This window comes from Apodemus sylvaticus, chromosome 1, assembly GCF_947179515.1.
Source record: "Apodemus sylvaticus chromosome 1, mApoSyl1.1, whole genome shotgun sequence".
NCBI lineage: Eukaryota > Metazoa > Chordata > Mammalia > Rodentia > Muridae > Apodemus > Apodemus sylvaticus.
This window is the reverse complement of record NC_067472.1, coordinates 74,959,115-75,102,006: the sequence shown is the minus strand read 5'-3', so window position 1 is coordinate 75,102,006 and position 142,892 is coordinate 74,959,115. Positions and strand designations below refer to the sequence as shown.

The 142,892-nt window shown below is 48.7% G+C and overlaps 1 protein-coding gene and 1 pseudogene across 1 annotated transcript; one reads left to right on the top strand and one right to left on the bottom strand.

Annotated features, from left to right (window-relative positions):
- Positions 1-64,975: 64,975 nt before the first annotated feature.
- On the top strand, positions 64,976-139,535 carry Tacc2 (transforming acidic coiled-coil containing protein 2). Its single transcript, XM_052197157.1, has 15 exons — positions 64,976-65,341; positions 90,182-90,318; positions 102,036-103,329; positions 107,022-107,082; positions 108,287-108,488; positions 112,979-113,040; positions 113,998-114,113; positions 115,604-115,775; positions 124,597-124,740; positions 125,161-125,237; positions 127,065-127,108; positions 132,883-133,043; positions 133,234-133,340; positions 133,561-133,681; positions 139,010-139,535. Exons 1-15 carry the CDS (start codon positions 65,274-65,276, stop codon positions 139,073-139,075), a joined length of 2,832 nt encoding a protein of 943 aa, XP_052053117.1. The 5' UTR covers positions 64,976-65,273; the 3' UTR covers positions 139,076-139,535.
- Positions 88,921-89,402, bottom strand: LOC127695201 (transcription factor BTF3-like; annotated as a pseudogene).
- Positions 139,536-142,892: the final 3,357 nt, after the last annotated feature.

Below are 142,892 nucleotides of genomic sequence, written 5' to 3'. Positions count from 1 at the left end.
ACTTGGTGGGTGAGGCTCCTCTGGTTTTGTGATAGGCTTTCCTAGTGTGATGAGTTCAGCCACCAAACGTCACCAAACAGCAGTGTGGAGATGACTTCTGCGATCTTTATATGTGTGCCAGAGTTGAGAATCTAATGTGCCAATTTCTGTTCTCCAAAAATGAATTTTTTTTTGCAAGCTAAAATATATTGGGTGGAAGCTATGCTCACCACTATATCATCAATACTAAAAGACACCATCACTCCATCACCCTAAGATAACATAATGACTGAGAATAAACATAACATAATGGCGAATGAACACTTTCTCCCCCCCACCCCCAGTCCATATCCCACAGTGATCTTACCCGACACCAGCTAACATTTTTGGGATGGCTTTTCACTGGGATGCGTTGTGTATCTTTGTGTGTGTGTGTGTGTGTCCATTGTACTTCAGCGTCAAAAAAATGTTTCAAGTTGTATGTTCAATCAAACCCAAATTTCTACTCCCCTGTTAGGAGGTCAAGGACGTTGATCCCACAGAATCTATTGAATTAAAACATCTTGCTGATGGTAGCACTTATCATCTTCAATATCTTAGACAAGTACTCACCCCCTGAGCTACTGAGAGTCAGGGGACAGTCCTATCCTCAGTAACTGAGAAGAGTATATTTTGACTTATATCAAAAGGGTGAGTTGAAAACCAATCTTACATAGCCATGTAGAAGTCGATGCTGTCATATATATGACATATATATATGATCTATGTATGTATGTATGTATGCATGGGTGGGTCTACCTATTTATGTATTTATGTATCTATTTACCTTCCTATCTATATATCATCTATCTATCTATGTATTATGTATATATGTATGTATCTATTATCTATCTACCTACCTGGCATTTATCTGTCTGTCTATCTATCAATCAACTTATTTATCTGTCTCAGAGCTTACAATATCCAGTTGGCACTGTTGGTGACAAGCTACAGTTTGTATCTTTTCAGTCATGGTCACTCATTCTGAGAAGCCAGCTCAGATGAAGTATTTGCAGAGTATTTCTGGACATTGTGTAATCCTGATCTGGCTAGAAGCCTGGGACCTGATGTCAGAGACAGTTTATGTTGAGAACTGATTTGATATCACTGTTGTGGATTATCTTCTATGCTAGTGGAATAGCTAGAATTTGGTATTTTGATTATAAATGTTTAGGCAAGAGGTTTTGGATCAGTCGTGGACACTGCTCCACATCCTACAAATTTTTATTTAAAGTAGAGGCAGTGTCTTCAGTTCCATGTGGGACAGTGGTCAGCCAGTCATCCTGCCCAATTATTAGTGCTTTTTCTTTTTGAGATGGGATCTCACTGTGTAGCCCTGCTGACCTGGAACTGATATATGTAGACCAGGATGGCCTTGAACTCACAGAGATCTACTTGTCTTTGGTCTCTGGAGTGCTGAGATTAAAGGTGTACACTACCACACCTGGTTCAATTATTAGTGAATTTTAAGAGAATCAAAACATGTTCCTGAATACTTAGGCTTTCTGTGGAGATCTAGGCTACTCACAAAGGGCAGCCGGGTTGAAAAGTTGAAAGAAATAAGAGACAGCTGGCTGCTTGCCAAGGAAGCCCTGGCAGAACCTAAAAGCCACACGGAGCAACTTTGACTCTTCCCTCCCACGCCATCTTCCCACACGGTCTCTGATTCTTCCTTCTCTCATACCATCTAAAATTACAAGCAGTGACACCAGGTTTTCAAGTTAAGAATAAGGTTAGAGGATGCCACAGCTGTGCAGATTAAGGAAAAGGAAAAAAAGTTTCCCAACACAGTTTCCTCAGCAAAGAGAGCAATGAGAGTACTTACTTATGCATACATGCACCCACCCACGCACCACGCACGCGCCCACCCACCCACGCACACACGCACCCACGCACCCACGCATGCACGTTGAGTCTCCTAGCTTTGCTTTTAGAGCAATATTCTTCCAACACAATAGACTGGTTGGAAGATAAAATAACACCTTCCTGGTTGGAGTGAGGTGCTTTGAAGACAAGGCCTGGTATGCAGTGGGAACTTTTCACGGGAGCCCAGCCTGTCTCTAGTCACGTGCCTCTGTTGCTATCTCCGCACTCACCCCGTTCCACCCACAAGGAGCTCTTCCATGGACTTTGAACCCAGATCAAAATGTATTTAGGAAACCAGAGACAGCAGGCGGGCTGGGTTGGTGTTGCAGCAGCCCCTCAGTCACTGGGAGCAGTACCGTAAAAGAGTCCAGAAGCCCTTTAACATGGAGCTTCATGCTCTGCGGCATTTGCGTTTCCTAATGAAAACCAATTTCCTAAGAGATGAATCTGTTTATTGAAAAGGTGCCGAGTCTCTTTATGAGCTGCCCAGTCTCCTCAGAGGCTGAGGTGGAAACACCCTTGACTAACAGCTCTTTCCTCTCTGTAGTCCTTCTGTTGTGGCCTCTGCCCACAGTACACCTGGTCCCAGTGCAGAGATGACCGTTCCTTCACTGGAAAGTCCAGAGCTGGTCTCAGTGACAGGTGGCCATTTTCCAAACTGTGTGTGGCTCTCCTTGCGACCCTTCATTCTTGTCGACAGGGGACGCTGCATGCAGGCTTGACTTAGGAGGAAGGCTTGGGAAATGGATGTTTAATACGCTACCTTGTTAATGCTGGAATAAAATTGGGAGCATTCTTGTTGGGCCTCATATTAATAGGAGGAAACAGAGGCTCCAAATAGGGAAAGCCTGGAGCCTAGAGCTAGAACTGGCTTCCGGCCACTTTAACATCTAATATGGTGTTCCTCTTGCACGCACGGGCAGGGCCTACAGCTCAGGACTCCCTGCCACTAGCACCCACCTCAATACCCTCTAGACCTTCCAGAGTAGACTGCATGGCTAGGATCTAGAGTAGGACACATGTAGACTTGGATATTGGCTGAGTTCAAGTTCTGTGACCCCAAGAATTGTTGTAACCCTTTCTGAACCTGTTTACTTACTATACCACAGGGACCCACACAGAACTGTGGTATGGTTAGAATGAATCGAGACATTGTGTCAGTGACAGCTGAGGTTAAGTTCTTTCACCCATTTCCCTCTCAGCACAGAAGTATCTTCATACCTAGCTTGGCCCCTGTGTGTCTCCTCAACCCATAGTGAGGCTCTGTGTGCCCCTCTGTTTTTAAGAAGAGAAATGGAGGCTCCAGTATGTAACCTTGTCAGAGAGCCAGGACTGGAACCTTTCTTCTAGGAAAGATCTGGAGATTTCAAGTGTATATTTGAAAATGAATTTTGGGGGAGGTAAGAGTCTTTGAATCAGCATGCCCATTGACGCCTTCTGCAGTGGTAGAATGTTCGTATCTCTCCCACCCGATACAGTAGCCACTAGATTTGTGTGCTTTTTGTGTAATAAGGCTAGTTGGGAGCTGAAGAGATGGCTCAGTGGTTGAGAGCACTTGCTGGGTTGGTTTCCAGCAGCCGTGTGATAGCTCACAACCATCTGTAACTCCAGTTCCATGGGGTTTGATTCCCTCTTCCATCTTTAGTGGGGTACCAGGCATGTCCCCAAGGCATATACATACACGCAGGCAAAACAGTCATCCACACAAAGTAAATACATCTTTAAAAATTTGAGGCTAGATTTTTTTTTCTCCCTCCCTCCTCTCCTTTTCCCTCCTTCTCCCTCCCCTTTCTCCCTCTTATTTCTTCCCCTTCTCTCTGTACCTTGCCCTCCCCACACTCCACACCCCATGGTGACTGTCCTAGCCTCCTTTCTTGGGTCCAGTGACTTTGCCCAAGAATTCAATAAACATGCCTTTAATATATTCTAAGAGGAGGAGGAGGAAGAAAAGCAAAAAACTGAGGCTAGTGTCAACAAGGACCCAAATTGTTAGCTTAGCTTAATGGGGTTGGAGGCTTCTATCTGGGGCAGCCCAAACAGAGTCCATAGCGTTACCACACCTGTAAGCAGGAGAGGATTCTGGGAGTGAAGCTCTGGCAATGGCAATCTCTCACACCTGCTGGTGCTCTGGTGTTAGATTCTTCCTCCCCACCGCCCCTTCCCTCCCACTGCCTAGCTCTGTGAGTGGTGAAAACCAGAGCCTGAGCCACGTCTCACCCTGGGAGTGTCTGAGGTAGAGTCTGAGGTGTGTTTATGGCACCACTGTCTGCTCACATGGACCAGCAGGAACTGTCCTGACGCACTGATCCGAGAAGTGTGCTGGGCCTGAGACCCTGGCTTTGCTTGCTGACCACACACTCAGGCCTGCAGACCTGCTTGTCTCTGAACTGTCAGCGTGGCAAGGCAGCCTCAGGCCATCTGGGAAGCTGGCACCAAACAGGAGCCCTCTCTGCCTCTCTAAGTGGCTAGATCTGCCAGGGGGCTTCTTGCTGGTTCTAGGGAGATCCAGAATGGGCAGAGGTGCATTAGTTAATGTTTCTGTGGTGTTCTTGTCCTGAGACACTGGCAGGGTCAGAGGAAGGCTTAGTGTGTGAGCTCATCGGGGTGTGTGTGTGTGTGTGTGTGTCAGTGTCCTGATGTTAACTTTGTTTGCTTTTTCTTCTCTGCCTGCTTCCACTTCTCTCTCCCTCCCTCCATCTCTTTGTCCCTCCCTACCTTTTTCCTTCCCTCCCTCTTTCCCTCCCTTCCTCCTCTCCAGGGTCCCAACCTTTCAGCATTCACTGTGTACCCCAGACTCCTCCCAAACCCGTGGGAATCCTACCACCTCAGCCCTGCAGCTTCTCAAATTACAAAAGTGATCCACCATGCCCTTTCTTTTTCTTTCTTTCTTTCTTTCTTTCTTTTTTTTTTTTTAATACTTCTCAGTTATCTGGTGTTAAATACTTTAGCAGCCCATGCAGTCACACGTACACATTTGTTTGCAGAGAAGGCACTGGAACAGGTCTGGTTACTGCTTTGTTTAATGTCTTTTATTTTTCAAGGCCAATGTGAGGGGGTTGGGATCAGAATATCGAATGGGCACAGCAATTGTTTGCAGAGTGGGCTAGAAGGCACTCTGGGGCCTGGTGGCTCCGGTCACCACTGACTTTTTAGGCCGGGTTCCTCATCTCTTGAGAAGAATAGTAAGACACTGCAGGCGCTCCAGATAAGCAGAGCGAGTGCAGGGGAAGGTAGAGGGGCTTTGGAAGACATCAGCAAGCTTAGCTCCCACTTTCTGTCCCCAGCCCTCATGTTAGGCTGTGACCTGTCTGGAATACACCAAATCTCGATTTTGCAGGTGAACAGGACTGATTGTTTCACTTGGTAAGAAAGGAGCAAGCCACAAGCCACACTGCCCATCGTCAGCTCACAGCAAATAGCCACAGTCGCTGTAACAGAGCAGAGTCCATCAGCTCCCGCAGGCCCCAGAGTGCCTTCTAGCCCACTCTGCAAACAATTGCTGTGCCCATTCGATATTCTGATCCCAACCCCCTCACATTGGCCTTGAAAAATAAAAGAACCTGACAAGAACCCTGAGCTGTGAGCGTCTGTGGACAGTGGCATTCCCATAGCCAGCTCGACAGTTATCTAGTGAGTGTATACCAGGCTGCAAGCTGGCATGGAGAAGCCAGCATCTGTCTCATCTGGGAAGCACTGGGATGGGCATTCAGGGTACTCTGGGCACAGGCCCCTCCCCTTGGAAGGATGTGGGGTAGAGAGGGCACAGGCAAGTTGTCTCACTGAAGCTGGTCTCTCCGGTGTATGTGGTTTGCTCATGCCTTGCCAAGGTCTCAGCTGAGAAGTCAGCCTGTCTGGTCCCCAGGTGCCCTCTCCAAGGGATAGCACATCCTCCACCTGCCCGAGCCGCAGTGACCTTAGGTACAGGTTGGAAAGTTGGATGGCAGAGTCCTCAGTTCTTGGTCTAGTCATGGCAACACAGACAGTGGTGGGTCTTGGCCTCTAGCCAAAAGGATGTGCCCCATTCCTATCTCTTAAGGAAATTGGGCTTGCAGGGCCTGGATCTTGGTTACCTAGCACCTGATACTCTGTGTGACTCCCTAAGTTTACTGAATAATTAAATGCAACCAGCTATCAGGCAAATTTGGGGTCAGACCAGACTTCAGAGGCAGCCAGTCTCTTCAACATTGCACAAGTTCTTGAGGACTGTTTCCTCATCTGGAGCAATGTGTAATACTTGTGACCTCAGAGAACTACTATGGAGATTATATAAAAATAAACATATATTGGGGCTAGTAAGATGGATCAGAGGGTTAAGTGCTGGTTGCTAAACCTAAGGCCTAAACCCAAATGGCCCAAGGAGAGAACCAACAACTGCAAGCTATCCCACGATCTCCACACATACATAATAAATGAATAAAACATAATAAAAATAGCACAAATAAATATCCCATCAGAGTTCCTGTGTGACCCTGTAAGCACCTAAATATCAGGGGTTGGCTTCATTAATATTTTTTTTTAAAAGAAAGTACACTGTAGGTGTCTTCAGACACCCCAGAAGAGGGCATCAGATCTCATTATAGATGGTTGTGAGCCACCATGTGGTTGCTAGGATTTGAACTCAGGATCTTTGGAAGAACAGTCAGTACTCTTAACTGCTGAGCCATCTCTCCAGCCCAATAGTATTTTATCATCATTATCAACATCACCACCACCACCACCACCATCACCATCATCATCATCATAGTCGTCATCATAGTTTGGATTGGTGATGATATTAAGGTGCATATGTAAGTAGTAGAGACTGTATTTTTACACAGTTGCCAGAGGGAACTTGCTGAAGTTCACATACATCTGCACTACATTCCTTGGCACATGCCAGTTCCCTCCCACTCCCCCAACTCCCCCATCCTGTAGCCACAGCCTTCAGTGTTGCAATAGCTTATTGGCGGCAAGGTCAAACCATCTGACACTCTTGGAGAAAGCACTCTCTTGCTTGGGGAAACCAGGACTTTGGGGTTAACCTCTCACCAAGAGCGGCTGCAGAAGGCTGCAAGCTAACATTAGTGGGCGAGCAGGGGCGTGGCCATGGGAAGTGTGCCCTGAGTTCCTTAGCCATTTTGGCAGGCTCCTCAGGACTGCCAGCCCACCCAGGCCTCCTAGAGAGTGGGCAGTGGAAAGTGTCTGGCCCTGCTGCCTGCTGGACACCTGGCAAGGTGGGTAGTAAATACTCAATATCCGGAGCTGGCAGACAGGACTTGGGGGAGGGTGGGGATGCCTGAGCTTGAGATCTCAGACATAGGTCAGACTGCCTTATCAGGCCTCCTATGGAGGGTATCTTGAAGCCTGGTTCCTGTGACTGACAGTAAAGATTTGCAATGGACATCACTTAAGAACTGGCTCAGCCATTCACACTAAAGCTAGATGAATCTCCGGGGACCTTTAGCTTCAATTTAAGATAAGAGGCCTGAAACCCAGAGAGGGTATATGACCTCTCTGAGCCTTTCAGGGTACCACTTATCCAACTGTCATTGGAGGGGACTCTTTAGCCTCAGCCCCGCTGGCACTGCAGCAAGAAGTCCACTCCTTTGCAAACTCAGGGAGCACCCTCAGGGAGGACCATAGGAGCTGATGTTCTGGATTGTGTTCTGGAGGGACCGGTAGTTTATCCAAGGTAATCTTGACCTTGGATATTGTCCACGGAAGCTGCTCCTGCAGGATCACTCTGACTTTTTGTAAAATAAGTAGGCTGGAGTTTCCATGCTGTGCAGCCGGCTTTCCTTTGCTATGTCTAGATGCTTTTGGGGGAGAAGACTGAAGGCAAACAGTACTGGGACACTGGCAGATTCTCTAATTTACAGCGATGTGGGGAATATGTGGAATGTCGACAAGGGAGGAGAGTCTTGCCTTAGAGCCCACGAGGGAGATGAGCGGCTGAAACCTGAGCTTCATGTCCTGCCTGGCAAGTCTGCAGGCAGTCCACTGAGGAAACCTCAGAGGAGAGGGCTGTCTGGGTCAAGTTTCTCTGTGAGCAGTGGGGCCGCGCATCCCTAGGAGATCCTGTGCTGTTTCTCAAAGGTCATTGCAGGCCTTGGTTTGGTTTTGCCTGAAGATGAGAAAGATCTTAGAAACCGCCAGGCTCTGCCTAGAACCAGTGCTGATACTTTAGCTTCCTGTCTCCCTGTCTGTGGAGGGGACTCTGGTCAAATGGGCCCAGGTGGGGGAAATCTATGCTTTTGGAATGTTTTTCCCTTTGCATTTTGGATGTTGGAGCCAGGGATGATACAAATGGGGAAAGTGGCCATTGGCTTTAAAGCAAGATCACTTAAGCTTAAGCAAGCAAGGCCACTGATGTCCTTTCTTCTTCTTCTTTTTTTTTTTTTTTTTTTTTTTTTTTTTTTTTTTTTTTTTTTTTTTTGAGACAGGGTTTCTCTGTATAGCCCTGGCTGTCCTGGAACTCACTCTGTAGACCAGGCTGGCCTCAAACTCAGAAATCCGCCTGCCTCTGCCTCTCAGAGTGCTGGGCTTACAGGCGTGCACCACCACCACTCGGCATGATGTCCTTTCTTCTAAGTCCCTTTGTTAGAACAGTGAGGAGAAATGCAAAAGTGCAGAGGTAGGTTCACATTCGAAGGCACTCACTTGAAAGCTGGAGCCCCAGTGAATCTGAGACAGTGGCCAGAGCCTCGTGTGTATGTGTATATGTGTGTGTATGTGTGTGTGTGTGAGAGAGAGAGAGAGACAGAGAGACAGAGACAGAGACAAAAAGAGAGAGAATATGTGGTGTATGTGTGTGAGATATATATGTGTGTGTATGGTTGCGTGTGGTGGTTGTGTGTGGTGGTTGTGGTGGTAATGGTGGTGGTGGTTGTGTGTGTGTGGTGATGGCAGTGGCGGCGGCAGTGGTGGTGGCTGCGGTGGTGGTGGTGGTGGCGGTGGTGGTAGTGGTGGTGGTGGCAGTGGTGGTGGTTGTGTGTGGTGGTGGCGGTGGTGGTGGTTGTGTGTGTGTGTGGTGGTGGTGGTAGTTGTGTGTGGTGGTGGTTGTGTGTGGTGGTGGTGTGTGGTGGTGTGGTGTGTGGTGGTGTGTGGTGGTGTGTGGTGGTGGTGGTGGTGGTTGTGTGTGTGTGGTGGTGGTGGTGGTGGTAGTGGTTGTGAGTGTGTGGTGGTGGTGGTGGTAGTGGTTGTGAGTGTGTGGTGGTAGTTGTGTGTGGTGGTGGTTGTGTGTGGTGGTGGTGGTGGTGGTGGTGGTGGCGGTGGTTGTGTGTGTGTGGTGGTGGTGGTGGTTGTGTGTGTGTGGTGGTGGTGGTGGTAGTGGTTGTACGTGTGTGGTGGTGGTTGTGTGTGGTGGTGGTTGTGTGTGGTGGTGGTGGCGGTGGTGGTGGCGGTGGTGGTGGTGGTGGTTGTGTGTGTGTGGTGGTGGTGGTAGTTGTGTGTGGTGGTGGTGGTAGTTGTGTGTGGTGGTGGTTGTGTGTGGTGGTGGTGGCAGTGGTGGTGGTGGTGGTGGTGGTGGTTGTGTGTGGTGGTGGTGGTGGTGGTTGTGTGTGGTGGTGGTTGTGTGTGTGTGGTGGTGGTGGTAGTAGTGGTTGTGCGTGTATGGTGGTAGTGGTGGTGGTGGTTGTGTGTGGTGGTGGTGGTGGCGGTGGTGGTGGTTGTGTGTGGTGGTGGTGGTGGTGGTGGTTGTGTGTGGTGGTGGTTGTGTGTGGTGTATATGCGGAGATGGAGACAGAGGAAGACACTGGACGTCCTCCATCACTCCATCTTATTCCTTTGAGACAGGCTCTCTCCCTGAACTGGAAGCTCACAGTCCTCCCTTTTTCAGCTAGGCTGGCAGCCAGCAAGACCTAGAGATCTTCCTGTCTTTGCCTCCCGCAGTGCTGGGTTCACAGACACGCGTGGGCCGACCTGGCTTGTTATATGGGGGACTGGGGTGCAAACTGGTCCTTATGGCTGCACAGCAAGTGCTTTAAGTGATATCAAGGCCTCTCTCCATCCCGATGCACGCAGACTTTCCAGACCCTTCTGCACATCCCATCCCTGTTCCTGGGACTGGAGGGGACCGCACTGTGCTTTAAGATAGTAGACGCTTGACAGATGAGGCTCCTGTGAAGCCTTCCTACTTTTCCAGTTACCCAGAATCCCATTAGTCTTTGCCCAAGGAGGGAGAGGCTTTTCTGTAGCCTGGCTCCAATTTGAAGACAGAACAGCTGTGCTATGGTTGTTGACTGGCCTTTTATCCTCTGCCAAAGAGCTTGGATGTTTTGAGGTAGACAGACTTAGGTTCAAGTCTTGTCACTTACTAATGTTAGGAGAGTTGTCTCTTAGTCTCTTCTGGTCTGTTCCCTCAACTAGAAGATGGGTATAAAATTGGTACCTACCTCATGAGGACTCAGTGTCATGGGGTATGAGAAGGGCTTGCTCAGCACGGGCCCAGTCATGAGCTCTGTGGATATCTGTCACTGTGGGAGACTATGGGGAGGGGGTAAGGACCATGCTGGGGCCCCTAATCTCTAGTATAATGAATTACACACAGTAGGCCCTCACCAGATGCTTGTAGAACGGTGTGTCTTGCTGGAAGATACAGGTGTGTCTGGATCTTCTATCAAGAAGACAACCTGTTGGCCAGGCTAGTTCAACAGAGTCGTCACAGTTAGAAGCCATTCACTCTCTTACCCAGCCATTCACACTTCTGACACATGGGGCTTAGTCTGAGCACTCTGGGCAAAGTCCCTCACTTTTTGCACTGCTGACATTTTGGGCTCTAACAGTCGTGAGAGGCTCTCTTAGTCATAGAAGGACGGTAGTGGTATTAGATTAGTTCCATCCCCCAAGTTATGACAGGCGATAATAATGTTTCTCAGGGCCTAGGGAAACATCAAGCTCTGAGTCAGCATGAGACCTAAGTTTGATTCCCAGCACCCGTGTCAATCCAGCACCAGGAAGGCAAAGATAGGTTGATAATCCAGATTCCTACTGCTGACTGGCCAGCCAGATGAGCCTAATTGGTGACCCCTGGGCCCAAAACACTGTGGACAAGGCTGGGGAAATGGTCAAGTGATTAAAAGCATTTACTCCTTTTCCAAGGAACCCAAATTCAGTTCCTAACATCCATATCGGATGGCCTGAAACCACCTATTAGTTCAGTTCCAAGAGGATCTGCTGCCTCTGGCTTCCAAGGTCACCTGCACTCATGTGCACATACCCACACACATACATATACACATATTAAAAATCATAAGAATAGCTGGGTAGTGGTGGTGCACGCCTTTAGTCCCAGCTCTTGGAGGCAGAGGCAGGCGGATCTCTGACAACAAGGCTTGCCCGGTCTACAGAGTGAGTTCTCGGACACCCAAGACTATACAAAGAAACCTATCTCAAAATTACCAAATTAATTACTACTAATAACAAACTTAAAATGTACAAGGTAGTCAGCCCCTGGGGAACAATACCTGAGGTTGACCTTTGGTCTCTACGTGCACATACCTGCACATATATGTGACTATTCTCCAAAAGGCTCTGAGGGGGCAAATTGCTCCCTACAGAGCCACAGGTGAAGGTTTTGAGGCCTAAGACGTGGCTCCTTAGATTAGGAGTATCTCCTGGAAGTTTGTTGAAATTCCGTGTCCCAGGCACTGCCTCAGATCTGCTCAACCAGACTGGCAAGTGTGTTTTAGCAAGGTATTCAGTGACTTCTCACCCACAGAACACTGTTTGCTAATCATGTGTCACCCTTATCTTTGCTGCACACTGACATATGCCAGGGAACTCTGAAAAGTGCAGATGGCAAGGGCTGGGGACACAGCTCTTTGATACTGTATTTGTCTAGCAAGCCCAAAGCCTTGGGGAGGGGGGAACCACCAAAATCCAAGGATGATGCCTACCTCCCAGCCCCAGGGTCTCTGATTTAACTGCCACAGTGTATGTAGGACATGGAAGACTTTTAAGTGTTCCACTTGTATCCATCCAATAGTCTTTAGACGTCTGTTGTTTAGTAGAAGGTGAGATGTATGTAGAACCACTATGGAGAATGCATTGAAGTGTCCCTCACTTCAGTCCTGCCCAGTCCTTGAAACTCTGCTGTTGTCCCTCAGATGTTTCCTTTCCCATCCTTGCCCTGATGTCACATGGGCATATGATTCTGCTTTCTGAAGAAAGCTTTTTATCTGCCAATGAAAACAGTATGGCTTCGGCCTTCTATTTAGTCAAAGGTGTGTTTAAAGTTTAGGCTGGGTTGAGTTCATGAACAAGAGTACCTTGACCCCATGGCAGCCGGGGTCAGCACCTCAGTTCTAACCCATGCTGGAGCAGAACAGGTAGGAGGTGAATGGTGCCCACAGGGAAATCCAGGGACCACAGCTAGAACTTTCAGACAGATTGTTGCCATCGAGGGCATCTCTCTGTGTATTTTGGGTTTGAGGCGGCATTTCATCTTAACATGGGCGGAGGCAATAGCTGAATTGTTAGAAGGCCTGAAGAAATCTGTCTCTCTGCCGTACAACCCAGTGTTGCCGTGTGGCAGTTGAGGAATGTGCCTTGTTGCTTGCCAACACTTCAGGGAATGTGAGGCCTTAGAAGCCCAAGCAGTGATTCTTTCTGGAGGAAGTAAATAAAAGTTCCATCAAGCACTGTGTTCTGAGCATGAGGACTGCACCCTTATGGCATGGTCCTGGGTTGGTTACAATCGCCTCCTTTCCAGGTTTGCAGAATATACAGGAAAGTTACAAATATCCCTTTGTTCCTGTGGGTTGGGGAGGAATTTGGGTTTTGCAGACATATAGCCATCTTCCGTGTGTGGCCCTGTAACATCATTGCCCCCCTAGCCTAGTTCCTCCTATGTCTACTGAGTGTCATGGCCGTGCCTGCCACAGGCTCACTGTGACAATGAAAGGGGAAAAGAGGCCTAACTACCCCCAAAGACTGTTGGTTACATGGTGCTCAGAGCTCACCTGGCATCTGGTCCAGGAAGATGCCTCTGCCAGCAGAGTTCTTGCTGTGTAAGCATAAAGACCCAAGTTGGAATTTCCATTACTCATGTAGAAGTCAGGCATGTTACCTCATGCGGGAGTGTGGAGACAGGTCAGTCCCTGCAGGTTGCTGGCCAGCCAGTCTAGCCTAACACATGAATTTTAAGTTCAGTGAGAGACCCCGAGTCATAAAATATGGAGAGTGACTGAGTAAGACACTTGACATTGACTTCTGGCCTCTATACATACACACACATACATGTACACACACACACACATACATGTACACACACATGTACACACACATGTACACACACACATACATGTACACACACACATACAGGCTTACCCGATATATAGCGTTTTTGAAGGGAGAGAAGATTTGCTTTGGCCTATGGTTCCAGGAGATTCCATCATTGTGGGGAATACATAACAGCAGGCAGAGAAGGCACAGCGGCCGGAGCAGGAGGCTGGCTTATCATACCACATTCACACTTAGGAAGCGGAGGGTAAACAGGAAGTGGGACCCAGCTTCTAAACTTCAGGATGTAGTCATTCCCAGTGACTCACTTCCTCCAAGGAAGCTGCATCTCCTTGAAGACTCAAACCTTTGTAGATGGTACCCCAGCCTTTGAGGTTTCAGTATGTGATTGGCAGCCTCCTTGCCGTAAGCCTGTGGCGAAGGAGTGGATTATGGTAAAACACAGGATGGAACAAAGCTGCTCACTTCATAGCTAAGTAACTTGCTTGTTAGAAATGGTGCCGCAGAGGGTTGGGGACAGGGAAAAAATATGCAGAGACACACTGATGCTACTGAGGGCTGGTCCCACAAAGCCCCCATCCACTTCACAAAGTCAAACGCATTCTGTTTGCCTCTAAGAGGTGTCAGTGTCTTGAGGGTCCCATTAGTGCTCAGATAACCATAGTTTTTGATTGTTTAAATTTAACGTTATATGCATTGGAGTAAGGGTGTCAGATCCCCTGAAACTGGAGTTATAAGCAGTTGTGAGCTGCCATGTGGGTACTGGGAATTGAACTCCAGCCCTCTGGAAGAAGAGCTAGTGTTCTTAGCCACTGGGCCTTCTCTCTAGCCCCCTCCCCCAAAACCACATGTAAAGTCTCCTTTAAGATCCAAGGTACTTCTTGGTTAACTAGGCCATATCAATGCCTTATTTCTCCTGTGTTGGTTAGCTCTCTATTGCTATATAATGTACAGTCCCAGAGGGGGAGGCCACATGCTGGGCAAGGTAGGTGGGTGGCAGGCAGCTGGAGCAGGAAACCGACTATTTACATTTTATCTGTTCACAGGAAGCAAAGAAACACAAACACCATTCTTAAAGTAGAGACTTCTATTGTCTCTATGGTTTTCTCTAACTGATTATTAGCGGGGAGGGCACTGGGAAATCCTAAAGCAACTCCAGCCAGTTATCTGAAACTCAGGGAAGATCAGATCGGGAGATCTCCCCACACCCAGTCCATGCCGTGTGTCAGGCATCCCCATCCCAGGCTGCTGGGCTGAGCACAGAAGCAAGCCCTGATGCATACAGCTTCAATCCTAGTGTACTGCAGGTGCCAGTGGACGGTGGAACTCCATCAGTGGACGGTGGAACTCCGTCAGTGCTCCCCTTCAGTGGAACAGAGCATATGCTGTCTGACCTTTGTGAAGGCCCAAACCTGAGGCCTGTGAGTCTTTAGAAAGATTTCGCTGAAAGTCGGGGTCCCCATTCTAAGTACTCCCTTGCATTCATTAGCTTATCAGATAGACTTCATGTTGGACTTTCAGCCTCTAGCAAGGAGTGAGTGTGTTCTTTATGGAGGCTTAGTCTCTATTCTGCATTCCGTGTTTCCTGTCAGTTATAGTTGACCTCCCATGTTTCCTGATACAGGCCTCATCACTAGGATTTCTGTGACATTGCTACCTTAGGGTAGGAGTATGGTGACCAAGGAACAGCCTTTGGTCCAATGGGGAAAGAGCAAGTTCTGGGATAGAGTGGAGTTTCTCTCCAGCCTCTTGCAAGATCTTCTTAAGAGCACTCCCAGGTTTCACCCTCCTGCCTCTCCACTTGCAACAGAGCCTGTCTTTCCAGGGAGGGTCCTGTCTTCAACAGCTTTATGTCCCCATGGGTACTTGGAGTGGTGAGTGCCGGTGCTCCTCGATTTAATCAGTTAATAGTAATTTCTGTGTCGGCCTCGTCAAGAGTGCATGTTTCTAGCCTGCCTTCCATCCACATTCTCACAGGCTCATCCCTCCTCAGCCCACAGACAGCAGTGTTGCCACAGCAGAGAATTAACAGAAATGCAACACAAACAGCCAGGCCATTTGTATTCCAGAAGACTCCACCCCTCCCCCATTCCTTGTCCCTCTTGCATTTAGAAGGACTTCTGAGGTTAAACTGGGCTCTCTGGGGCACATGGGTAGTGAACACTAATCCCCTTATCTTAAGGTCAGATGCTTTTATCCTGTTTCCACCTGCAACTATAACTTACTTTCTTTTCTGTTGCTGTCTTGTGATAAAGTATCCTGACCCAAAGCAACTCAGCAGAGGAAGGGTTAACTTCATCTTACAATTCCAGGACACACTCCATCAATGTGTGAGCTAGTCACACCGCATCCATAGTCAGGGGGAGACAAACGTGGATTCAACTTGCTCATGCAGTACTGGCTAGTCATCCTTATTCTTCCACAGTCCAGTGCCCCAAACCAGGAACTGGCATCACCCACAAAGGCCTGGGTCTTTGTACATGACTTAACTGTCTAAATAATTCCCCTATGTACACGCCCACAGGCCGACTTGATCTGGATAGTTCATCAGTTGAGATGCTTCTCTGGTGATTTCCAGGTTGTGTCCCCTGACAGTTAACCAGAAAGCACATCCGTGTTTACAAAACATAGTCATAGACTGGGGGTGGGAGAAAAATGTGAATACCCTTGGGGGAGGGGAGATGCTGCATGCTCATGTCCAAGAACCACAGAACTGTCCTCTGTCATGAAGGTCCTGTAGTTGTCACCTGGGAAAGAGGGTTTCACATGGGAAAGGCCTGTCACCCCAAGGACATCTTTGCCTAGATGGAGGATTCAGACTCCCAGGCTAGCTGGTGGAAATGTTCTCACCCCCCCCCCCCCCGGGAGGGAGAGCAGCTGGTTCTGGACTGTATAAAAAAGCCACTAAGGAGCATTTGTCTGAGATTTCTGTCTCCAGTTCCTGCCTTGAATTCCTTGGCTTCCCTCAATAATGGATTGGGTGTTTTTGTTTGTTTCTTTTTTCCAATACAGGGCTTTTCTGTGTGATAGCCCTGGCTGTCCTAGGAAATCACTTTGTAGACCAGGCTATCTACAAACTTCAAACTCACAGAGATCCACCTGCCTCTGCCTTCTGAGTGCTGGGATTAAAGGCATGCACCACCACTGCCAGGCTCAATGATGAATTGTTAAGTGTAAATTGATGTAAACCCTTTCCTCTCACAGTTGCTTTTGGTCAGTGTTTCATCGAAGCAACAGGAAATCAAACTAGGGCGCCTCACCAATGGCTGGTGCTACAGATATGCAAATCAGTAGATTGGGGTTCTAGTTTGAGAAATGATCACAATAATACGGTACCGATGTGCGCATGACAAGCAAACAAGCCAAGAATTTACTAAGTGGTCCTCAGAATGTGACTCTTAGAAATGCTTTAAAAAAAAAATACAGTACATATTTTTGTGGCAGCATAATCTACAAATCTAGGGAATTCTTACCTGGGGCTCTCCGACCTAGGGCATGTTTCTTTAAGGGGAAGAAAGGAAGTGTCAAGTCACCATGAGTCTCCTGCCCTTTGGTCTCTGCGTCTATAAAATATAGCAATGTTTTCGTTGACACAAACCTTAAAATAGGAAGCCTGACACCCACATATAGCCACACTCTCTTCTCAAGTGGGGTCCAGCGGCAGAAATTTCCAGAGGAAAAGGTGTGGTGTGGGCAGGTAAGTACTACTTGTCTGGAGGAGGCGATGTAAGTGAAAGAGCTCGTTTTAGACCCTAAAAGGAAAAAAAAATCTCTAAACCAAATAAAAACGTACACAGTCTCTAGAAATTACGCCTGCTTCCGAGGTTGCAACAGCTAAAGAGCAGGATGGACAGCAGCTGTGTGAAGTTTACTGAAAGTTTCTGTGGCTAAGCGTCTGTCCGGAAGGCAGGCAGGCAGAAGGCAAGGCCAGAGTGTGGTTTCAGGTAGTGTCTTGCCCCCACCCACCTCCAACTTCTTGCTTAGGTTTCTCCAGCCAGCAGGCAGGAACCAACCCCGCCCCAGCTCTGGGCTCCAATCCTTCCTTCACGTGGCCACGCATAGGGGAAAAGCGCCTGGAAAAAGGACTCCCAACAGTAACAAGTTGTTGTGACTCAAAAACTCCTGGAAGAAGTCTGCGGAACGGGAGCGTTTGGGTGCGGCCGTGTCCCCGGCACCCTAGCCTGAGGGTGCGCTCCGGTGGGGCCCCTGGGTGCGTGTGGGCGCGCCGGGCAGCACATTCCTGGCCGGGGAGGAGAGCGCGGCGGGCGCCCCTGCGAGCAGCTGGCTGCACTGGCCCCGAGCGCTCGGAGCTGGGGGAGGAGCCTGGCCCGGTCGCCGGCGCTCTCCCAGTCATTGGCCTTTTGTGCTACAACTTTTCCCGAGCCCTTCGGGGAGCCCGTGCCCGCCCCGCGCCGTTGCCCCGGGAAAGTTTGCTTTTCCTGGGTCCTGCCGCGTGGGGACCGCGCCAGGCTCGGAGGACTCAGCCTGTCCGAGGCGGGGGACTCTGGCGGTTGTGTCCCGGGAGGAAGGCGGCTACGTGAGGGCCAGCCCTGATCATCCCGGGTAAGTGCGCAGTGGCCACTGCGGGCACACGTGGGGTCAGGAAGGAGACACAGGACCCCAAGACCTTGGCCGCCAGACAAAGCCGTGCTACAAGGGGTTGCGAAGCTCCTTTGAGAAGCTTTTCTAAGAGGGACTTGTGTCCAGTCTGAAAGTAGCAAAGTACACATTGTGATCCTTGCTGGCAGCGGCATTTATCTGTCAGGGAACTGGCGGAACCCAAGCGTCTTTCCTGGAGGCTGGTTCCCCCGAGTGGGCCACCAGGAGTCAGCTCCTGTGGGCGGAGTGTTGGGGGTCCTCCAGGTTTGGGGAGAGGAGGTTATCTCTGACCAGGGGCTACCTCTTGCCATCTCTGCCGGGCTCTTTTTCCTAGTCGTGCTGGTTATGCGGGGTCTCTTGGGGGACATCTTTGGCCGTCACATTGATGAAGTGTGGATGAGTCTTAAAGATCTGCACAGGATTTCCTCCGAGTTTGAGACTTTTAAATTCTCGAGCACTTACGTCAGCGGGGCCGAGCGCACTTCTGGGCTCCAGGGCGGCACGTGACCCAGCTGAGCTTCCCTCTAGGCGTCCTTTGCCTCAGCTAAGCTGCCACAGGGTTGGTTCCCTTACTTTGGGTGTTTTGCACAGACAGCTTCAGAAGAGCTGTGGTTGTCTAGGAACACTCCCCCTGTTTACCTGCTGTTTTCCTTTATCCAGCGTTGGCCTTTCCTTAAAAAGTGGCGACTTGACACAGTTGTTGTCTTCTGGTGTCAAATGGAGAGAGAAATTTGTGGTAGCTGATAGAAACGGAACAGAAACACGGGTGGAGATAGACGCCCACTGAAGAGGAGGGGAGAGGAAGGGGCTTGCTGAGTGGGTTTACACGTACCCTGTGGTTGCCCCAGGTCCCCACTGAACAGTCTGGGGAAAACTGAGGGTCCTAGGGCAGACTGCTATTTGTTTAATCCCAGAGGAAAGTGCAGTTCTCTTATGAGGCAGAGAGAGCTCTCCATTCATTTCTCTGATTCCCTGTAGGATGGCCACATTTAAAAAGAGGCCACACTTTCTTTTATATGGAGCAATGACTTTGGCTGGTTTTCATCCACTCAGATCCACATGTTGATTTCAGAAGTGAGTCCCAACTTTTGGGCTGACAGTTTGAATTTAGAAGGGAGACTAGGGCTGGCTGTGCTGCAAAGTAAGTGGAAGGAGTCTCTTTTCTTCACAGGCCCAGCCCTGTCCTGGGCATTTTTCTCCAAGGAGACGTGGAGCAGGAAATAATCCAGCAGCTGCCCACCTATACAGTCACTAGGGTGGTTTCAGTCTCTCGGCCTCCTCCTCTTCCTGATGCTACTCAAACGTTAGGTCCCAAGCTGGGTGCAGCAGTGCTGGGTGCCTGTAATCACAGCTCCTTGGCATAGTATGTTGAGTCAGCCAGCATTTAAGACCCGTCTTAAAAGAAAGTTCTGAAGTTAGCTCAAGCCTGGGAGTACATCCATGGAGTATGGCATGTTTCTTTCCAGTTGGTCATATGTGGGCATCTTTGCTTACGGAAGTCTGAAGGTCAGTTCTTGGGCCTCAGTGAAACCTAGATAGAATTAGTCCCTATTCTCTGTTGTCAGTGCTTGGGCTCTTTAAACTGGAAGGACGCTTTAAGATCAAGGTTTCCTGTAACAGGAAGAAGGAGTGTCACTGGAGTGCAGGGTCTCATTCAGGGTCACATTTCAAAGTGGGGCTCCAATCCAGGACCCCAAACACATGACCCGGTCGTGTGGGTGCCTCAGCACAGGCAGCCTCTGGTTTTATTTGGTATTGCATTGATGTTGTTTGTTTGTTGTTTCTATGGAGACTGACTCTGCATGAGGAAAAGAAACATTGAGCATCTAGTTTACAGAACCACTTTGATAAAAACTGACTGGGTCCTGGGGTGGGGGGTGGTTGATGGCAGTTGAATGACTTCAAGACTGCAAGGTCATATGTGTGCGTGCATGTGCGTGTGTTTGTGTGTGTGTGCATGCATATGTATGTCAGGGGGGTTGGGGGTGACAGAGAAAGAGAGTGGGGAGAGCAGGTGCATCTATATCTTAAGCAGACTTTGATTGGGGTCAGAATCCCTTGGAAGGGATATCCAGAAACACAGAAGGATATTTCTGGTTGCCTTGGAGACCAAGTGCACTCTAGGCATCTGGTGTTTGAGGGTCAGGGGCACTGTGCAAGGGACAGGCCTGCATAACCGGGAATCGCTACTCCAAGCACCAGTAGTGACCCGAGTGGAGGACTCTGCAAAGGTCACAGGAATTTGAGAGATACTTTTTTAGGAGGATGAGTTAAAGAACCTACCTGGGGCAGCCAGGTTCTAAGCTGTGGCTTCAGATGAGGCTGGCAGACAAGGAGAGCTTAGTGGAGCGCATCGGCGGGCACGTGTGGCCACAGATGTGTGTTTTCCTGGGATTCAGTCCCTCAGCCCAGAACACAGTCCTTGGATCATCATGGTTGGGTCTGGTTGACTCTGCACCCGCCCACAGACAGAAGGTTTGAGAGGTTGGCAGAGTCAGTGGCTGAGGTTGTCCAGAGGAGCAAATCTAAGAAAGAGAAGGCTCACAGCTGGGTCACCAGGTCTCTCCCATTGTGACCAAGGTCTGTGAAACCCAGCCTGAGGATAGATCCTTTTCTGCCTCTGCCCGAGTGAGGCCACAGTCCTTGGTTTATGTTAACAATCATTTCCACAGTGACTCCCTGGGATGACAAAACAGCTCACAGATTATGAAATAATTTGAGAGAAATGAGAGGCATGAAAACAAAGACCCAGGGAAACAAAAGTTTGCAAGGCAGGGCCTCTAAAATTAGAGCAATGGTCTCCAGCAAACATAGTGATTGACTGTGGTGGAGGTCTCATTCTGGACATGAGGGTGGGGCTCAGTGCCGGCCCCCTCCCCCTCTCTCCTGTGCACTGTGTTACAGGGTTTCAGCTTCTCTTCTAGCTAATGGATTCAGGCGTGCCAGTTAAGAGAAAGCAAAGTTCTCAAGACTCATTTCCCCTGGGGCGGGGAGGGGTAGTGTAGAGATTGCCTAGGATTTAGAGACAAAGACTCAATCTTAGGAGCCCTGCCTCCCCTCTTCCCAGCTGTGTGACCTTGGAGGAGTCCTGAACCATCTAGGGGCCTCTTTTTTAATGAATGGCAGGGGTGGTTATCCTGGCCCCACTGCCTCTTGGAGCTGTGGATGCCCGTGAAGCCACATACATGAAGCTACTGGCAAACTGTAGCGTGCTTTGCAAAGGAACAGTACCCTGTGATAGTATTTTCTACCCCTCAAGTGCATGCCTATTGGAGGTATGTTTCCTGGTATCTGCTATAGTCTGTGCTTATTATTACTAGTTTACTTTATTGTTACTTCATTATTACTAGTTATTTTTGTGATGAATAAGCAGGGGGCCACGCATATCAGAAGCTACTGACTGACCTTCTGTCTAAGAGCAAGTTAGCTGGGCTCCTTTATGTGTTCTCTAGGTTAGGTCCAAATAAAGGGTATGGAGCCTGATTCTGCTCCCAGAAGACAGATGAGGTAGAAAAAGACAGGAAGAGAAAACTTTTGCTTTATTGGTTGATGTCTTAGTTAGGATTTTTCTGCTGTGAGCAGACACATGACCAAGACAACATTTAATTGGGGCTGGCTTACAGGTTCAGAGGTTCAGTCCATTATCATTAAGGCGGGAACATGGCAAGATCCAGGCAGGCATGGTGCAGGAGGAGCTGAGAGTTCTACATCTTCATCTGAAGGCTGTTAGCAGAATACTGGCTTCCAGGCAGCTAGGGTGAGGGTCTTAAGTCCATGCCACAGTGACACACCTCCAACAGGGCCACACCTCCAAATAGTGCCACTCCCTGGGCTGAGCATATACAAACCATCACAGTTGACGTCTGCACTGTCTTCAGCTGCATTGGTTCCTCTCATTGGGGGTCATGTCCATAGTAAACCTCCCAAAGTCCATGAGCCATCTCAGTGCCTCTGCCATTTAGACTTAAAAGCTCTGGGTTACCATTCTTGGATTTCAGTCCATGGGGGCTTCAACCGTACCTGTCTGGAGCACATTCTGGACAATAAGAAGCTCACTCAATTCAGTTGCATCTTTTCCCTTCTTCCTGGTATTGTGCACACAGCCCTTCCTTAGTCCACTGCTTTTGGTTGTCCAGCTCTCCCCTTCCCACAATAGGGAAAGGCCTTGTTATGTTACCTCTCCCACCGTAACTGAACCAGAGCTAACTGGCCTAGGAGTCTGTTTTCTAAACATACCTGCTTGTATTACCAGTAACCTATAAGATCAGATCTGGTTCTGTGAGGTCCTGCTGGCTTTGGGGAGACTCCCATGATTTGAGGGAACAATTTGGTTTCGGAAGAGATGATTGCTTCGTGGGGTGATTGCCTTCAAGTCTCAGTGTTCTTGGCATTTGGGAAATGTCCTAGGCTTTCCTTGGTGTCTTCAGCCTTGGAGTGGGCCAAGAGAGGTCCAGTAAACTTAGTACAAATCAACCTTGTATAACTAATTTTCAGACAGGTGCTCCTTAAATGAGTAGTGTGTTTACCCATGGAGTTGAGCAGGAATCTGATCCAGAGATCACAACAGCCAAGAGAGACAGCTATAGGATAAAGCAAGACATCGGGGCTTTTAGCTGAAGCTGCATCTAAGGCTCTGTTCACAGGATGTCCTGTGATCTGCCATGTTCAAAGTCTGTCCTTGAGGCCTGACAAGACCCTGCCTCATATTTCTCTGTGCTCAACACGCAGAGCTCTGCAGAACATTTCCCCAGCAGTTCCTTGCCGGATCAGGGAATAGAGCCTCCTTTTCCTCTCTTGGCTTGTGGGAGAAGCATTTACTTCAGTTAAGGATGAAGCCTTCTCATGTGACAAGGAGAATACCGAGTAATTTGATTGCTTGTGTGGTTTTAGAACCAGAGAAAACCTGTGATTCTGATAAGTTTTTATTTTGTTGTTCATTTCAAAATTGTCTCCTGTCTGTATAAAAATACTGGCGGCTTCTGCCCAGCCTTCAGCTCATTGCTTCTGGGATAGATGCCTGTTCTCAGCTCAAGCAAGTTAGAAGAGGTTGGTTCTGGCCTGTCTAAAAAGACAGCCAGAAAGATCTAGAAGAGACAGCTATCAATATCATATCGTCTTGTTTGGGCCACTTTCCTGTACTCATGTGATACACACCTCCTGCTTGCTTACTCGTGACCCAGGGTGAGATAAGTACCATCCCTTTCTTAGGGATTTTACTGAATAGACCAGGCTGGCCTGGAATTCACTATGTAGCCCTGTTGTCCAGGCTGGCCTCCAGTTCACAATCTTTCTGCCTCCTTCTTCCTAATCCTGGGGTTACTGGTCTATGCAAACTTCCACAGCTTGATAACCTAATGTTTTTAAACTGTGATTAAACAAATCACTTGGTGTAAAGTTTTGCATCTTAATTGTGCTGCTAAGTGTACAGGTCAGCAGTGTTGATATAGTGATATTGTTGTGGTGTGGTCAGAACTCCAGCACTTACCTTGTCAGTCTCCTAGTCTCCCTCTCCCTCCCCCCTTTCTCTCCCTCCTTCCCTCCCTCCCCGCCTCCACTTTCTGACAGTCAATATTCTATTTTTGTTTCTATGAATTTAATATATTTTTGGTTCTTATTTCTTTTCACATTTTGTTTTGACTTTTTTGAGACAGAGTCAAGTAGCTCAGGCTAGTCTCTAACTTACTGTGTAGCAGAGGATGGCCTTGAACCCTTATTCCTCCTGCCTCCATCCCCTAACCCCCACCTTCCACCCCCACCCCCAATCCCCCAGCATTGGGATTATCCTGTGCCACTAGCTCAGTTCCTGCTGTGCTGGGGATGGGTCCCAGGGCTCTGTGCATGCTTAGGTAGACTCCCAGCTAGTTGAGCAATGTGCCCAGTGCCCTTTCTTCATTTTTCAGATGATGCGTTTCATCTTTTTGTTACAGCTTCAGAAACAGGGTCATAAGGATTTAATGAGCTTGCCTAAGATTACGAATGGCTAGTAAATAGCCCGGCTGGGTTCAGAGCTTTACTCTGGGCTCCACTTGAAGTTCTTAGCTATTCTACCCAGTTCCCGGCGACTCCTCCCTTTGAAGTCTATGCCATATTTCTGGAGAAGCAACGGACCCGTGTATTTGGTTCGCTGGGACAGCAGCCTCAGGTGGGAGGCTGACCTGGAGGGCTGGCCCACTCTGCAGGCTGTGAATGACCCTGGCTCTGCGCTGCTTTGATCAGGGACACCTATGCTGTTACTCACCTGACTGGGTGGCTCCTCTCAGCATCTAAGAAGGGTTTATTTCTTAGTCTTTTGAGAAGCATGTTGGCTGCTCTCTGCTCATCCCGAGAGTAAGTTCTTACCTGAGCTCACCATGATACCCAGACCTGAGTTCACTAACCAGAAAGGTGTGGGGGACAATAGCAGGGTTTTGAGAGATGGTTGAGTTGTATGTTCAAAGGCTTCCTGCCATTCGATGTCCTGCCTGTATCCTGGGTGGCCAGAGCTGAGCTAGCAGGTCACCCTTGCCTCCCATTTTAGTCCTCACTCCTGGGGTGGGTCTAACATGTGGGCACTGCCTATGCCCCCCACCCCGTGTCATTGTTTTCAGCTAGGCCAGGGGGCTTTTCCTCTAGGGTCTGTGGGATTCTGATCACCCTGACTTTGGATTAGATCAGATCCTCAAGACCAAACAGTCCAAACCTTTATATTGTGTGTGTGTGTGTGTGGGGGTGCCTGGGGCCCTGGGAGAGGAAAGGCCTCCTCAGCCTACTGCTTAGACTGCCCAGAGGGTGGCCCCCAGTTGATTCTTCTGTCTACTTCATGTCACTAAATTCTGCCTAAGACCACCAAAACCTGGATGCCCCGGGGAATGAGATCTCAGATCTGGAGTTGGAGAAGTGAAATGTTCAGTCCAGTGTGGGTTAGGGGGGAGAGATACCTTAGTTCATTTTGTTAATGACACAGACTGAATTACAAAGGAAAAAAAAAAGGTTTATTTTGATTGGTGGCTCCATTTGAGGTCAAAGGGATGCATCTGGTGATAGCTTTCTCCTTGCCAGAGTAACAAACCAGTGCGGGGCATCACATGACAAGAGACTGGCAGCATGGGAGAGACCCAGCCAGACTGGCTTTTATAACAGATCCACTCTCAAGATAATCCATTAATCCATTATGTGCATAAATGAATTAATCCACTCCTGAGGGCAGAGCTTTAATCAGCTCTTACAGGTGCCACCTGGTGCCACCTTTAAATATGTCTTGGTGGGGCCCGCACTTCAGCTTGAGGTTGAGAGATGAGCCCTGTTCTAGCCTCCACCAGACACTGAGCTTGCTTGCTCTTTGTGGAGACATGTCTGCACCGTGCCTAGCACATCCTGTGTGCTTGTGAGCATTTGTCCCATCACTTGCTACCGTCTGTGCTGTGTCCGTTCTTGAGCTCCATTCCTCTGGCGTCTACACAGTCTTGGAGAAGGAGGGGTGTGTTGATCCACACCCTACGGGCAGGAAGGCTGGAGTGTGGACCTGCTGCATTTATGCTGATGGTGCCTTCCTCTCTTGGGATCAGGCACCCTGCTGGAGAGACGCTGGAAGGACTGCTCTTAATGAGTCTGGGCCGTTGCCTGGGTGACAGATGGAGAGCCTGAGCTTTGGGAAGACCTGCCCTGAGACTGCACTCTTCTTTATTGCAGAGGAATGGTTCTGACTAAGGCAGTCTGACCCTGCAGTTTTTGCCTCCCAAGAGGGGTTATGTCAGGCCTTTTATTTCTTCATCAGCAAAGACCCAGTACAGGAGCCCAGGAGTAGGAAAAGTAAATGTGAGGCTTTGAAAAAACAATTGAGGCTTTATAAGAAATGAAAAGCACAGGTCAGAGTTGAAATGAGTAGAAGTTTTGCTTGAAATGGATGCCAAACACTGCATTATATCAGTCTTCATGTCTGTAGCTCCCTGGGGCTGTACAGCCTTCTTGGTTGGTTGGTTGGTTGGTTCATTCATTCATTCCAATAAAGTTACTTTAGCGTCCTGGACTGAGGTTTGGTAGTGAAGGGCAACGTTCCCTCTTCTGTTGCTGATGGTCCAGGTTCCCTCCTGGACCTGCTGCTTTGTTTCTTTCTGTCTCCTGAGAGGTCCCATGGCTTCTTGCACCCCTCCTGAGCTGTGCCCGTGCTCCAGACTGGGTTGTGCCCTTTAGGGTCAGCAGTGAGAGGCCCACAATTCCCAAGACCTGGGCTCATCTTCCATCTTCCATTAGGCAATATGGCTGTCCTCTTGTCAGAAGTCCTGGGAAATTGCAACAACATTTGGCAGAGTTCTGAGATACCGTACACATTTATTTTCCTTCAAAAAAAAAAAAGAGTATTTCCTTTTGTTTTAACCAAAGGCCAAATCTTTGCCTTGCTGGACTTGCTTATCTGGGAGTGGAAATGTTTGTCTGTACTCTGCCTCAGAATCATCCCACCAGCCACTTTCCCTCAAGCCCCGTGGGAGGCACCTTCTTCCTGTTTCCTCCCTCTGGCCAGGCCTCCTGGCTGGCTGTGAAATTCTGGACTCCTGTGCCCTTGGCTTCAGCGTGGTCGTATTCTTCATCCTTGCAAAGGGAGCCTGGGGGTATGGGATGCTCTCTTCAAAGGCTTGGCAAGCACATGTTCTTCTTCTGACTGAGGCTCTTATGTTAGGTTAATCTCTTACCAAGTTCATATGTATTAGAGTGTTAGCAACAATAAGAGGAGCATTCTTAGACTTTGGTCAGATACCTTAACCATCACAGCCTTGTTCCCTGTCTGATCTTAGGCAGTTTGATCTCGCTGGTGTCGGGATCGGCTCTGCTTGTGTCTGGTGCTCAGGGATGCCAGGCCATACTCGATCCACTCTCACATACTAGATCCAGACAAAGCAAGCCCAGCCTGGCTTGCCCAGAGCCTACATTAGTGATTACCAGCAGAAGCAGAGCAAGAGGTCTGTCTGCTTCGCTCCCCAGAGGACTTATTTGATCAGGATGTTCAGGAGTGCTCTGGGAAGGACACCCCCCCCCCCCAGGGTAGGCTCCAGGAGTCATGACACCTTCCCTCTGCCTGCTGTGCCATGCTGGTCCACAGCTAGCCCACAGCTTGTGCAGAAGAGTCACAGTCAGAGAAGTTTCCATCCCGCTGAGCTCTGACAACAGAGGTGAGCTGTGCAGAGTTGGCAGCGGTGACTTCTGGGGTTCCCTATAGCACAGTGCACAGTTTCTGGGGAGTCCAGCCTTGAGTTTATCAAGTTCTCCATTAGCTGACACTGTGCCCCACACCCACTGTCCCAGCTAGTTACAGACCTTGGCATGAGAATTGGGCTAGTCTGGGTAACATGGTGAGACTAGCATTTAGAAAATAAAGTAAGTTTCTTAGCTTAAGTGGGGAAAAGAAGAAGGAATACTTCCAAACCAGGGACCTGGCTGTGTAGAGCACGGTTGGGACAGTGCTCGACTAGAACACACAAAACCCTCAGTTTAATCTCCAGTTACATAAACCTGGCTCCTTAGCACCTGCCTATAATCCCAGCATGCTGGATGTGGTGGAGGCAGGAGGATCAGGAGTTCTAGGTAAGGTCATGTTCCCCCCACATAGGTAGATTAAGCCCAGCCTGGACTACAGGAGATTCTGTCTCAGAAGAAAACGAAACAATTTAAAAAAAGAAAAAAGCAGCAATGCCAATAACAACATCCAAAACTCCAGGGGACCCTAGTTTATGCTATTAGTCAGAATGAGGTAAACTTATTTAAGTTCACTGGACTTCCTTTAAAGATAAATAATCTGAAGTCCTTGTTAAAGATAAGTCACTAATGACACAGGAAGTCCTAAGTTTATGTGTGAGGCTTGTAGTTAAGGCCAACTCATTAATGATCAAATCACAGATGGCCCCGATTGCGCCCTCTGTTATTCACCCAAGGCTAGGTGGACATCTGGAAGCCCCCCTTCTCTGCAGTGGCTTGAATGCTATCCAGCCGTACCTGGCTCCTAAATAGTCCCAGAGCTCTTACCGGGACCCCCTCACCGGGGATTCGTCTCTTTGGTTATTCTCTGCAGCAAGGTGACTGTCAGTTTTGAAATGTCCCACCACTTGCCTGTGGATGGTTCCATTTGACACTCTTGTCACCTCAAGACTACAGGCTCATGCCTCATCTCCTGACCTTCTGAGGCCTCTCAGAACCTAGCCCCAGCCATCCACCTTAACCGCCCTGCTCTCCTCAGAGCCTATGCTGCCTGCCAGAGCCAGATCGGGCTCCTCCCTGGTGTAGGATGCTGCTGGAGGAGGGCCTTGTTTATCTGTTGCCGCACACATCGATCGCCATTGCAAAAATCTGTGAGAACAGGGCAAAGAATGCCTACCCATGCTCCATACACCCAAATTCTCCAGTCGCTGATATTTTCCCATATAGGTTCTGTCACTCTATCTATAGATGCCTCTCTATTCTTCTTCCTCTCTGAGTCATTCAAGAACAACTTGCATGAAGTTGCCCCCTCCCAAACCTAAAGCCCAAATCCTCGAGAGCTCCAGCACGCATGTCCCTAGACAGCAGTACCCTCTGGCGTGACACCGATGCAGCTGTCCATTGGGAGAGCACTCCCCAGTCCTCAGAATGCACTCAGCATCACCACGTCTGACTGTGTCCCATCAGGTCCAGGATGCAGTCCTCCGCTGGACCCTGGGTCACCCTACCTACTCTCTTTCAGTCTAGGATCCTGCCTTGGCTTTCCCAGTCTCCCATGACCTTGAAGAGCACAGATGTTTCATGATGTAGAAAGTCTCTCAACTTCTTGCAGGAGATGAGGCATGAGCCTGTCTATGAGCAGACTAATTGTCCGTTTGGAGCAGGGAATCTACAGACGTGAAGCTGGCCCTTCGTAGTGGTGGCTGGAGTACCTGGCAAAGCTGGAGCCTGCCAGACCTCTCCACTACAAAGCTGTCACTTTCTATTTTGTGATCACTTGGTAGAAGAGAGAACAGACTACAGTTTACTTCTTTATGCCTCCATGCCCCTGCCTTAGCATCTTCCCACGGCCCCTGCTGGCCTGCACTCGCCTCCTTCATGATGGGTCCTTAGTGGCCGCGTCTTTGTTTCCACCATTCTTCACCTCACCAGACACTAGAAGGCCTTCCTTTCTCCTTGTCGTGTTTCAATCCATGTGGATACATGTATCATTACTTTAACCGTTCTTTTGTTACTCCTTTTAGCTTTTATCCTATGTGTATGGGTGTTTTGCCTATATGTATGAATATGCACATGTATGCACAGGCCTTCCCTGAGAGGCCCTTGGATCCCAAGAGAAAAGGGTTACAGCTCATTGTGAGCTGCCATGTGGGTGCTGGGAATTGAACCCCAGTCCTCTGGAAGAACAACCAGTGCTTTTTAACCACTGAGCCATCTCTCCAGGTCCTATATTTTCCTTTTTGAGGTCCAAATAACCCAAGGTTTGTTCAGTGGCAGCCCCTTTGAGTTTATTCTTACATCCTTTTGACAGGACCTTTCTCAAGAGAGGGAGCTGGGAACTAGGATGAACATGTGCTTGTGTCTACACAGGCACACACATGCATGCACATGCGTACGTGCCTCTCTGCCTCTATTCTAGAGTAACCAATAGCCTCTGCCCACCGCCTAGCCCTGTTCCTTTCTTTTTGCTCCAGCCCAATCGCACTTTGTACATGCAGATCCTCTTCTCCTGAGAGCCTGGCTTGTGCCGCCTTTGATCTTGCTGTTACTGTTTCTTGGCTGTTCTCCCCGCGCTGACGACTTCCTTAGGACACTGGGTCTGGCTTTGCCGTTTGTTGTCCTTGGCCGGCCTCCTCCACACCATCCTTCTCTCTGAGGAAGAGAAGGAGAGCCAGTGGCTTTGTAACCACACCGAGAGGGAGAAAGGGAAGGAAACGTACTAGGTTGTGTGCTGCTGAGGATGCCGCCTCACACGAGCAGCGTTCCAGCCTGAGGAACCGTCCTTCGTTTGCAGGAATCTTTGCACACATGGGCTCAGTGACGGCCTTTCCTTGTTTCAGCTATTCTTTTTTTTTCTTTTTAAAGATTTATTTATTATTATATGAAAGTACACTGTAGCAGTCTTCAGACACACCAGAAAAGGGTGTCAGATCTCATAAGGGATAATTGTGATCCACCATGTGGTTGCTGGGATTTGAACTCAGAAACTTTGAAAGAACAGTCAGTGCTCTTAACCACTGAGCCATCTCTCCAGCCCCTTGTTTAAGCTATTCATACACCATTCCTAGATCTTTACCAGATCACTCTGGCCTGCAAGAATCCTGTATTTCTGTGACAGTGTGTTCCTCTGGTACCCCTCTTCAGGGTTTGACTGTGTTCTCCCAAATTCATATGTTGAGACCCTGTTTTAGTTAGGATTACTATCGCTCTGATGAAACACTACCATATATGAAAGCCACTTGGGAAGACGAGGTTCATTGGTTTACATATTCTGAGTCATAGACCTTTGAGGGAAGCTATGACAGGAGGAACTCCGGGAGGGGACCTGGAGGCAGGAGCTGATGCTGAATCCATGGAAGAATTCTGCTTACTGGCCTGCTCCACAAGATTTGTTCAGCCTACTTTTTTAATAGATTGAGGACCATCAGCCCAGGAACCCACAATGGGCTGGGCTCTTCCACATCAATTACTGACTGCGAAAGTGCTCAGTCTTATGGAAGCATGGTTTTCAATCAAGACTCTGTCCTATCCATGACATTTGTATCAAGGTGACATAAAGCTAGTCTGCACACACTGACCTGAAGGCTCAAGGGTGGTTGGTGATATTAGGAGGTGGGGACTTGGGGAGGTGGGTAGGCATGAGGGTGAACTTTCATGAATGGGATTAGTGTTATATGAAAGGAACCAGAGAGAGTTCCCTGCCCCCTTCCACCAGATGAATCAGCACAAACTGTGAGCCTGGAGAAGGACTCTCATCAGACCCCAGACCTGCTGGCTTTGATCATGAACTCTCAGCCTCCAGAATGTTGAGAGAAATAGAGCTCTGCCCATCAGTTACTGTGAACATGCTCTGCAGACCATCCATCAGTCTCCGGGCATCTGTTAGAGTGGTTGAACACACTAGGATATCACACCGGAGACACTGTTCTTTGGGTTCTGAATTTACTTTGCTCTGGATTAGCCTGTCAACCTGGAGTGTCTGGTCCCAAGTGATTCACCCCTGCCCACAGGGATCATGATGGGTGTGGGTGGACTATGGAATGTGGAGCCCAAGGCTGGCTGGCCCTTTCACACTAGAACATGGGCACCCTCCTCTTGGAAGCAGGGCCCTTGCCACAGCAGTCTCTGTGTTGGTGCTTCACAGCCTTGTGGAAAAGCACTTGTTGATAAAACTCCCCACACATTCCAGCGGCCACTTAACTTTTGCTCCCTAGGTTTGCAGGGCTGGCCCAGCAGCTGGTGGTAGCAGCTGGTGGTCGAAATCTCTAACCAAAATTTGCTCCCTGAAAAATATTTCAGTCATTCTAGACCCAGTGTTACCACTAGTAGAATTTAGGACACTTTCATAGCTTCAGTGGTAGGTCTGTGAAGAAATGTTATTTTTTTAATTAAAAAAAAAAAGATATTTGGAAACAGAATCTCTTTATATAGCCCCTACTCTCCTGGAACTTAATATATAGACCAGGCCTTGCAACTCACAGAGATCTGCTGAAGAGATGTTTTTAGATTTTATTTATGTGTATAAGTATTTTGCCTGCATGCACGTGTGTGTGTGTGTGTGTGTATGTGTATGTATATATATATACATACACCACATTGGCGTCTGGTGCCTGCAGAGGTCAGAAGAGGACATTGAATTCCCTGGAACTGGAGTTACAGATGGTTTGCAAGCCACCCAGGTGGGTGCTGGGAACAGAACCCATGTCCTCTGCAAGAGCAGCCAGTGCTCTTAACCACTGAGCCATCTCTCCAGCCCCGAAGAAATATTTTATCAGAAGCTCCCTAACTGTCCAGAAATCAGCTTAGTTCCATCCACAGCTGTCTGAAGCTTAACTAGATCACCAGGAAGTGATCCAGGAAGGTCTCAGAGTGGGTGGAACAGTACGGATTTGGTAGATGTGTACCTGTACACATGCACGGATATTTAGCAATCACCTGTGGTTCAGCTTATTATAGATGAACGTATATGTGTATGTCAAATCATATATCCTTTTTTGGACAGGAGGTTGTTAGACTGTGACTGGATGTTTGTTAATGCTGGTTGGGCACGCTGTTCTCACGTCTTTAGTTTGCAGCATATCAAAGCGGATAGCTATGCACACAGTAGGAAGAGGGAGAGGAGTTAGTGATCGGGGATTAGGTGTGTGACTAGGTCAAGGAGCCCTGCATGATGGCGCAGCCCAGGCCTTCCCTCTGACAGAGAAGCTAAAGTGACTCCCCAGGAGTCACCTGGCAGAGATCCCAAGGTGGGGCTGCTCTGGGCTCCACCCCCTTGGCATCATTGACAGTTACTTTGTGAGTGTAATAGCATATTTGCTTGCTAACGTCAGAGCCGATGAGGATATTAGTGAAAATGTCATCCAGAAACTATTTATGTTCAGAAAACTCAGGGAAGAAGCATCAGTATTCTTTGAAAACCATCGTGCCGCCATCTGTTGTGCATGGATGCCTGTTTTTGGAAACTTCTCTCTTGGTTCTTTATTTTCTCTGGTGATGCCTAATGAATGAATGCGGGTGTGTTTCTGCCTTAGAAAGAGGTGGGCAAACCCTCAGAGAGGGTGGCACAACCCCAGAAGCAGTGTCGCTCTGATGGTACCCAGGTCACAAAACAGACATTCAGTAAGACAGAGAGCAAAGTTGTTCCCTGACACTTAAAAATATGTCATAAATATATTTTCTTACTTATATTGATTATACCAGTGGTACTTATTCAACAGGGAACCAGAAAACGGGGCCCACGGGATGGCTCAACTGCAGAAGGCAGCTGCTGCCGAGCCTAATGTTCAGAGTTCCATCCCCAGGACCCGCAAGCTGTGTTCTCTCCGCCACATGTGTGCACACATGCACATAAAATGAATAGCAATATAATTAAAAATTCTTTTCAAGAACTAGAAAATACGGGCATGGGGGAGGAACTCTACGAGGGGCGGCAGGGAGGGGGACAGCATTTGGGTTGTAAAGAAAAAGAATTAGAATATAGATATCAAATCTGTGGCCAAGATAAAACACTCAACTTGAGAAACAGAATTACGCTGCTAACACCTTGGCGTAGATTCTACATGGTTTTTGCTTTGCTGCCCACAGACATGCAAAGCTCAATTATGAGACCATAGTTGATGTTTTCAAAGTCTTCAGTTAATAATGGTAGTATTTCCACCGAGATATGTAAAGTTCTACCAGTATTCTAACGTGGTAAATGACTCTTTTGTGGCTGTGCCTTAATCTGATAGACTGTCACTGGTGGGCATTTTGAGCACCTCTGATTGCTTCTGCTACTGGGCCCACAATCTCCTGGCTCTCAGCCTCGATCCTCTCTTAAAATAGCATCTTGGGCGGGGCAGTGGTGGTGCATGCCTATAATCCCAGCACTCTGGGAGGCAGAGGCAGGCAGATTTCTGAGTTCGAGGCCAGCCTGGTCTACAGAGTGAGCTCCAGGACAGCCAGCCAGGACTATACAGAGAAACCCTGTCTCGGGGAAAAAAAAACAAATCCCCAAAAAACAACCCTCAAAAAATAGCATCTTGGAAAGACCATGGCGTGTCAAAGGAAGCAGAGTCTTTTATGACATTCTGTGCATACAGCCAAAACTCCCGGGCTGTATTTCTTCTCTAACTTCTTAATATTTAGAAAGTTGATCATGTCCATAATTTAGGAGTCTCCAAGTTGTAATCTACCAAAACTCTCTAGCGTCCTGGCCATCCCTCCCCCTCCTAGTTGGCTCCCGTTTTTTTCCTCGATCTTCTCTGACCTCCCTGACCCCGTGTGTAGCCACGGGGTACTAGCATCTGCCTCAGAGGAATCAGAATGCTGGGTGGGACCCATAGGGAAGAGTAATACTGGGGCATACATACACCTGGGCATACATACACCTGGGCATACATACACCTGGGCATACATACACACGGGCATACATACACACGGGCATACATACACCTGGGCATACATACACCTAGGCATACATACACCTGGGCATACATACACACGGGCATACATACACACGGGCATACATACATACGGCCGGCTGCTGGTATTTAGAATGTAGTTTTAGAAAATCCTCTGGGCCTACCCGCTCTCTCTCATGCACATGCCAAGGGCCCTGATTGGTAGCTGAACATTCAGAAGCCTCCGATTAATCCTTTGGCTTGAAGCCAAGGCCTTGTTTGTCCACCTGGTCTTGTGATCGGCCTCCTGTCCCTTTCCCCTCCACAGCCCCTCCTTGGTGTACGCTCTAATTGCAGTGACCTCTGGCTGTTTTGCAGAATGTCAAGCTCCTTCCCGATCATGGCTTTTGAATATAGCGATGGCTGTCTGCACTGGTGGCCAGTTACTGTCCTCTTTTTACTCCTCCACCTTTGGTGCCCAGCCTGGTGTGGTGATGGAGAGGGCGGCTGCTGAGGTCAGGCTTCAGTGACTCAACCTGTCTTGTGCCTTTGTTTCTAAGTGGTGATAAAATGCAGCACCCCAAAGGGGTTGCTCGACTTGGCACCTATAAATGCTAACCTCCTCCTCCAGGTTTCTGTCTTACTTGTAACCAGGGATAGAGAGCGCTTGTACTCGCTTTGGTCTCTCTCTCTCTCTCTCTCTCTCTCTCTCTTCCTCCCTTCCTCTTTCCCTCCCTCTCTCCCTCCTTCCCTCTCTCCCTCTCCCCTCTCTCTCCCTCTCCCTCTCTCTCCTTCTCTCTCTCCCTCCTTCCCTCCCTCTTTCTCTCCCTCTCTCTCCTTCTCTCTCCCTTTGTCCTTCTCTCCCTCCCTCCTTCCCTCTCTCTCTCCCTCTCTCTTTCTCTCTCCCTCTCTCTCCTTCTCTCCCTCCCTCCTTCCCTCTCTCTCCCTCTCTCTCCTTCTCTCTCCCTCTCTCTCCTTCTCTCCTTCCTTCTCTCCCTCTCTCTCTCCCTCCCTTTTTTCCCTCCCCCCCTCTCTCTCCCTCTCTCTCCTTCTCTCTCCCTCTCTCTCCTTCTCTCCTTCCCTCCCCCCTCTCTCTCCCTCCCTCTCTCTCCTTCTCTCCCTCTCCTCTCTCTCCTTCTCTCCCTCTCCCTCCCTCTCCCTCCCTGTACCAGCACCATCTATGGCCTATCTGTAAGAAGCACAGACACCTCCTTCTATAGAAAGGGAGTATGAGCCCTGCCCAGAGCCAGATGTTAAGACACATTTGTACCTCTGGGAACCTTTTGAGTTTCTTGACTTTTTTTTCCCATTTCTTTTTCTCTATAGCATCCCTGGAACTGATGATGTCATCCAGCAAGCTGTTGTTGCTGACCTGGGACACCCACCCTTAGCTGACTCTTCCTGTCATGGTGATACTGTCGGCTCAGTCTCTACACATCTGACAGTCCAGAGGTACAGTAGAAACATGGCTGGGTCTGGCTGAGCACCCCATGGGTGTTCCTCCCCTTCCCTTGCCCCATACACCCACTCCCTTCCCGAAGTGTCTGAATACCTGTTGTAAGCTCAGCAGGTATGTGCCAGGGCTTTACATGTCTTCGTGTGGCATTAGTTATACTCTGATAGGACACTGGAAACCCTCCAGAGAGTGTGCGTGCTGTTCGGGGACATGTTTAGGGAGCTAGCTACCTGCCTGCTGCCCAGGGCACCGACTGGGCCAGCTTCTTGTTTTCTTTTGTCTTGGGTGATGGTCAGGGGACAGAGGAGTCAGCAGAGAGTGGGAAGAGGAGCCTGTCCCCAGCTCTCAGGAACCAGCTCTCAGTCTGCCTTCCATCCTAGTGTCACCCGCAGTCCCTTCCTCCTTGCCCTTCACACCCCAGGTTTTTGCCCCTCAGTACTTGGCCTGGAATCAGCTTCACTTCCCTTTTGCCTGAGACATTTGCATTTAGACCAGACTTGGTCTGCAGTGGCCTTGAGACTTGGTAAACACACATGCTCACACACGCACGCATGTACATACACATGCAGGCACACATGCACATACCTCTCTATATAAGTAATTACACAGTGCACATTCATATTAGCACGTGGGTCTCCACGGTACAGTAGTTACGTTTTATACTGCTTTGACAAATACCTGACAAAAGTAACTCCCAGGGCAGAGGACTTACTTTGGCTCACAGTTTGAGGGTACAGTTCTTCACAGCAGGGAAGGTACAGCAGTGCGGCTGTCGAAGAGCTGGTTGCTTAGTGCCCATAAGGAAGCAGAAATAGAAGAGGCCTGGAGCACTGCTACCTTTTCTACTGGGGCAGGACCACTCACAGTTAGGGCGGGTCCTCCCCACTTCCAGAACTGCCCAGAGACTTGTCTCCTAGGTCATTCTAGATCCTCTCAAGTTGATAATATTAACTGTCATAGTCTCCGTATATTTTAAATTTATATTTAGAAAAGCAGTTGTGTTTTTGCCAGATCTTGTACAGCACTGGGGACACCTAGGTGAGCAGGGCAGAGAAGGGACTTTGCATCCTGGAGCTCACACCTGGGGTCTCTTCCTCTAAGGAGCCTTCCTCTAAACTTAGCTGTTACTTCCCCTTTAGTGGCCCTTTCCCGAAGTCTCTAAGTTCCCTGCCTCAGGATCCATCTCCCCAACTACAAGGGAAGGGGAAGAACTTGTCTTCGTGACTCTTGCTGCACCCAACATGGAATGGAACCAGGGGGATGTTACGACTTAACAAAGATTGGAGCAGAAGGCACAGAAACCCCTTGCTTAGTTACCTGTGTCATATGTGTACTGTCCCCTCCCTGACTGTATCTCTCAGGTTACTGGTGATAGGCAGGTATCTGGCAGCAGAGGGGAAACCCTTCCACTGGGGACTCTGCTAGTGCAGGAACACTAGGAGGAAGAGAGAAACAACCAGAGATGCTCTGCCTGGCGCGCATTGGCCTGGGATTTCAGTGTTCCCCTCACAGTGGGATTCAGCTGACGTTCTTAACTACATATAAATTTAACTCGAGGTCTATAGAAGGTGCCCGTGAGGAGCATGTCACCCTCCTCCCTGCCTCTCCTCTGCTTCCCTGTCTCAGTGATGCTCTAACTTGCTGACCCCCACCCCCCCAGAGTTTTAGGAAGGCCCAGGATCATGAGTAGGGTTACCAACCTTAGTGAAGCCAGGAAAGGAGTTTTAGTTACTCTCTTGGTGTTTCTATATTGCAGTTGGGGCAAGGCAGATATGGAGGCACCTTGGGCAGAAGATGAACAGGTGCATGGTTAGATGGTATACAGGAGAACTGAAGTCCAGCAGCGGGTACCATCTGTCCTTCTCAGGCCCCCTCTCTATCCAGGGACCATCCTTTTAAACAGCTTGTCCCAGGCTCCTTTTTGCCTAGGACACAGGATGGCTGTGTGTGCCATCTCGAGTGCCATCGAGTCTGTGGATCCTCTCAAGAGTCACAGATGGTAGAGTCAAGTTCCAACAGTATCTCACAGGTGTACTGACCAAGAAAGCAAAATGTTAACAGGCCCAGGCCAATATGGCAGCCATGTTGAGACAGTGTCTTCTGCTGCCCAGCCATGTTGCTAACCCCATTCCTGGCAGACGTTACTTACAACGTAGACTCTGAGTGACCCCAGGATGCAGGAAGGAGTGGGAGTAAGCATGGATGCCATTGGTGCTGATGAGGAGGCTGGCTTCCTGGCTTGATCGCTCAGAGAAGAGACAGCTGGAACCTGGGCAGGGAGCAGCCAGGAGGCAGGAGCTAAAGAGCAGGGAAATGTTGGAGAAGCCAGCGGGAGCATGACCTTTGTGCAGGAGGAGATCATCCCTAGGTTGGTGAGAAAGAGGCCCTTCCAATAGAAACAGCCATTGATTGGTTGGTTTCACTTGGTCATCCTTGTCATAAATTACAGTCAGCTCTCATTATTTAAGCAGTGTTTGTGAATTTGACTCTTCTCTGAAGTTTATTGAGAACCCCAGAGTCAATTCTGGTGGCTCCTTCTCAGTCCTTTGCAAGATGCATTCAGAGCAATGAAAACTGGGAGTCACCCAACGTGGTGAGCATTCTCAGTTGTTCACAGTTCCCCTCTCGTGCTGTCAACATATGTGACCTCTTTTTTAAAAATGTATGTATTATGTACACAGTGTCCTGCCTGCTTGCAGAAGAGAGCACCAGATCTCATGATTGTTGTGAGCCACCATGTGGTTGCTGGGAACTGAACTCAGGACCTCTGAAAGAGCAGTCAGTGCTCTTAATCTCTGAGCCATCTCTCCAGCCCGAACATGTGATCTTTTATGGCATATTTGAACCCTTTTGTACTCTTGTTGGTGATCTTGCTGTGTAGACCCCTGTATACAATGTTGAAGTATGCAGAGGCCTGAGTGTGCCCAGTGAAGAAAATATGGAAGTTACTGGGGCTTTGTTCTCTCTGGCAGGAGTTAACGCCATCGTGTGAGTAGGAGGATAGCAGATCAGAGTGACCTATAACGCTTTTCAGTACAAGTATACACACACACACACACACACACACACACACATACACACACACACTAAAGGTTGTGTTTTGATTGAGTGACTCATCAAAGTCTGCCCAGAGGCTCCTCTGGGATGGTTCAGCATTGGCGGATGCATGGCTGTGGGCTTCACAGAACACTGCTGTGAGTGGCAAGGGACCAACGGACTAACCTCTGACAGCTGTTGGAGTGGCTAAGAAGTGTGTCCTGATGGGTACGGAAGTGACTTTAACCTCAAAAAGTGACCCTCTTCCCCTCCCTGCTTAGGGTAGGACAGACAGAAAGGAAGAAATGTGTAGAGAACTTAGTTTGTCTTCCTCAGAAACAAGGCTTGCTGTTTGTCCAACTTGTCTTGTGCCACTGTTCATGGAGAGAAGTGAACAAATGTCTCCTCTCCCAGATAGGGCATCAGTGACAGACCAACGTGAGGAAATGCCAAAGTCCAGGTTGGTGAATCACGAGTTTTATTGAGATTACATCAGGAGTATGGGTGAGGGGTTACAGGAGTAGAATGACTCAGAGACAGCTGCATCAGCAATGCATCCCAGTGTGGGCGACACCTCAGAAAATCTAGAAACCTGGAATGGACTGCACGGCCTACAGGCAGCTCGAAGGGATGGGCTTGCCCAGTGTTCTCCTGGGCAGCTCAGCCTGTCTGGGCATCTCAGCTGTCCTTGCTGCTTATAGATACTCGAGGAAGAAGAGCCTAGTGATTCTGCTCAGTTTCAGGGACTTCTGAGGTTTTTGAATTGTCTACTTCCCGCAAGATGGAGTGTTTCATCTTTCTTTAGACTAATGGTTCTCAACTTCCTAATGCTGAGACCCTTTAATCCTGTTGGGGTGACCTCCAACCATAAAACTATTTTCATTGGTATTTTATAACTATAGTTTTGTTACTGTTCTGAATCATAATGTAAATATCTGATATACATGATATCTGACATGTGGCCCCTGTGAAAGGGTCCTTCGACCCCTCAGAGGGGTCTTGACCCACAGGTTGAGAGCCACTGCTTTGGAAACACCCTAGTTACAATGGTTTTATCTTTGAGGAGATTGCTACACAACAGAATTTTAAAATGAAAAGCTTTCAAAAAAGTGTTTCTTCTTTTTAGACAAGCTCTCACTATGTAGAGATGTAGCCCTGGATGTAGATCAGCTACCCTTAAACTCAGAGATCTAATCATGTCTGCTTCCTGAGTGCTAAGATTAAAGGCATACACTACCACACTCAGCTAAAATTTTTTTTTGATTAAAAAAATTGTGTGTGTGTGTGTGTGTGTGTGTACAATACAAATTTTTAAGAAAAAGTGAAGAGGGTATTTAAAGAAAATGGAGGCGGGTGCAGCAGCTCACGTCTGAGATCCCAGCAGAGCAGAAGGTCAGCTTCACCTACATCGAAAGTTCGAGGTCTGCCTACTATATAAGGCTGTCTTAAAGATTTAAAAAAGAGGGAGAGGAGAGACAGGCCCCTCCCCTGCCTTCCGGAACCTGCTGATGCTCTGGGGTCAAAGTGCAGTTTCTTGTTCTCCTCCCAGGAAGGGCGCTGTCGCGCTCTCTGAGGGAATCCAGTAAATGGAAGGAAAGCCACTTCTTCATGTCCTCTCTGGGGACACCATATTTGCTCCCTATGGTTTCAGTTCTGCTTTGACATGTCTCGATGACCCAGAAACCTGGGCCCAAGTTCTCTAGAACATTTTACAAATGACTCCATTGCCCACAGCCATTTGTACTCCTCTCTGTTCTGCATTTTCATTCAAAATGGGGCGTGGGGAAGCCAGCATGGTTTTCCTAGAGAAGCCTTTCAGCCCTGCCGCTTGTGAGCAGTGAGCAGAGCAGGGTGCTAAGGTCACATCAGGACCCATTTGATGCCTGCTTCTTCCCAGTCTGGAATCCCAGAAGGTGGTCTCTGCTTGGATCCTGAGGGATATCCCATCAATACCACTGAAAAACTACTCACCTGCCTGCTTCGTGCCAGGCTTACGGTGCACTACACAACTGGTGAGAGTCCATCAGCTGCCGCACCTAAGTCTGCTTAGAATCTGGAAGGTTCCAGTCCCCAGGGATGTTCCTGCTGCTGTTCTGGGGTACCCATGTGTGGTGCGCACTGGGTAGAGGCAATCTTGTCCTGGTCACAGAAACTCAGGATTACAGATTCCTGGGCCAGCAGTTGGTGGCTGAAGCTACCTGTGACTTCTTTTGAAAGAGTCATGACAGGGGAGTGGGAGTAGGGATTGTGTCCCTGGGGACATCATGGCCCCAGGAGCCATTGTGCCACCGGGCACCCTGGCATTGTTTTTGAGACTGTTTCCGAAGAAACCCAGGATCCCTGCGTCTGTTTTTCCTTTGTTCCCAGTTCATGGATGGGTGTTGGGTGTTGGGTGTTGGGTGTTGTTCTTTTCGGTTTGTACAATATACTTCTTTGTCTTTGAGCAGATTTGACTGTCTCCCAAAAAGTTATCTGAATCTTCATTTAATAATCAGGCACTTAATAACTGGATCATAAAGTAGAGGAATTGTTTTTTAATGTAGAAAAGGAATTATCCAACCCAAAGGACAGAATTCCATAAAGGCTCCTTTGCCTTTCGGGGCTGTGTGCTCTGTGCCCACTGTGTCACACTGAGTGAGGGTCCCTTGTTTGTTTATAACCTTTGTGTTCCCAGCCAGTAGCCACTACTAGATCATGAGATCCCATGTTGGCAGTTGTCAAATACTGACAATTTTGAATGGCTTATACTAAAGAGCAGTGTTGTTCTTGTTTGGTATTTTGAGATTTTCGAGCTGTTTAATCTGTGTGGGTACCTTTGGGCTTTGTGCACAAATGTCCTTGACATCAGAAACCAGCCTCTTTCTGTTCTCTGTGTCTATTTTTTTTTAAGATTTATTTATTTTATGTATACGAGTGCTCTATATGCATGTACACCTGCAGACACACCAGCAGAAGAGGGCATCGGATCCCATTACAGATGGTTGTGAGCCATTGTGTGGTTTCTGGGAATTGAACTCAGGACCTCTGGAAGAGCAGTCAGTGCTCTTAACCGCTGAACCACATCTTCAGCCCCCTCTGTATCTATTTGTATGTTCATTATGTGTTCAGGGCATATAAGGAAACACGCGGACGGGAACCCCACTGAGCTGCTAGAGACTGGGGATCTTCCAGCACGATCAGCCTTTCTATCGTTTGGGAATGATGATGTTGATGCTTTTTCTCTGAGTTAATATTTTCTTTCTGCTGAGGTTTCTGCTCGGGCCAAGCTTGAGGATACTGTCCTATGTCTTGGGTACAGACTTAGCTCTGGGCAGAGAGAGTAGGTAAAATCAAGGGGATGAACTGACCTGCCATTCATTCCCCTGCCCTCCCCCCCAACCCCCACTCTCCACTCTCTGAAATCTGCAGATCAGCGGGATGGTGATGTTTATACACTCAACAGCCCAGGGAACTGGTGTTCATATGTCAGTAGGTCTCATTAAGAGACTGGAAATATCTGGCTATGTGGCTGTTCTTAGCACCTCTCGGGTTGGACTTTCGACCTTTCCAGAGGTCACATTCAGAGCCATACTCCCTGCTCCACAGTCACACCACAGACAGACCGTCCAGTGTTTACCACAGCAGAAATTTCAGAGCGCTTTTCCTTTCTGCAGTTTGCTCCTGACTTCCAATCTGAGCTGAGTCTGTGACCCGAGGGCCTGCCCTGTTACATGAGAGATTGTGTGTGCACTTGGGGATTCGGGGATGAAAACTATCAAGGGCCTGAGAGGGAAAGGCTCTGTGCTAAATGCGTTCCAGACGGTGCTGTGAAATGGGAGATAAGATGGCCATCTGGTCCACTAGGCCATGATGTGTTCAGCTTGCACCTTGTGGGACCGTTATCATCCTCTTGTGACAGTCAGAGTCACTCTGGTCTTTGTCCTGGGATAGGGGCTTAATTTGGCAGCCCCAGCTGATTTTTGAAATGAAATTTGCTATCAGTTCAATGGGAACTCTGCCAAGAAGGACTCAAAAGCCCAGAACAGGGACTCAAAGGACAGCTGTTGGGGACCGGCTCTCTCTGTAGCTGGGCGGTCGTCTGCACTCCAGCTGCTCAGCTCACTTCTCTGTTGGGGGCGGGGTAATATAACTGCCGAGTTGCTAAAGAAATCAGTTGCTGCACCGGACCTTGGCAAAGTGCCAGTTCAGGGGTAGTAAACTGACCTGCAGGTAATGGTTCTCCACGGTGAAAGGTCTTGTTCAGCCGGGCTTAACAACCCCTCGATTGATGATAAGTCCTGGCTGGCTGCTAAATTGTGGCGGTTTATGTCTTCTCTAGTTGTCAGTTCAATTATTTTTTTATTTTTATTTTATTTATTTATTTTATTTTCTATATTCTTTGTTTACATTCCAAATGATTCTCCCTTTCCCGGTTCACCCCTCCCTTAAGTCTCATAAGCCCTCTTCCCTCCACTGGTTCTCCAATCAACTCCCTCCCACTCCTCTGTCCTGGTATTCCCCTACAATGCTGGATCAAGCCTTTCCAGGACCAGGGCCCTCTCCTTCCTTCTTCTTGGGAATGATTTGATATGTGAGTTGTGTCTTAGGTATTCAGAGCTTCTGGGCTAATATCCACTTATCAGTGACTGTATTCCATGTGTGTTCTTTTGTGATTGGGTTACCTCACTTAGGATGATATTTTCCAGATCCAACCATTTGCCTAAGAATTTCATGATTTCATTGTTTTTAGTTGCTGAGTAGTATTCCATAGTGTAAATATACCACATTTTCTGTATCCATTCCTCCATTGAGAGACATCTGGGTTCTTTCCAGCTTCTGGCTATTATAAATAAGGCTGCTATGAACATAGTGGAGCATGTGTCCTTATTGCATGCTGGGGAATCCTCTGGGTATATGCCCAAGAGTGGTATAGCAGGGTCCTCCGGAAGTGTCATGTCCAGTTTTCTGAGGAACCACCAGACTGATTTCCAGAGTGGTTGTACCAACTTGCATTCCCACCAGCAGTGGAGGAGTGTTCCTCTTTCTCCATATCCTCACCAACACCTGCTATCTCCTGAGTTTTTAATCTTAGCCATTTTGACTGGTGTGAGGTGAAATCTCAGGGTTGTTTTGATTTGCATTTCCCTAATGACTAATGATGTTGAACATTTCTTAAGGTGCTTCTCAGCCATCCGAAGTTCTTCAGGTGAAAATTCTTTGTTTAGCTCTGTACCCCATTTTTAAATAGGGTTATTTGGTTTTCTGGGGTCTAACTTCTTAAGTTCTTTGTATATATTGGATATTAGCCCTCTGTCAGATGTAGGGTTGGTGAAGAACAAGTTGGTTCCCAATTTGTTTCTCTACTTGTCAGTTCAATTCTTAAAAAAAAAAAAAAAAGTTTAAAAAGTTTAAATTAAATTAGATTTTCTCTTTATTTTTTAAATTGGGAACACATGAATTTTCATGAATTTGAATTTGGCTTCCTTATTACTCTCCTATGCTTTGGAAAACATTAATTTCCTTACATGGGATGGATATTTACAACCAGAGGGACTTTGCATACCTCCCCTGTCCACCCTTTTACAGAGGACAGTGGACTAGTCTGAAGGCCACCACAAGAAGGTGGAAATGGAATGGAGTCTATTTTGAAGGGCTCTGCCTTCCTTGTGCAGAATTTGGCAGACACACCCCGGGGGATGCAGCACAGGCTGGGAGTGGTCCTGGGCAGCCACTCTCAGCTCTAAAGTGTTGCTTTCCTGAGAATAATGTCTTTACGATGGTCATTGCTGGTCATGTGGGGCTAAGCAGAGACAGGAGCTGGCCGAGGCTGTTGACCAGGAACTCCCACCGCCTTCCTGTCTCTGCTCCAGCAGCCAGTGTTCTCGCAGGAAGTGGGGAGGGAGCAGGCAGTGCACGTAAGGTCCATTTCAGATCCAGGCCCAGGGCAGGCTCTCTGGGGATGACTTAAGAGCTGTCACTCCCAGTGCCGCACTGAGAAGGCCCTGTGCCTGGCTGCTGCTTGAATTCCTGACGTCTCTTAGAACATGGCGGGCTGTTAACCCTGCCTTCAGTTACATTTGTTTTGTGAGTAGACTCCATGGCCTGGTCTGCCTTCGCATGGAGACTCTGGCATTCCCAGAATACAGGACACTTGTCTCATACTCAGTGACCGAGAGGTTGTGCTGCCTGGGGAGGGATGGAGGGGCCTGCTGCTTGTGGAATGTTCTTGAGTGTGCTCCACCCATGATGACAGAGACTCTCGCCTCCCCTGGGCTCCTGATCTAGCAGGAGAGTAGCTCGTGCTTTCAGCAGACTACCAGATGTTCAGAGGGCCTGGTAGCCACTGTCTCCCTTTCAGGTGAGGACTCCAAGGCCCCCTCCAGATGGAGGCTGTATAAGGGACTGCTGAGTGGAGCAGGGAGCTGTGGTGATGGACCTGTGCACGGCTCACCTGTGGGCTCCTGAGGAATTGGAGAGGGCTTTAGGTGAGGTAATATCGTGACCAGACTTGATTTAGGCCTTCTGGTGGCTGAAGGAACTTGAACCTAGGGGGACAAACCCTGAGGTATACACTTCTGGATATCCCAGGAGTTCTGCTCTAAGACGAGGAAGGCCTGGGCTACAGAGGAGGCTGGACAGAGAGAACTGATTGCGGAAGGAGGAGGTGACTCAGCGGAAAAGGTGATCAGGGATCCTGAGCTTCTGAGAACAGGAAAAAAATCTCACAGTCCTGACTTCCGGTGTCAGTGTCCAGCCTAGGAAGAGGAGGGGGAGGATCAGGAGGAGGGAGAGAGGGAGGGGAGGGACTGAAGAGGACACAGGGGGGAGGAGGGGCCAGGAGAGGTTATGGTGCTCAGTGTGGTAGTGAGTCACTCAGCTTCCCTGTTGGGGCCTGACTACCTCAGTCAGGATGGGCCAAGAACTGGCTACGGTGGGAGGGAGGCTCCATTCTTAATTGGGCTGTTGAGTCATTTGTTTGGTGCCTTCAGCTAATGGGAACTGGCCAGGGCAGGAAGGGTGTGGCTATGGAGGGGAGACCGGTAGAGGGGAAGAGAGGCTGGAGCTGCTTGGTGGTCCTTTGGGAATATGCTGGCTTGAGGACAAGTAGGCTGTCCAGGCTAAACTGAGAGGGTGTTGTCACTGGGTGACGCTGGAAAATGCTGCATGGCATTCTGGGAGCGACAGTCCTAGCTAAAGTCTAAGGACATCTATGTTCGATCCTCAGCTCTGAGCTGTCCTGGGACCACAGATCCGAGGCCGAGGCTGTCTTCCCGACCCCTCTGGTAGCTTCCCTCACAACCCAATGGCAAGAACCCTTAAAGTAACACAATTGTAACAACCACCATGTCTGTGTACCTTTAATTTAATTAAATCTTCCTGGGGTTCATAAAGTGAGGGAGCTCAGCCGGCAGAGTCTCTTGAGAAAGCTGAAAGTAGAGTAGCAATTTGCTCCCCCACCCCCTTTGAAACAGAGTCTCTATGCAGTCTTCCCTGCACTACGTATGTAGACTAGGCTGACCTTGAACTCACAGACCCCCCCCCCCCCCCCCCCCCGCCTTTTCTGAGTGCTGGGATTAAAGGCGTGCCCATCCGCAGTTGGCTTTGCACTGATTGTAAGCGTGGACAGAAAGACACTCTCTGTAGGAGGGGAAAGGGGAAGCGGCCCCCAGCACGTTGCTTTGTTCCTTCGCAGCCACTCTTGTATTTTGTTTTGAGACAAGGATTTACAATGTAGCCTAGGATGGCACAGACCTCAGGATGCTTTTGCCTTGGCTTCCCAGGTGCTGGGGTTGTAGGCGTGGACCCCCATGCCTGGTTTAGCTTTCAGTTTTTATTCATTGTGGATTAACTTCTTCTAGAGTCCTACACGGATCATAACTTTCTGGGCTCCGCTCCTTCCACCCCCAATCTTGTGGGGCCCTGGAAGAACTGGCAAAGTGCTTCCAGAGCTCTCTCAGCCGGTGGACATCACGGGCTCTTTTTTCTTTTCTTTTCTTTCTCTCTTTTTTTTTTTTTTTTTTTTTTTTGTTTTTTTTGTTTTTTTAGAGACAGGGTTTCTCTGTGTAGCCCTGGCTGTCCTGGAACTCACTCTGTAGACCAGGCTGGCCTCAAACTCAGAATTCTGCCTGCCTCTGCCTCCCAAGGGCTGGGATTAAAGGCCTCCGCCACCACTGCCCGGCACGGGCTCTCCTTTCACGCATTTCACGCGTGATAATGATGCTTCCTGTTCCTAGCCTGTCTGGATGCTGGATCACTGGTGAGCATAGCACAGATGTGGGTGTTATCAATGGGGAAACACAGCTCTTGGGTCTGAAGAGATGATTGGCAGGTAAAGGCACTTGCTGTGGAGCCTGGCGGTCTGAGTTAGTTGTCCACTGATATCCATATATGTGTGCTGTGTGTGTGGCAGATGCATGTGTGTACATATATGCATGTACATACATATACACACCAAAACAAACCAAAACAAAAACCCACCTCGGGTCTCATGTCAAAGGGAATAAGAATAAAATGGTTTACTTGGGTTAACCCAAATTCTATGTTTCAACGTGGATGTAGCCTCATGATGTTTCTATAGTAACAAAACAAAGAAAGTCATGAATCAAGACAATTATCAAGTACATTGGTGGGAACATCAGGCAGGTACAGCTAGCTGGGGAAATCTGTTACAGCCTCAGATGCTATCTAAGCTTCTGGGTTGGTGGAAGGAAGCTAGAGGTCTGTCTGTATATTCCAAAAGATTTACCTCGGTCTTACCACATAGGTGGGTAAATGTCTTATTTAGAAGCTGAGATAGCTCAAGAGAATTTCGTTCTGGTCCTGAAATATTCTAACTCTCAGTCTCGTAGGCTCCTGATTTTCATGTTCTGTCTTCCAGGGGTAGAGAAGGCAGGGGACAAGAGCAGCTACAGTAAGGCATAGAGGTGCTTACATGATTCTGTTAGGGAGTGGGCTAGATCCTAGGGGTGAAGCATTGCTAGTTTACCAAGGGAGGAGCTGCCTGCCCAGGAGTTAGCCTGTTATGGGAACAAAAGAGGCTGGGCAGAGCTGGGATTGATTCTGTGGAGCCTGCTAAATTACCACAGGGCTTAAGTAGGAGTGAGAATTCCCTTTCCAAGGCCTAGGGATTGGGCATCTAATGTAGTGGCTGCTGTCTGTCAGGGCCAGGTTTGATCCGGAGGCAGAGCCTGCAGGGCTGGCTCTGAGCATGGCATGGTGACTCAGAAACCGATCTTCCTATCACTATTGGCTCCTAGAAGAAGAAAGGGTCCTGCACCACAGACCACAAAACCTCAAACTCCAGTGGCCCCCGTAGCCTGGATCTCAGGCCCTGCCTCTGAGTCACTGAACTCCAGCCTTGAGAGGCTGTCAGCCGACCAGCTCCCGGCTGACAGCAGTGTGGCTGGCTGCAGGAGCTGGGAAGTCACTTGCTTTGAAAACAGGTTCCCAGGCTGTAGATGCCTTGCTTTTTGCCAAAATTGCTAGAACTTCTTAGGTGCCAAACTTGTGCTTTTGGCTTGGGGCATGTGATTCCAGGTGCATCCTGTGAGGCCCCTGCGTGCTGGCAGGTCCCCCCTGGCTGTCCAGCAGAGGGCAGACATCTACCACACGAAGGCTTTTTGCCTTCATAATCCTTCTGGGCCTTAGACAGAGCTGTTGCCTATCCCCCCCCCCCCCCCAGCCCCGCTCCAATACAGGCCCCTGAGTGATCCAATAGCTCATGCACCCATACTTTTCTCTCTCATGAAATTTGGGGGCAAATTGTGGAGAATTTATAGAATTGTGTTTTAATTTTCGACTCAGAATGTTCATTGCATGCGCCAAACTGTTGGAATACCTTTATATAAAAGTCTTCAAGCAAACCTCAGACAAGAAAACACCCAGGGTCCCCAACACTTGAGCTAAGTTAATGACTCCCCAGGTTTTTTGTTTGTTTGTTTGTTTTTGTTTTTGTTTTTTTGGAGTCGAATGAGGGAGGAACTTGGAACTGGAGGCTGTGGCCTCCACCATGTTATAAGTCGGGGGAGCCCAAGGAGCACTGTGCTATGTCTTTAAATAGTCCTCTCCACAGATGTGGGTGGGTTGGGTGGGGTGAGAAAGGACGGATGAATGTGCCTTTAATGAGCCGAATTCCATTTGAAATAATTCTCCCATTGTATCCCTAGCACCTCCCCATCTGCTGCCCATGCAAGTCTTGCTCCTCTGGCCCCAGAAGACACAGCCTCTGCTTCCTCCACAGCTGGTCCTGAAGTAGCAGCCCCCACTGCCTCCCGCCAACACGCGGCCAAGAACATAAACAGGTAATCTATAAGCATTTCTCCCGTAGCAGCTGCCCAGGAGAGAGCAAGACTGGGTGGTCTCTCTCTCTCTCTCTCTCTCTCTCTCTCTCTCTCTCTGTCCTGGGGTGAGAGCTGGGTTTAGGATGGCGCCAACAAGGCACTGACACCATGTGTGTAATCGCTTGGCTTGTAGCTCGGCTTCCTGAAACAGCTAGTTCTTCTGTAGCAGGGACACTGTGTGTAAGGCAAGGACTCCCGAGAGGCAGAACCGATAGCCTGTGAGTGAGAATGTTCTCTCTGTAGGTTTCCACTTACAGGAGACTGTGGGGAAGGCTAAACTACAAGGAATGGAAAGTATTATGGTGGCCAGAGTGGGAGTTAAAGAAGATCTTAACTGTAACATCGTAGCCTGTCCTGCCTCTCGACTGTGGTTGTGGTTATGCCACTATGCCAAGTTTATCCAAGGGTGACTGCTGTCTGATGCAGCCAGTTCCCAGGGACACAGGGCTTTTGCCTCCTGCTGCCTGGGTCTAGTAGATGTGAGCTACCCACTTGTTCGGTGTCCGAGGCTCCCAAGGCTCTGGCACACATTGCGCTAAGGTGACAATGGTGTGCCTTGGAGTGATTGTTTCCTGGATTTTCCATTCCGGCACTTTTCGCATCTTGTTTGTTTATGTGTCTGAGAGCCAGAATCATGGACTTGAGCTGCTCTGGCGAGGCACCATGCCAGGTACAGGACACAGGTCTAGAAGATACATGCTGCCTGGCCCTGTGGAGCCTTGAGGTCTCTGGAGACAGAATGATGCTCTCCTGGGACATGGTGGCTCTGTAGGATTAATTCTGTGTGGGATGGGGACACTGGGGAAGAAATACACGTGTGCAGACTCCAGGGGCGGGGAAGGCACAGATGGCGAGGGAGCAGAGCGGAAGGATCTTTAGAGTGCAGAGGCTGGAGCCTGCAGCCTCTGAGGGGAGTGGATCCTGCCTCAGCAGGCAGGGCCAGGCGGTTACCACCACATGCCATAAGAACTGGGGTCTTTGTCATTGTTTCCTTTGGTAACTTTTTTTTTTTAAGTACAGTTTTGATTTACCAAAGAATATAGCAGATAAAAAGTGATATTCTAGTTCTCTAACCCATAGTTCCCTCTGCTGATATCCTAATAGTATTGTTCATGCTAATGTGACAGTGTGACTGACCCCATATTGACACATTCTTGCAAACTGAAGCCTCCACTACTTGGAGTTCTGTGGTTTGTCTTTAATGCCCTTTCTTGTCCCAGATGTCACTCAGGACACTGTTACCTTTAGTCTCCCTACGTGCCCCTTGGTTGTGGCAGTTTTCAGGCCTCTTTTACTTGGTAACCTCGATAGTTCAAACAGTTCTGGTCAGAATACAACTCCACTGGAACTTGGATGATGTCTTTCTTATGGTTCGATTATAGTCAGGTGTTTTGGAGGAAGAAAATGAAAGGTTTAAAGTATTGCTTTCTTTTATTATTGTTGTTGTTGTTGTTATTATTATTATTGTTGTTATTATTATTAACAACTAAGGCTGGAGAGATGCTTGAGTAGTTAAGAGCACTGGCTACTTCTATAGAGGCCCCCAGTTCAGTTCCCAGCACCCACATACAGGTTCACAACTGCCTGTAACTCCATTTCTAAGAATCTCCCGCCCTCTTCTGGTCTCTGTTGGCATTGCATACACATACTTCACTTACATGCAGGCAAAACATTCACAAACACAAAATAAAAACAAATTTTTATTTTAAATGTAAAGCACATATCAGTGTTTATTTGGAGGCAGAGGACAGCTTTTTGATGCTGGTTTTTTGCTTTGTATCTTTACATGGGTTCCAGGGATTAAAGTCAGGGGGCCAGGTTAGTACGGTAGGCACATCTGCCTGCTGAGCCAACTCTCGGGCCTAAAGGTATCATTTTTATAAAATGGAGGGTCCCAGTGTCGGCACAGCTGATGGCTATTGGTGTCGACTTGGCTGGCTGGCTTCCCTGGATTGTCCTACAGCTTCTGAGAGGGTGTCAGTGCGCCATGTCCCACTGCAGGGCAGGGAGCTATTCTCCTACTGCTGGGGGGGGAAGCCTATGTAAATTATTTATGATCCTTTGCATGGGAAGTTAGTCTCCTCTCGCCCATTTCCTAATGTAGTCAATCACTTATTTATGTCAGTGTGGACTCGTGGGTATTTATTTTATACTTTGGGCTCTAATCCAAGGCTGCTGTACTTTGTTGCACACAGCTTTAGCCCTGGGCCTCCTTGCCTGTCTTTTAAGTGTGCCCAGAAGCCCCTGGGCTGAACAGTGATGTGATCAGATTTGCATTTTTAAAAGGCCTTGGTAACTGCCTGTCAGGGCAGCGGGCGCTTGAGGATTGATGGTTGATGTGCCCTGAGGCTCCGTACCCTGGCTCAGCTGTATATGACTTGGGCCTGCTGGGCTCCCATGGCCTGTGTAAGAGTGCCCTCCATCTCTCTTGTCTCCATGTTATAAGGCCGGTGCCTCATGCAGGCGTCCATATAAATCATGTCTTTCTCCATCTGATGAGTCCTTGGTTGGGCCAACTCTAGTTCCAACAATACACAAATTAGCACTTCATCTCATTGAAATGGAAGGTTTGATTCACCAGCCTGGCCAGAGTCTGAAGTTCTTTTGGCTACAGGATAGAGGTTATATCCCTGCTCTGTTTCCATTTTCCATGGAGATTCTTCTGTCAGGGCCAGCTGCCTTCTGTGTTTTCATGAGGCACAGGCAGCCACAGACCCCACGGCTGTGCCTTTGTTCTCCATGTTAGGGCTGGGAAGGAGAAAGCCAGCAGTGAGACCCGGTGTCCTGGAAGAGGCACATCTTATTAGCTCTGCAGATGCTTGGTTATTGCAAGCCTGCTGGGCACCTTCTGCAGGCTCCCACCTCTGGAGGCTGCTGTGCACGTGCTGTTCCAGCCCCACACTCCAGGCTTTATAGCTTGCTTCCCCACTGTCTTGTACCCAATGGTGATCATTTGGCCTCGTGCTTGTGGAGAACAGATGTGTTCCGAAGAGAGAGGAAGGGGAACCCACTCAGAAAGGACTTAGCGTTCTGCTGAGCAAACCCTCCTGAAGCCACAAGCTTCTCCTGGGAGAGAGTTGGTGACTGCTGTGTCACGCTTCTGGCTACACTACTGTCTCCTCCAGTATGGTCCTCTTGAGGCCTTTCCCTGACCTTCTGTGCTATTGGGAGAGCTATGAGAGGCTAGGGATGCAAGGTGAAAGCCCTCCTTCATTTTAGTGTAGCCTGAGCCAGCATTGCAGACCTTGGGCCAAAAGCTTGGTATATTGGCACATAGGCCCAATAGGCCCCTGACCTCCAACCTGACCTCTCACGGTCCCTTCTGGGTATAACCGTTTCTTTAGGTTAGTGGCTTGGAAACCTGGCTCAGGACTACCTCCCTGAACAGGCCTGGAGAAAGCAGTCTGGAGAGGCAGCTCCGCTCTCCCAGGGATAAAGCTAACTCCTCAGTGTCAATGCAGGGGGCCCAGAGTGCAATGTACCATGGGAAATGCTGCCCTGAATCACAGCGGGGGGGGGGGGGGTCCGTCATGCTTTCTGAGAAACTATTCCCATGTGGCCCAAATAGCTTCCATTCTTCTACCAAAGCTCCCCAAAACTCTAGAACTTCTCCTGGGCAAGAGGAGAGCAGGGCTTTTGTTTCCCTCCTAAGCCAAGCCTGGAGCTCTGTGGGAACCACGCACAGCTACACACCCGGCCCCTTCGAGAGCTCTCCACCTCAGTAATTCATTTTGGAGGTAGAGTCTTGATTAGGTTTTCTGTTGGTTGTTATTATAACGAAATACACAAGGCAGGGTAACTTTATAAAGAAGAGGCATCGATTTAATTAATCAATTCAGAGGCTGAATGTCCAAACAGGAAGGCATGGGTGTTGGAAAGTGTTTCTCCAGCTCCCTTGGCTGCTTCACCACAGAGCATCACAGGCAAGAGTCTGTCTAGTCTCTCTCTAAGACTGAGTGCTTGCTACACTAATGTCTGAACCTGACTACACCCCAAAGTTACCCTCTCTGAGTCAGTTTCCTTTTTCTTCACCTTTAACCATGGCTTTGAGGATGAAACTCCCGTGTGGGTTTGTGGGGACTGACCAAAGAATACACAAACAATAGCTGACCTGCATGATCTTCTGATGTCAGGGGAAAGGCTGGATCGTTGGGGATAAGAGAGTCTGTCGGCTAGTCCCTGTGCCCACCAGGCTGGGGTCTACTCCAGTGCTCCATAGGCCGGTTTCCAGCTGTTGCTCTGGACTGAGATCCTCTGTCCCATGGCATCCTGGGCACGAGCATCCAACATCTCCCTCCCACTGAGACAAACACCGGCAGTCCCTCAGGCTCTCTGGCTCCTGCTTTATCTCCTGTACACGAGCAGGGAGCTGCTAGGTACAGGTACCTAGGCTTTGCTGTGTACGTCTGCTTTCACTAAGTAGGTCAATCCCGGTGCCTTCATCTGGAGGCTCAGGGCAAGGAGAGACTTTGCTTACCTCTACAAGAAAGGGGTAGCATCCAAAGTAGCTTCGTCTCTCTGGGTGGAAACAATTGGGACAGAGAGTGGCCTTAGGATCCCTTCCCTGCCACTGATCCCTTCTGAGAGGGGATGGGAGGCGGGACTGGGAGCACAGCACCCCCTGGTCCTGATGGGTGGAACACAGCTGGAGCACAGCTGGAGCACAGCTGTTGGACTTCTACCCTGTGCCCCTCTGGCCTGGATTCCGAGGTTCTAGAGTAGCCTGGAAGGGAATCATCTATCTCCGCATCTCTCCATCCATCTACCCTCACATCCATCTGTTCATCCACTCATCCATCCACCTACCCACAGACAAACCTACCCAGTGATTTAGCAGGCGTGTCCTACTTGAATCTGTGCAATACTCTGGTATCAAACTTGGAGGTCGCAACTTGTGCCTCAAGCCAGGTCCAGTTGCCTGTCCTTGGGAAGCCCACTAAAAGAGTCAAACTAAAAGTAGAAAGCAAAAATAAATAAATTAATAATAATAATAATAATAATATAACAACAACAACAATAATAATGGCAATAATAACAGAGATTTATTCAACTTAGCCACATTGGGAAGAGAGGCAAGAGATCCAGTGAGCCTCTCTACCCCACCCCAAGCCTGTCTTTGGGACCCTGAAGTGAGATTACAGTTTAAATACAGACCCTAGGACCTGGCTTAGGAGCAGTCCCAGTTAAGGTCCTGCCCACACAGACCCATCACTGTCTGGGCTTCAGTCTCATCCTGTATCGCATCTGACAAGTCTACAGAACTGTGTAAAATATGACTCTGGGAGGCAAGTTCCCCCTGCTCTGGCACTCTCCTCTCAGCATGAGATACCTGGGGAACCTCATTCTTCGGGGCTCTCCGTTTCAGTGTCCTGATGTCCTGACAGATGTGTCTCCTTAGAATAAATACCTTTATCCTTAGGCCAGTTACAACTCTATGATGTGGAATAGGGAAGGGGTATAGAGCTAGAGAGAGATGTCCCTCGGTCTGTTTCTGATCCGTGTGACCCTGGACAAGTTGCCTGACCACTCTGAGCCTCAGTTTACCGGTCTTTAAAATGAGGGGAGTAGTAACCACCTCGTAGGACTCAATGTGCTCATCAGATATATATGAAGCAAATAGCTCAGAGGAGTTCGCAGTGTGCACAGGTTCTTGGTGAGGGTGAAGGAAGGTAGCCCGTGCCACTGCCTGGGGTGTGGAGCAGCCTGCAGACCACAACAGATTAGAGAAGCCAGAGGGGCTTGATTGAGGGTACCTGGGTCATGGGCATAGTTGCAGGTTCACTCCGGAATGGCAGGAGGCTTGTAGTTGGGCTTGGGGGTCACTGGGACCCAAGATGTTGAGAAAGGAAATCCATCTATTCTCTTCAGGCAAGGGAGAGTTGGGATGAAATTTAATTCAGGGCGATGTCTAGTAAGAGGGGAGGGTAGATGGAAAGGAGAGGTCAGAGGATCATGTGGCTGTCACCATGGTCCAGGTAGGAGACAGTGTTGGCCTGGACTATTATGGTGGTAGCTATGTACTAGAGAGGGCCTGAGCCTGTCTTGTGGCTCATTTCCTCATTCACCCGTCCACGCATGTCTATGGAGTGTCTCCTCTGACCAAGCCGGACTCCAGGTGCTGGAGATGTAGTGGTGACCCTGCAGATGGCAACCACCCATGATCTGAGACTCTGCAAGCCATTGGTTAGCCTGGTCATGTCTCTGCTCTGGTATCTATCCCATCATTTCCATAAGGTCATCAAGACAGGGCAAGACTCAGATCACTCTGAGGTTTCAGGACAGTTGCCTTCATCTATTTAAGTCAATTTCTAAAAAGCTAAGTATTCAGGCTGGAGAGATGGCTCAGAGGTTAAAAACACTGTCTGTTCTTCCAGAGTCCTGAGTTCAATCCCAGTCAACCACATGGTGGCTCACAACCATCTATAGTGTGATCTGATCTCCCCTCTAGCACGTAGGTGTACATGCAGATAGAGCACTCATTAACATAAAATAAATAAGTAAATCTTAAAAAAAAAAAAGAGCTAAGTATTCAAGGGGGAGCAAACCAGCCTACATCTCCAGACAGTTGTATGCTCTGGGTGCAGCCGGCCATGGGAACATGGGTGAGGAGAGAATTACAGATAGAACTTCTGGGATTTTTATGGAAAGAAGGTGATATTTTTAGGACTTGGTGTCACACACACACACACACACACACACACACACACTATGCGTATGCTGACATACTCATTCACTCGCTCTGCCCACAGACATGCTCTCAGTAGATTTTCATGGCTACTATTTCTGGCCTGGCGCTCTGGGTTTCTGTTTCTTCAGGGAGCCTTGAGTCAGCAGTTCTGAGCCTGGTTTCTGCTGCACTGCTCACATGGAGGGGTGGCAGGGTGCCAAGCTGTGCTGATGGCTTCTGAGGCTTGTACAGGCTGCTGTCTCTTTGCTGTCATTGGAGGGAAGACACAAGGCTTGGGACTTCTGGATTTGCTATTTAGCATGCTCATCTGGGAAGTCTTTCCATGCTGAGTGGCTTTCCTGCAGCCCCGAAGAACCCCTTGTCTTGGAGATGGGCAGGTGACCATGCTCAGCCGGTTTCTCCGGTCTGGCTGGGGAAACTAGCCTTGTATCCATTTAGGCAGTATGCATTCTCTGCTTACACTCTAATGTTCTTCTTAAAAGACCTTTTTATTCCCAGTACAAAAGGTCTCCAAGACCAGGAGGCTTAAGAGCCAGAGGAACTCAGAGGATCCACACAGCAACAGTCAAAGCAGGCACATTAACGCTCTCTTAAGAACCTAGACCTTAGCATACATAGGAAATTCTTACTGTGAAAGGCTGCTACTGAGGAGAAAGATGGGCAGCAATGGCTGTGTTTTCCAGGCTAGACAGAAGCAATCACCTGGCCCAGGTGAGTCCACTGGTAAAGAAAAACCTTGATTTCTTTCTATGTAGGAACCTGGACTTCGGACAGTAGGTTTTACTGAGCCAAAAGCCAGTTTTGGGTCAACCTGCTTGTTTTTATTTAGGGTCAGGTCTATAAAGTTAGTTCCAGGAAAGGCTGTCTGGTAACGTCTGAAGAAAATTGTTACCTGAGAGATGCTATTTAAAATGAATCCTCTTAATTAACCCAGATTTTGCCATCAGTAGTTGGGGAAATGCTTGAGACTTTGAGAAAGGAAGTAAGAAAGACTGACTCGTTTTAAGGAGCTACGACTCGGTGGTTCTTACCCTTCCTAACTCTGAGACCCTTTAATACAGTTTCTCATGGTGTGGTAACCCCCAACCATAAAAATTATTTGTTGCCATTTCATTGACTGTAATTTTGCTACTGCGATGAATCCTGATATCTGGTGTGCAGGACATCTGATATCTGACATTGTGGTGGTCACAACCCACAGATTACGAACTGTGCTGTAGATTTTGATAGTGTCCGTCTGTAACTGCTCACAGTGAATGAAGAATTTGGGCCACAGTTTTTCCTACTGGTTCCACAGTCCTTACCTTCTCCTGACTTTTGCTGTGACGGTGCTTTTCCGGAACCGGTTCCACAGGAGCCTCTTGGTTTTCCCATGCTTCTGTCTGCTCTGAGATTGCCTTTCCTCATCACCCTAGCCGGGATCCCCTCCACACACTGATGTCTGCCCCTGCCAGTCACTGTTTCTCAAGAACTTTGGTGGACACTGGGTCTTCTGCCAGGATCTCTTCCATGACTCTTGTGCCAGGCTGTGGCTCTGCCTGGTGGTCGCTGGCTCTGAACATCTCCCACGAAACTACTGAAAAGAAATGGCTAGTTGAGAAGTGATCATGTTTATTAGGGAATTTGCCAACAAAAATGTGGTCCTAGTGGGTTTTTTATTTTTGTTTCCCTGTGTGTAACTTTGTTGCTATGGAGATAGGAAAAGCGGGGACTTTCAGTTCAGGGTGGAGCAACTAATCAAACACCACATCACACCTTGTTGCTATGGAGACTTGGCAGGTAGGGCTCTAGAGTTCTCAATCCAGGTTGGAGCAACTAGACCTGCCTCCTTAGGAAACGTCCTACTTTCCTGATGTTGGTTTGCAGGGAGGCAGCTCAGTAGTTCCTGGTGTGCCTGCTGAATACTGGGCTGGTGGTAGGGATATTGTAGACATCGTGTTCTACTGTATCCATCCAATCCCCTGTTAGAGGACTCAGGAGAGAGTGCATGCATCAGCAATGTCAATAAAAATGTTCACTCACAGAGTGATTCTTGCTGTTGTTACTTCTAAAATTTATTTATTTGTTATATATGTCTGTGTGCATGGTATACAAGTACGTGTCATGTATGTGTGTGTGTTCCCATGTGTGTATTCACATGTGTGCAGGTTCACATGTACCCAGCCTTGGGAGTGGGTTGGAGGCTAATCTTGAGTGACTTTCCTAGTTACTCTGTACCCTATGTGTTGGGACTGAGTCTCTCGTTGAACCAGAAGGTCGCCATTTTGGCAAGTCTGGCCAATTGCTCTGGGAATTGCCAGTCTCTGCCTTCAGTGTGCTGGGATCATAGGTAGGCTGCCATGCATGCCAGAGTTTACAGAGTTCTGCAGATCTGAAGTCCAGTCATTACACTTGTGTGGCAAGTGTTTTATCCACTGAGGCATCGCCCCGTCCCTTTTTAAAGAGTTTTTTAAAAAAAGGCTTTTTTTTTTTTTTTAAGATTTATTCATTTATTATATTTAAGTACACTGTAGCTGTCTTCAGACACACCAGAAGAGGGCATCATATCTCATTACGGATGGTTGTTAGCCACCATGTGGTTGCTGGGATTTGAACTCAGGACCTCTGGAAGAGCAGTCAGTGCTCTCAACCACTGAGCACCATCTCTCCTGCCCCCAAAAGGCTTGTTTTTTTTTTGTTTTTTTTTTTTTTTTGTGATTTGGTTTTTTCGAGACAGGGTTTCTCTGTATAGCCCTGGCTGTCCTGGAACTCACTCTGTAGACCAGGCTGGCCTAGAACTCAGAAATCTGCCTGCCTCTGCCTCCCAGAGTGCTGGGATTATAGGCGTGCGCCACCACCGCCCAGCTGGGCTTGTTTTTTAAGAAAAGATTTCAACTGGCCTGGCCTAGCCTGGAGTGGCTGGAGATGACCTTGAACTTGTGATCCTCTTGTCTTACTGTCCAGTGTGCTAGGGTTATAGGTATATGTCATAATCAGTTAGTAAAGTGCCAGGGAGGAAACCCAGAGTCACTCTGCCAACATTCCCAGCCTCTAACTCTGATCTATTGGAGCCTTATGAACGGACGGACGGACGGACGGACTGACTGACTACTCCTCTCCTTTGCCTGTTGGGAACTGAGAACGAGCCTTGTAGTCACCTCCCAGGGCTTAGGTCAGGCCTTCAGAGCCAGCCTCATCCCTCCCCTCCTCCATACCACTCCTTTTCTACCAAGTTTCCCTTTGTTTGGATGGAAAGTTTATGTGCTTGTCAACGTCAGAGAGGATATGTTTTTTTCAACAGTTCACTCAAGAATGTTACCTTCTATTTCCTTCTCAAAAGAGTAGAGTTGATTTATTTAAAGGAGGATTTGGGGATGTTTAATTTTCTGTGGTGTTTGCATTACTGACTTCTTTACATGTGAGTGACTTTTCAGTAACTCATTTAACTTGTTGAATCGCCCTGTGATTTTCCATGACCAATTCCCATCCTTCCTCTCCTTTCTCCTTCTTGTCCATTCTTCTGTCCTATAGCTAGCCGACATCGTATCCTGGCTTCTTTATTTTAAAATAAGAATGAATCTCAGCTCTCATCACTGAGTTGTTACCATGTTCCAGTTACTCTCCCTGGGCATAACAGCAAGACATCGACCCCCAGCTTCTGCCACAACTGCAGAAAAGGGATGTTTTTCCCAGGAAGAGTAGTGGGACATGAAACGTGAAGGGTCTCATGTGGCACTAGAGAACAAGAGCAAAGGGAGGCATGATCATCTCCTCAAGGAGACAGCAAGAGAAACCTTGGGAGGGATTGAGGACTCTAGACAAGTTGTAGAGTGCTTGCCTAGGAAGTATAAGGACTCAGGTGTCATCCCCAGCAGTGGACACACACATGCACACACACACATGTGCACACCCATGGACATACACATGCACACACATGTACACACATATATACACCTGCACACACATGCACACATGTGCACACACACAAATGTACATGCCCCCCCCACACACACCCTAAAACAAAAAATGGGGAGAAAGCCTTCTGGAAAAATTGAAGACTCAGCTGGGCGGTGGTGGTGCATGCCTGTAATCCCAGCATTCTGGGAGGCAGAGGCAGGTGGATTTCTGAGTTCAAGGCCAGCCTGGTCTACAGAGTGAGCTCCAGGACAGCCAGGGCTACACAGAGAAACCCTGTCTTGGAAAAAAAAAAATTGAAGACTCACCAAAGCTTGCATTCAGCCTCAAGTAGCTAGCCACACTCCATGGGTGAGCAGATACATAAAAGATGAATACCTGTGGCCCTGGTGTAAGAGACTGTCGTTCCTCTCTCTAGTCATGGTGAGACTGAAGACTCCCATGACCCCCTAGGGGTTCCTGCAGCATCTGGTTGAGGGTGTTGTAGTGTGTAAGGGTGCCATGCATTGTTAGAGAGCAGACGTGAGCCCGGCGCACACCTGTAATCCCAGCACTCTGGGAGGCAGAGGCAGGTGGATTTCTGAGTTCGAGGCCAGCTGGTCTACAGAGTGAGTTCCAGGACAGCCAGGGCTATATAGAGAAACCCTGTATCGGAAAAAAAAAAATCAAAAAAACAAAACAAAACAAAACCCAAAAAACCCATTAATAATAATAATAAAAAGAGAGAGAGAGAGAGAGCGAGCAGACGTACCTATTGGACACATAGGTAACCGAGTGACACTTGTTAGTGCAAGAACAAAGTAAAGTCTTCAGGCTGGTGTGGAAGAGACAACTCCCACCCCCAGGATGTGCATGGAATCCGCCTTGATGTGTTTCCTTGCCAAAAAAGGTCACACTGAAGCCCCTTTGCCCTTTCTCTAACACAGGAAAGGGCAGATGACAGACCAAAAGCCAGGTGGTAGACTGGGGACTTTGCCTTTAAGAGAGCAGACACCTTTTTGGACTTGAGTGAGGTCAAGTGACAGGAGATTCTCTCTCTGCAAGTCTAGGATCAAGGATCCCAGTTCTGTAACATCTCTGTGGAGAGAGCACAGCAGTGTGCCATTCCTGACCACGGTCAGGAGATGTCCCGTTGCTGCATTGCCCTGCTGGGCTCCTCATGTGACGATGGGGTGCTAGCTTTGGGCTGCACAGCTTCCTAACCCTTGGGAAGTGTTAGGCAAGCCCGTGAGTCTGCCAGGAGCAGTGCACAGGCACCAAAAAAGTATGGGGCACATGCTGTGCTGTGGAGTCAGGCATGTGGGGGTCCAGGCGGAGGGCTAGCTGTGAATGAGCAGCCATAGTGCCGTTGGAATGACAGCCTGCATGTAGGGCCCTTCCTGCATGATGGCCCTCGTGGGTGTACCCAGCCTCCTCATTGCCTACCGCGGTATGGTGGCTGTGGCAGGTTAAAGGAACAGAGCCTTGCCCAGCCTGCTCTTTCTTTAGCTGTACTTACAGCCTTAGCATTCTCCCCTGAGCTGTTGTGTGATCTGACCTACTTTCCTTTCCCACGTGCCTGGGTAATTAGCAGCTCAGGGGTCCACGGCATTGCAGGGTAAGGAATGCTGTTAGGGCAGCTGTTGTCTTCCCTGAAATCAAGATGGGCAATTTAGGTTTGTCTCTTGGAGTGTCAGAGGCAGGTCAGACATTCTTTTTAAAAAAATGTTTGAGATGGGATCTCATGTAGTCCAGGCTGGCCCTTGACCTTGAAGATAATTCTGATCCTCACACCATTACCACACCCGAGTGCCGTGATGATTGGTACAAGCTACCATGTCTGGCTTAGCTAACTTTTTTTTTTTAAACAAAAGTATTATTGGGGGCTGGAGAAATGGCTCAGAGCTTAAGAGCACTAGAGGTTAAGAGCACTGTCTGCTCTTCCAGAGGTCCTGAGTTCAATTGCCAGCAACCATGTGATGGCTCATAACCATCTATAATGAGATCTGGTACCCTCTTCTTGCCTACAGACACATATGCAGACAGAATGCTGTGTACATGATAAATGAATAAATCTTAAAATAAACAAAACAAAACCAACTACTTTGGGTGTGTTGTTGCACACCTTTAATCCCAGCACTTGAGAGGCAGAGGCAGGCAGAACTCTTGAGTTTGAGGCCAGCAGGGTCACAGGTCTGTCAGAGTTCTAGGACAGCCAGGGCTGCACAGAGAAATTCTGTCTTTAAAACACACACACACACACACACACATACACACACACACACACACACACACACACACACACATAATTTATTTATATGTATGTGTGTGAGTCTGCACCAGTCTTTGTGTACCACATGTATGCAAGAGCCCAAAGTGGCCAGAAGTGAGCATCAGATGCCCCTGAAACTGGAGTTATCAAACCCCAGTATTCTGCATGAGTACAAGGACCAACAAGCCATCTCTCTAGCCCTTAACTGGGTCCCAGGCCTTTGCCTCCTGTGGACTGTGGAGCCTGGATCGCATGGCTCATCCTGTGGCTACAGGGCTTTGTCAGGTTTGCTGCTGGTTAGCCAGGCCCGAAACATTGTAGGACATTAATATACAGTAGATTGCTTAATTGTTTTAGAAATGATAGAGGCATTTCCTAGTTCATCTGTTGCTCTAGACTCTCTTGTGGGCTTGGCCCACCCTCAGGGACCCAGGCTGTGTATGTGTACGGGGCTTAAAGGCTCACAGAAGGGCTGTTTGAGGTCAGGGTCTTATCAGGGTTGTGTTTGAAAGTCGTGGGCACCATTTCAAATATTTCCCTAGCAAGGGAAGCCAGGATGGAGCCTGACCTGGGAAGGAGGGTGGGATGGATGAGAGGAGGAGCCAGTAGGTGAGGGCGGGATGGATGGGAGGAGGAGTCAGCAGATGAGGGTGGGGGAAAGCCAGTGTTGAGAGCCTCCACCTGTGTAACCTCCCAGCACAACTGAAGGCTTCTGAAAGAACCAAGAACTCTAAGGGTTAGGGCTTCCGTAGGAATTTCAAGAGGCACTTGGAAGCCACTGCGCAAGCCTTTCCCTCCCCTACTTTCTTCACCTTGGCATTTTCTGTAGGGTAATTACCCAATAACCAACTTGCAGGCCTGGTCAGCCTCAGGAAGTATTGATTCAGGGTTTGAGTGGTTCTTCAGTAAGGACTCACACAGCAGAAGTTCAGGTGTCATCAACTTTAAAGGTGCCCAGGGCTCTCCGTTTCTACCATGATTTGGGGGCACAGTTTTCCTATCAGTGAGGTGATATTATCCGCTACATAGTATGTTGCTATATTGTGACTGTGCGGTTGCTGGGATTCTAAATATAAGCATGTGATGACTATATTACTATAATGGTATTCTACTCAGGTAGCATGGTCCTTAGAAAGGAGGACCTGGTTCCAACAGTTCATGGATTGTACTTAGCTTCATTTCCCAATACCCCTCTAGAGTGGCATGTCCGTTTTTCTGTGTCAGCTAGTACTTGAATGCTACGTTCAATGGCATATAATAGCCAGTGATGGGACAATCAGGATTTGAACTCTAGTGTCATTTCAAAGCTCTCACTTTTGGCAGAAACCTCCTACTTGCCAAGGGTAAAGACATTCTGATAGACCTGTGACCCTGCCTGCCATGCACAAACCAACCCCAACAGGTTCAGGTTGTGACCCTGTCACCCCAGCTCTGGGAGTCCCAGTCCACCAGTCACAGATAAGGGAGTGGTGAAGGGCAGAGTTAATGAATGTGGCCGTGTTGGGAAAAGCAGATAAAGGATTCGGTGACTCCAAGTCTGTCTTCAATGGACTGGCAGGAGGAAAAGGGGGGCAGGGAGTGGGCAGAAGGAGAGGGCTGGGTTTGCCTGCCTGAGAGAGTCTGTGACCCTGGTCAGGCTAGGAGGCCTTTGTCTCAGTTCTGCTTCTGCCTGGGGCTCTGAACACAGTACTGTCATTGTCCCCCTGTTCCTTATGAAGCCTCACCGTCGTGGACTAACTTCTCCCTTAGAGGGGGATATGTCCGGCAAGCCTCACCTCAAGTGTTTGGAGGTCCTCTCTTTTGGTTCTTTGACATAAAGATGTTTATCTGTCGGTCTAGGGCCTTTGTAGAAGATTCTAGAAGCAGAAAGTTAAAGCGGCAAAATGGAGCCAGTGAGGGACAAAATGGGGTTAGTTCAGGCTGGGACCCCCCTCCTCCTCATTTCCCCCATTTTTCCTAGTGTGTGTAACCTAACTGAAATCTGTACATCACGTGCCCAGGGAAAGAGCTCCTTTCCTTGGAAGATTACATATTAACATTGATGAATAGCTTTTTACTACACCATAAGGTTCTTCTGGATCCCCACCTGCAGAAAGAACTAGAAGATCTGTTTTTGGTTTTGTTTTAAAGAACCCCTCCCCCTCCCTCTTATTGGATAAATGAGTTGCAGGATTTTTGCCACCAGGTGACGGTAGTGAGTGATGGCCTCCCCGTGAGGTGCTGCCCCCGCTGAAGGTTACCTTCCCCACAAGACTGACATCTCATTTGCTATTTTCATTTAAACACAGAAAGAAACCTCAGTGTTTCCTGGAGATTTTGTGTCACTGATTCCTGGGGAGCAATTTTGATGGTGTAGTGTTTTGACACAGAGAAGAAATATGAGCCCAGGAAAGTCAGCTGGCCCTCAAGCCCTGCAGCTTATAGGCAGGTAGCCATTCTAGATGTGTGGTCTGTGCAGACATCAGTAGCCACACTTTTAGAAAGCAGTCAGTACGTCGAAGGGAATCTTAAAACGTGTCGAGTAGCTTTGTTTTATTTTATTGTATGCACCAGTTGATTTTACTTCATCTTATTATTTTTTGGGGGGGTCATAAAGTCCATGATTCTTATGGGCTAACTGCCATTCCGGTTGAGGAACTGTAAATACTTAGAAAAGTCTTTCCACTTTCCTGTAAGCAATTATGTTTGAATCCAGTTGTAATGTTCAGGGCTCAGAAAGCCATTGTGTTGCATGTAAGGTGGTGGTTGGGGGTGGGGGTGGTAGGCACTTACAGGGAGATAGAATGCTTTTCAGGTCGCCTCCAGTGAGAAGGCCCAGGGCTCAACTGTAGAGACTTTCCCAGCTGCTCCCCAACAGGGAGATGGGGGGTCTGGCCCTGGGCGTTCCCAGCATCTAAGCCAGCCTGCCTATGTTTAGGATCAGGGATTTTCCCCTGTATGTTCATGATATATGAGGACCTGACTCAGGAGCACAGCTTGCATAGCATAGGGTTTGTCTTTGTAGAAAATTCTTCTGGTGGCCAAAGACCAGAGTCCAATTCCAGCCCCTGAAGGTGGTCCAGCAGGCCCGACCTCTGCAGAGTTGTTAAACAATGAAGGTATACTTGGAGGTCTGGCTTTGGTGGGCTGGAAGCCTAGAAACTGTGTGTGCCAGGTCGCTGCCCCAGGGACAGACTTTATCCTTGCCCTGCTATCCTGTCTGAGGAAAGTTCAGGTGTGTAGTCCTCAATTCCCACTGCAGCCAGTTTTACTGGTTCTGCAGCCCTCCTACAGTCTGGGGGAGTGAGAGAGAAGGAGCCAGTTCCCAACTTTGCCAACTGCTAGACCACCTTGCCCCGCCCTGGGGGGGGCGGCTTAAGTACCATTGAGTAGTACATTTACATCTCAAAAGACTCACTGTAATCTGGGCTTAGTGTGTGAGCAGAGGGGAGGGTCTTTGCCTCCCCTCCCAGCAGTTTCCGGAAGCAGTTGGAGCTTTGTGAAGATGCAGGCGTCAGGCCGCTTGGTGGTGACATCATCAAGTCCCAATACTCGGGCTGAACCGGGGGCTTTAAGGGAAGATCCTTTCCGACCTCGCCAGTGCTTGAGCTCACACTGCCTCCTCTCGGGCAGCTCCACGCGTATCGGCCACGCTCACGCACACACCTAGGCGCGCACCCGCCAGCAGCACTAGCACGCGCACACTGCCTTGGTGCTCGCCCCCCGGGCCGGCTCCGGCCTCGAGCCGCTGCTCCCAGTCGCCGCCACCACGGATGCCAGCAGCTGCTCCCATCTGCAGTGCAGCAGCCCCGGCCGCCGGCCGGCCCGCCCCGGGCTGGAGGAACTGCACCAGGACGCTGGCCCTGCTCGTGGCTAGCCTGCACGCCAGGGCTCAGCGAGGATGGGAGGGTCGCAGTCCCTGCAGCCAGCCCCAGCCAGTGACCTGAACCTGGAGGTTTCTGAGGCCATGTAAGTGCAGTGCTCTGCCTCCTGTAGCCCCGGCGGGGAGGAGAGGCTGCCCGGCTTTGTTAGTGCTTCTCTCCCCCATGTGGTGCAGCGTGAAGCCGAGGCTGGCCTGGGAAGCCTTGCAAAGCTTTACCTGGTGGCTGCTGCTTGTAGTGTTTTGTGTGTTAGCTGGACCGAGTTTCTTGCAGCCCCAGGATACCCCTGGAGCAGAAATAGCCCTCTGGAATTCGGTTTTGGTTATTCAGCAGCGGGGTGCATGGAGGTGGGGGCTTCTGCACTATCAGCATCTTTTCCTCAGCACCCCCGCCCCCACTGGTATTTCCTGCTAGGGAACTGGAGGCATCAAGGAGAGAAGGCCTCCTCCTAGGAGGAGTATTGTGCATGCTGGAAACTGTGCTGGGTTAGCTACTGCCACAGCAGGACGGATGGATGGCATGGGGCTCAGAGTGCGTGTGCCGCCGGGCTAGTCCAGGCATCACCGGGTACTCTCTCCTGCTAACACCGAGGACAAGGCCGCCTGCTATTATTAGGAAAGACAGCCAAACAGCCTTGTCATTGGTTGAGGCAGAGTCTGACTATGCATCGATCCAGGAATCCGATCTTTTCTCCAAACCACAGTGCTAATGTGCTCCGAAGTGGCTTTTTATTCCTGAGGAGTGTGTGTTACAGATGCTGCTTCTGTTATGGGAGTCTCCATTACAAGCCCAGTCCTGTTGGGGGGGATGGGGGCTTATGGACTGGGTCTGCCTTCCAGGTCACAATTCAGCAAGTAAGGCTGCTGTCCAAAGTGGGCTTGCCAGTCCCCTCTGAGATCTTCTCCCCTTTTCTAAAGAGGAGACTATTTCTGGAGACTTGTAGGGTGGGGGTGGCAGTGTGGGTTCTTAGGAGTATTCGATAAGTAACTTTAAAGCTAGCAGGCACTGGTCTGTGTATTGGAGTAGGGTTTGGGCCCCACGGGAGGGGAGTGTGGGGGCTTCCCCCCTTCACTGGCCTTCAGTGACATGCTGGACTCATGTGGTGATGTAATGCCGGGCTGAGCCGCCTGGGTTTTCAGGCTCTGGCTTTTGAACAGCCAGTCATTCTGAGGAGCAGGTGTGCATCCATCCTGTGTCTTTTTTCCCCGTAACTTGAGAGCGCAGTAGCTTACAATGAAGGTGTATTGTTTGGGAGTTTTTATGGTATGAACCTAGTGCCAGGCTGTTCTGTCACTCAGGTGCAATATTGTTAGGTGTGTGGACGATCCTACTGCCTTATAGGGCTCAAGAAAAGAAAGTGTCAGCCTTATTTTTTTTTTTTTCAAAGTCTCTGAACTGGAAATCAGTGACACCTGACACCTACCAAAGCACTGGAGGGACCAGAAAAGATAATGTGACCCTAGTAGGTTTGGGAAAACTTGCACCTTAGCCATTGGAAGTTAAGTTCCCTGGCCCCAAAGGTCCCTGTCTTCTGTCCTGGGTGAGTTACTGCCTTGTGTTCTGGGATCTGAGGGCTGAGTCTGGAGAGACTCTGGTAGGTGCATGTTCTTTTAGATAACAGTCTTTAAGGGTTTGTCCCATGCGGATAGTGGCAACAGGATGAAACTTGAGGCCCAGCGGCCACCTTGAGAGGGAGGCTGCTCATGCGATGTTTTCATTGTCACTTGGTCTGTTTTTTACCACTTGAGGCTTCTGAAATGTCTGAGAGTACAATTTAAGATGATACATTAGGCTCACTCATAAAAATCCCACCCTCTGCTCCCCAAGGTTTAGAAAAGTAGAAAGGGGAATTGTTGAGGGCTGTTGTTGGCATGGCGTTTTCATAGTAGTGTGTATGAGTATGTGTGCCCACGAGTGATACAGAGACACAGCAGGCGTGGCGGCAGAGAAGTGCTTCCATTGTGGGCCGATGTCAGGGGTTCGAGGTTAAAGGCCAGGTGTGCTCATCTGCCAGCCGCAGCCCACGGCAGCAGGAATCTAGAGCAAACATTTCTTGGGTGAAGGCTGGATTTACAGAGGACCACACATAAAGGTGAAACTGAGGAAAACGAGTGAGGGCTTTTGTTTGTTAAGAACTCTTTTAGTTTTCCGAGACAGGGTTTTTCTGTGTAGCTCTGGCTGTCCTGGAACTCACTCTGTAGACCAGGCTGGCTTCAAACTCAGAAATCTGCCTGCCTTTGCCTCCCAAGTGCTGGGACTAAAGGCGTGCACCACCAGGTTCTCTCTCAGATTTCAAGTTTGGCTGCCTGTAGATGGTTTTTTGTAGTCCCAGTGAACAGATTTGTCCCTCTCAGAGAGCAGTGAGATGAGGGAAGAAAACTGGGGAAGCTGAAGCCCTGTGGGTTGTGGGATGAGGGGCATGAGGGAGCGGGCGAAGAGCTGAGGTAGCCAGTCCCATGAGGAGACACATAAACTGTAGCCTCAGCCTCTGGCAGAAGTGCAGGGTCTCAGGCTCCACTCAGATTCAAATCTCCTTTTTAACCCCGCTTATTAAAGATCCCTGTGTGGCTTGGGGTGGCGTCTGAGGAGCCTCGGGACGATTATATCTCCTCTCAGTCCAGGTCTTTGTGAAACCACTGGCTGCTGCTTTAGCTGCTCCTTTCCTGTCTGGGAAGGAAGTTCTCACAGAAGCAATAACCACTTCCAAATGGCAGAAGGGGTGTGAGGAGAGGGAGAGCCGCCCTAACATACTTCTCAGTGAGGATAAGGGAGGTCTGTGATCAGCCCCGTAGCCCAGGGAGCCCCTGGGGATGTCACTCCCCTGAAGAGAGGCAGCAGCAAGCAGTTTGTCATCCGTTCCAGGGACTTCCCCACCAAGCCAACCATGGTAGCCAGTGCAGCCCGAGACAGAGTGGGCAGCCGCTCGCCTACAGGGCGGGCTGCTGGCACATTCTAGAAAGCAGTCTGCAAACATGGAAAGCTCCGGGACTGTGGTCCCCAGAGGATCCACAGAGGCGAGGAGGAGGAGGAGGAGGAGGAGGAGGAGGAGGAGGAGGAGGAGGAGGAGGAGGAGGAGGAGGAGGCAGAGGCAGGGAGACTGGAAGGATGACTGTCTGTAGAGGGAGGGCAAAGACTAAAGATGAGCAAATAGAAAATAGAGATTTAGGGGCTGGGAAAATGGCTCAGCCCAAAAGGTGTTTCCCCCCCCCAAACCCGATGGCTTGAGCTAGATACTTGCACAACGTCCATGTCGAAGAGAGCTGACTCCACATGTTTCATGGCGTGTGCATATACACAACTTGACTCGCACACACACCCATAAATAAATAGATGTAAACATTTGAAATAACAGTGTTTTGTTATGGGTTCCAGACAGTCACAGTTTCAGAAAGTGTATTTTACTTTGGCTGTTATCACTGGGCACATCTGGTAGTTAGCCCTCCCCTTCTACCTTCTTCTCTCCCTCGCTTGAATAACCGACAAAGTTGGCTATTGAGTGAGGTACAAGCTTGAGTCCCAAAGGCTCCTTGTGGGTGTCATCTCTTCTGCCATCAATCCTAGATAGCTGCACCCTGGCTGGCTTTGTGGCGCATTGCCCAGATCCGCAGGGTTCTTCTGGCCCTCCACCGTCTCAGAGACTTGCTCTGTGTGGGCACTGACAGGCGGTAGCATTCCAAGGCCTTTCCAGTGACTCCTGGACGGCAAGGGGTCATGCAAAAACTCTTTCCTGTTGGGGTCTTGGGATGGGGGTACCCTGCTGCTGATAGGTAGGCTTTCACATTTTAATCAAGTAGGAATGACTCTGCAGGTGAGGGTTACATCAAAGTCAGGAGATTATGGGCCGATGCCTCTCATCCCTAGCTGTTTCTTTCTACTATCCACAGTCTGTTTCTGTGGCTATATTGTTGGTTGCCTAGGAAACTACATTAGCCTAAAATACGATTGGTTCCTCTTGTCAGATGAGTACTGGAGCTAAGGCAGCACTCCGGGTCAGCGAAGGGTGTGGAACAATTCTGTCGCCACCCCTTGAGCTTCACAGTGTGGACTTGGCATCGAGAACCCTGAAAACCAATTGTTCCTAGACTCCTGCTTTTGTCTCAGTAAGGGAGGCCACTGGAACACAAGCACTAAGTCAGGCCCGCTCTCACACGCCCATCCTGAATCGGTTGTGTTCACTCACATGACTTTGCTCTGTTTGTATTTATGAATTCTCTTAGCAGTTGTCTCTGCTGGGCAGGTGGGTGCAGTTTGTCGGTGCCAGACGTGGGAACAGAGCTAGATGAGGCAGATGCCATGCTGGGAGTTAACGCTCTTTGCTTAGCCCTGTGAGGAGACAGATTCAGCAGAAACTTCTGTGCAATCTCTGTCAGGCATTTTTTTTTTTTTTTAAATTTAAGACAATGTCTGGCTATCTAGACGGGTCTCAAACCTGCTGTGTAGCTGCAGATCACCTTGAACTTTTGGTCTTTCTGCTTCTACCTCAGCAGTGCTGGGATTACAGATGTGTATCACCACACACACACATCGTTTATGGAGTGCCGAATGTATGGTCATCATGCATGCTGGTCAAGCAGTCTCCCAAGTGAGTGATAGCACCAATCTCTGCAGGGTTTTTTTTTTTGTTGTTATAGAAATATTATACTCTGTACATATAAAAGGTTATATACAATATATGTATGTGTGTGTGTGTGTGTGTATATATATATATATATATAAACATATTACATATGTTTATCTTGTAGTCAAATTTTATAGCTAAGGAAGCTGAATCCTCTGGATGGTTAAATCACGGGGTTAGAAAATCATAAAGGGGGGGCTAGAGAGATGGCTCAGCAGTTAAGAGCACCAGCTTGTACTTCTGAAGGTCCTGAGTTCAAATCCCAGCAACCACATGGTGGCTCACAACTATCTGTAACAAGATCTAATGCCCTCTTCTGAAGTGTCTGAAGACAACTACAGTGTACTTACATATAATAAATAAATAAATCTTTAAATTAAAAACAAAAAGAAAACCATAAAGGATCAGATAGTAAATGATGCTGCTCTTAGAGTACAAAAGCTGCCCTAGATCTACAACTTACTGTTCCAATAAGACTTTATTCCTGAAAAGCAGGTGATGGGCTATCGTTTACTAATGTCTTTTGTAAGGATGATTGGCACAGGGCTCAGACCGGTGTTTCTTGCCTTCCCAGGAACCTTTGAGACTTAGTCCACTATGTGCGCCTCATGCATACCCTTCCCCTTCCGGCACAGTCCTTGCCCAGCTCCATGTCTCCTCTAGGATTTCTTATGGAGAGCTCAAGCTGACTAGATACAAGGCTGGGTACCTGCTGCTCAGAGACTGAGGACCTGCCTAGCCTGAGCACCCCCAAACATAAACAGACATAAGGGTCTGGAGAGGGGTTCCCATAGGTGAGAGCTTGTAGAAACCCTGTTCTCCACACAGTGGGGTTGGGTAGAGCCTTTGGGAGCTGACAGGATCTGAGGGACTTCTATCCTTAGGGCAGAACCCCTCACTCCTGAGGCTGTGAGGCACATTTAGAAGGGCAGGAAGGGGCCCTCACCTGCACTGAGTTAAGGTTGGATCTCCCAGGCTCCAAGGCCAGGAGAAATAACTTCATTATTTTTAGCCACTCATCTTGTGGTGTTTTACTTTAGCATCAAACAGACTAAGACATTCTGAGGGGAGCTTCCTTACTCTATCATCATGTGTCGTTGCTGTTCACCTTAGAGCTTCTTGTCACCAGGACTCACAGCAAATGAAGCGTTTGGGGACATCTCCAAGACAAGGAAGACTCTTCCTTCACCTGTACAGTTATCTGGTGTTCCCTTCTTTCCAGAGTTTGGAGCTCCCGGGTGGTTTTGGAGGACCATGCCCAATTTGCGGACCCGGATGTCTTTTAACCCCACAGTCTAGGCTCCCCCTGAGATCTGCCTTGTGGTGCCAGCCCAGACCACAGTCCCTTTGGCTGGGCCTCATTGCCTCCCCATTCTCTGGGCCACCACTAGAAACTGTAGAAGGCCACATGCACACCGACACCTGCCCCTTCCAGCCGTATCTCCCACTGCAGGTGCCTTCTTCTGTCCTGCCTTCTACTCTCCCCGGCTTCTTCTAGAAGGAGGCTGCTCTCCTTCCCTAAAACTCTCAAGTCCTGCTTCCTAACTTGTGTAGCTAACTTCATGCATATTTGGCAGTCTAGGTCACACTGGTCCTCTGGTTTTTAATGTCTCTGTCAGTCAGAGTGTGTGTGTGTGTGTGTGTGTGTGTGTGTGTGTGTGTAAAATTGAGGGAAGATCAGAGGTCAGCGTGGAGTCAGTTCTCTTCTTTCATCAGATGGAGCCAAAGGGTCAAATTTAAGTTGTCAGGCAGGGTGACAAGCATCTTTACCAGCTAAGCCCATTGCTGGGGCTCATTCAGGACACAAAGCAACGATGCTGTCATTTGACCCTGAGCCGGGCTGAGCTGCAAGCACACCGTAGGTCCTGGGGTCCCCCAGGAACCACAGCCCAGCCTGTTCTAGCATGGCCGCGGTAAGGAGGCATCTTCTGCCCCCAGCCACTGCCCAGTTTGAAGTATAGTTTCTGCCTTGTTCAACAGGGAGAACCTCGAGGAAATTCAGGGATACCACACAATCCTGAAGGCTACCCAGCTCTCCTCATGTATTAAGTAGGAATTCTAAAAGAAACAAAGGCCACTCAGGGATACTCTGCAAGGCAAGACACATACACCCTTCTGCCGTTTTTTTCTTTTTTCTTTGACTGTGAAGCTAGATCTGGCGCTGTGCCTCACATTGCCTAAGCTCTGTCCCCTGCCACTCCTCATCCCAGAGCACACATCCCAAGCACCCTGTGCTTGAGCTAAGCTCAGTGCTGCCCCCCTCCAGGTCCTGCCTCCTGCATCCCTCCTGACCAGCAGGGTCTGTGGAAGCATCACTCCCACACACCCCTCCTATCCTGCTCTCTAATTTGTTCTCACTGGTTGCAGACTCCATGGTACTCACAGCCCGTGTGCACAGATTACGAGTCTGTCTGCTAGTGGCCTCCTCCCCTGTGCATCTTCCCCTTGCCTCCCACCCAACGTATGCAGGACTGGTCATCAATCTTGATCTGCTGCCATCTGTCACCCACCCAGGGCTTCTCTGTCTCCCTTGATGGCTCCAATGCTATCTTTCAACATTCCTGACCAATAACAACGCTACATCTGAGTGTAGCAGACGAATTTCTCACACACACATGGGTACCTTAAACCACCTCCAGGAAAAGCCTAATGAACCCAGACAGCACTATAGTCGTTTTAAGTTCTCACCCCCTACTCCACTATGCCATCACAGTCTCCATCACATTTTAGAGAAACAGGGACAAACAGTATCTAAGAACAGCAGGGTTAATACCTTCAGCCTGAACTGGGAGGTGTAATGTGCAAACCCAGCTGAGACACAACAGACGACACCCAGAAAGGAACGTGTCTGCAGGCAGGTTATAGGGCTCAGTGTTGTCCTCTCTCCGCCCTGAGGAGTCTCCTTGTACAAACAGTTCAGAGAGGAACCCCAATGGCGCCTCGCCATCCACCAGCAGCTCAGTGTTTCTCTCTTTCTGCTGTATTAAAAATCACCATCGTGGGCTGGAGAGAGAGAGCTCAGCGGTTAAGAACACTGTCTGCCCTTCCAGAGGTCGTGAGTTCAATTCCCAGCAACCACAGGGTGGCTCACAACCATCTATAATGGGATCTGATGCCCTCTTCTGGTGTGCATGAAATATATCAAATAAATCTTAAAAAATCACCGTCACCTGGGATCTTATCAACATTCACAAGATAAAAATGCTGATTCCTTCTAGGCTAAAAGATGTAAGCGAGGTAACACGGGAGTGCAGCAAATGATCATTAGCTTTGTTTTTTATATTTCTATGAACTCTGTCACCCACTACTGCACTGGACTTGTGGAGTGGTATGTGAGGAAGTCCTTTACCTGCAGAGGGCCTTTCTTGAGCTTCCACTGTAACACCGTAGCTTTAGGCTTGCTTTATAGATACTTAGTATGCCTTCTCTGCAAGTAAGTAGTTGAGTAGCAGAGGAAACTAGAAACACAGCTGCCAAGGGCTAAGAGAAAGGGGATGGGAAATGTTGGATAGAGGGAACAGATTTGCAGTTAGACCCGGGGATTACCTTGAGGATATTGGTTTAGCTTGGTGCTGATAGGCTCTTAAACAGAGGTTCTCAACCTATGGTCTCAACCCCATTAGGGACTGAACAACCCTTTAACAGGGGTCGCATATCAGGCATCCCTCATATCACATATTACATTACAATTTATAATGTAACAAAATTACAGCTATAAAGTAGCAACAAAATAATCTTATGGTTGGGGGGGTCACCACAACAGGAGGAACTGCATTGAAGGACTGAGGCATTAGGAAGGTTGAGAATCATTGCCCTTGAAAATACCTAAGAGTAGGGGCTGGAGAGATGTTTAGCATTTAGGGGCATTTGTTGCTCTTGCGGAAGACTCTGGTTTGGTTCCCAGCATCTTCAAGGCCGCTCCCAACCCTCTGGAACCCCAGATAACGATATAGATGATAGTGATATAAATGATATAGATACACAATACAGGTACAGATAGATACAATTTTAACTGGACCAAAGAACACAATAAACTCCCCCCCCTTTTGGGGCAAGATTTCTCAGGTAATTTTATCCCTAAGGTTCTCAGACAGGCCAATACAGTGCTCTTCTTTATTTTTAGCAAAAGCCAAAGGGGAGGGATGCCAACCCCACCTCCCCACTGCTATGACTGCATGGAGCTAGCGTCCCTATGTACTGGAGGGACTAGCCAAAGCGTGCCAGTGCCCTGACAAGACAGGCTTGTCAGTGTTCTCTGGGTGCTCTCCCCTCTTTATCTTGGGAGCGGTGGGTCAGATTTTCTGAACACTTCTAGGCTCCATGCCGCCTGCCCTGCTGACCTAGGCCAAACACACAGGTCACATGTATGACCCGGAGTGACACTGGTTGGAGAAACAAAGGAAACTCACAACTTCCAATCAGGAAGAAAGTGTGTATGTGCTGTTCACTGTCACACAAACAAGGCTGACAACAGCCACATGGTCTCAGCTAGGAGTAGGGCCAAAGAGAACTTCACTGGTGGCCTGTGTCTTGTCTGTGGAAGCAGGCAGGCCTTGGAGTTTGGGGGCAGCTCCAGACTGTAGAGAACATAAGCAACAGGAGAACATAAGCTTTGGAAGTGGTCAGCACTCAAGGTGTTATATAAGTGCAACTCAAACACGGTCATCCCGCTATATATATATATATATATATATATATATATATATATATATATATATATATATATATATATATATATATATATATATATATAAAATTTGAACATGTGAACAGGAGAGACATGGACAGCAATTAGATCTAGCCTTTGTACCACTCATGATGTAACCCCATCTCTTAGCAGCTGAGCACTGAGGTACCACCATACATAGAACATTCCTTTATTTCTTACCCATGGACTGAAAGGCTCTGGGAAACTGCGAGAAGCTCTCAGCCTCCTCTCCCTTGCCTCTCCCTGCTCCTTATTCGCTTCTCAAGCCTTTCTTGGACATCCAAAGATGTTGGCTCTGGCAGCTGTACCAGGCTTCCTGTGGTCCTCCGGTTACGGCAGGAGATAGATGCTGGGCTGTTGACTGGCATTTGTGGACCAAGCAGAGGCACCTGCTCTCCCTAGGGCGTTCCCATCTCTGGTCCAGGTCTTGGTGGAGCAGGCAGCTCAGAAGCTGAGGCTCAGAACTCCTCTAGCAACATGAAGACTATTAGAGGGCCAGGGGTGAGAGAGAGGGAAAGGCAACTCAGAGGCTCAGGGCGAGTCAGCTCCGGTACACAATGGAGGTGATATTAAACACACAAACCTGAGGCCTGAGAGTTTGGGGTTTGGAGTTTCTCTGTGGGAGATCCAGATTTCTAAAGCCACCGTGGCAGTTACTCTGGTAGAACCCCTCCCACCAATCACAGGAGACCTAACTCTTTTTTGCTTTTTTTCTTTAAGACCCTTTTATTTTAAGCCACAGCCATAGGCAAGGCCCAGACACCCCTCTTTAGAAAACCGCCATACCACACCTTACTGATGCACCTGGTCACGTGGCCAGCCTTGCTTAGAGCACACAACACAACCACTAGAACTGGTAGTTAAAGCTAAGCATGCCCCACAAATACAAAGAGGTTCCTGACCTCACGCCCACCCTGCACCCCCAAGTAGCCTCTGCTTACCCTCTTTGGACTTCTGCCCTTTACAGCCCCCAGGAGACTAATGCTTACTTTCCCAGCAGTCCTGTACCCCAGGGAAGCCTCAGGGTCACTCACGCAAGTAAATGTGCATCTGAGGAGTCTCTCCTCAAAGATGGCATGGCATACAGGTGTGTACGTGTTTTCCCTAAACCCATAGCGATGTCCACTATAGCTCCCTCAAATGACAGTGGTTGCGTGGAGCCTTTGATATGGTTGCTTCTGATGCTTCAGAGAGCCTCATCTGATCCATGTTTAAGGAGGCCCTGCTGCTCACTAGATTGTCTCAGTGGCCAGCAGGAGTGAGAGTACCTCCTGTGGTTGCCTCCTGCTGGGTGTTCTCCTACAGCAGGTGACAAGGCTCTTGTCTAGCTCAGCCTATTTCCCCCCCACCTGCTGACACATGCTGGCCTCTCTTAGAACCAAACACCAGTGTCCCGAAGAGACAAAAAGGGGGATTCAAGTGGAGGGCCCGGACCCAAGCTGGCCGTTTTTAACCCCAAATAAACGACCGACTCATTTTCTTCTACAGTAAGGATCTGTAATCTCAGTTGTTTTCCTGATGGGAAGGACGTCTGGTTTAAGCTTGCCAAAGTCTATCTAAAACTGTGGCTTTTAGCAAATTGTATGTCACAGGGAAACTCTGAAAAAGGTGACCGGATTCCCTGCGAGTCATGGCGAGAAACGTAACAGGGGGTTTGGCAAAATGGTGTGTCTCTTGTGAGATTAAAACAACTTCTGTTTTTTTAAAAAAGGGAGGAAAGTCTGTGGGAGTGGGGTGTAGCTGGGTAACATCCTCCTAACAGTCTTCCATGGCCTCCAGGTATGTCCAAGGCTAGCCCTGGAGAGAAAATGCTTCAAGAGCACTCTGGGCACCTCCCTGGGATGTAGAACAGGAACAGTTAGCCCTCTTGGGAACATCAGAGGGGGACCCTGCAGCAAGGGGCATACACAGTGTCAGCACCTTTGTCTGATGGCACTGGCTGGTGACAGGCAGGCAGCTGATGTGACTCAGGGAGCACAGGTGCCTACCCCTAAGCCAGAGACCTGCGTGGCGGAAGGGGAGAAATGACCCCTTCAAGTTGTTCTCTGACCTGTCACCTGCAAATAAATACATAAAAGCCCAAACAAAACAAAGAACCAAACAGTGAAAGCAGATGTGGTGCCAGTCTGCAAACAGTGCCTTTGAACAAGAAGAAGAAACAGGACTTAAATCCTTTGTCCCTTTCCTGCCGATTTTTCCCATACAGTGAAAACGAAGAGATGACTTGGAAACAGCACACTCACTGGGGCAGCCTGTGGGTTTTGCTCAGTGTGTGGAAGTGCACATCTCTCTAAGGCATCGCGCACCCTGGAGTAGGTTCACAGTCTCCTCTCATACATAGTATAGCTTAGTCAGCTCAACCTCTGACCCCTTATTACAAATTCAGAACAGATAAAAGTATAAATTAAATTACTTTCTTTACATATATTACAGGAATTAGCCCTGACAGCTTATAGAAGACAGCTGTAAAGTGGTTATTAATTATAGAAGTGAGCATCTACAGATTTGGCTCCGAATGTGGGCAGGCTGCTACCAGCCTTGGGCCTGACTTTCCTGATTTGTATCAGGGGCAGGAGGAAAGTAATTGATGCTTGGGGTGGCCATGGGAGCTGCGTCTGTGGTTATAGTGCACTGTGCATGCTGAGAGGCAGAGAGGCAGAGAGGCGTTCACCCACTCACCACGCCTCCTTTACAGTGCAGCAATGATTCATGAGTTTACTGATTCCTTATTATACACACACACACACACAGAGAGAGAGAGAGAGAGAGAGAGAGAGAGAGAGAGAGAGAGAGAGCATTAAAGCAGCTGTAGATGAAGAATCATAAAATTAAGTATCAAATTGCACTTGAATATTTAGTAAGAGCGGTCATCAGAGAGAAGTGCCTGACACTGAGGTACGCAAGGTTTCCCCTCTTGTGGTCTCAAGACACTGAGACTAACACTGAAGAGCAAAGAGCAGGTCATCCAGAGCTGGGGCTGGTTCCTGACTGAGGGGAGCTATGAAGAGCCATGACCAGCTGACGGCGGGATGGATGGCGGCGGAGTGCACACACTGGCTTCTCCTACTCGGGAGAACCAGGTAGATGGAGAATAAAGTCTGTCAGGCAGCCTCGAACGTGGGCAGTGGTAATGGTGACCATTTGTTGGGACAAGGGAGGACTCATGAACCTACTGCAGGGGTCTCCCTCTGAGTTCAATTTATGTTGATCATTCTAACTGCTCTGAGATTATCAGCAGGGCCAGGATGCTGGGCTGAGGGCAGACCTGGGTTGGGGACAGTGACCAAGATGGTGAGAAGCATAACACCATGTTTTAGGCACATAAAGGAAGGGAAGGTAGCAGATGTCAGAGGGAGGGCAGAAATGCCAGGTTATACTTCGGGAGAGTTTTGATTAAAATAATGTATTTATTTACCATATAATTGGTACAGGGAGAGAAAAACTTTGATAATTCTAAGAGATTCTCAGGTCCTTACGAGCCAGCTTGTTTAACTTAAAAACACTGGTGCCAGTCAGTGGTTTAAAGAGAATGGCCGGTTAGTCACCTTAGATTTCAGTTACTTGTAACAAATGCCAGTGAACTGATACAATTCCCCACATGACTGTAGGCATTGTCTCAACAGACACTCAAAACAGTCAAAACAGACACTTGTAGTCCCTGCCATCAAACTACTCAGTTGCAAGCAGGAAGTGAGTGTAAATCTGACAGTAGGCACCTGGCTGCTACTCTCATCAGGCCTGGGGCTAGACAGGCGCCAGCCTTCTTGCTAATTCTTCAGACCAATGTCAAAGCCCAGCTCCGTGTTTTGAGTTAACTCCTTACATCAAAGTTCGAAAGTATCTATTCCCACAATGTGCATGCTATTTCAAAGAGGTGCTTCGGGCTTTAAGAGAAAGTTTAGTGCAAGGTGAATTACATAGTAAGGGGTTTGTTTTTTCTTTTCTGTGTGTCTGCCTGTCCTCATTTGTGTGTGTGCATGGGTGGTGGTGGTGTGTGTGTGTCTGTGTATTTGTGTATATACTCATTTGTGTGTGTGCATGGGTGGTGATGAATGTGTGTGTGTGCATGGGTGGTGTCAGCTACGTGTGTGTGTGTGTGTGTGTGTGTGTGTGTGTGTGTGTACATGCATATGGAGATCAGAGGTTGATATCTGGCATCTTCCTCAATTGCTTCTCAACCTTGTTTATTACATTTTATTTATTTATTTTTATGGACCCCTATGTGGAGGTATGGATCAATTCTCGGCAGGAGTCAATTTTTTCCCTCTACCATGTAGATCCCAGGAATCAAACTCTTGGGTCATCAGGCTTGGCAGCAAGCCCCTTTACCTGTAGAGCCTCTCACGGGCCCCATTTATTTATATACACATTTATTCATTGAGATACTTGCTTCCAAGGTGGAGAGGTGCTACCTCTCCAGGGCCACATTCCAGCCGGCATTACAGACTTGTGGGTACCAACTCCTCCCACTGTTGTGTACCTAGTAAACATGCTGAGGTTCCCTTTGCTGTGGTAGTGTTAGGAGCCCCTCTTGATCCCAGCTGTCTTCCCTAGACTGTGCTGGGGGTGGGGCTGTGACTCCATCCTTGGTGAGTGGTTCTGGTGGCTGTGGCTGCTCTAGACTGTGCTGGGGGTGGGGGGAGCTCCATCCTTGGTGTTCTGCTTTTCCACACTTATCCTCCTGGGTTTTTTCCTGAACTGCTATGACTTAGGCCATATCCAGCTGTGTGGGCAGGCCTGGGTGGAGTCCCATTCATCATGCCCAGCACAGATAAGACTTGAAGGAGCTTCCTGAACAACCCAGGCAGCCCTCAGAGCCCCCAGCAGCATGGGAGGCTTTCCCCGTTGGAGTTGGCATCTTCTCCCATGGCAAGGCAGCTTGCTGTTTCCGATACCTGAAGCTTCGGTATATATTTTTCTGAGTTACAAAAACAGCCTTGATTTGTGTATATTTAACTCTGTGCGTCGGCATCAGAGTGTGCAGACATGTATATGGATTTATGCACATTTGCCTATCTTTCTCCTTCATCACTCTAAATCTACTCCATATGCATGCCCCCAGGTTTATTAACTACTTCCTCAAGGGGGTGGGGGAGAGAAAGATTCCAACTTAAATTTACTCAAGCAAAGAGTTGTTATGAAGATGAGATTTCCAGAATATCATTGTACGAAGGCACAGAAATAAAAGGGCAGTTTGAAAGACTTCTCCATTTCTCTCTTCTTTTATTAAAAATGTGTGTGTGTGTACATGAATCCACAGTGCACATATGGAGATCAAAAGACTTAAAGAGTTTATTCTCTCCTTCCATTATGTGGGTTTCTGGGATTGAACCCTGGTCTTCCGGTTTGGTGGCAAGCACCTTTACCTGATGTGCCCTCTGACAGCTGGCCCTACTTCCCCCAAGTATTGAGTCTCCACCTGGCTTTTCTACAGGGGAGTCTTAACAAGCCACAGGTATACAAGCCACTCAGTAACATTATGTTTCTTCAATCATGGGGCCAACCAGAATGCTGCTTGGCTTTTGAGGGGTTCCTGGAAAGATAACAAATGAGGCAGTTTAAAAGCCAAGTGTCTATAAAGGGTGTTTGAAGAAGCATACACACACACACACACACACACACACACACTGCCCATTGCCACAAGAGCTTCACACACACACACACACACACACACACACACACACGCCCACACTGCCCATCGCCACAAGAGCTTCCTCCATTCTAGAAACACTGCTGGTCGTTAGAGGTTGAGTCGTGTCTACCCCTCAGGATGAGCAAGGGTGAGCTCCCAGGACCCACCTTCACATATATATTCTACCACAGACTCTCTCCACAGTTGTTCTGGCAAAGCACTGACCACATTTTCTGTGGCCTCCGGATTCCCTTTCATAACCAACTAAGTAGCTTTAGCCAAATAAAATAGGACATGTGCCTAGCTGGCTTGCACGGCACATTCCCCAAGATCCAGTGCTTTGCAGAGTTGGAGTTAGAGCTACATTGTAGGGGTCTCTCAGTTACTGTTTCCCAATGGAAATAACCCAGTTGGGAGTCATAGCCTGTTCAAGCAGAAATTTATTTAGCCAAGCATGAACTGTTCTAAAGGAGGGCAGCTGCGTTGGGGTAGATGTGAATGGTGTGTTCATGGGGTATGCCGTCCACCTCCCGAGTAAGAGTTGACTGTCTCTCCTCCAGGATGTCTCTTCCACTGTTCCTCTGCAGTACACAAAGTCAGATGTGTGTCAAAATTCCAGTGTGAATAATCATAAGGAGGCGTTTGCAGAAGCAGATCTGTGTTCCTATGTATGTGGGGGAATGATCTAGTGCCTTCGTTTCTGATGGAGCAGGAACCACCTATCTGCAGCTGCCAGAATCTCTGCAGAGGAGCATTCTGACCTCAGAGGAGACACAGCTTGCGAACCCAGCTATAGATCTCACTGCGGTCTGTTATCTAAGGCTGCTCAGGGCCCCATGATTGATCCCTTGGCTGTGGGTTAAGATATTCTCCCTTTCCAGGGTTAAATCGTTCTGGATATTTTAACTTGAAACTTTATCATGAAAGCTGAAGCCAGAGTTTTATAATAGTGTGTCAAGGTACACAAATAGGAACAGAGCTTTTGGGAACCTCCCCCCCCCCCAACTCCCTTCTAGCTCCATCATTCATATCTATCCTCTAAGTAGGAATTATAGGGAGACTTTTCCTTATAGTTATCATAATCCCCATTTGCTGGACAAACAGCTCGGAGCTTAAGTGGTATACTGAGTTAGGCCACAGTTGCTCAGTGATGTGTGTGTGTGTGTGTGTGTGTGTGTGTGTGTGTATGTATGTGTGTGTGTGTGTGTGTGTGTGTGTGTGTGTGTGTATTTGGACTGTCAGCTGCTCTCTCTCTGCATGCCTTTCATGGGATTCTGTCTGTCTCGTGCCCTCTGGTTGTTTACTGAGGTTCACTGCCCTCTATTAGCTAAGACATAGGCATATGACCCAAAATGGAGCAGTTGCAACTACCTCCCTGTAACTTAAGCCATGAGCTGAGGCCTGAGACATCTAACAAAGGGCTGGAGCTCACAATTCTCTCTCCGTATCAGAGTCCTCAGCTTCGTAGCCTTGTTAAAATTCCTCTTCTGCCTCAGCCAGCCAGAATCAGATTCTGTCTCTCAGCTGTGTTCAGTTTATCACTGGCCAGAGCTGGAGCTGAGGGACGCCCGCCCACCCCCAACACCCCGCCCACCCCATCTGTGCTCTCTCCCTCACTTAACTCTCTCACTTTTGAACCTTCTTGACCTCCACACATAGCTGCTTGCATCTGAAAATGACCCACTTCATAAGCCCAACAGGCTCCGTCCGAATGCTGGAATCATGAACTAAATATGCCACCATCTGCAAGGTTTCTCTCTGGGTGACCATAGGTGCCTGTCTGGAAAATTCTAGCAGTCCTGCTTGCCAGGGCCAGCTTTGTGTTCCTGGGCCACAGCCCCTGACCGTCTGTCCTGTGATTATCTCACTGTCTAAGTTGAATCTAGGTGTTAGGTTATGTTGGAATCATGTTCCACCTTTACTTTGTGTGCAGAATGATGGGGCAGAGCAAATGTCTTGTCCAAATCCACTATGGGCTGTGTGTGTGTGTGTGTGTGTGTTGTGTGTGTGTGTGTGTCTTTCTCTCTATGTACATATATGTGTGTGTCTGTTCATCTCTCTGTGTATGTATGTATGTGTGTGTTGTCTGTGTGCCTGTGTGTGTCTGCCTGTCTGTGTGTGCATCTGTCCCTTTGTGGGTGTCTGCCTGTCTCTTTGTGTGTGTTCAAGTGTTCTCATGTGGGTGGGTGGGTGTTGGTTAGAATGGCTTTTGTAACAATGCTGTCTGAAGTTGTCATTCAGCAGAGTATTTTGATCAATAGAATTCAGTATGTGGCAATTTTAAAAATACACACAAATTCATCAAAGTCCTACTCACATGAGATGCAAACCAATGAGACCAGTCTGCTGAGAGCTCAGTTTCGCTTCTGGGAGGGTCCCCTCTCTTTTCAGAGGCAGCAGATGGTCTTTTGGATTAGATACACTAATCTTCCCTGAAGCGGGGCTTTCGACTAAAGCCATGGTCTTAATTTTGGCTTGGTCTTGAGGGAATAGGGAATCTTGAAAGGCAGACCTTGGGGAGATCATGGACTCCACGCTCATGTGAACACAGCAGCGAGAGGCCAAGGCTTATGTCATGGCAGATCTCCCTTTTCTAGAAGGTGAGAACTCTGCTTCCTTGCCCCATGCCCGTTCATTGTGGCTATGCATTCCCAAGGTCTTCCATCCAGTCCCTGGTCACTGTCGTGTTGGTAACTGAAAACTACTGTTCTGAGGAGTTGATCTAGATTAGGTAGGTGCAGAGAACCCCCTTCCTCGTTAGCAGTGCTTAGGAACTAATTCCTAATAATCTGGTGGGGAGCCATAGGTTTTCAGGACAGGAGTTAATTTTGAACATCTTGACAAGAGGCAGTGCCTAAAGAGGGCAAGCATAGGTATTACTAGTCCATGGCCCTGTGAAGGGCTGGGGACTGGGTTAAGTAGCTTCAGCTCCCTGCTCTCCTTTACCATTTAGGAAGATGCAGTTCTGTATTCTCCAAGTTTCCATCCTGATTCAAAGTTAGAGCATTATACATTATATGGCCTGTGTGGGAAATGTCAATTAAATGTGCCATTTTTCTATCAAAGGGCTAAATGAAGCAGTTAGTAGGGCTGGGTGTGGCAGCACAGGCCTTGGGGCCTACCTCTCAGAGGCAGAGGCGGGCAAATCTCTATAGGACTTTGAGGCCAGCCTGGCCTCCAACAAGGAAGAAATGAAAAATGACACCACCTGCTAGAAACTCCTTCCACAGAAAAAGTTTTCTAAGATAGAAGTGTGTGCTTCATGGCGCATCTGCCCTTAAAAGTTATGGCTTGTCTACGAGGCTTAGAGTTAGCCAGCAGAAAAATGTGAACCGGGCTCTGAGCCCTAGAGTGAGACACAGGACCCATCTGCACTGAGAGCAGAAGCAGCCCAGTGGGTCTGAGGATGTGCTCGGGTGTGCTTGGCGGGTGGATTTAAAGCGGCTGTGTGTGCAGGCTTCTACAGAAGTAAATGCTGCGTGTTGCTGAAACACCTTGCATTGTATGGCTGTTTTCTTGCGACTGCAGACCCCTGCCTCACCAAGCACCTTGGATACTTGCTAGTTAAACTTGAACAAAATGTAATCAGTATGTTGGGAACTCTTCATTTAATAAAAACACCGTATTTCAGTTATATTCAAACGTATTCATGTCACAGATACAGTTGTATTAATGAGTGTATATATCATGTATCTGTGTGGGGGTTCTGATCTTAGACTATTTTGTTATAATACTTTTACTTTTAACAAGTAAAAGAGTGGAGTTTAAACTGAGCCACAAGTGTAAGGAAACAATCCCTTAGAATCTACAGTAACCTCTACCTGAATCTTTTCTGAGGGATAGTTCCCAGAGCATGTCACTGGAATGAGTTACTTCATACTGTGTGGAACAGGGATTTGTAGACTGTGCTTGGTTAGGATTTAGAGCACTATAGAAGTAGGTACATGATTGTGCGTGTGTGCATGTGTGTGTGTGTGTGTGTGTGTAGCTGGGACTTGAACCCCGAGCCTTGAGCATCTCTGGCAAGTAAAGGTTCTACCACTGAGCCACACATCTCCCACTCTTAAGGAATGTTTTAAACTATACTAACACAACTGGGAAGAACTTCAGGCCCCGGTTTCTATGGCTAGGACAGTCTGCCATTTGCATAGTTGTTCTCATCTACATACACACTGTGGTGTTGAATATTCCCCGAATATTGCTTTGTGCTGGCGGATGAATTGGTTCTTGCTGTCTGATGGCTGCCCTACCCTGTTTGCCTTGTAGAGACCCCTGTGATCACAGGACAGACCGTTAGAAGAACAGGGCTGTTAGTAATCACTCCATTGGATGATTGGGACTTCTAACATTGTGCAAACAAGAGAAAGAAAAAGCAAGGATCATGCTGTGTCTGGGATCTCCACAGACCCCAGTGTCACATTTACAAGTTCACTTAACCAGCTTAATTATTCTCTGTGATAAACTTTGTATGATAAGGACATAAAAATGGAGATTGCTAAAGGTTTCAGGAAACCATAGATGTTGTGAAAAGACACCTCAGAGGCTGACAGTTTGGGATCTGAGCTTTGATCTTCTCATTTCCCAGCTCGCATAGCCTTGCAAAACAGTTTGCTTCTCTAAACCATGGCTATACGTGTCATCTGTGAAACAGGCCTGTTCTCCACCCGGCAGGCCACTTGTAGACTGTTGTAGTTATTTTGTTATTTTTCATATGCCACATGCCTAGTTTATGCAGTGCTGGGGTTTGAACCCTGGGCCTTGTGCATGCTAGGTAAGCACTTATCACCTGAGCTACATCCCTAGCCCATACTTAGGAAGATGACAGACATAGACTCATGCCTTGACACATGACTAAATGTTCCACAAATGCTGGCTGTTGTGCTTTTCATATAGAAGCATGCAGTGCATGTGTGTGTGTGTGTATGTGTGTGATTTATGTGTTATTATACTCTTGTGTTTAACGTCTTATATTTATTTTTGCATACACACATATTATACTCTTATTTACTTACATGGTAAACATAAATTTACATATCCTGATAAACCTATTTCCTGAAATTTGGAGGGTTTTTAACAAATTGTGACATCATTTCTTGTTCAGATACATATTTGTGTCAAATTCATTTCCTCCTTTTTTTTTTCTATTCTGTGTGGAGTCTCAGCTGTGTAATTATTTGAGTACAGTAGAAAACCAGCCACATTACGGTGGGACTCAGTCAGTGGGACTTGGGGCTAGAACTTCACCCAGCTGCTCTCTTCTTACACACAGATTCTTGGTGGGTGGACTACAGAAATTCTCACTCTTGAAATGTTTTTAATCCCCTGGGTGACTGAACAGGGAGGAAAGAGAGAATTTTCAAAGCTGCTATCTGTCGCCTCTAATTAACTTGCTCCCTGCTCCTGGGAGAAAGTGTGGAAATATGCAAACAAGGCCAGCAGCTCCAGAAGTGTCAGGCTAGTGGCCTGTGGTGTTTTGATGCACACAGTTCATAGTAAAAAGACAAGAAGGTCTTTTTAGTACAAGGAGCACGGTGTCCTCATGCCCCGCCTCCTCCAGACTGCCTCCCTGCCAGTCCCTGGGTGAATGGTGGTCCTTTGAGCAGGTGTGTAGGCAGGCAGCTGCTGTAGTAGAAACCTCATTGGAATTCACAGCTAGGACACAAGAGCATCCGGCCCTCCTTGTCACTTGTGCTATTGAGAAAGACCAGAGCCCTTTATATTATTCCAAAGCCTTGAGCTATCAGTGCCCAGGGTTGCAGAAGCCATAGGACACCCTTTTGATACTCCCCCACACCCATCCCCTCTCTTTGCATCTCAGTTTGAGCAGGCAGCCTGGGGCCTCGGAACACAGGAGATGCTCACAGCAGTCCTTGCTGGGGGCCTGGGGAAGCTTCCTTTTTGGTGGTGCCATGAAAGAGGTTTAGATCTCAAGAGATAGCAGCAAGAACAGTATAGGTGGGAATTTTTCTGTGGCGATGGCTTTTGACTCCTGGCAGATGTGGTCCCCAGTGGAATGGGCCCGTTGGATGTGGGCCGCGGTGAGCAGCGATGGGGACTCCAGGCTGCTAGTGGCCCAGGAAAACTTCAGAAAGAGGCAAGTTGACTCTGTGTGTCTTTTCATGGTTGTCCCTGATGTCTGTGGTACAGATGCTAGGGTGAGGAAGGAGGTTCTTGGGTCTTCATTCCAGGCCCAGAAACCTGATCCAAACATTCCTTCTTCTTTACTGTTCATTTGTGTGACTCCCCCACCCCCACCCCTGCCCCATGTTTGCATACTTAAACCTTCATCTTCCAAGATCTGTTTCCACCAAGTATGGATGGAGCTTAAATTTTCCCCATAGACAAACTGTCTTTTAACATTAATATGTGAGAGGGAGGGAGGGAGGGAGGAAGGAAGGAGAGAAGAAAGAAAGAAAGAAAGAAAGAAAGAAAGAAAGAAAGAAAGAAAGAAAGAAAGAAAGAAAGAAAGAAAGAGAAGAAAGAAAGAGAAGAAAGAGAAGAAAAATGCAGTGTCTTCCCTGTTGTGCTTCTGAGGATTAAGTATTTACTAGGGAAATCTAATACAAAGTTGGCATTAGCTTGTTGGGTCCCATCTAAAGAAGCTGTAATGTTTTTGTTGATTTCTTTGAGCCCTTGCAGGGCCCTGGCATTGTGGGTGACAAGGTTCTTAGGAGGAATGGGGACAATCTTTGGCACTAATAAAACTAGTCTCTTACACTAAGGTGTAAAAGAAAGATTGATATAGTTGTTCTTACTGATTTAAGCAATTTTTGAGGCAGGGTCTCATGTAGTCCAGGCAGGCTCCAAACACTATATATGGTTGATGAAGACCTTGAACTTCTGGTCCGCCTGCCTTGACCTCTTTGGTGTTAGGATTGTAGCTAGCATAGGCTCAGACCACTATGCCTGGTTTATATAGTGTTAAGGGTTGAAACCTTTGGTTTTTATGCATGTTAGTCAATAACTCTACCAAGTGAGCCACATCTCTATCTCTGGAACTCACCCAATGGCTCCTTTCCTGGGTCATAGTGGGCGGGTATTGCTTGCTGGTATTCTGATGGCCACTTGATATACTTTAGAAGAGGTGACATCTTCCAGGTTCACTCTGGAGCTCAACAGTGTGAGCGTCTCACAGTGTTGGAGGCAGCTCGTGGTACCCGTGTGTGTGTGTGTGTGTGTGTGTGTGTGTGTGTGTGTGTGTGTGTGTGAGTGTATGTGTGTGTGTGTGTGAGAGAGAGAGAGAGAAAGAGAGAGAGAGAGAGAGCTAGTGCATTGAATCCTGACATGCCATGTTCTGTCTCCTACTGCATCATGGCCTGATTGTAAATCTTCAGCAGAGGTCCTGATCTGCTGTCCTGTGGATCCTCTCTTGGTGGTTAGCCTCCTCCTTCCTTGCCAGTGATCAGTTGGCATTTGGGTGCATTAGAATGGTCAGAGATGGGAGCCAGCATGTTGCTGCCCTCCACAGTGTCTGTCCTTACAGGTAAGGTTGGCATTGGTCCTTTGGTTATCTTGAACCAGGGAGTTGATGACCCTGTCCTGTCAGCAGCTGGAGAACTTATAACTCAATTTCCTATTCCTGTGACTAAGATCAAGTAGTTTGGGGCAGCAGGAAGGGAGAAGGTGTACGGTCGACTTTTCTTGGGCCCAGGCAGGGCTTGCCCACTGACTTCTTATTACCACAAGAAACTCCTCAATAGGCTTTTGGGCCAGGTCTGTGTGTGAAGAGGCTTCTTTGCAAGTAGATTTCCCTAGGGACCACCAAGGGCTATCACTATACCGCTGGGTACTGGCTGGCCATATTTTGTGCCTTGGTTTGGCATACCCTCTGCTGACAGGCTGTCTGGCTCTCATTCATTTTCTCTACAGATGGCCATTCACTGTGAGAAACAAGGCCGGCCACCTGTGTGGCAATTTCGGTCCAGTAGAAGAGACCATTAAACATGGAGAAGCTCGCGCGTGTGGGGGAGGGGGAGACAGGGAGTGGGAAGAATGGCAGGCTGGGCTGGGGTAGGGAGAGAGTGAATGGAAATTGAGTTTACAGAATGGGGCACTTAGAGGCAGGGCTGGAGCCACTGTGGTGAGCATAATAAACGGTCTCTCTGTTAGGCTGACTCAACCCTCCAGCGAGGCTTACCCAAATAGCCCACCGTGCGAGAATTTGTCACTAAGGTGGACATGTGTCTTTCAAGTAGGGCTACATTGATATCTGTTGTGGAAAATATTGTTTGGGGATTTCTTTTTTTTTCCTTCTTTCTTTTTTTTTGGGGGGGGGTGGGGTTTGGTTTTTTGGATTTGTTTTTTTTCGAGACAGGGTTTCTCTGTATAGCCCTGACTGACCTGGAACTCACTCTATAGACCAGGCTGGCCTCAAACTCAGAAATCCGCCTGCCTCTGCCTCCCAGAGTGCTGGGATTATAGGCGTGCTCAGCCGCCGCCACCACCACCCAATTAGGCAAAGAATTTTATTAACCTTTTCCAAACCTTTCCCCCAGGCTTCTTCAGCTTAATTTGCTGTAAAGAATGACTTAGGTATAAGCAAAAACTGAAAAGAGCGGCCGTGTCCAGGAGGCTTGGGCTTAAAACTATTAGAGATCTAGATTTTACCAGATCCATAATAAACAAAAAAATTTTAAAGAGCAGTCATGATATAAAATAGCAGCTCCTGTAACTTCTGCAAGTGTCACCGTCTTCAGAAGTTGCTTCAGTTCAGTCTGCCTTGTTCTTAGAAGCCTCATCAAAATTCCCACCCGATCTGGAACTTCATCATCACCATCCTCTCCAGGAGCAATGGGTGCCTTTCCACCCACAGATGGTTTGGGCAGAGCTTCAGCCAGTTTCCGTAAACTAGTCAGACTGTCTGCTCCAAGCTGGTTGAGGATGCCGGGAAGCGTTTCTGTCTGCAGCTTTGTCTCAGTGGGCCTGTAATGATGAAGGTGTTTGCTGCCAGAGACGCCTGACCTTTAGGGTTGTTAGGATGGATCACTGTTCCTTGGTTTGTAAATATGTTTACCTCTTCAATACCAGAGATAGGGTTTACCCCCTAACTTCCTTAAGGAGAACTGCAGTTTTCTATCAGCTGCTGTGGCTGTTCTGTGAACCACCTTCTTCTTTCTACGAGCAGTTCCTTTCCCACCAATGAGCACTTGTGCCTGCAGTTGGGCGAGTTTTTCCTGGTTCATGATTGTAAGGCTCACGCTCAGAGCATCTGAGGGCATCTCGGGCAGGCCAGCTGAGATAAGGCGCACACACGCAGGGACACAAGATGGCAGCTATGTTTGGGAGTTTCTACCCCACCTTAGATCAGTTAGTTCCCAAATAAACACCCCCAAACCTTTATATTTATAATAACCTTAAAGCATTTGAGATGGACAGATATCAACCTCCTGTGTTATGTTGTCTACTCCGCTGTCAATAACCCTGAGCTCCCACTTGCTGTGTTCTTCCTGGGCCGCTCCCACTCCAGCAGGCCAGCCCTCACACGGCTGTGCACTCACAATCATATACCCCATGGCCGCTTCTTCCTTCTCCCTCCTCCTCTCTTGGTCCCTTCCTGAGACCCCAAGCCTGGGACCCCCCGAACCCTACCTACCTACCTCTCTTCTGCCCAGTTACAGGCTGTAGGCATCTTTATTAACCAATCAAGGATAACTTAGGGTGGGGGTGGGGCAAGGTTTGCATAACAAAAGCTGGTATACTTCTTGGGGCAACCAGGTCTTAGGACACAATATTTAGCATTTGCATACATAGCAGCACCAGGCCAACCCACTACAGATCTCAATGTCAGTGGACAGGTTCACCCCAGTTCCTGGGAATCACGCTCTGAGATGATCTTCACTCCTTTTTCCCAGCGGGTGAATTGCGTATTTGCCACAGATGTATTTGTTGCAGTCAGAAGGCCGTCCGTGCCTTCACAGCAGAATCTTTGCTCAGCAAGGTCTCACCTATGTTTCTTATCTCTCTCCACCAGGAGTTCGGACTCTGAGGAAGCCTTTGAGACCCCCGAGTCAACGACCCCTGTCAAAGCTCCACCAGCCCCTCCCCCTCCACCCCCTGAAGTCACCCCAGAGCCTGAGGTCATCGATCCACCAGCCCCAGAAGAACCAGGTAACCAAACGTCAGGCTCCAGGGGGCAGAGTTGGTGCTTAGACAGTCCACAGCCCACAGTGGCTGGCGCCCTCTCTCTTGGCCCTGTTTTATGCACCACTGGTTTCTATGAAGTCTACGGGTAGACAGATAGAACGGTGGTGCTCTGTGCATCCTAGAAGTGATTCTGTTGCTTGAGTTCTCTGGTTCCTTCACTTTCAGACTTGGGTAGGCCTGAGGGTTAAGATAGTGGGTGTTGGGATTTCCAGCAGGATCTTACATTTTGCCCTTTGGCCCCTTCTACCTTACAAGTGTGGACACAACGCTGTTTTATTTCACCCTGCGCCTTTATGCTAAGGACAGCTCCACCAGGCTGGGGGATGGGAATGATGTCAACACACAAGTAAGAAGAGTCAGTCGGTGCCGGGTGACCCCTTGGTACTTTATGGCTTTCCTGATTGCTCAACACTTTTCAGGAGAGAAAAGCACCTTCAAGTGTAGTTTAGCTGTGATTACTGAGGGACAGACAGATCTCAGGGCACCCGCCCACGGGGATGGTGTTCTGTGCGCTTCCCTGTTATACCAGAGGGGATAGAACGACCTCCAATGGGACGGTTAACATGAAGCCTAAAAGGAGACACAACCTGTTGGAGATAGCCCCACAGGAACCAGATGCTTCCATCTTCAGACCTGGATAGCACATAAAGGACCCCATTCTGCCTTCTTTAGGCCTCAGCCCTCCTCCATGGCAAGAATACAGAGCTAATTCCCTCTGGACCAACGGTTCTCATCCTTCCTAATTCTGTGACCCTCCTCAGTAGTGGTGACCCCAACCATACAATTATTTTCAGTGCTACTTCACAGCTTTAATTTTGCTACCATTATGAACCATAATGGTAATTCCATAATGTAAATTCCTGGTACGCAGTTTATCTGCTCTCTGACCCCTGCAGAAGGGTTGTTAGATCCCCAGCGGGGTCTTGACCCACAGGGTGAGAACCACCGTTGTAGACCGCTTGCTAGATGTCATGCACAGTCCCTTTTCAGGCCCATGCTTCTCCTGCCCTAACCCTGTCTTCCTGGTGGCCGACTTTGTCTGCAGAGGGATGGAGAGTAGACTTGGCACCTACAGACTGATCACACAGTGCGGCTGGGGCTGGTAGTGGAGGAAGGCAGGCCTAGGGCTGGCCTTTTTGCTTTGTGAGGAACCAAGGAAGTGCCTTGTAACTTAAGCTAGCAGGTTGGTCTCCATGTAGATGTTGTTAAAAAGTGGATGGAATTTTTTTTTCCCTGCTGGTTTAAGCAGGCTACTGAGTTAGGAAGTCTATGCGGCTCCAAGGTTTACTCTTAAACAGCTGGAGGCCTTCTGCTGGGGAGCAGAGCAGGGCGGTTTTCACAGGACTGACGGGTACAGTCTCCCTCTCATGCTTTCCCGAGTCGGTATAGTCCTTGGCTTGAGACTGGAATGGTAGTGACCATCTGATTAAAGAGGAAAGCAGCCTTGTAGTTCTGAGACTCCAGTGTCCCTTCCTCCATTTTGTGCAATAACAAACAGAAAAGTTACTTTTCGTATCACTTTTATAAATTCACCCCTAGTTTTAAATGGACAGTGTCTGAATAAAAAACTGTAGGACCATAGCTCAAACATGACACTAAAGCATATACAGGAAAAGGTCACTTTGGTGGCCCTTGGTGTGTCTTCCAGAATTCCCTGCTCAGTACTCTGACAGTTCCTGAGAACTGTTTACTACCATGGAGCATCTGTCTAGCCCCATGTAAACTTCAGACAGCTGAGTAGTTATACCACATAAGAATGGGACAACCTCCATTCTCTCTGCTTGGAACCAGGTGCTCAACGGTCTGTGTCTGGCCACTCTACAGTGATTCAGAGGGCACTGGAAGCATGAGGCAGTTACTTTGGGGGACACTGAACACCGTGATCTGGAAGGACATTGTGATGTCCCTACCTTTGTTAGATATAACCTCCTCTAAGATGGCCTCATATCCTAGAATGGCTGTTCCAGCTGATATAAAATTCAGACAGGTGACATAGCATCTGCTCTGTGGAGACAACTCTACTGGTGCTGTGAATTACTTCTTATGATCATCTTTGTGTTATAAGTTGCGTGGCCCATTAATTTTATACTCTGCCGTTGCTTCTTTCCTGCCTCGGTTAGATCCAAAAGTGACCCAGGCAGCAATTAAGGTCCCTTGTACAGTTTTCCCTGTATACTGGCTGGTTTTGTGTGTCAACTTGACACGGGCTGGATTTATCACAGAGAAAGGGGCTTCAGTTGGGGAAGTGCCTCCATGAGATCCAGCTGTGGGGCATTTTTTCAATTAGTGATCAAGTGGGGAGGGCCCCTTGTGGGTGGTACCACCTTTGGGCTGGTGGTCTTGGGTTCTATAAGAGAGGAGGCTGAACAAGCCAGGGGAAGCAAGCCAGTAAGAAACATCCCTCCATGGCCTCTGCATCAGCTTCTGCTTCCTGACCTGCTTGAGTTCCAGTCCTGACTTTCCTTAGTGATCAATTGCAATGTGGAAGTGTAAGCTCAATAAACCCTTTCCTCCCCAACTTGCTTCTTGGTCATGATGTTTCTGCAGGAATAGAAACCCTGACTAAGACACCCTGTAACACAAAGAATGCTGTAAATCAGTAATTGTGTTATTGGGACAAGTGGAGATGCTTGCTGTTTTCATCATTTGGAACCTATCCCATGTCTGAATCTCCACTGGGCTTTGATCCAATTATTCTGTTCATTCTCCCACAAACACAAACTTTCTTCAGAATAGCCAGAATCAACCATTGCACCGCTTCATGCTCAAGCGAAGAGTCAGAGAGTGTCGTGAAACATCAAATGTGCCCTTGTGTTCAGACGGGCTCCGTCAGGACGAACTAGGATTCTTCTCTCCTGGAGAATGGCACTGGAAAGCTCTAGGGTCTTTAATGTCCCTGAATTGGAGCCTGGGTCAGACACTAGATGTCTATCCCAGGCAGCCACTGGATCGGGGAAATCCATGGGTTACCCATGATGCTTTGGAACCTCCTCATTTGGAGTTGGAAGCATAGCGCACATTGTAAACAAATTGAGTCTCATCTTAAAATAATTATGAAGTGATGGAGCAAGGTGGGACCCCAGCACACAGTGGCGCGGGAACTCTCTGAAAAGCGGTCAGGTGTAAATGAAAAGCGTCCTCTTGCCCGGCTCTGGCCTCTCAGTCTTCATCTTGGTGGTGTGCAAACCGTTAGGAAGCAGCAAGCAGCTGCCTCAGGACGGTGATGGGGGCCCCAGCCATTCCCTAATTTTTTTTCCAACAAAACAGAAGCATCTCCATTCTCAAAAGCAAACATAATACACAAGCCCACCTATTACTTAAATGACAGTTTAGAAAAGAATGAACATTATAGAGGCTTAGGCGGTAACCTGTGTGCAATGGCGTGGAGAGATGTTAATTACCACTGAGTCACAATCCCTCAGAACCTTTGATTACACCCCTTGGAGTTTTTGAACAGGGATTTTACACTTCTCCTTTTAAAACTGCAGTGAGTCTGTCAGTATAGAGATTATGGTCCGGAGACCTGAGCTGGGGAATGTGTCTGCATAAAGTACCCACCTCCTTCGCTTGGGCTCCACAAAAGGCTCTCTGATTTGTTGCACATGTTGGGCTCTGCCCCGCCCCACATCTTCCTGTCATCTATTCTGCAGACCTGCAGGGGCACTGTAAAGGCGTGAGAAGGCACTGGGCTTCTTGCGTAGGTCGCCCTAGGGAGAGGAGGGTTTGTTCTGAAAACCATGGGAAAGAAAGGGCAGGAGAGGAAAGTCTATTGTTCATAGTTTTCCTCTACTGAGACCTGGAATGTCACTAAAGGACTAAGGAACCACAGGAAATAATAGACCAGACCTTTGACTGCAAGGACAAACATGGTTTTTCCTCCTGGAAACCTGTTTTACAAAAGCAGTCGCTGACTGTATGCTGGGTCCTGTGGGCTCCATGGCCCAGCAGGACAGGATGCTAAGTGCCCACCTTCTATCTGTCCCCATCCAGGGAGCCATGCTTTCCTGTGTATAAATGAACCAGCAGCCTGTTGGGTCTGAAATCACTACCTTCTAGCCTCTGTGGAACACTTCGCAATGCTATCACTGTGGCCATAGTTAACTTTCACCTGACTAAATAATTCCTTCAGCTTCTGCATCTTCCCTGTGTTAGGCTTGTAGTAGGGCCTTTGTCCGCTTCATGTCCATCTTGGATGGGAGCTAATTATCCCTGATTTGAATAGCATCCCCTTCCTTTGAGGTCACATACCTTCCCTGTCCTGCAGCATGAGAGCTCTAGCTTCCGGCTCTCTTGCAGCTTGTCTGCAGGACCTGCTGTGTTTGCACTCCTGGACTGCTGCTGTGCTTCTGACTACATAGGTGCTGAGTCCTTGCTGTGCCCACTGGCACTCAGTCACGGACCAAGCAGCTATCAGCTGGCCCTGAGAGCTGCAGCCTGAGCTGGGCTCTGCAGGATGGTCAGGTGGCAGGATGGTCAATGTCGGGTGCTTAGTAGAAGTGAGGTGAGTTCCTCACTTGTCCTCTTCCGGGACAACCTCGTCATGGTGACAGAGCTTGTCTGTTCATTCTTGCCGACAGCCCTCCTAACCTGGAGAAGGGCACTGCGAGGGTCTTGTGATTAGAGCTGCCCAGTGCCCTCTGTGCCTACACATTTTCTTTTGTGGGGAAGCAGTGGCCTGTGGGTCTTTGGTTTTAGATTACACCTCTCAGCATTAGCTGCCAGCAATGATTTGTTGTCACCGTGTCTACCAAGCAGAGGGCTTGTCTTTATACATACTGGCATTTGCTTTCTTCTCCTGAAAAACCCAAGAGTGACCCAAAGCCCCTTGGTGTTAAGGTGTTTCTCTTGGGATGCAGAACAGGGAGCAGGTATCACAGGCAGGATCTGAGGGGCTGTGGCCCCATTATTTCCTGACACTGTCTGTGCCCTAGACTGGACACTCCTGTAGCTTTCCATTCCATCCATCTTCACGAGAACCCTTGGCTTTCAACAGTTACTGACTTATGAAATAACTTTCCCAGAACACACGGCCCCAGCCCCAGCCCCAGCCTCAGCCTCAGCCTCAGCCTCCCCTTAGAAAGAGCGCTGTGAACAGCAGAATTTCATTGCTCTACTTCTGGAGGCTGCACTTGAGATTGAGTGTCTGGAGGTAAGATTTACAGGCTGCGTTGTGCTGTGTCCTCACATGGCGCATGGGACAGACAAGCTCCCTCTAGGTATTAATCCCATTCCTGAATATTCTCCCTAACTTAATTCCCCCCCACTCAGAGGTCTTGCCTTGAGGGTGAGATTCCTGCATGGGAATCTCAGGGCTCATAGATGTTTAGGATAAAGACACACATTGAGGACCAAGGCTTTTAAGAGCTGGGTCTGGGTCTTCCTGATATGAACGCTAATATGTGCTCAGGTTTCTGGAATGGGTGAAGCTGTTGGGTACTCTGTATAACCCCATGCAGATCCGATGTTCCTATGTTTAGGAGAAGAGCCCACATGGGGTATGTTAGTCTCTTGCCCTGTGGTAGGCACCATGCAATCAAAGGGTAGTCATTGGGCAATGGGTGCATGAGCCCACTGCTGCCAGTCAAAGCCTCATTTACCTCAGGCTGGAAGGACGGTGGGAGGTCATGGCTGCACAGACAGATGAGGAAGTCAGAGTGTAGTGATCTCAGCAGCTCCTGTGGCCATGTTCACAATGCCCTGGGAAACTTGGGTAGGGATGCCAATAATCTGGCCAGGCCCTGACCAGATTAGACCTATTTACTTCTCTCTGTGACCCTATTGGAGAGTCCTGAAGCAGCCCCTTGTCATAACCAAGCTCTAAACCCTGGCAGCACCACGAGCTCTAGTGAGCCAGGGATGCTCAGGTCTCCAGGATGGGTGGTTTAGCCCATGGTCCCCAGGAAGGACAGAGGCGGTTGTCCTGTTACAATGTTTGGTCATGGTGAAGGCAATGCCAAGGGTTCTATTGGTGCGATCATGAATGGATGTCAGTGCGGGAACTTGGGGGGGCAGGAACTGAAGCAGAGACTGGGGGTGGGGGTGGGGGGAGTGCAGCTCACTGGTTTGTTCCTTGTGGCTTGCTCAGCCTGTTTTCATATAACACTGAAGACCACCAGCACAGGGGTGGCACGGCCCACAGTGACCTGGGCCCTCCAGTGTCAATCACCAACTAAGAAAACACCCCACAGGCTCGCCAGTCTGTGAACATGGAGGCAGACTCTCAGTAAGAGTCCCTCTTCTCGGGGAAGAGGTTTGTGTCAAGTTGACAAAAACCAAACTGTGCAGTCATCGTTGTAACAATGGGGCAACAGTGGCATCTTGAGAGGTGTCCTGGGGTGTATGACAGTGAGCAAGGCTGAGGAGCTTGGGTGAAGGACACTGAGCTGACATGTTGCAGTCACTTCTTCAATCACTTAATCAATCCTGCACCTTGTCACTCACTGCCTTCTCTGAATCAGGTCGTCCTGGTGGCCTGATACTTCGTGCTATCTTAAGCTTACCAAGGGGCATTTTAAAAATGTATGTATTGCTTTAGATGGTTTTGTTCTTTTTATGAGGGTTTTGCCTGTGTGTGTATATTCATCATATGCTTGCCTAGCATCCAAGGAGGCCAGAAGAGAGGGTCAGATCTCCTAGAACTGGACTTCTGGGTGATTGTGAGGAACCTTGTGGGTGCTCCGAACCGAACTTGAGTCCTCAATAAGTGCTCTCAACCACCCTGTCACCTCTCTAACCTCAGAAGAAGGTGCTTTTATGCAGTTTCACTTCCTATGCATGGTAATGTTTGAAGGAGGAGGATGAAGGGGACTAATGTTTTTTATTTTTTAATTTTTAATTAATTTTTTTTTGACTAATGTTTTTTAAATGACAACAGAATCTGAAAGTGGTGATGAACCAGTGTCTGAGCAGAGGGTCTGTCAGCATAGACTGGGTATACTGGGTAGGCAACCCACTGGGAAAGAGACCAAATGCGACAGAAATGGGACATTTGTTCTGCTCTTTAGTAGAGCTGGGACCCAGTCTAAGGTGCCCAGTGACCACCTTCCAGTGGGGACTGTCAGCACAGAGGTGCTCCCGGATTCCTGTAGGTAAGGCCATTTGTGCAAAGCCCCTGTTGAGCTCCCCCAATCTTGACTCCGTGTTATTCAGCCTCTCACAGAGTAGACCCCAATGAAAAAAGTCTGCTTTTTATAGACTCTACCCAGCTTAATTTCCCAAAGCCTTGATCTCTGGTAAGCCTCTGGGACTTGAGTGAGGTCTGGGAAGAGACCAGCCAGATCAAGATGGACACCCAGGAGCAGCAGTGCCCGGAGCGTTCCTCCCCAGGTGGGGTTCTTAAGACTCAACCAGGTTGTCCAGAGAGAAGGTGCCCAGCCAGAGGTCTTTGACACTCTTGCTGGCCCATTTTGGCTTCAGTTTCTTGAGCCTTGTGTTTTGGGCCACATCCCAGGAAGACCTGTTCCTGTCTGAGTCGGCTCACTCTCTAAGACAGACCTCCACAGCAAGTCCAAGCTTATCCTCAAGACCGATCCTGTCCTGTCCGAGCTTAACTTCAACCCTCAGGCCATTGAAGAGCAGATGCTAAAGTATTGTCTTACAGGATGAAACAGAGGGCTTAAGATCAAAATGTGGGGGCCAGAGAGATGGCTCAGTGGTTATGAGTACTGACTGCTTTTGCAGAGGACCTGGGTTCTGTTCCCAGCACCCACATGGCACCTAACAACTATATGATACTTCAGTTCTAGGGGCTCCAATGTCTTCTTCTGATCTTCTCAGGCATCAGCTACTCTGAAGGTGATGGAGGGATTGTTTACGAGATATAGTGCAGCCACATGAATAACAATACTAAAGTCTGGTTGCACAATAATAAGTATTTGAATAATACAAAGACAATCTTTACACAATGCACAAAAAGATCACCACAACACATCTCTATTGACCTACTCTTCAGGAAGGGGTAGACTGATCAGTGGGTGGAAAAATGGGATGTCTAGGTTTTGATGAGTGCCCCCAATGTGTTTTAGGCTAGACAAGCTTGGGAGATCTTGAGTTCCTTGTATGTTTGCACTGGGTTACTTATAACTACTGGCAAAACACCACAAGAGGACAGAGCAATGCCCTACTGATCTCCATTAGCCTGCTTCTAAAGGGTTCCTTTATTCTGCCCTTGATAGATGGTCAGCCATGCTTCCTGCAGGCTTGATTTATTGGTCATTTGAGAATCTGAGCATGCCAGGATGCCAGCGGTTCGCTCTAGCCATTGCATCCCTGCCTGAAGAGAACTCACAGTGCAGGAAGCCATCTCAAGTGTCACTTGGGAAACACCATGCAAGGTTAAGGAGTGGGGCCTCTGGTGATGGTCGGGAGATGAGGGTGTGTGATGTCAGTTGTGAAGGCATGCTCTCCTCTACTCCCTCTTGTTTCTGAGTACAACTGCTTAGCTTAGGCTGGGCTGCCCAGCACTGATGCTATAGGCTGATCTGTTATAGGCTTATCTGTTAAATTTGAATGCTGAAATCCTCACTCCTGATGTGATGTGTTAGAGATAGGACCTTTCTGCTGGTAATTAAGGTTCTGTGGGGTCTTAGGTTGGAGCCCTGTCACAAGAGGAGACTTCAAGGAAGTCTCAGAGGAAAGGTCATGTAAGGACACATCAGATCTGACCACCTGAAAGCCAAAGAGAAAGACCCCAGGAGAGGCTAGACTTGGCTGTACCTCCATTGTGAACTTCCAGCCTCAGTGCTCAGAACACACATTTCTGTTGAAGCCACCCAGTCTTGGTTCTTGATGAGGGTAACCGAGCTGGTTAGAATAGCTGGGGAAACATGTGGGGAGTCACTGTATGAGTGCAGATGCTAACTTGCCCCAGGATTGAGCTAGAATCTAGAGCCAGGGGTACAGTGTGGATGTCTAGGGATATCTTTGCCCAGGCCTGCACCAGTGAGTGCAGGGGACATGCTGATGTGGATGGATTGGTTGGTGGCCCCATCTTTCCTTGCCTCTGTATTATTCAAGGTGTACCTCATGGTGACTGACATTGAGGGCATGCCAGGTTTGGGATGAATGAAGTCTTTATGCCGCTCTGTGTGGCTATGTAGAAATCTAGTGGGAACCCAACTGGACATGGTTGCCTTGCCAATCTGGGCTTGCCCATGGCAATGACATGGAAAGGTCATCCCAACCTTGTGATGGACCGTAGGGAGCCATCTGCTCTAGGAGCCACTCAGTAGAATAGCAGTTCCTAAGCAGGGACAGTGCTGTCCTCCTGGGGACAGGAGGCAGTGTCTGAGACATTTTGTTACAGCTAAGAGAGGAGGAGCTACTGGCATTTAGTAGGTCAAAGCTAAGGATGAGGCCGAGGATGGTGCTCTAAATGGGCTGAGCCCCCGCACAATGAGAGGTATCCCCCAAGCATCCTCTAGGCTGACAGTAAGAAACTGCAATAAGTCCGGGATTCTTTGCCGTGATTTAATTAGGGAACAAGCACTTCTGAATAGGAAAGCCAGGCTAAACAGACAGGAAAACCAAGCAGATGTTAAGATGAGTATCTGCTGACTGTTACATGACGCAGGGGAATTGCTGACATTTAAAGGCTTCTAAGGCAATGGAGTAGATTGGAAGGGCTGTCTACAGAAGTTCAGGGATGGCTAAGGCCCCTTTCCCTGCTGCCAACGCCCACGTTGGCACCTGGACCGCCTTAGCATCTGTAGCCTTCTGCCTTCTGAGATGAGTATCCAGGAAGGTAGGAAGGCCAGGTTGCTGCTGACCAGAAGAACCTGTGCTTTTAGGCTTGGGGGCCTCAGCAAAGGGAAGTGACCTCAGAAGGAAGAAAGGTGTACACCTGTTCTTCTGAGACGAGAAGGAAGCAAGTGTGTTTGGTGATGGGGGCTGGGACCAGAGCCTGCAAACGCTTAGGGTCTGTGTGCCGAATGGAGTTCCCCAGGTGCCTGCAATCCAGGGGGTATTTCGTAAGCTTTCTGAGAGAAATTGCCAGGCTGGAAACAGAGATAAGTCCTTGCACAACCCAAGAGGCTTGTGCAGTCCATCTCTCACTTTATCAGCTAGGACCCCGTGAGCGAAGCTGGGAAGTACAATGAGAACTGGCCTCGCCCCACAACAGCAGAGGGCATGGACGGCTCTGGGGTGGGGAGGTGTATTCTCCAGAAACAGACCGGCCTGTTTGAGTGAGCCTTTTCCACACCTGGGTTGTTGGGACACAGGATAGGACAGACATTTAGGAAGTAAAAATGCAGGATACCCAGGTCAGTATGAATCTCATGTGACACATAATCTTAGAAAATTTTCTTTTATCATTACACTCAAGTGTAATGGCTTTCTGGACTTCAGCTGGAGGTTTACGTGGAGAGAAAGGGTTAATGCATCATAACCACCGAGCACAGTCCGAAGTCACAGTTCCATTCCGTGCAGCCTTTTCTATTTCTTGTTCTGCCTTCTGAGACCACGGTACGGGGTTTTCCTTTCTCTAGCAGAACAGCTAGGAACCTAGAAATCCACGCGAAGGCTGCTTGGTTTCCCGGGAGAAGTGGAGAGGTGAGGTCATTGGGCATCCTCTGACTGATACTCAGAGTTCCTGGGCATGTTGGAAAGGGACAGCCTTATTGGCTGGCAGGGTTGGAGGGGAGGTCTGAGAATGGACAAGAGCCAAAGCCAAAGCGAGGTAGATGTGTCAGTGGGAGAGGAGGGCCTGGTGGAGTCTGGCACGGCAGGTGGTAGAGAGGGCAAGCTCGGCCTTGCTCAGCCCTGCACAGTCTTCCAAGTGTCTAAACAGTCCGGAACAGGGTTGGCTGTGGCCATATTTGATTTCCATACCAAAGGTTTACTAGTTTTGCAGCATCAGCCTCATTATTATTTTTATAATATCTCAAGGATCCTACCCCAGGGCCTTGGCACATGAGGCCCTTTCTGTCTAGGAGGATTTCTGTTTGTTTTGTGAACTTTCTGGTGAGCTAGAAACACACCAGATAGGGCACTAATGGCAGACTTACAGTACCATTCCACCAGAGTGCAGCTTCTTGACCTGACTTACAGAGTCTGGGTAACCCCCAAACAGCCAGACCACAGAAAGTCACCTCACCATGGGCAACAGTTTCTTTGTAGCTACAAAGATAGAGTCCTCCTTTCAGCTGGCATCCCACACACTACCCTGAGAGAGACCATGTGCAGCTCGGGTAGGTGTAGGGCGGAGCGATGAGACTCTCGGGTGAGGGTCTAATGCCCTCCCCAATCCCTTCCTCAGGAGGAACTTTCATTGGGCCTGATCTTGAGAGTCTCTTGCAAGAAAGTAGTCATGGATGCTTTGGGGGCCATGACAACGGCTGCTAGGCTGGGAGGACAAGCCTTTATCTTTTCCAGTTGTTGCTCAGATGCCCAGCATGACCCCTGTCAAAGTCAGGCACTTGATAAAGTGCTTTGGGATGATCCATTGGGCCTCTTCCTTCATTAGCTACCTGGCTCCCATTGTACAGATGAGGGAACTAAAGGGAACCGATTCAGGGTCTGCACCCACTGATGCATGGGAACTGGAACCTGTTGCCCATGTGGGGTGTCTGTCTTTGGAGTTTATCAACCTCTGCTCTGCGGAGTGGGGATCTGGTTCAGGATGAGACGTGATCCCAAGTGTCCCATGTCTTTAGGTGACTGCTTTGTCTCCATTTCCACAGGATGTGTTTCTGAGCCGGTTGTGGTCCCCGATGGCCCTCGCAGCGAGTCCGTGGAAGGAAGCCCGTTCCGTCCATCACACTCCTCCTCGGCAGTGTTTGATGAAGACAAGCCGATAGCCAGCAGCGGGACTTACAACTTAGACTTTGACAGCATTGAACTGGTGGATGACTTCCAGGGCTTGGAGCCATGCTCTGCCGACTCTAAGGGTCAGGAGTGTAAGGCGAGCACGCGGAGGAAATCCACCGAGTCCGTGCCACCCTCCAAGTCCACGCTGTCCCGCTCGCTCAGCCTGCAAGCCAGCGACTTTGACGGTGCTTCTTGCCCCGGCAGCCCTGAAGCTGGGACCCTTGCCACAGATGCATGTGGCACAGGATCCAACAGTGCTTCCAGCACCCTTAAGAGAACTAAAAAAACACGGCCACCTTCCTTGAAAAAGAAACAAGCCACCAAGAAACCCACAGAAACCCCCCCAGTGAAGGAGACCCAACAGGAGCCAGGTGAAGAGAGTCCCGTCCCCAGCGAGGAACACGTAGCACCAGAGACAAAGACAGAGCCAACCACACCTGAGGGCACTGCTTGCGCATTGTCCGAAGAGACGTCCCTGGAGTCCGAGGCTGTGCCCACAGGCACCTGCCCTCTGGAGAGTGCAGAAGACGTTAGCCCTCTGGTTTCTGGAGGTGGCAGAGTGCAGAACTCACCCCCTGTGGGGAGGAAATCAGTGCCTCTTACCGCAGCCTCTGAGGCAGTGGAGGTGACCCTATCAGACAGTGGGGGGCAAGAGGACTTGCCTGCCAAAGGGCTGTCAGTGAGGCTGGAGTTCGACTATTCTGAGGACAAGGGAAGTTGGGAGAATCAGCAGGAAAACGCCCCTTCCACCAAAAAGATAGGCAAGAAACCAGCTGCCAAAATGCCCCTAAGGAGGCCAAAGGTGAAAAAGACCCCTGAGAAACTCGACCACACTCCTGCATCACCTCCAAGGTCCCCTACTGAACCTAGTGACATCCCGATTGCTAAAGGTACCTACACCTTTGATATAGACAAGTGGGACGACCCCAATTTTAACCCTTTTTCTTCCACCTCAAAAATGCAAGAGTCTCCCAAACTGTCCCAACAATCGTACAACTTTGACCCTGACGCCTGTGAAGAGTCCCTTGACCCCTTTAAGGCATCCTCTAAGACCCCCAGCTCACCATCTAAGTCCCCAGCCTCTTTCGAGATCCCAGCCAGCACCATTGAAGCGGACGGGGATGGGTTGAATAAACCCGCCAAGAAGAAGAAGACTCCGCTGAAGACGTAAGTTGAAGGAGGGAGGTGGTAAGGGCAGTGAGCGGGTGTGCATTCCTGTGACTTAGTCCTGTGCCTGAGAATCCCCAGCTGCCCTTGTTCTGCCCTCTGTTGCCGTGGTGACACCATCTTTGTGGCAGTCTCTCCAAGCAGGCAGGATAAACATTTCCTTTCTCTCTGCAGCCTCAGTGGTTTTATCTTCCCATCCCAGAACCCACAAAGCCCTTGGTTTTTTGTTTTGTTTTGTTTTTTTGTTTTTTTTTTGCCTCAATAAGTCAATGGCTTGAAGATTTATGTGCACCCACTGATGACCTTTCAACTCCTGGGATGTATGGGAAGGTGCATAGAAAAGGAGCAGACATGAGAGACCGGCCACCTTCCCGTTGGGGCCTCAACTCTTCCCTGGTTAGCCTATGCATCGCCTCTGGATAAACTAAGATACACACCCTGCAAAAGAATGTTAAAATGTACAGCAACTGTTTCTCCCTGCTGATGTGACTTTAACTCAGGGACATCATTTGGTGCCAGGCTGAGAACCCTGAGAAACCCAGGAAGCCCCAGATGGAAAGCTGTTTCTCGCCATCAGATGAGCCTGCAAGAAACAGGCTCTTTAACTGGGTGTGGTGGGGCACACCTTTCATCTCTGCACTTGGGAGGCAGAGGCAGGCCGATCTCTGAGTTTGAGGTCAGCCTGGTGGTCTCCAGAGTGAGTTCTAGGACAGCCAGGACTGTTACACAGAAAAACCCTGACAGGAAAGTAAAGAAAGGAGAGGAGAGAAACAAAGAAACAGGCTCTTTGCTGCCTGCCTTCTCTCTGGTCATCTTTTTTCAAACAAGACTTGAAAGTAACTCAAAGAGCAAAAGAGATTAGTGCAGCGTGGATGGGGGAAGCGGACCTGCAGTCCCTAGGAAGAATGGCTTTTGTCCACCAGCATTTGCCTCCAGATGTGTAGCCCAACTTTGTTGGCCATAGGTCCATTCCCGAGGACCATGTACAGGCTCAGGATGACAGTCTGGCTCTCCTGGGAAGCATCAACTGTATTTAATCAGGTGGAAGAGACCAAGTCCCCCATCCCAGGCTGAGGACCATGCCCTAGTACTGGCCCCTCTGGGTCTAATTGGCTTGAATATATATATTGTTTTATTGAGTTATGTTATATATCATATTGAATTATATATTATTACATTACATATTATATTAAATTATATATAATTTTTTTATTGAAAAATAGATGTTTTTTCATACAGTATGTTTTCATTCTAGTTTCCCTTCCCAAACTCCTCCCAGATCGTTCTTACCTCCCCACTCACCAAATCAACATAGAACTTTATTTTAAAAGTGGAATAATAATACCCACAAATGTCTACACTTAGACACCATAACTTGGAAAGAGAACCTCCTGGCGGCCACTCCTTTCTTCTGACCCAAGGCAGTGTAATACATCCCCAGGTGCTCTCACCCCGTGTACATGTGGGTCTGCTGATTTGGGAGATCTGCGTGTGGAGGCAGAGCTCTTAGGTACCAAGCCTCCAGGTGCCCAGAAGCCGGAGAGGAAGCTGTATCTAGGTGGCCCCTTCCCAGAAGGCCGCCCTGTTGGCGCAGAATCCTCTACTGATGGTTGCATCCTAACCCACTAGTGCCCAGTGTCTGTAGAGTTATCTTTTTTGTCAGTTCCTTCTGTCTGTCTCTCTTCTTTGTCTTCTTGTCTTAGGATGGTTGAAGATGTGATGTCTGTGTGTTCTCTGTTGTAAGTAAATTTAATGTACCCTGCCTCTTGCACGCAGCGTGGGGCTTCTGCCTTGCTTCTGCTCGCAAGCCCTGCTTTTTTCCCTTTGTTCTCTGTGGTGGCTGCTGTATTTCTGTGTAGAGTTTTGGAATGGCGGGTGCAGGGCTCCCCTGGACTCAAGGTTACCTTTCTGTTTCATCTCCACACTGTGATTAGCATGAGACTGCTTGGCTGTGAAGAGGGAAACGTGATTACCAACAGCTGCCTGCTTGTCTGTAACAGAACTTTCCCCTGCTTGCTTTCTTTGTATTGATTTTTTTTTTTTAAATCTTCATACATTGCTTTTTAACTCCTCATTCCCTCCCTTTTTGTTGTAAGTTGGGCTGGTGGGTGACTGCTCGCAGTAGTAGCAGGATGTTTTTGTGTTAAGCACTGCGTGAAGCCTGGCCAGAGACCACCAAGGCTGGTTCTTCTGCTGTGAAGTACTACCATCTGGACTCTTGCAAATTCATGCTTTCAGAAATCTGAGGGAATGTGGGATCAGCTCAGCGTGGAGCCCATGCCTGCAATCCATTGCCAGAGTGGTCATGTTCCTCCTGGTCACTTACATCTACAGCAGATGTTAACCCGTCAGATCTGTGGGTAGCTTTGCCAGGCGTTAGTGCAACTGGCTACCTGTATGCCCCTGGTACTCTGTGTCCTAGCCAGGGCTGTGAATCTATGTGCTTTCTCCCCGCCTTACAGGGGAGGCTGACCTGGACCCAGGCTTCTGGCAGCTGTCCTACCCAACCAAGCAGCTTATTTAGTATTACAAAACAGTTATATATTTATATGCATGAATAAATATATGCCTTATGTGGGGCCAGACTGTTTTATGGTCAACGAATGCCATAAATGCAGTAAATAACCATTTATGGTAATTTTTCAATGATCAAATGCCATTGTTGGAGTGTTTTATTTGAGAGTACACAAGGAAGGAACTTGGGTGCCAGACTTCTGTACCTACTCAGTTACTGTGGAAAGCAGAGGTGTGTGATGGATTTAAAGGGAGGGACCCATCTCCTCCACACCTGTGCTCTGTCTTTGTCTGGTCCTAAAACCATATTGGGCAGGGCTAGAAACCAGAAGGGAAGGGCCAGTTTGCAGGTTGGAGGCCTTCAGTTTTGATTATAGAAATGACCCCAAGAGCACGGTGACAAATGGACCAAATAGCACTGTTTATGCTAAACCGGAATAGTATGGCTTATGCTAAAGCCATCCCTTTCTCCTGGGGCCAGTCTGACACTCCCTCTCCATTACCTTGTATGAAAAAAAGGAAGGAAGGAAGGAAGGAAGGAAGGAAGGAAGGAAGGAAGGAAGGAAGGAAGGAAGGAAAAAAGTGTAGAATCTGGTCCATTAACCATAGTCAGGGGAAAGACATAAAATACCACATCTCCTAAAATACCATATTCCTCATCTCTGCCTCCAGTCAGAATCCTACCAAATCTTCCAGAGCAGAGCAGAAGGACCCATTGTGCTCTGTGTTCCTGTGAGTACAAAGGGCTCACGAGATCCCCACAGGATCCAGAACTTGTCTGTTTCCGTGTGGGCTCCTCTGGCTGTTCATTAAGAGCTGTGTCTCGTTGCACATGTGCAAAATGGATCCTGTTAATTAGTGTCATAAGCGTACAGCTCTCCCCCAACCTTAGCTGGCTCAGAAATTAGTCTCCTCACCATGACTTTGCTTTTATTAAAGTAAGAACGGTTAGTTAAATTTAGCTGCATTTTTCCCCTGGTCACCTCTCCAAAATGGCTTGTCTTTAAAGGTCTCCAGCTTGGTGGCTCTTTGCCTTGGGGGCAAAGGTACTATCAGTTAAAAAGTCAGAATGAGCTCCCTTTAGCTGGGACTTGGTAGGCGGGAGGGCTAGGAAGTTATTGTTGGCTTGGGAATGACCTGTGACCCTGTTTTATTTATATTTCCTGTTTTATTTACAGTGACACTTTTAGGGTGAAGAAGTCTCCAAAGCGGTCTCCCCTGTCTGATCCACCTTCTCAGGTACAGCACTCCTGTCATCCCATCAGTATTACACTGCTTAGCGGGAAGCTAATGTTGCTTTGTGTGCGCACACACACCAGGCACATGTACATACACACACCATGCATGCATTCGTATACACACTCACACACATGTGCACATACACCATACACACATGCGTGCATTTATATACACACTCACACACATGTGTTCATACACCATGCACCTATGCATATATACCATGCACCTGTGCACATACACCATACACGCATGTGTGCATGCACACACACACACACACACACACTCATACGTATAAATCTTTCCCTCTTCTCTGTGTTTTTAACAAGCTCATGCCATGTCTTTGACCCTCTTTATAGACCAAGGAAGGTAATCCTCAGGAAGGCCTCCTACTATTCTGGGTGATAAGACAGGTTGATCTTCAGATCCAAACCAGCTTCAGTTGCTGACCAGGTGGAACTAGGGCCTTAGCTCCAGGCACAGGAGACTTCGGGTCCAATCGTAGCTCTTCCCCTGAGGTTTCTCTGCCCTTACAATGGCAGTAAAAAAAACCCCTTCTCTCTTCACAGGGAGGGAGTGAAGACTGTTAGACAGTGGTGCTGATATTACAGTAAAACTAACTGGGCTGTCTCTGACAACTGAGATAGAGACTTAGTGTTTCATTTTGAGACAGGGTCTCATTCTAGCTCTGATTGGCCTGGTACTTATTACATAGCCCAGGCTAGCTTCAGTCTCTTAATATTGGGATTGCGGGTGTGAACCACTCTACGTGGCTTTTTGTTGTTGCTGTGGTTGGTTGATGCAGGGGATTGAACCCAGGGCTGTGCCCCTGCAAGGTAAGCACCACACCATGGAGCCATATCTCTAGACCTTGTAGAAAGAGTGCTACACTATAGCCCAGTCTAGCCTCACAGTCCCAGCTTTCCTCCTGCCTCAGCCTCTCAAATGCTAGGATTACAGACAGGAGTCACCATGTCCAGGTTTTTTAAAAATTAACTATTTAATTAACTAATTTTGATAGCCCATGGTCACTCCCTGAAATCAGCCATCAGTAAAGGAGATCTATAGAGGAGAGAAGGTGTTTCCTCGAGAGACCCTGTGAATCAAAGTCCCAAGGGAACAGATGGAGGGGTTTCCCTGCCTTGGGAGGATGTGGTTTCTATTCCGGAAACTGGGTAAAAGAAACGACTGTTCCATCTCCTCACAGGATCCCACTCCAGCTGCCACGCCAGAAGCACCCCCAGCAATCTCTACAGTGGTCCATGCCACAGATGAGGAGAAGCTGGCCGTCACGAGCCAGAAGTGGACATGTATGACAGTGGACTTGGATGCCGACAAACAGGATTTCCCTCAGCCCTCGGACCTGTCTAACTTTGTAAATGAGACCAAATTCAATTCACCCTCAGAGGGTAAGCAACTCGGTGGCCAGCCAGACCCACACCTTGCCTTGGAGAATACTGTCCCTAGGGGGCAAAGAGCCAGGAAAGATACTTGCCAGCCAGGTAACCACCACCCGTGTGACAATCTGCACGCCTCCCACTGTATGCAAAGCTATGGCTTGAGAGCAGCTGTCCCCTGACCCTATGACTGATGCCTGCTGAGAACCAGACTAGAACCCTCTAACCCAGATCCTGAACCCTCACTTGCTTGTTCCTGGCTGTATGGCTTAGATACCTTCTGTAGCTTTGAAAAGCTCGGCTCCAAAGGAACATTTTTCACACTGAACTTTGACTGTAGGTCAACCCACCTTTGGGTCTTTTGGTCCCAACATTGTTCATGTTCCCCACATGATGGGTAGCCAATATGGCCATGCATTTTAATCAAGCTTGGAGCCAAAGGTTTACATCCCTGCCCCACCCTTGCTTGCTATTGAGAACTTGATTGCTTTGGGAAGGCCCCAAGCACTTGTCTTATCTCAGTGTCTACCTTTATCCTGCGTATTCAGTTTCTGCTTTCTCTCTGGTTGTTGATCTTGAATAAGTCATATCTTAGGGCTGGGGTGTTCTCACTTGACTGAGTGCTTCTGTGAACCCCTGCATAAACATTCTCCACTGCGTAAACACTAGGTGTAGTGTCACATACCTGCACTCCCAGCCATCTGGAAGGTAGAGACAGGAGAACCGGAAGTTTACCTTCCTTCCCGACCTGTGCCTGTCTCAGCCTTTGCCTGGATACCCACTCCTTTCCCTGCTTACCCTTAATGCTTGACCTGGGGGGCTCTTAAGACCATGATGAAGAAGTTTGTGCATTTCTTATTTGTTCCTTGGCTGTTTGCTTCCTGAAGGCAACAACTGATTCCCTTCCATGTCTCCACACTATTGTGAACATCATGGGAGCTGAAGATGGGTTTGAGATCAAAGAAATGCAAGGTCAGGGCGAATAACCTGCGGAGTGTCGGCTCAGTTGATCTCTGCAGTGGCCGCCACCTGTGTGAAGCCTAGGGGGCCCTGAGAAGGGAGGGAAGCCTAATTTTCCAGACTCAATAGCATCATTTGGACACAAGTTTTTTACTGGCCACTTAGCATCTCCAGCTCCCTGCTGGCGCTCCTCTCTTGAGCTAGATAAGAACCTTCTAAACACCAGAAAAAAAGCATTTAGAAGCCAGCTCGGGCTTGGTATTGAGAATTAAAACACATTTGATCTGGCACTGTGTTGGTCAGTTCACTAAACTTTTTGACAGTTGTTTCTGCAAAAATTCAGCAAATAGGGAAGGCTTAAGGAGATGATGCAGTGGGTAAAGGTGCTTGCTGTGGAAGTGTAGGGACCTGGGGTCAAATTCCAAGAACCCCTGTAAAAGCCGGATGCGCAGGACAGGCGTCTAATCACAGCCCTCCAGCAGAGAGATGGGGGCAGGGACAGGAGACTCTCGGGAAGCGCAGTGGTCAGATGGTCTGCCGTATTCATCTAAAGAAATAAAACAAAACAAGAAAACCCACCTCGAACAAATGGAAGGTGTAGGATATCAACTGAGCTTGTCCTTTGATAGCCGTATATACACTGTGCTGTGCACACACCCATATTCACACACATAAATATTCATATGCACATGTAAGCACACACACCGGGAGGAAGGGGCGGGGAGAGAATGAATTCAGCAAATAGGAATAGAAACTTTGAAACAAAACTCTCTTAAACCTGCCGACTGAGAAAATATCAGTAAAAATTTGGCAAGTGACAATCCGTCTTAACTGTTGAGTAACAGAAGCCATCCACATGACAACACCGTACCTTTTGGGAGGCCTTGTCTCTGCTGTGTTCATCTGTGTCACACCCTGGGTGTAGAGCCCTCTCAGGTCTTCCCTCTTGTTCTGCACATCAGACATCTGGGGTGCTGATGTGAATCTCAGAATGAATCAGTTCAGGGCTGCAGCTGTGGTCTAAGACTTCATCATGCAGAAGTCACCAACCACAGGAAGACGGAAATATTGGGTTAGACATCATAATTACTATTTGAGCGCACATTCACAACAATGGTAATTCTATAGGAGAGAAAAGTAAAGCAGGGACTGTGATTTTGTACACAGGGCTTCATTTTCTCTGGGCTCTGTGGTAGATCCGGTAGTCCCCACTTTTAAAGACTGAGGAAACAGAGGCTTTGCGCTGAAAGTGCCTGGCGAGATCCGCGCATGCCGGGTCCGTGGTTTCGTAGTTCTTTTATGCTGTTGAGGTGAGGCTAGATCAGGCTTCCTGCCTTTATTTGTAGGATGAGAGTGCCAGCTAGTTCCTTCCCACCGGGGTGCACAAGCATCACCGAAGAGCTTCAAGTTGTCTTTGCTATTTCAAAACCCCAGAGGACAGTAGTGTAGCAATTACCCATGGAATTGCACTGTCTTGTTTGGGTTGAATGACACCTTGGGTTGCCTCCATAATTTCCCGGTGAGTACACACTCTGGTTGGCAGTTATGTGTGCTCACGTGTTTAATGAATGCCTTCTCTTCTGCCCTGTTTGTAGGCGTGGTAGCATGGAAACAAACCTGTTCTCTAAGCAGAAGATTAGGAAATGTTAGGCCAGCCTGTAGCTAGGACCTTACCTGCCTTGGAACCGAGAGACCCTGAGAGCAGTTGCTTTTATTTTGGTTTCAATGCAGTTATTTGATTTGTCTGTGAATGCGTGCTTATGTGCATTGTGTATGTTGCCTTGGAATCCAGAAGACATTAGATCCCCGAAAGCCATTGTGAGCCTGTGTCTGGTGTGGGTGCTGGGAACCAGATCTCATCCCCTGAAAGAGTGCTGCTTATTCACAACTACTGGGCCATCTCTGCAGCCTTGAGCAACTGTTTTTAGACCTGCAGATCTGCATAGCCATCTGGTAGCACCCCGCCCCATACGCTCCTGCGTCAGCTCCTTCTCCTACATCCATCAGAGGGTAAGGTGTCCATCTGGGTGGGTACCATGTTTGTAGGTGAGTGTAGTCTCCTCACACTTCTCCAGGCTCTCTGTCCAGCCATCTCCCTTAAAAATACCATTCGTGTTTAGAGAGAAATGTTAGAATGAGCAGCAGTAAGTCTGGTCGTAATTCTTCACATTTGCACAGCTCATTGTAGGACTTTTTCGTTATACCTTGTCTTTTTGTAGTTATTGTTTTGCTTTGATTTTTCGAGACAGGATTTCTCTGTATAACCCTGACTGTCCTGGAAATAGCCTTCCTTTGCCTCTTGAGCACTGGGATTAACAGCATGTGCCACCACCACCTTGCCATTTTATCCAGAACAGCACAGCACTTGGTGTTTCGTTTTGTCATTGCGTCGTTAAGTTCAGAGGAAGCTGGTCAGTTGATTTCGCTGCTCCTAGAAATGAAGACCCTTCATCTTTTGCCCAGGACATTCCCTAGCAAAGCTCTAGTGATTAGTTAGGTCCTCTCTGCTTTGAGATGCCCTAGTGTTGGAGTAAGTCTCCAAGATGGTCCTTGGATGTGAGAGGACCTTAAAAACAACTATGGATGGATCTCTTCAGTGTGAAGTAGTCCTGCCATTCAGGGGCTCAGCAGTCACTGAAGTTGTAAAGCCACTTGATGGGAACCCTTCCTAGCCTGGTGTGGCCTGGTGTGGCCTGGTGTGGGAGGGGCCTAATTGCACTTGACTTTATCTGTATGCCTACTCTGTGAGGTTTTAGAATGTAAAGCAGATGAGATTTATTTCCTTCCTTCCTTCCTTCCTTCCTTCCTTCCTTCCTTCCTTCCTTCCTTCCTTCCTTCCTTCCATGTACTAGGAAGGTACCTAGGGCACTGTACCTTCGGGGCAAACATTCCCACTGAGCTACATCCCCAGCCCATTTTGAGGCAAGTCTCCTTATTAAGTTGCCCAGACTGTCTTTGAACCTAACCATAGCCTAGGCAGGCCTTGAACCCACATACTCTACCAAGTAACAGATTTCAGGTCCTAAAGAGAGATCCCTAAAACCAGCTTTAGTAAGATATTCTAAGCCTCCAAGCCACTGGTAGCACTGGGGGAATGAGCAGCTGAGAGAGCAACGCTAAAGGAGTGTTCTGGACTTCTCCTGCAGGGGAGGGCGGGGGTCAGTGTAGGGCTGCTGATGTCCCCGTGGGGCTCCATGTCCCACAGAGAGGGACAGGTGCAATACAGTTCCAAAATGTCTCTGTGGAATGTAATTCTATGTGCAGCCCCCGAGAGTTAGGAAAAGGAGACCCCAAAGCATGTGTGCCTTCCCAACTGCGTTCTTGGGTCTGCCCATTGCGGACCTGTGTGTGGACACATGGCTTCATTTCCTTGGGTCTCGTTCACATTTCCAAGGGCCACAACTCCTACCAGCAGGAAGCTTACAGATTGAAAATATGTGAGCCGTGGCTCTGAGGACTCTGTCAGTGATGGCCCCCGAGTGCTCATCCCGGCCAGGTCCTTCTGTCTTCCCCTTGTACTCATCTTGCCTGTTTGTTTTCAGAGCTGGACTACAGGAACTCCTATGAAATTGAATACATGGAAAAGCTTGGCTCCTCCTTACCTGTGAGTTCCTCCTGTACACTGACCTGGCGGGGGCTTCTGTTGGGGTCTCCAGCAAGGCTGCACAGGGTCCCTTAGAGTCGTCCTGTCACACAGAGATCACAGTCCTCATGTCCAGGCCGGAGCACTGATCTGACCGCCTCACTGGCAACTCCTAGCCTCTCTTTTAGCCACACTTTGTACAGTCAGTGCCCTAATCCTCCTGAGTTCTCTCATAGGCCTTGAACATGGGTGGACTCCCAGGGTGTGAGCCTCAGCCCTGGTTATGGTGTCTGCTTCTGGCCCTCCTGCCCAGCCAAGGAGAAAAGCAGCCTCCTTGTTTATCATTTCTAACTCTTTCTTTGGGGTCTGCCTTAGTTACTTTTGTGTCACGGTGATAAAGCACTATGACCGAGGGAACCTAGAGAAGAGGTAATTTGGGCTTATCTTCCAGAGAGTCAGAGAGCCCATGACAGCAGCTCAGAGGCACATCTTAAACCACAAGCGAGAAGCAGTCTTTAAACTTTCAGAACCCACCTCCAATAACATACCTTCCTCCAGCAACGCACACCTCCTAAACCTCCCAAACACCACCGTTTGAGGGCCAAGTACTCAAATGCCCAAGCCTGGAGGATGTCTCATTTAAGCCTCCACAGGCCCCAGCGGCCGTGCTCATCACTGGGTTCACACGCTGCCGTCTGAGATTCCCCTGTGAGGACTGAGAGCGCGGCTGGCCGCCTCCACAGCCTCGGCACTGGTATTTGCCACCGTGGCCCATGTGCACCGAGGCCTGAGCAGGGCACATGGAGACACCTTAGGTCTCCACAGCCCTTCCCACCCTCCCAGCCCTCTCCTAGTCACCTCCTGTGCTCTCCTCTCCTCCGAGAACTTGAGAAAACTGTGGGCGAGTGCTTCCTTCACCTGGGTGGCCTACTCAGGCCACTGCACGCAGCTAATGTGTGTGTGACTTTTGATTCTCAGCAGGACGATGGCACTCCGAAGAAGCAGGCCTTGTACCTTATGTTTGACACTCCTCAGGAGAGCCCAGTCAAGTCTCCTCCAGTCCGGATGTCGGATTCCCCAACTCCATGTTCGGGGTACGATGAGAGAGTCCCCAAGACCTTGTATACCTTCACTCTGTTACTATGACTTCATTCCATTGCATGTCTCCAGGTAGCCCATAATTTAGCCTGTCCACAATGGCACAGACACATCGCTTCTGTACCCCAGGGCCCTTTGAATGAAGCTGAAACAACTGACTAGCAGCACCCTCTAACAGACACAGATAGACAGACACACATTGCACTCAGCTTTATTTTGTCATCTGTCCAGTGGGGGCAGTGTGGTACAACACTGAGAGCTTAAGTCCCAGCTCTGGTGGGAGTTCCTGGTGCCTCAGTTTCCCCATGTGTCAAGTGAGAGAAATAAAGTGACTCTAGGGATTTAGGGAGATTAAAGGAGACCTTCAGTCCTCCAAGCAGGCAAGGGGTGGACACAGGGGACCTGGTTTCTAGGAGATGACGTACAGAAAGCCACGTCGGAGTACCTGGCACATGTAAAGTGCAAGGCAGATAGTTCTTATTAATGTGGATGCCACTGTCTGCGTGTGCCAGGGTCCACGTTCTGAGTGGTGTAATTTCTGGCTGGGGAAGTATGGAGTGTTAATTTATCATCCAGATGGTCCTATCTATGACCAGATACATGCTTTGTCCCTGAGCTGGACGGGAAGCTCTTGCTTTGGTTTCTGAGTGTGGACCTGCAGACATCTATCCAGTTGGTTAGGTGTTAGTGACGAGTGATGTCATCTCCAGGACTGGCTCCCTATGGCAGGCACTGTGTTGAATGCTTTGCATTTGTACAGCATCTTACTTCATCTTCAAAGAAAGGAAAATGGGTGTGGTGCAGTCTTCCCTCAGAGTGCACAAGCGAGCATCTGGTTCGTCCCTAAGCTCCAAGGCTTGGTCTTCTTGACAGGCACGTGTATTCTATGCCTCCCCTGTCAGTTGACCCTTGTCTTAGTCAGGGCTTCTATTCCTGCACAAACATCATGACCAAGAAGCAAGCTAGGGAGGAAGGGGTTTATTCAGCTTACACTTCCACATTGCTGTTCAACACTAAAGGAAGTCAGGACTGGAACTCAAGCAGGTCAGGAAGCAGGAGCTGATGCAGAGGCCATGGAGGGAATATTACTTACTGGTTTGCTTCCCCTGGCTTGCTCAGCCTGCTCTCTTATAGAACCCAAGACTACCAGCCCAGGGATGGCACTGCCCACAAGGGGCCCTCCCCCTTGATCACTAATTGAGAAAATGCCCCACAGCTGGATCTCATGGAGGCATTTCTCCAACTGAAGCTCCCTTTTCTGTGATAACTCCAGCCTGTGTCATGTTGACACACAAAACTAGCCAGTACAACCCTTACACATGGCTGGACTGAGGCCTTGACTTTAGATAGATAGCCACTGAAGGCGTGTCTCTTGGACACAGACTTGAAAGGCCTGGTTTTTGTGGGATATCTCTGTAGCCGGGGCTTCCTAGTATACTTCAGTCAGTCTCTAAGGAGACCCTAACGTTTGCCTTTTTTTCCTCAGGTCGAGTTTTGAGGACACCGAAGCCCTGGTGAATGCAGCAACGAAGCTCCAGCATCCTGTAGCGAGAGGTCTGGCCTCCAGTCAGGAGCCTCTCTTGCAGGTGCCGGAGAAATCCTCCCAGAAGGAGCTGGAGGCCATGGCCTTGGCCACCCCAGCAGAAGCAATTGAAATCGTGAGTGTTGCCTGAGGGGTTCAGTGGCTGCACCAATGTTTCCTCTCCCTGTAGTCAGGGTTCTTCTGAAGCCTTGCAGGATCCGCAGCCCTGAGCTGTAATGTCATTGTTCCCTGCATGTCATGCGTGCTTTCCCTAGAGGGTGTGGTATGCACAGGAGGGTCTTCCACATGTCCTGCACAAACCAACTCTGGTCAATTATATTTTTACTTCTTTCGGCCCCTCCTAGCCAGCATCAGATGGGTCTCATCAGATGAGATCCTGGTTTAGTGTGTTGCTTTTGTTCTCTTAGGCAATTTGATCTGTGTCATGCTACAGACATGTACAGAGTACCTGCTATGCATGTGGCAGGTGGATGCTGAGTTGGATACCGGAAACGCAATTAGTGAATAAGAAAAGGGTCTCAATGTGAACTTATCTGGCATATAAAAAAGTACTGTGGTAGTCTTGGCCGTGGTTCATCTCCTGCAAAGTTGCCCTCTGATTTGGAAGTCTTTCTAATCTGTTAGGAGCTACTGTTTTGCTTGAAATCATCTTTTCACTATTGAAAACAGCCCTTACGCAAACCTCAACTATCTCTGATACTTAACCTCAGTGTTGTTTCTTTGATGAACTATGTTAGCATTGTGAAAACACATCAACTAGCTTTGCCTCCCACCTGGGGAGATCTTCAAATAAAAAGCAGTGGTTATGTGGCTTCCTCTGCACTGGGAACAACGGTGGGGTGGGCTATGGGGGTGGGGAGGGTGGGGTTCAGAGGCCCTGCTCTTGGGAGAGGGGGCTGGCCCTGCTAGTCACGGTCCAGATGGCAGTTGGAGGATTAGCCACTGATTGATGTTCTCTTTAGCGTTAATGCAGCACTGTGCTGTGTATGGATGTGTGGTCCTTGCTTGAAATCAATATCTTTCTACTCTCCTCTATTTTCCATCTTCCTCTCTGCCGCCGGCCTTCAGACAGCTCCGGAGGGTGCCTTTGCCTCTGCAGATGCCCTCCTCAGCAGGCTGGCCCATCCTGCCTCTCTCTGTGGTGCACTTGGCTATCTGGAGCCTGACTTAGCAGAAAAGAACCCCCCAGTATTTGCCCAGAAACTTCAGGTTTGTAGCTCACATGTGACCTTTTTGGAGTCTGTCAAAACCTCAGTAGAAAATGAACCCCTGAGCCAAATTGAGGCAATACTGGGAATGTTCCAGACAAAGTCTTTTCCTCTCAGAAACTGATATATGTGTGTGCTATATCCAAGATGCTGGAATTATAAAAATTGTGTGATTACATACTGAATGGGCTGTTTCTATTTCTGTTTGGAACTTGATCCCAGTAGTCATTTTCCAGATGTATCGATGGCCCCAGAGACAGTGTTTATTTATGATTTATTCACTAAAGCAGAGGTATCAGGTCAAGCCAGGCTGTTTAAGTACATAAGACAATCCCAGATTCCCACTGAGATTACATCTGGACTTGGTTTTACACCTGGAACAGAGTAGTTATCTCCACGGTGGAAATCTGACCATTTACATTACCATCCCCTCCCCCAGGAAGTGAGGCAAACCTAGAGAGATTGTTAACAGGCATCTGTGAGATGCATGGCCATTTACAGCCAGTACTGGTCAACTTTAAAAAAAACAAAAAAACAAAAGGAAAGACATCAAGGAATACAGTAGAGTAAAAATTGCTGTCCTGTTTTGAAAATTAGCTCACATTTGACCAAACGATATTTCTTGAGAGACCGTCAAAGAGGTGATTTTTTTTCTCTCTCTCTCAAAAAGGAATTTAAACCCCTGTTTCATGATCTGCTGAGGTGTTGGTTGTGAGAGAAAGCTGAGCGTATGTTTTCCCACAAGTCCCCATCATGCTTTTGTGTGGCACATTCATTCCTGGATGTGGAGACCCTTCTGTCTGTCTTGATGCATTTCCCTCCGGTCTGCTCCCCCTACCCCTCGGGCAGGAGGAGTTAGAGTTTGCTGTCATGCGGATAGAAGCCCTGAAGCTGGCCAGGCAGATCGCCCTGGCCTCCCGCAGCCGCCAGGACACCAAGGTACCTGTTTGCCGCTGCAGTGCGCTGCCTTCTGGGAATGCTGTGTGTGCCACGGGCTTCCAGGGGCTGCTTCGCTAACCATTGGCCAGGCAGGCATTGCGAATGTCCCATGCAGCGTGATTTCTCTGAAAGTGTGACTCTTAAACACAAACACACACCCTGCACATGTGTGGGGATGAGGTAGTGCGGCCAAGCATAGGAGAGTGGGAAAGCCAGCTTATAGCGAAGGGGATTAAAAAGACTTCAAGGGAGGTGGTAGACTAGTTCTATGTAAAACTGGTTGGTTCTGGTTCACCAGGACAAAAGAAGAATCCCCTTTGGGTCATCTTCCTTTCCTACAGATACCCTTTGTCTCTCTGGGGGACAAAGTGATTTATATTTGTGTTTTCTAGAAGATTCCATCCGACTTTACTAAGAGTCAGTAATAAGTAGGAATTGAAAACAGGACTTGCTACAAGACATTGGATGATGAGCTAGACAGGAATAAAGAACCACAGTAGACATCTCAGGTTGTAAGCTGTCACTTCATGCTCCTTTGTCACTATGTTCCAGTACAGACTGGCAGTAGGCAGAGGGGTAGCTTATTCCAGGAGAATACTTTTTCTTTTTCCACAGAAGGGATAGCAGACCATTTGCTTCACAGACCAGAGTGTGTCTGCCCTTGATTTTTGAGTGGCGTGTGACATTGATAGGACATTCAAAGTCTTTTCCACCTGGCTTCTAGGCTTGGGAATGATTCTTAACTGTGTGACATGTGATGACATGTAGCTGGGACCTCACCCTCACGCTACTGGTGAGCTGTGGCTCCAGTCCCACTGTCTGCCCCACCCTGAGTTGTTTGAGCCTTGAATGACTTAGGAAACTCTGCCGAGCCTCAGGTTTTCAGTCTCTGAGATGAGACTCATCAGAGTGAGTTTGCCTGTGGAGGTGAAGACCACACATGCAGCACCTGGACACCTGATGTATGTATACTGATGTGCAGATAGCAAAAGCTGCAGCTAGTCGCCAGCTAGCACAATAAGATGTTCACAGCACCTCTCCTGGGAAAGCTAATTTTCAATTTACAGGTTGGGAAGCAGGCCACGTATCCAGAGTTCACCAACCTGTGGGGACTAGAACAGGGGTCACCAGTGGCCCTGCCTGTCCATCTCCACCCCAGCTCACATTGTAGGCCATTTTCAGAGAAGCTCCCAGCTATGGTCTAGAAACAGAAATCCTAGCTTTGCCCTGTTCCAAGGTCCCACACATGGGATCTTGCTAGCTATATCCCAAATTGAGTCCCCTCCTGAAGACAGGTGGGCACAACGTGGGTGTTCAGACTGGGAACAGTGGCAGGCAGGGCAGGGGTAAAGATACAAACAGAAATCAGTGGTGTCCTTGTTCTTGTTGCCAAAGTGTAAATTTGAGTTGAGTTCCCATGAAAGGGGATTTTCAGGAAAGGACTGTGTTCTCTTCCCACCCCACAACCCACCCCTGCCGGATTTCTTTCTTGAATGTTAAGACAAGTGAATTGCCCAAATCTTGACCTCTGTACGTACGGTGTATTCCTGTCTTGGAGAATATTGAAGCTGAGTTGGCCACATTCTGATGAGTAGTTCAGGCTTAGAACAAGGCTTCCTGGGAGGTGGGTACCCTGTCTCCTTCTAAGAATTTGCCGGAGTTGGCATCCTATCTGTGGCAGCCTCAGAACATGTGTTCTAGTTTTTATTTAGAAAGCAATGCCACACAGACAGAGTATAAGCTACAAGAAGGCACTAGTCACATTCTAATAGGCTCACGTGTGTGCACTGAGGGATATTCTGCCCAAGAAGAGCTAGAGCCCTCATAGGGTGGGAGGTAGCTTGTGTCACTTTTGGAAAATACCTGGTAACCATGGTGCATAGAAGAAAACTAGATGCTCCTGCTATAACCAGCCCACTCCTGGGGGCTCTGTTGACCTCGCTGTGGGGAGCCCCCTTGTGGGCTTCTCTCCTGTGTCTGTGCTTGGTGCCCCCTCTTTGCCTCAGAACCGGAGGAGAGGTGTACAGATAGAACACAGTGCTGCGGGTCCAGGTTTCCTTTTCTGCCCTGGGATCTCAGATGAGGGCGATGGAGCCCCATTTTCCTGGCAGCAACACAGAACCATGGAATCACTTAGGAGAAGGATGCAATTTTGAGAGAATGAAAAATCAGCTGTTCCTAGAGCAGCTTGGGGTGGACAGAGCTGGGTCGGCCTCCACAGAGCTGCAGAGAGAGGTTCTGCGCCCTCCTTCCCAGACTCAGTTAGAAATGGAGCTGGGGCTCTGGCGTTGGGCTGTGGTTTGCTTTCTTTTTAGTTTGTTATCAAGCTTTTGAACCTTTGTTCTTCGAGAAGGTCATATGTGCATACAATGTATTTTGATCCTATTCGGCCTTCCAACTCCTCCTGCATTGCCCCTTTCCCCGTCCCGAAGGTCATGTTCACTACCCCTACCCCCTGCTTTATTACTGAAAGTGTATTTTTTTCATACAGTAACTCCCCGTCCCACTCCCTCAGGACGGTGGCCTTCTTATCCCATTTCCCTCTCCTAACCCCTGCCTGCTTCTGCTGGTGCTGAGTTCTGTGTGTCCCAGGGAGTGAGCCTGAGTAGTCACTCTGCATACACACGGTCCCTGCATACACACCACCCCTGCATGCACGCTGTCCCTGCATACACACGGTCCCTGCATGCACGCTGTCCCTGCATACACACCGTCCCTGCATGCACGCTGTCCCTGCATGCACACCATCCCTGCATACACACGGTCCCTGCATGTATGCTGTCCCTGCATGCACGCTGTCCCTGCATACACACCGCCCCTGCATGCACGCTGTCCCTGCATACACACGGTCCCTGCAAACACACCGCCCTCTCAGTGCAGCAGCCTGAATTCCATACTCAGAGCTCCCATCTCTGGCCTCCCAGCCTATGGGTAGCAGGGTATGTTGGCAAATTCTGCATGCATGACAAGTTGATTTTGATCTCTGGACCTGTTGGCCTTCATCAACCATGCGGACCCGTGATGAAGATGCAAAGATGTGTTCTGGAGACTTAGGTTCCTGACTCTCCCAATAGGAAGCGTTAGGTTGGGAATGGTTCCCACACAGAGGGGAATCCTGTGTGTAATTACCTGGAGAGAGAAACCTGGCTTAGATGAGCAGGTGCCTGAGAGTTGTCCTGAGCTGGAGCAAGAATGGGGGCAGAGTATCTATGTATTCTTGTCAAGCGACACGGCATCATGTCAGGGACGGTGTTTATTATTGATAAGAACCCAGCATTGTTCTTGTTGGGCTTCTCGTGAGCCTCTAGAACCATAACGCCTTCCTTCCACATCTGATGCTGAGTCCACAGTTGAGGCATGTCCCTGGAAGCCACAAGAACAGTCTGAGGAAGAGTGACAGAGTGGGCTTGTTTGCGCTCTAGCTTTGGAATCTCCCGTTGGAGCCTGCGTTATACAGACTGGGAGGCCAGGTCCTGATGGGGGCGGACACAGCTGGTTGGTCTCTGGTACCGATGCCTTCCATAAGGTGTGGGCTCGATTGCCTTACCTGTGCTTGAAATTCCTGGGTTCGGGAACTGTGTGCTTTGGCTGTATAGCATCCTGTCAAGGTCCTTCTCCTGCCTGGATGCTGCCACCTGGCCCAGATACCTCTCAAGGCCCTGAGCCTTACCTTGGTTTTCCTGGTCCCTGTCCTCGCCTGTGGGGCCTTCTCTCATGGCTCCCCACGCCTCAGATCTGAGTTTGCTTCTGACTGCTCTGGGGACAGTGATCTTGTCTTGATCACAATGTCCTATCCATAGTCCCCAAGGCTTAGCAATAAGGAAGGGTCACAAAGAGAAGTGTGGGCCTGAGAGTGTGACCGGAATCCCACTGTGAAGGCCAGCGGGAGGCACACAACTCAGGAGTCTGAGGGGGAGACGGTGGCCTGAGGAACCTCACAGTTTCCAGCTTATAAAGACCAGTAGAGGGTTGAAGGTGGCAGCAAAGGTCTGTACCTTTGGAATTGTGACCATTACACATTTTAGGTAATAGGATTCCGGTGGCCTCTTGGCAGCAAGACTGGGATTGTAAGAAATGAAGCTGGGCTTAAAAATAACTAATCTTAACACATTAGCAAGAGACAAACCTTTTAATTTCAGTTGAAGACATTCATGGCTGAAAGGAAGAGCCAAGGTGTGAATTCTGTTGTTCGTGATCATGTGAGCAGCTGTAGGAAGCAGGGAATGAGGAGGGACTGGAGCTGTTCTCTGATTGAAAAAGCCACGGCGTGGCTGAAGGGTGTAACTGCAGGGTCTGACTCCTTTGCATGCGTTTAGAAAGCCCTCTTGTTTTACAAAGGACATCGGGCAGATCAATCATTTCTGATGTGCTCCTTGGTCATATTTAGCTCCTGCCCTGTGCTGGTGAGAAGTTCATTTTCATTATTAATTTCTTTCTCTCTTGCACTGCAAGGAGCTGCTAATTTACTTTGAGGCTGAATTAAATCTCATTTTGAAAAACTTAGACCTAGCCTCTCTTTAGAAGTACCAGATCAAGTTTAGCAGAGTTTCCAAAATTCTGTTCATTTTGAAATTTTGTTTATTTTTTTCTCAGATTTTTAAAACTTTACCTGCATGCGTATGTGTGTATGCCATGTGTATGTCTGGTGCCCCCAGAGGCCAGAAGAGGGCGTCAGCTCCCCTGGGACTGGAGTGATAAAGTGAGCCAACTTGTAGGTGCTGGGATTTGAACTCATGACCTCTGGAAGACCTGCCAGCGCTCTTGACCACTGAGCCATCTCCTCCGCTACCCCACCCCCCTTTTCAGGAGCACATTTAAAGTGAAATGATTTGGGTTTGTTTGGTCTTCCTTTTTAAGTTCACTTCCTAACTTTGTGTTTGTGAGCTTTTCTAACTATTACAACCATTAAATGGTGATTTCCAGCTCTAATTTTCCTATTACTACCGAGATGTTTTCCCTCAGAGAGGTAGCACTACCAACGATTGCCAAGAGCAAAGGTAAGCCCTCCGTGCAGAGCCTCTGCCCTGCCACCTGGAGGTGCTTTTTCTTCTGAGGGATCAGCAGCCTGCTGTCAGGGGCTGGTAGCTTCTGTTCTACACAGATGTCCTAGAAACGGAGGCTTCCCCAGGACCAGAAACTGGGAAAGATAATCATGGCATCCCATTTGACATGTGACTGGAGCTCTGGCTGACCAGGGCTGTGTGCTTCTGGTTCTGAAGGTGGTTCACTGAAGGTGAGAGTAGGGATTTCAGGACAGGCTTGGGCAGTGAGGTTTGGGTGACCTTGGGTCCCATTTGAGCATAGGTAGTGGCCAGTGAGCTGGGGGAGAGTCAGGCTCAGTGAGGTGAGCTGGGGGATAGGGAGACTCAGTGAGTTGGGGTGACGTACCTATCACTTGAGGGTTAGCTCAGGGTCTCGAGGGGAGGCAGGGACAATGAGACACAGGTTACAGCAGTTTTCTTCTAGGACAACTAAACCGTTGTGTGCACCATGCATGTGAACACTAATAGATCCGAAATGGTCACCTCCAGTCCTATCCATTGCTCTTGTCCCTGCATATTCTAAGTGCTTTAGGCCCTTAGAATATGATTCTGTAGTGAGGTGAGGTAAGGCTGGTCATAAACATTCTGCCCCACCCTTAAGCCCCACCCCTTCCCAGGACCATGGAAGCGTGTCTCTATCTTCACCCTCCTGACTCCTCCCTTTTTGTTTAACTGCTCTGCTCAGTGCTCTTTGTTCTCCCGGTTCTCAGAGGATGGAGCAGTCCTGCTGTGCCCGTCAGACCACTGCTGCCTCCCACTGCAGCTCGAACTGTGGTGCGAGCTTCCTTGGCAGCCATGATAGACAGCACCGAGGTTAATGCATAGGACTGAGGGTGGTCGATTGGATGTTTGGGTTGCCGTGGAAGTAGGCTGACAGCCTGGCCTGCTAGTTAGTTGATGGTGCTCCTAACACTGCGTTTCAATTGTTACAAGTTGCTTAATGTTCTGTGAAATGGAAGAAAAGCCATGTTCCCCTCCTCGTCTCTCTGAGGCTAGAAACTGAACCCTGCAGAACACGAGAGAGCTGCAGACAGTTGTCAGTTGGGTTGGGCCAGACAGCACAGCCTTTGCTGAAGGCCTCTCATCAGGGAGAGTAGATAGATTCTGTCGTTGGTTCCAGGCTTCCCCCTTTGCTGTTTAATAGCAGACCTAATGGCGGCACACACTCAAATCCAGACAGAGCTGACAAGGTTGACAAGAGAAGGCTTTAGATTTTGTGCGGATCACATCCTTTTAAATGGAGCCGGAGGAGCACAACCCAATTTGGCAGTGGTCACTTGTACAAAAAAGATCTAATCTTCGGCTATTGAAAACTAGGCGGTGTAGAGCAGCCTTCAGTGCCCTCCCTCATCAAGGCTCTATTTTGGACGTGGGGCCGGCAGAATCCTGACTGCTCTCTGCTTACACTGCCTAGCTGGCTCGACGTCTAATAAATGGCGGTGATAAGCAGGTCACAGACATGCTGGGCCCACGGGGGTTCCTGGTCACAGAGGCTGTCACCTCCTCAGTCCCTTCATGTGCCTGCACACACACAGTCCGAAAGCCTCCCTTCCCTTGGACCTGGCATTGCTCTCATCCATGAGTCTTTGCATTTTCTCATAGTTTCAATGTTCTTTGTTTCAAAACCGTGCAGCTGAGCGGGTGAATGCAGCCCTCGAGGCCACGCGTGCAGCCTTGTGTGTCGTGCCATTAGTGGTAACTGTCCTCTTCTCTCTCTGTCTCTCTTTAATGAACAAACATTCCACAGAGGGAAGCTGCTCACCCATCAGATGTCTCCATCTCCAAAACTGCCTTGTACTCCCGCATCGGGCCCACCGAGGTGGAGAAAGCCCCGGGCCTTCTGTTCCAGCAATCAGACCTGGACTCGGCCCTTCAAGTTGCCAGAGCAGAGGTATGAGATCTGTGGTGTATGGAAGGCCATGTTCTTGACACCCGGATAGGATCCCAGTCTGCAGTATCAAAACTGTATTTACCTGTGAAGCTGGTGTCTTTGGAGATGGACTGTCTAATCAATACTGCAGGCTAGATAAGCAACACCCCGTGAGCTCTAATCTGCCTAGTCACCATGCTAACAGGCATGGCCTCTTTGCTGTAGAAGTGACACTTTGTTGCTCCCCAGGGGGCCTCAGGGGCAGGGTTGGGGGGGGATATCTTGATTTCTCCTGCTTGGGGAAATTCTCTGGATGGAATCTTGCTTTTATGTGAGAAATGTTTTTCATCTTGTGTGTGTATGTGATGCACCCTGACTTTGGTCAGAACAGAATGAATGCACTCATTTGGGAATCTGCCTTTCTTCTCTCCCCGACCTTAGGTCATCGCCAAGGAGAGAGAAGTCTCGGAGTGGAGGGATAAATATGAAGAAAGCCGGCGGGAAGTGGTGGAAATGAGGTCAGTAGGGTGCAGCCTTCCTGCTGCTCAGAAGCCCTGCTTTCTCACCTCATGGCGGTTCCTGCTGAGGCGCCCCACCCCAAGTAGTGCCTTCCATAGAAGAAGTTCACTTTTCTCTATTACGCACGGCTAGTATTTTTGCATAGGTGGTTTGTAAGATATTTCCTTTTTTAATTTTAAAAATATTTTCATTGTTCTTAATGATGTGTGGGGTTTGTACACATAAATGCAGATGCCATTGGAAGCTACGGGCACCCTCCCCAACCCCCATCCCCGAGCTAGAGTGTGGTTGAGGACCACCCAGCGTGGGTTCTGGGTCTTCTGGAACAACACAAGTTCTAACTGCTGAGGTGTCTCTTCATCTCCTACAAGTGTTTTTAGAGTAACACAGTGCATGAGTTAAAGAATCCAGTCAAATGGGTGTGTCCTTTGTCCCACTCACCCCCCAACTCCATCATGCTTGCATTCCTGTGTACATTTGTAGTAGGAAACAGAACACCTAGATGACCACGGCCTGTTTTCTAGGCCACCAGCACATCTTCCCGAAAGCACTGTTCTAGCTCTTCCTGGTCCTTTCTACTTCCTGATATTGCTACTTCCTTCCGTCACTTTCTGGGTGACTGGATTGAATGGACAGAGACCCTGTATCTTCAGAGGACTGCTCTTGCAGAAGGATGCTCGACCCCTTGTCATTCACCTGGGGGAGTTGTCAAGCAGTACTGAGACACATCTTTATTCCAGTACTTGGGAGGCAGAAGCAAGCAGATCTCTGTGAGGTTGGGGCTGGCCTGATACATACATACATATGTATATATGTGTGTGTGTGTGTGTGTGTGTGTGTATATATGTATATATGTGTGTGTATATAAATATATGTATATATGTATATATGTATATACACACATATACACACACACACACACACACACACACACACACACACATATATATGTATATATATGGAGAGTTCCAGGTCAGTCAAAGCTATATAGTGAGACCCTGTCTCACAAATCTCCCAAAAAATAATATATATTTTTTTAGTTTAGAAATACAAGGGAAGGAGCTGGAGACATGGCTCAGTGCTTAAGAGCACTGGTTGCCCTCCCAAAGAACCTGGGTTCAATTTCTAGCACCTATATGGCAGCTCACAACTGCCTATAACTCCAATTCCAGGGGATCCAAAATCCTCATGCAAATACACATGTAGTCGAAACACCAATGCACATAAAAAATAAATAAATGCATAAATAAACAATAAATAAATACATCATTAAAACTTCAAGGGGGTAAGAAGTAGCCTCGGACTTTGAGGAACCATCTCCTCTGTCAGAGGAGACTAGTTCGTTTTCTGAGGCTTTGGAAGCAGATACAGAGAGACTGTTAGGGAACTCTGAGAGCAATCAAGAAAAGCTGGAGAAGAAAACACTTGAATGAGACCTTGAGAAACAGATTCTGGGCTGCAGGTCTAGGAGGAGGGAGCAAGCAAAAGCCCTAGGCTACACTTGGACCGAGAGCGGAGAGCAGGGAGGACACTGTGCACAGTGAGCCGCCATGTCCAGGAGGAGCGGGTTCAAAAGTGCTGAGCCCATGAGAGCAGGGAGAGCGAGGGGTGCCGCGCTGGCCTGTTGGCTGCCATAGTGGGCTTCCTGTTCCAGGAGAAGGAGCCTGCTGCTGCTGAGCTCAGGATGAGTGCCGAGGGTGTGAGCCCGACACTGGCGAGCCAGATTGGCGCTGTTGCCCGCTCACCGGTTACCTGCCCAGCTGGTGGGGCGGTGATTTAGCCCCATCCTGTTACTGTAGCTCAGTGTGCCTTTGCCTCTCTTCCAGGAAAATCGTGGCTGAATATGAGAAGACCATCGCACAGATGATCGGTGGGTGTCACGACTGGAGTGCTCAGGCTCAAACTGTGGGGAGTTGGTGGGGGAGAATAGGGGTGGGTCGAGCCGCAAGGCTCAGAGCCAGTTCCTCTAAGAGCTGTGAGTCCCTTGGCAGGGACCACCGCAGGTGCACTTGTGGCTGTACCCTGAGGGTAGCCTGGAGAATGTCCTTCACAGTTACCCAGGTCTCCACTGTCCTCACTTACCCAGCCGGGCCCTCCAGCGAGTTGGGAAGGAGTCTGAGTCTGGCCGTTAGGTTGTGTGAGAGCTTTGGATTTTGCTTGCAGGAAGCATAGAATTAAAACCCCTAAACCCCAATTTAGTTTAGAGGCAATGATTAAATACTCATACACATGGGTTTAGGGCCAGGATGAAACCTGTGGCAACTCCCTACCCAATACCTTCCTCTTGTGGCTGGCAGACCCTAGGAGCCTGTCCCAGCTCTCCCTGAGATGTGACACCTCCGTCAGAACACTGCCTCCCTGACAGTCAGAGCTGACAGATTGCTTAGGTATGCAATGAAAGACGGCCCTATATTAGCAAATGACACACAATAACCTACGTACCTTCTTCCCTCCCTCTTTCCCTCCCTCCTTCCCTCCCTCCTTCCTTCCTTCCTTCCTTCCTTCCACCTTTCCTCCTTCCCTTCTTTCCCTCCTTCCCTTCCTCCCTCCCTTCCTCTCTTCTCTCCCTCCCTCCCTTTCTTCCTCCCTTCCTTCCTTCTTTCCTTCCTTCCTTCCTTCCTTCCTTCCTTCCTTCCTTCCTTCCTTCCTTCTTTCCTCCCTCCCTTCCTGCCTGCCTCCCTCCCTCCCTTCCTGCCTGCCTCCCTCCCTCCTTTCCTCTCTCCCTCTCTTCCTCCTGTTACTATCTATCCCTCCATCTATCCCTCCCGACCGTCCTTTTCTATAATGAGAAACAGTCTTGGAGATATTCCAAGACCAGGTTTTTATAGTCTTGGGGAATTGGTCTTCATGGTTGATTTATGTCTGACTATGTGTTTATTTGCTTAGGTTCATGATAATCAGTTTTAAAAATAATTTTTCCCACCTAAGGATTTGTGGGGTAAACATACAAATTTACGTGCTGAGCCTGGATCTGCACAAGTGTATCGAGCCCTGTAGCAAATGTTTGGCTCTTTGAGTCCCACTGTCTGTAGCTCACCCCAAGATAAACAGCCTGGTGGCCTTTGCAGTAGTAGGAGGGCCAGTGGTTGAATGGCTGGCCCTCTCAGGAGCGTTAATTGTGGCTTACATTCCTGAGGACTGGTTTACCTCAACACGCTCAGCCACACTGACCCATGGAGACGTATCACATCAGAGCCAAATGCAGAAGCTTATATCCATAAGATATAAAAGATTAACACGCCGTGAATTCTGAGAGCTGGCGAAAGAACTGGAGAGGAAACACGCTTCTCTCAGTGTGGAAACGGTTGCCTCCTGGTGTCTTGGGATATGACGCTAGCAGATGCTGGTGTGGTGTTGAGGGAGAAAGGCCTGAGGGAAGGCTGCCACAGCCAGCTTGTAGCACACAGCTACAAGCAAGAGAAGCAAGAGTTGCCCCTGGTGTGCTCTAAGCATGAGGCCTCTCTGGTTGACCTCTCAGGGGAGCCTGCCATTATGGTGATACAGAAGGTTCTAGATGCTGGTTCCTGCAGCTGACAGCAGTTGGAACATGAATGTTCCAACTTCCTCTTGTCTCCTCTTGGACAGTCAAGAGGAGTGGGTATCAGAGGCATGGTGCATTTCTTACTTGGATTCTGAACAGTTTTTTGTGCACAAGAGAACTCCCAGGATGGCTCAGTGAGACTCCTACAACAGCCCCAGCTGAGCGCATCATTATTTGGATAACAATCCTTCTGTGTGTATAGTCACGAGCCTTACTCACCAGCCTCTTTCTCGTCTACTTTTCCAAAGCTTTTCTAACCCAGAAAAACTGTATGTCAGTTGCTGTGGAGAGTCACTGGGTGAGGCCACAAGACAGTTCAGGGTCCGAGTAGACAACCTGTGACATGGACCTGCCTTGTCTCATAGGAAAGTGTGTCTCTTCACCTATAGAAACAAGCCCATGGGCCTCCTGGATTCCCAGTTTCCATCCGGTTTCATTCCACCTGTCCAGCAAGGAGAATCCGGGCTGGAGAGCCTGACAGCTTAGGACCAGAGAGAATGGGGGTGTGTCCGGAGGGAGAGCCTGGTTTCTCAGACCCCGGCTAGGTAGCTCTTCCTCAGGTGGCTTCGGGTGTTCCCCGCCTCCTCCTTCCTTCTCAGCAGCTCCTCAGAAGAAAGCAGGAACCCTGCGCTTTCTGCCTTCCAGATTGTTGTGATTTTTTTTTTTTTTTTTGGTTTGTTTTGTTTCCGCTTTTCTAACAACTGCCCTGATTCTCTGTTTTGCTTCCATTTTTCTGTTGCTCTTTGCCCTTTGCTTGCAAAACAAACAGGCAAGCCTGGTAAGTAAACGCTCCCCACCCCCACCCCATCTGACAGCTGCCCGTTGTAACCCCGTGCTTGTATTTTGTTTTTCTGCCTTGGTTATTTTTGCCTTTGTGGACGCTGCTTTCCCCCTTCTGATTTAATAGTGGCTTGCCTGCAAACGCCAGAAAGCCCTGTCAGGTTTTCGAGTCCGGTGGTGTGTCGTGTCTGGGGTCTGAGGCTGATTTCCTGAGTTTAAGAGCCTAGCTTTGTTGGTCACAAGTAAGAAGATTTTGTGCAGACTTGCCACTGCCTGGCTCTCCCGGGAACCGGGCAATTCTATTTTTAAAAGTGACAAGAGGAAAGCTTGGGCTAGGTGACATCTTAGAGGCAGGAAATCAGATGGACTCTGTTTGATAAATGGCTCCCTCAGCCTGTCTGGTGAAGTGTATACGTGACCACAGATCAGCCCAGAATGTACACTGTATGGCATGCTGGGAACAAAGGAAATGGGGAAAGTTCGGTCAGTAACATCTAGTGGAACTTGCCAATGCCCCCTCCTTTAGGAGAGCAGGTAGAGCAAGTAGATTACTTGTATTAAAACGATCTCTATTTGAAAGGCAGTACTTCCTGAGTCCTTGTGATTGTCCCACTGGGTCCGGGGTGATGGTAAGAGCTGCTTCTGTGGGCAGTGATGCTGTTGATGATGGGTCAGATTCCAGGCTGTCCCCAAGTGCCGAGAGCTTTGTATTCATTCATTCTCTCTCTCTCTCTCTCTCTCTCTCTCTCTCTCTCTCTCTTTCTCTCTCTTTAACCTCCCCAAGTGCTATGGTCTAGAAGCACTGCTGTCCCCTGGTTCTGGGTAGGAGACACAGTGAGCTTAAGAACACTGCCCAAGGTCACACGCCAGACAAGTTTGAGAGTTGGGATTCCAAGCTGGCCTGTCAGACTCCAGAGCCACTGCCCTTGGTGGCTTCTGGCTGCTGCTGAGAAAACTCAGAACCCTGGGACCATGGAGGCTGGATGGAGGGACGTTAGGCATCTCCTAGGCCGGTGGTTTCCAGGCAGCTCTCTGGGTCGGTTATATCTGAAGACCAGGGAGCTTGTTACTTGTGTAGATTCCCCACTGCTGAGTCAGAAAGTGGAAGAACCCATGACTGTTCGAGTAGCCCTCAGCTGGGTCTAATGCACGCTCACAGTTGACAGCACCTTGGGACCACAAAATTTCGGGACTTTTACACATGTCTCTGTCAGACTTGGGAGTAAAATTCAGGCTGTGACCCCACCTTGCCACCCAGCAGTAATAGGTTGAACTTAAGGCACAGCAAGAGGGTGGTCTATCAGAAGACGGAAGGAAAAACAGCCCAGATCAAAATCTCTGGCTGTCCCAGTGGGAACTGTCCATTGCTAGGGAAGAATGTGGTCATGGCTGTGCTTCTGTCTTTGGGGCCGAGCCTGGGTTGTGCTGTTCCCTCAGTGAACAAATGACTTCTCTGCTCAAACCCTCTTTTACCTTCTGTAACATGGGGACAGGAAAACCTTGTATGGGTCACTGCAGGGCCACCCTTGTTCCTACAGTGCATGGATCACATGACCGACCCACTTGCATGGAGGGGGTTTGTGTGCCCAGAGCAGAGCAGCAAACCAGACTGACCCCCTGCCAGCCTGGAGAGCGACCTGGTTTCTGTTGTTGTTGCTTTCCCCAAACATCTACCAGACTCAACCGATGGGAAGAGTTTGATGTTTGCTAAACAGTTTCAGAACAGTCTGTCCACCATGGTGGTGAGGGCCTGCAGTTCGTAGTTTGACAGGTAGGAAACAGAAAAAAGAGAAACTGGAAGAAGCTAGAACAAGATCAGCCCTGAAGGGCTTGTTCCCAGAGACCTCCTTCCAGCCAGCTCCCACCCCCTCCTCTCTGCCACCTCTCAGTGACACCATCATAATGTGGATGAGTTTACATGGGCAGAGTCCTCATGACCTAACCACCCTGAAGCTACCCTCAGAAGCACACCCAATGTACGCTGTCCTAATCTACACCTTTCTGAGTCCGATCAGCCTGGCAAAATTACCATCCTAGGAGCGGCGTGGCAGCAGGAAACCTGCTTTCCAAGCCTGGGATGGGGAGACCTGGAGTATAACAGAACTAGAACCCACAAGTGGCCCAATGCATGAGTGCACACACACATGCACACACACACACACATGCACGCATGCATGCACACGAACGAGCACGCTCGCACGCTTATTCTTTCCCATGACAAATGGAGAGGAAGTGATGGGGGGTCAGAGACGAGTAACTTCGGGGTTTAAGGGCTCCCGAGTACTGGAGCAGGGGCTGTCAGGGCCGGAATAAGCATGCGGGTGCAGCCTGGGTTTTATTCTCAATACAAGAGGAGGTCTCTGCAGGCACAGTGAGCAGAGACTGACTTGCAGTTGAGGTTGGCGGCTGTCATTGCTGTCTCTGTTGTTAGAAATCCCAAATGTGATTTCCCTCACAGTAACCAGCTCTAAGCCAGTCCTGGGCAATAGATAGCACCCTCCCATGTGACCTGGGGGTGACAGAGAGCTGATGGGCTACATACTTTCCCCAGGAACTCTTGGTCCTGGGGATGGGAGCTAGGAGATGCCATTTATTCCACTGTCACTAGGAGAGGCAAGGGTCCCTAGCTACCCTATCAGCGACCAGCCTAGAGGGTGGTACCTGGGCACTGGGGGGGCTGTATTTGTGTCAGAGACAGTTGGTCCCATGGTGCAGAGACATCTGAGTTTAGTGTGGGATGGGAGGGGATCAGAGACTTGGGCAAGAGCAGAGCTATTGCTCTGGCTAGTACCTGCACTCTAAACTAGGCCCAAATGAAACTGTACTGCCTTGCTGAGAAATGAGCTTTGCTGGTTGTGGTTCTTTCTATAGCCAAGAAGTCAGCATTGTTGTGAACAGAAGTTCGGGAATGCTTTAGGGATACAGAAACCTCTTTCTCTTAGTGACTAGTCTATCTTGATACCATTTCGAAAGAGTCACCCATCACCTAGGGCCCTGGCCACAGCACCCTTTAATCTCACCTTCCCAGAAAATACAGCAGTAATTTTTTTTCTTTCTGACCCAGTGTGGATCCACTTAGAGAAGGAGACCCATAGCGTCTCCAGGGTAGATGTGTAAGGGCTGCATTGATCAGGTTAAAGTTCACTTCTCCCCAACATGATACACCATGGCCCCAGATCTATGGTATCAGGTCCGGGGGGTGGGGGGGCTCATGGATTCATTCCAAGGAAACTCTTGAGTTGTCCTCAAGGCCTAGGCTGGCCCCTGTAGATCTAGTTGGGATTGAATGGGCTCCATTGTCTGCCTCCTGTCTCTCCTGCCAGAGGACGAACAGAGAGAGAAATCCATCTCCCACCAGACTGTGCAGCAGCTGGTCCTGGAGAAGGAGCAGGCCCTGGCTGACCTGAACTCTGTCGAGAAGTCTCTGGCTGACCTCTTCAGGAGATATGAGAAGATGAAGGAGGTCCTGGAAGGTTTTCGGAAGGTGTGTCTGTGGAGCCGGAGGCCAGGCGGGGGCTGGAGAGGCAGCAGCAGGTTTTGAGAGGAGGGGAGGGGGCCAGCTGTGGGGCAAGAGTTCAGGAAGTCCATCTTGAGCCGATGTGAGCAGGAGCTGAGGCGTCGGTTGTCTGTTCCGAATGCTCTCTTGAGCCCTTCCTGTGGCCCTGTCATGACAGAATGAAGAGGTGCTGAAGAAATGTGCACAGGAGTACCTCTCCCGAGTGAAGAAAGAGGAACAGAGGTACCAGGCTCTGAAGGTGCACGCAGAAGAGAAACTGGACAGGTAACTCACCGCTCAGCTGGGCCGGGAGCTCCAGCAGCTCTCAGATGTTGGCTTGCAAAGTGTGGCTGATGGTTATGACTTGGGCTAAGATGGCACTCAGCCACCACCTGCTGACTGAAGTGCAGGACTATAGTATAATGTCAGGGTTGGGGCATCCAAATCAGAGGTGGGAAGAGGGAGCTGTCCCTGCAGCCCACCACCATCCTCCTTGTTCCCACAGAGCCAATGCAGAGATCGCCCAGGTTCGAGGCAAGGCCCAGCAGGAGCAAGCGGCCTACCAGGCTAGCCTGAGGAAGGAGCAGCTTCGAGTGGATGCTCTAGAAAGAACGCTGGAGCAGAAGGTGAGAGGGTGAGGGTGAGGGTCGGGCACCCAGGGCTGCAAGGCCTCTCTCTGGAGGGTGATGGAGGCTGGTGGGCTGGAAGGCCGTCTCTGGAACAAAGCCAGGGCAGCTTCTGTCTAAGCTCGTGCCTGGGACCATACCCACGGTAGTTCCGGTTTGCCATTTTGTTGTTTATGTTTTCCTCTCTTCTTATCCTGGAATCACAGCCTGCACAGCAATTTTCCACTTTTCATTCCTCCACAACATTATTTGTCAGATATTTGTTAAACACTGTTTTAGTTTGGATTTTACTACTGTGAACAGACACCATGACTAAGGCAACTCTTTCATTTTTTTTTTTTTATTAGATATATTCTTTCTTTACATTTCAAATATTGTCCCCTTTTCTGGTTTCTCCCCCCCAGCCCTGAAAGTCTCATAAGCCATCTCCCCTCACCCTGTTCCCCAACCAACCCCCTCCCGCTTCCCTGTCCCAGCATTCCCCACACTGCAGCATCGAGCCTTTCCAAGACCAAGGGCCTCTCCTCCCTTTGATGTCCAACAAGGCCATCCTCTGCTGCCTATGTGTCTGGAGCCATGGGTAACTCCATGTGCACTCTCTGGTTGATGGTTTTGTCCCTGGGAGCTCTGGAGGTACTGGGTGGGTCATATTATTGTTCTTCTTATGGTGCTGCAAACCCCTTCATCTCCTTGGATCCCAAGGCAACTCTTATAAGGACCACATTTAACTGGGGATGGCTTACAGGTTCAGAGGTTCAGTCCATTATCATCAAGGCAGGAACATGGCAGCTTCCAGGCAGGCATGTGCAGAAGGAGCTGAGAGTTCTACATCTTCATCTAAAGGCTACTAGAAGAATACTGACTTCCATGCAGCTAGGATGAGGGTCTTAAAGCCCATGCCCACAGTGACACACCTATTCCAGCAAGGCCACACCTACTCCAATAGGGCCTCACCTTCTAATGTGCCACTCCCTTGGCTGAGTGTATATAAACCATCACAACTACTGACATGCCAGACATTGTCCTCAAATCTTCCAACTCTCATTCTTACTGGAGAGTGGGTGGGGAACCCGCCAGGCCTCTGACAGAAGATGGGCTGTGGCCGAGCCAGGCACATTCAGATGTCCTCCAGGTGTGTGACCAGTGGGTGAAGCCCCGGAGGTCACTCATTCTGTGCCTAGGTTTCCTGGTTTCCAGTGTGGCGCTTACCCTACTATGCGCACTGTGTCCCTGGATGTCCCAGTGAAGACCTCTGCCATCCTAGAAACACTGGTTCCATGTGGTTCAAAGAGGGCAGGCTGTCTAGGCTGAGTACCAGTCACCTCTGCCCTGGTGGGTGTTGACTCCTCTGCTAGGTGTTATCACAGGAAGTCTGGCAATGAAGCCGGCCGGCCGCTCACACACTCCACCAATCGTATGGCCCTGGTGAGCCCTGCCCTCTATCTCATTTCCTTGGTCCCCTTTACCCCCGAAAATATTTTAGATAAGAGAGTTTCTCTGATGTCAAGTGTGATACTAACCCCACCCCACTTCCAAAAACAACCCTGGAGAATCATTTAGCCTTGTTCTCTGAGGATAAACAAAGGTAACAGCTGTTGGTCAGTGGGCCACAGGAACTGTTTTCCAAAGAGAAGGGCAAACCTATGCCATGTGCCAACTGCTGTAGCTGCTAGTGATTTCTGGGCTCTGCTGATGGTTCAGAGCAGTCACCATGGAGACAAGACACAGCTGCAAAGCCAAACATTTGTTCATTCACTGATAATTACTGAGTACCATTAGGGGTTTGCTGTTGGGTCTATGTATATTTTTATAGAAGTGGAATGTTCCCTTAACATAAAGACCACATTCCCTAGTCATTGTGTGTGGGGGGAGGTTGTCAGTGTTTCCACGATACAGGTTCCATCAGCCGTGTGTCTAAATCACCATATGCTGTTAGTTCCTGAAGCAGGAGCCAGGATGTATATTTCCAAGGTCCTTGGCCCAATCAGGACAGAGAAGTAGGAGAGGGTTGATTGGGGAATAGGTGGAAGGAAGAGGGCTTATGGGACTTATGGGGAAGGGGGAACTGGGAAAGGGGAAATCATTTGGAATGTAAACAAAGAATGTAGAAAACAAAACAAAAACAGCAAATGAAGGGGATGACAGCATCCCCTTCTGTGTTTTCCGCTAGATTAAAATACATGGATACAAACAAATTGAGTCCCCTGGCCTTGGATAATAATAGCAAAGATCAAAATCTATCTGCAAAGGTAATTTCCTTTCTAACTTAAGCTTCCAGAGGATGAATTGATCTTGTTGTTCAGCCCCGGAGGACAGTAAATGATGTATAGCAAACAAGGCTTGTTGTCTTCAAGAGATTCAGAAACACATTCACCAGGGCAGGTTCACGTGAGATGCTGGGCTCCACGATGGGGCTCCGAGACCAGTGGTGGCTGATGGTGCTGAGGCTAATTCTAGAGACGTCTCTCCAGTGGGTCTGTGGTGCTTACACCCCGAGTCACTGCACATTAAGTTTAATAGACATGAGAACGGGGCTGAGTAGTTGCAGGCACAGCTGGAATTGTGTTCTAGGCCGGATGGACACATCTGTTCCCATTTGACTGGATCTGCACTCTTACCCATAGCACTTCACCTCTCCAAGCCATCTGTTTCCATACTGAAAAATGGGTTAACAGTGGCTTCTTGTATAGGGCTAGCATGAGAACTGAGGGAGGCCACAGCAGTCCTGGATGGCTTTAGCTTGGTGATTGGCATGTGCTTTTCACTGCGAAATAAAGATTAGCATTCATGGCCAGCAGGGGGCAGTAGTGGTGGTGGGAATAACTTGGATTAGTGGTCAGAGATGTTAGCATCTATGCGGGCTGGAGCCCCAGTGTATCCTTCTGGGCAGGACGTGGGCCATGGTCACGCTGCTGGGAGACAGTACTTCCTCCACATTCCCCCTTGGCAGCGCAGTTTCCTCCTCTGTGTGGGCACTGTCGTGTGGAGTGCTGGAGTCCTAACCCAGGGACAGCCGTGGCCTGAACTGAGATATGATGCAGGAGGTTCCAGGAAAGGGACTGATGGAGGCCAACCTTCCTCAGCATCTCCAAGGCAAACTAGCTGAAAATGTACATGAGAGGCAGGTCTTCTGTCCTCAAGGAGGGCCGATGGGCGCTTGTTCTTAAACAAGAGCAGCTCTGGGCTCCCGGCGTCCCAGCCATCAGAGAGTAGAGCCACATCTGGTGGACGTCTCCCAGATGGATCCCCCTTCTGCAGGACAGGGACGGCCACCCAGTTATCTGTGCTGCGTGCGTGCGTGCGTGCGTGCATGTGTGTGTGTGTGCGCGCGCGCGCGTGCACGTGCGTGTAGCTGCCTTTAACTGTGCTACAAGGATTGGCGAAGAGGGGCTTCTGCTTGAGAGGAACCCCCTGAAGTTGCCTGCTTCTGCCTGGCCTTCTGCACCTGCATTTACAGCGCCACCTACTGGGCATCTTCTAAACAGTGCTAGGGCTTTTCTAAACCCTCCTCAGCTTGTAAGAGCCGTAGAGGAGGAGCCTTGGAGGAGCCTAGCCCAGGGACGTGTGCTCTGCTCGCCGTGGTTTTACCTTGACAGGACTTCACGTTTCTTACCTTATTTCATTCTCACCTACATTGTAAAGATAGGGAGTCCAAGGTTCAGAGTAGCTGTGGACTCGCTCACGCTCACCCAGCCATAGCTAGGATGTAAACTTGGTTTTTGTTTCCGGCTATTTCCTCTAATTCCTGGAGATAATTTTAGGAGAGACCAAGAGACTGGGTGGACTCCCCAACAAGGAGAGCAGTGTCGCTACTGACTAACTAGTGATAGTCGCAGTAGCTGCTCTTGTTAAGGCGGGGTCTCACTGTGGCCCTGGTGGCCTGGAATTCACTGTGTAGGTCAGGCTAGCCTCAAACAGGCATGTGCTGCCACACCCGGCTTTCCTTTTTTTTAAACACCTTTTTGGGTGTGTGCATTTTTATTTTTGTTGCTTGTGCAGATATTACTTCAGGGCTGACCACTGTGTTTTGAGTAACCAATTAGGGCCCTGATCTCTGGGAAAAGCTAATTCTTCTAAGATGTTTGTCTAAGGGTGGGCTGGCCCGTTAAGATTCCCCCTTTTATGTTAACCTTTTATGTATAACTGATACTGTCATTGCTTGAGTCTTGTTTTAGTCATATTGTTGAGGTATTGAGGGTGTAGCTCCCCTGTCATTTCTAGGAGACACAGCGATATGAGAGACTTCCTGGTCCACTGACTCTGGGAATCTTCTGCCCTCTCTCTTCTGCGATGTTCCCAGAGCCTTAGGTTACAGGAGTTGTGTTATAGATATATCGTTGAGGCTGGACTTCTCACAGTTTCTGTATTATGACCAGTTGTAGTCTTCTGTGATGGTCTCCATCTATCACAAAGAGAAGCTTCTGTGTGGAGAGCTGCATTTGCCATTGTAAGAGTACCTTTTAGAAGGTAGGGGGAATTGTGCTGCTTTAATAAAGTATGGGGAGTCGGGTCTCTAAGGTCCAAACCTCACTCATCCTGTGTAGTTGTGAGGTGTCCAGTGCCAGGCGTGATGTCAGGAGGATGCCAGGCATTTCTCCTATGGAATGGATAGAGAGCTGTTGGTGGCCATCAAGGTATGAGTGCCACTTCTGAACCTTTAGGGACACTTTGTTAAGCTGGTCATTGTGATCATAGGTATCACCAATAGACAGAATCATAAATGCTTCCCTCCCTTGGTGGCTTGCATAGCACTTTTTCTTTTATATTCTCTCATATATTACATCTTGACTACAGTTCCCCTCCCTCCCCTCCCCCTTTCATAGCACTTTCTGGTGCTATGGAAGCTAGACCAGGAGGCTGGAGGCTTTCAAGTTAGGTCATCTCAAATGCCCCGAGACCTGTGTCCAAAATGAGTGGTGTCTTTAGCAGTGGGGACTAACCTTAAACCTAAGAGATTTCTGCACCCTGCTATTCCCTCCAGCCCCTCCCTCAGGGTCCCTTTGTAGTTGACCAGTTTCTTTGGATACTTTTGAGACAGGGTCAGTCACTGGCCTAGAACTTGATTAGCAGACTAGGCTGGCCAAGGATCCCCCTCTGTCTGCCCCCCACCCATACTGGGCTCCCTGGTATGTACTGCCATACCTGGCTTGTTGGGTTTTTTGTTTGTTTGTTTGTTTGTTGTTGTTTTAAAGATGGATTCTGAGAATTGAATTCAGATCCTTCAGCTTGCAGCACGAGGGGCCTTTCTGACTGAGTCATCGCCCCAGCCCCACGATTGCCAAAATTTCAAACACCAAGAACACCTCTCCTCTTGTCTTTCATTTTCAGAATAAAGAGATAGAAGAACTCACCAAGATTTGTGACGAACTGATCGCCAAGATGGGGAAAAGCTAACTCTGGACCAAGAGCTTGGACTTGGCCGTTGCGTGCAATACGATCGTCGGCACACTGTTTGTCCTTCCGACTCCATGGACAGGTTCTCCTTTCATTCTGTGTGCACTACTGTGCCCTCTTTCTAAATAAGGTTGGTTTGACCGTATGCAGTGCCGAGACCTACCAGGATCCCTTGCTATCCTTTTGCATTTTCTAGTATAATTCATAGCAAGTTGACCTCGGAGTTCCTGTATCAGGGAGACTGTCAGATTCTCTAATAGAATACGAATTGCTGATCTTGGCGTTGCCCTTGGGCGAGCAGCATCTGATGTGACGTGAACATACACAGCCTGCATCGGGACTCTTGCCTTAAGGAGTGTACAATTGATCCACATTTGCTGGTTTGATTTTTTAAAAAAAAAGAATGCATGTTTCAAATAAAATTCTCTATTGTAAATAAATTTTTTTCTTTGAGTCTTGGCAACAAGTGTGGCTGTGAGTTATTTTCTGGGAATGGCTGAGCCCTTTTCTTCATTAAATCATATCAGGTTTGGGCTCTGCCTCTTTGGGCTCTTTGTTTATTGATTTAAATTGCATTTCCTTCATTATCGTGTCTGGGTTTGTAAGAGGGAACAAATGAGAAATATTGATTGAGGCTTAAATAAGTAAGTGGATATATTGGATTAGCTTAGATTTTATTTTTACAAAGCCTTGGCCATTAGGAGGCAAAAAAAAAAAAAAACTATTTCCTTTTATAATTGCGTGAAAGAAATATCGAACTGTCAGTCTTTCTGCCCCTCCCCTTGGTGCCTGACCAACCCTGAAACCCTGCCCGTTCCTTTATAAGAGATTAAGAGAGGCCCAGGAACACCCCGTGGGAGGCAGGCAATTAGCCATTTAGCAACAGGACCACTACCAGGCTCCCTGATTCTCTGACCTGCACCTGTGACCTGTGACCTGTGAGGGAATGTAAAGGATGAGATGGGGGGTGAGGAGGTGGAAGGTACCCTGTTTTTCTGGGGCTGCTGTCACAAATCCCCACAAACATATCAGCTGATAGCCTCCGGAAGTTCAAAGTCAGCTGTCCAGTAAGGTTTGGGCACATGAAGTGAATCCGTCCTGCCCTTCTTCCTCAGCTGCATCCTCTGCCACATTCAGCCTCGGCTCACACGACCTTCTCAGCCTTTTGTGTGTCTGCCTCAAGCACCCCCTCGTCGTAGATGCTCTCACCCTGGCTGAGCTGTACCACCAGGTCTCTCTTTACTGTCTTGTTTTGAGACAAGGTTGCTGAAACTGGCCTTGAGCTCATTCATTGGAGCTCTGACAGGCCTTGAATTCCTGAGAAGCTGGGTTTACAGGTCGGTGCCACCACGTCCAGTCCTTCTCTTTATAAGAATACCATCCTGGACTTAGAGCCTACTGCAAATCCACGGCGATCTCATCTTGAGATCCACAGTTCCATCTGCAAAGGCCGTTTCCGGTTACAGCCGTGTTTGTGGGGAACAGAGATTAAGAAGTATGGTTGTATTTTGTTTTTCTCATTACATCATGTATTTATGCATGAGTGAGGTCAGAGGACAATTTTTGTTTTGTTTTGTTTTGTTTTTTGGATTTGGTTTAGTCAAGACAGGGTTTCTCTGTGTAGCTCTGGCTGTCCTGGAACTCACTCTGTAGACCAGGCTGGCCTCGAACTCAGAAATCTGCCTGCCTCTGCCTCCCAGAGTGCTGGGATTACAGGCGTGCACCACCACCGGCCCGGCTGAGGACAACTTTTGAACATTATGATGGTGCACATGTGAAGGCCTAGGGATGTGTCATTTCCCTCCTCCTACATGTGGGTCCTGGGGATCAAACACAGGGAGGTCACCAGGCGAGGCTATAAGAGCCGTTACCCACTGACCCACGTGTGCCAGCAGAATATGTGGTGTGGCTGAGTGTGGAAAGCAGGCCTGAGCTCCGGGGTCTCAGTTGAACTCCCCCCTTTCTGCCACAGGCACAGCAGCTAAGAGTTGACCATTTCAGAGGTACCCCACCCACCCCATCAGGGCAGGTTTTAGGCAGCCTTGTCTGGGAGAGGATGGGCTGGAAATCTCAACTGTGACTTAGAAGGTAGATGAAACTGGGCCATCTGGTCAGCACAACAGGACAAAAGGACATAGATGAACTCTTGTTGGGCCATTGGCTCAGTGGCAGTAGGCCACATGGAAGGGGCTCTTAAGAGTTTTGGCTTCATTTTCTCTGCATGTGGCCTACACTGGTGGAGCTCTGGTCTCACTGCTGTCCTTGCCTGACAGACGTGTGAGCCCGGACAGGGAACTGCCTCCCTTCCGCCTGTCCGGTTCTCACTGCCTGCTCCAGCCAGTTCCACTGACCCAAGAGTCCTCGCTCACCCTCGCCAATCCATCTCCAGGATTCTCCCCTCTACTTCTTTCTCTCTTATTTTTACCTAAATTTAAGAAAAAAAAATTATTTCTAAAAAATTACTAATACAGGTAAGGAAAACATCCTACCCAAGCCAAGAAACTACAGATTTTTTGACTATGTCTTTTTCTTAGCATATGAAATGTTACCTAATTTTTTCACTGTGCTACTTTTAAAATCCTCCTCTGTTTGCTCATGCCTCTGGCCCGGCCTCAGGTTCCATTCTTTTAGCCTTTTTCTCTGCCTAATAACTGTCATGTGACTGTCATATAACCATCATGTAAACTCTTTTTCCTTATGAAATTTTTGTTTGTTTGTTTGTTTTTTGGAGACAGGTTTTCTCTATAGTCCTGGCTGTCCTGGAACTCAGTCTGTAGACCGGGCTGGCCTCTAACTCAGAAATCCGCCTGCCTCTGCCTCCCAAGTGCTGGGATTAAAGGCGTGTGCCACCACTGCCCATTGTTTTGGCTTATTGAGACAGGGTTTCATAAAGCTCTTGATGGCCTCCCACTTGCCATGACCTTGAACTCCTGACCTGTCTGTCCTAACCTCGAGTGCTGGGACTATAGGTGTGTGCTGTCTTCTTACCTGTGCCTAGCTTCCTTTGTACTTCCTTTTCTTTTTAGTAGACCTGTGCTGCTCTGTGTCTGTCTACCAGACTCTACTGCTGTCTACCAGACACTACTTTGGAGATCTTCAGGGCCAAAGAGTTGCACTCCCTAAAGGGGAGGGTGGGCCGGATCAAGATGAGCTGCTGGGGTCTCTGCTGTGGCCTCTGCTGTTCCTGCAGTCAGTGCAGCACAGAAAGTTGGGGCCACTGAGAGAGATGTGATTGCTGTGGGCTTGAGGGCCTTCCAGAGACAAGAGCTTCGGGAGTGAATTCTCTTCCTCAAAGTGTTAACAGCTTTATAAAACAGAGGCTCTCAGATGGTCCTTGATGAAATAACTTGTGTGTGTTTTATTGCTTGTGGGCAGGGTCCTATATACATTTTGGAGTGGAATGGGGTCTAAAAACAGATGCTTTCTATTGACTTGGTCTGAGATGTCAGGAATGCCTCATCTGCATGTGGAGGGGCTTTGGGCGCTGCCCCTATGTGACCGATTGTCACGGTCCTCTCCATGGGGTGTTGTGGTCACTTGTTTCAGGACAGGAAGTTGGTCGGGAGAAGATGAAACTCCTACCATCCTCAGGTATGAGAATACAGGGATTTCTGAATGTACTCTACCTTAACAAGTTTTTGTCTGGTGACACAGTTCCACTTGCCCCACCCACCTGGACTGCTTTTGAGTCCTGCTTTGAAACTCTGAGTCACTAATGGAGGCCACTGTGTTCTTCCAGACAAACTTACAGAGAGAGTACAGTGGTCTGGTAGTTTAAATGAAAATGGCCCCCATAGGCCCACAGGGAGTGGTACTT

What these genes read in the sequence shown, in the direction of transcription:
- Tacc2 (XM_052197157.1), top strand. Translation starts at nt 65,274, where the DNA reads ATGGGAGGGTCGCAGTCCCTGCAGCCAGCCCCAGCCAGTGACCTGAAC. An exon ending in TCCCCAACTCCATGTTCGGG is followed by an intron (nt 114,114 to 115,603) that starts GTACGATGAGAG and finishes TTTTTTCCTCAG; the next exon opens with GTCGAGTTTTGAGGACACCG. An exon ending in TCCTGGAAGGTTTTCGGAAG is followed by an intron (nt 133,044 to 133,233) that starts GTGTGTCTGTGG and finishes CTGTCATGACAG; the next exon opens with AATGAAGAGGTGCTGAAGAA.